The sequence below is a fragment of the Apium graveolens genome, chromosome 4, assembly GCF_009905375.1.
Source record: "Apium graveolens cultivar Ventura chromosome 4, ASM990537v1, whole genome shotgun sequence".
In the NCBI taxonomy this organism is placed as follows: Eukaryota; Viridiplantae; Streptophyta; class Magnoliopsida; order Apiales; family Apiaceae; genus Apium; species Apium graveolens.
The window spans coordinates 302,720,360-302,837,427 of NC_133650.1; the positions used below are offsets into that span (position 1 = coordinate 302,720,360).

General features: G+C 34.6%; 10 protein-coding genes, 1 long non-coding RNA gene and 1 pseudogene across 14 annotated transcripts; 5 read left to right on the forward strand and 7 right to left on the reverse strand.

The window, feature by feature from the left end:
• The first annotated feature begins 4,929 nt into the window (after positions 1-4,929).
• LOC141717273 (protein DETOXIFICATION 21-like) lies at positions 4,930-9,560 on the forward strand. Its single transcript, XM_074519364.1, has 9 exons — positions 4,930-5,069; positions 6,353-6,632; positions 7,255-7,796; positions 7,945-8,031; positions 8,114-8,170; positions 8,253-8,491; positions 8,652-8,770; positions 9,028-9,114; positions 9,202-9,560. Exons 2-9 carry the CDS (start codon positions 6,369-6,371, stop codon positions 9,277-9,279), a joined length of 1,473 nt encoding a protein of 490 aa, XP_074375465.1. The 5' UTR covers positions 4,930-5,069; positions 6,353-6,368; the 3' UTR covers positions 9,280-9,560.
• A 723-nt stretch (positions 9,561-10,283) lies between these two features.
• On the forward strand, positions 10,284-19,143 carry LOC141721450 (protein DETOXIFICATION 21-like; annotated as a pseudogene).
• A 5-nt stretch (positions 19,144-19,148) lies between these two features.
• On the reverse strand, positions 19,149-24,040 carry LOC141721451 (1-acyl-sn-glycerol-3-phosphate acyltransferase PLS1-like). Of its 2 annotated transcripts, XM_074524379.1 has the most exons (11): positions 23,905-24,040; positions 23,182-23,304; positions 23,030-23,069; positions 22,872-22,945; positions 22,547-22,606; positions 22,076-22,153; positions 21,790-21,948; positions 20,652-20,777; positions 20,296-20,388; positions 19,883-19,969; positions 19,149-19,367 (listed from the first exon to the last, which is right to left on the reverse strand). In XM_074524379.1, exons 1-11 carry the CDS (start codon positions 23,983-23,985, stop codon positions 19,149-19,151), a joined length of 1,140 nt encoding a protein of 379 aa, XP_074380480.1. In that variant the 5' UTR covers positions 23,986-24,040. The 2 variants fall into 2 exon arrangements, with proteins under 2 accessions (XP_074380480.1, XP_074380481.1); XM_074524380.1 differs by lacking the exon at positions 20,652-20,777.
• Positions 24,041-27,828: 3,788 nt separating this feature from the next.
• LOC141717274 (uncharacterized) lies at positions 27,829-29,083 on the reverse strand. Its single transcript, XM_074519365.1, has 2 exons — positions 28,443-29,083; positions 27,829-28,237 (listed from the first exon to the last, which is right to left on the reverse strand). Exons 1-2 carry the CDS (start codon positions 29,030-29,032, stop codon positions 28,222-28,224), a joined length of 606 nt encoding a protein of 201 aa, XP_074375466.1. The 5' UTR covers positions 29,033-29,083; the 3' UTR covers positions 27,829-28,221.
• Positions 29,084-31,733: 2,650 nt separating this feature from the next.
• On the forward strand, positions 31,734-33,256 carry LOC141719978 (uncharacterized). Its single transcript, XM_074522340.1, has 2 exons — positions 31,734-32,421; positions 33,090-33,256. The coding sequence occupies exons 1-2, from the start codon at positions 31,734-31,736 to the stop codon at positions 33,254-33,256; spliced, it is 855 nt and encodes a 284-aa protein (XP_074378441.1).
• Positions 33,257-50,563: 17,307 nt separating this feature from the next.
• LOC141721452 (leucine-rich repeat extensin-like protein 1) lies at positions 50,564-53,412 on the forward strand. Its single transcript, XM_074524382.1, has one exon. The coding sequence runs from the start codon at positions 50,860-50,862 to the stop codon at positions 53,095-53,097; it is 2,238 nt and encodes a 745-aa protein (XP_074380483.1). The 5' UTR covers positions 50,564-50,859; the 3' UTR covers positions 53,098-53,412.
• Positions 53,413-53,638: 226 nt separating this feature from the next.
• LOC141721453 (putative protein phosphatase 2C 44) lies at positions 53,639-57,986 on the reverse strand. Its single transcript, XM_074524383.1, has 5 exons — positions 57,726-57,986; positions 56,823-57,074; positions 55,254-55,530; positions 54,937-55,091; positions 53,639-53,997 (listed from the first exon to the last, which is right to left on the reverse strand). The coding sequence occupies exons 1-5, from the start codon at positions 57,759-57,761 to the stop codon at positions 53,860-53,862; spliced, it is 858 nt and encodes a 285-aa protein (XP_074380484.1). The 5' UTR covers positions 57,762-57,986; the 3' UTR covers positions 53,639-53,859.
• A 1,457-nt stretch (positions 57,987-59,443) lies between these two features.
• LOC141721454 (sphingoid long-chain bases kinase 1-like) lies at positions 59,444-70,247 on the reverse strand. The gene is made up of 9 exons (XM_074524384.1): positions 70,000-70,247; positions 67,066-67,586; positions 66,615-66,983; positions 65,682-65,775; positions 65,537-65,574; positions 64,497-64,643; positions 62,694-62,793; positions 60,563-61,488; positions 59,444-60,001 (listed from the first exon to the last, which is right to left on the reverse strand). Exons 2-9 carry the CDS (start codon positions 67,483-67,485, stop codon positions 59,849-59,851), a joined length of 2,247 nt encoding a protein of 748 aa, XP_074380485.1. The 5' UTR covers positions 67,486-67,586; positions 70,000-70,247; the 3' UTR covers positions 59,444-59,848.
• Positions 70,248-71,749: 1,502 nt separating this feature from the next.
• On the reverse strand, positions 71,750-80,764 carry LOC141721455 (GPI ethanolamine phosphate transferase 3). 2 transcript variants are annotated; one of them, XM_074524385.1, is made up of 20 exons: positions 80,349-80,764; positions 80,222-80,256; positions 79,261-79,382; positions 79,096-79,185; positions 78,853-78,972; positions 78,682-78,765; positions 78,325-78,402; positions 77,835-77,960; positions 77,673-77,756; positions 76,613-76,648; positions 76,471-76,526; positions 75,630-75,774; positions 74,723-75,167; positions 74,540-74,631; positions 73,823-74,366; positions 72,976-73,111; positions 72,707-72,748; positions 72,428-72,593; positions 72,252-72,335; positions 71,750-72,145 (listed from the first exon to the last, which is right to left on the reverse strand). In XM_074524385.1, exons 1-20 carry the CDS (start codon positions 80,615-80,617, stop codon positions 72,047-72,049), a joined length of 2,853 nt encoding a protein of 950 aa, XP_074380486.1. In that variant the 5' UTR covers positions 80,618-80,764; the 3' UTR covers positions 71,750-72,046. The 2 variants fall into 2 exon arrangements, with proteins under 2 accessions (XP_074380486.1, XP_074380487.1); XM_074524386.1 differs by lacking the exons at positions 80,222-80,256; positions 80,349-80,764 and having other exon boundaries at positions 79,096-79,172.
• A 440-nt stretch (positions 80,765-81,204) lies between these two features.
• LOC141717275 (uncharacterized) lies at positions 81,205-84,529 on the forward strand. Of its 2 annotated transcripts, none has more exons than XR_012573566.1 (5): positions 81,205-81,325; positions 81,751-81,858; positions 81,932-82,388; positions 82,485-82,752; positions 83,701-84,529. It is a non-coding gene; the product is annotated as an uncharacterized LOC141717275 (long non-coding RNA). The 2 variants fall into 2 exon arrangements; XR_012573567.1 differs by having other exon boundaries at positions 81,952-82,388.
• A 2,455-nt stretch (positions 84,530-86,984) lies between these two features.
• Positions 86,985-91,072, reverse strand: LOC141719979 (uncharacterized). The gene is made up of 11 exons (XM_074522341.1): positions 90,812-91,072; positions 89,956-90,027; positions 89,443-89,672; positions 88,508-88,632; positions 88,339-88,420; positions 88,099-88,234; positions 87,907-88,015; positions 87,650-87,732; positions 87,348-87,542; positions 87,106-87,180; positions 86,985-86,993 (listed from the first exon to the last, which is right to left on the reverse strand). Exons 1-11 carry the CDS (start codon positions 91,070-91,072, stop codon positions 86,985-86,987), a joined length of 1,377 nt encoding a protein of 458 aa, XP_074378442.1.
• A 13,576-nt stretch (positions 91,073-104,648) lies between these two features.
• On the reverse strand, positions 104,649-105,482 carry LOC141719980 (uncharacterized). Its single transcript, XM_074522342.1, has one exon. The coding sequence runs from the start codon at positions 105,480-105,482 to the stop codon at positions 104,649-104,651; it is 834 nt and encodes a 277-aa protein (XP_074378443.1).
• Between the last annotated feature and the right edge of the window lie 11,586 nt (positions 105,483-117,068).

The window sequence follows — 117,068 nt, forward strand, 5'->3', positions numbered from 1 at the left end:
TCTACGTATAGGCAATGGAGCAAGGGTTGCGGCCATATCTGTAGGATCATTTAGTTTACATATGCGTACGGGCAAGACTATTATTTTGAATAATTGTTATTACGTTCCCTCTATTGTGAGGAATATTGTTTCTATTCCTATGTTGGATGTGGATGGTTTTTCATTTATTATTAAGAATAATGAATGTTCTATCCTTAGAGATAATGTTCTTTTTGGACGTGGCATTTTAAATAATGGTATGTATGTATGTGACGTAGAGCATAATTTACTTCAGATTGAACAAACTAATAAAAGAAAACGAGATGATGAAAATCTGACCTATTTATTGGACTGTAGGCTAGGTCATATTAGTGAAAATAGACTGCGGATATTGTATAAGGAAGGGTTACTTGACCCCTTTGATTTTGAATCATATCCTACATGCGAGTCTTGTCTATTGGGTAAAATGACCAAATCTCCATTTAGTGGACATGGAGAGAGGGCTGCAGATTTGCTAGGATTGGTACACACAGATGTATGTGGACCAATGTCTATGCAAGCCATGGGTGGATTTTCGTACTTCATTACTTTCATAGATGATAGATCTAGATTCGGATATGTGTATTTGATGAAACACAAGTTTGAAGCCTTTGAAAAGTTCAAAGAATATAAACATGAAGTGGAGAAACAAACCAAACACAGTATTATAACTCTTCGATCAGATCGAGGTGGTGAATACTTGAATGGAGAGTTTCTAGATTATCACAAAGAAAATGGTATAGTCTCCCAGTGGACTCCTCCATATACTCCATAGTTAAATGGGGTATCTGAAAGGAGAAATCGAACTTTGTTAGACATGGTTCGGTCCATGATGAGCTATGCGAATCTTCCAGTATTCCTATGGGGTTATGCATTAGAAACCTCAGCATATTTACTGAATAAGGTGCCTTCCAAATCTGTTCCTCAAACACCATATGAGATATGGAAAGAAAGAAAATCGAGTCTTAAACACGTTAAGATTTGGGGATGTCCAGCTTATGTCAAGAAAGTTGACCCAGATAAGCTGGAATCTCGATCCGTAAAATGTAATTTTGTGGGATATCCTAAAGAGACTTTGGGGTATTACTTTTACACCGATCATCAGGTGTTTGTCTCCAGACATGCTACCTTCTTGGAAAAGGAGTTTATCCTTGAAGGAAACAGTGGGAACAAAATTGAACTTGATGAAGTTCAAGAAGCACAAACTACTACGGATCAAGTGGAAACACATGTTCAGACTGAACAACCTTCTGTGGAACAGCCCATTCGTAGGACATGGAGAGTGTATCGCCAACCTGAGAGGTATTATGGCCGTGTCATTAAGAATGACAATGAGTTGTCAATCATTGATGATGACGACCCTGTGACCTATAATGAGGCTATGAGTAGTGTTGACTCAGAGAAATGGCATAGTGCCATGAAATCCGAAATGGAATCTATGTATACCAACCAAGTATGGACTCTAGTTGAGGCGCCTGAAGGTGTTAAGCCTATTGGGTGCAAGTGGGTATACAAAAGAAAGATTGGAGCAGATGGCCAGGTGGAGACCTATAAGGCTAAACTCGTGGCAAAAGGATTCAAACAAAGGCAAGGATTTAACTTTGATGAAACTTTTTCGCCTGTAGCCCTGTTAAAATCAATTCGGATTTTGCTTGCGATTGCTGCTTACTACGACTATGAGATCAGGCAAATGGACGTGAAAACGGCCTTCCTCAATGGGGAACTTGAGAAGGAAGTGTATATGACACAGCCAGAGGGTTTTCTTTCCAAAGGAATTGAACACCTAGTGTGTAAGCTGCTGTGAACCTATATATGGTTTAAGGCAAGCTTCTCGTAGATGGAACATGCGTTTTGATGAGACAATTAAAGAGTTTGGTTTAATCAAAAACATAGATGAACCATGTGTCTACAAGAAGGTTAGTGGGAGCGCGGTAACATTTCTTGTATTGTATGTGGATGACATACTTCTTATAGGAAATGATATACCGATGCTACAATCAGTCAAAGTATGGCTATCAAAGAACTTCACCATGAAGGACTTGTGAGAAGCATCCTACATTCTCGATATGAAGATCTATAGAGATAGATCTAGAAGAATGATAGGTCTTACCCAGGGTACATACATCCAGAATGTGCTTAAAAGGTTTAGCATGGAAATCTCCAAAAGAGGTCTCATACCGATGAGCCATGGAGTGTCCCTTTCCGAAAAAATATCTCCTAAGACACCTGAGGAAAGAGAGCGTATGAGTAAGATTCCTTATGCTTCAACAATAGGATTTATTATGTACGCGATGTTGTGTACAAGGCCTGATGTTGCTTATTCAATTAGTGTGACGAGCAGATATCAGTCCAATCCAGGTGAAGACCACTGGAAAGCAGTGAAAAACATCCTTAAGTACTTGCGAAGGACTCAGGACATTTTTCTTGTTTTTGGTGGTGAATCTAAGTTGAAAATAGAGGAGATGTCAACGTCGAGAGAGTTGACACACATAACAACGTAGCAGACCCACTCACAAAGCCACTTTTTCAGAGTCACTTTGATCGTCATAAAGACAAGATGGGTATTAGATACCAGAGTGATTGGCTTTAGTACAAGTGGGAGATTGAAAGAGATATGTCCTAAGTTCAATCATGTATGAGGATTTAGGAATAACTTTTATGTAATCTGTTTTGATTTCATTGATATTAATAAAAGGCTTGTTTTGTTTTTATTGTGAGCTCTATCTATTTAAATGTTTAAATAAGATATACCACAGTTTAGAGTAAAGCTTTTTATGGATTGTGATGAGATTATAATAATGAGACCTAAAAGATGATAACTCTAAACTTAAATAGTTCTGGTCGTAGGATTACTAACTGGTAATTAATAATCCGCAAAGATTTGTACATACTATGCTTGCTTCATTATGAAGGATGTATGTTCTCATAGACATTTGTGTGGTGACACTATAGCTAGTATGTATGTGCTTATTATAGAATAAGTTCACTGAACATGACTCACACAGCTGAACAACTGATGGAGTTCACTCACGTGTCAGCAGTTGTTCACATATTGATAGTTGTACAAGTATCCTTAGACTTGAGATCATCATAGTCTTCTTGTGTACACTGAACTATGCTTTGGTTTAGTTCTTAGTCTTAAGGGACAATTGTAAGGGCTCTACTGGGTATAGGAATTTGTACACGAAGATAGTGTATGATCAATAAAGGATCTACCCCTTCCAGTGTAGGAAGAGAATGTTCAATGCTGATCCACTTATGTTAGTTCAGGAATCTCTGGCCAGAGTAAATGAAATTAGAAAGGAGTTTCTAATTTACATTAAATAGAACTAAGCATAGTGAATGGGAAAGCAAGTGATTAAATAAGATAGGCTTGACACAAGTTCCATACCTTGTATTTAATCGTGACATTGCAGGGTAGAAGGAATTAATTGTACGGTAACTATTCACTGAATAGGTTCTTGGTATTCTAAGCAGTGAATTCGTATTATCCGGATAGTCGCGATATGCTGAGAAGTATCCCTCACGATGTAGAATAAATATGATTAATTAATTAATCATATTTAATGAATTAGAGAATTTATATAAATAATGATAAAATAGTTTTATTATTATTTATTTCTACTATTGGCTTAATATTGAATCTAGAGGGTCACACCATAAAAGAGAATGATTTAATGGTGGAGGAATTAATTAATAATGGCTGGTAATTATTTATTTATGAAATAAATAATTAATTGGAAAATTTAATAATTGATTAAATGAGATTTAATTGATTATAAATTAATTAAGAAAAGTTCTTAATATTATTAATTAAGAATTTATTTTTTGGAAATTAAATCAAGTGAGAGAATTATTTCTAAAGAGTTTAGAAAAAGGATTAATAATTAAAAGGTGTTTTAATTATTAATGAGAATAATAAAGGGTTAATAATAATAATAATATTTTATGGGAAAATTTTCAGCTGAAAATTTTGCCTATAAATATACTATTATAAAACCTATTTTTACCTCAACCAAAAAGATTTACAAAACCCTAATTCTCTCAATCTCCTCCCTCGTTTTCTTGGTGGATACCGGTGGAGTGCTTCACACTTGAGTAGCAGCTGCTAAGGATCTCCGTTCATCGTTTTTGGATCGCCATTAAAGAACTCCATCTTTTCATTAACGTAAAACTTCTTATGGTAAACATACTGAACTACGAATTAAATATTATTTTTCGCATGGATCCTGCGGAGGGTTTCGATTTTTTTAAGATTTAAATTTACGTTTTCGCTGCGTTTATGTGCTAAAAACCCTTCACTTATTCTATTGGGTTTCTTGGAGGTCGATCTCCAAGGAATTATATTCTTATTTGGATTCCATTTATCAGTTGTTTTTACCCATATTAATTAAAATTAATTAATATTCAGTATTTTGGGCCCTTTATAATGGACTTTATAGATGGCCCAAACCGGGCATAATTAATTTGATAACTATTCGAACTTATTAATACAATCCTAAATAAAAATTAATTACATTGTTCAATTATTATTCAAACACTATAATGCGATATAATCTTCTAATACAATCCTGAATAGAATATAATCGATTAATTACATTGTTCAATTATTATTCAAACACTATAAGGTTTATTTTTGTGCATGCATTCGTAGTCCATCATTATTCATGAACTATCCACTGATATTTTGTGAATACTTCATCAAATACTTACTTTTAGCACGTGGCACTCACGTGAAAAATCGATGTCAGTGTGACATGACAGGTATCTCACAATATGTACGTGTATTGAACTTTATTTTATTTTACATTATTAATTTTACGGCGTTATCGCGGACATAGGCAGGGCCCAAGCCCAACAACAAAAAACACCTGGTACAACAACACATGTAACGTTTACTTGAAAAACGTGTCAGAACTACATTTTTAAGTATTTAATTTTTGTTAAAGAATTTTCCTTCACTGTCGCAACTGACAACAGTGAGCTTCTACTACAGCTCCGTTATTTTCTGTAACGGTGGTACAGATTTTGTAGTAAATCCGAAATTTAAGGTACGCATTTAATTTATCATCTTTAATTATCATACATTCATTAATTATTATGGTTTGTTTGCTTATTTTAACTGTGTCTGCACAATTTACACACATTGTATAATTAATTAACTCTTCTTTTGTTTGGTTTAATAATCCCCCTTTCCTTTAGTTAGGGTTTTTTTAATCAATTTTGTTCTTGAATTTGGGGGTTTTAGAGACTCGTTGAAAAAAAAATTAAATATTCCTAATGGTTCAAACATTTTGGCATGATTCGACAATTTCATTAAATATTTACACGTTTAATTTTGTTGTGATTTTTGATATATTAGAAAGTTTAAGACATCTATTTTACTAAACATTAAAGCTGCCCGCAAGGGTTGGCAAAGAGAGGAAAACTAGGTTCGAATTTCACTGGATGAGAATTTATGATTATGTCTCCTCAGCCAAAAGTGCGTACCGAAGGTAGTGGCTGCGGGTTACCTACGATTAAAAAAAACAAATTCTGGTTACCCAATTTACAGCCGTTAGATATTCTCTATTTAATTGATTATTATTGTTAGATATATTTTTAAAAATTAATATTAGAAGAGGGATGTAATGTTCGAATCCTACCGGTAACCAATTAAAATTATAATTTAAAATCATTATAATATACAAGGTTTGAATTCTACGAACAACAATTAAAATTGTAATTTACATTATATAATGATAAACGGGGCATCCCAAAGTATAGTGCACAAGCATGCAAATACTAGTATTCAGTTTTGTTTTATCTTGATAGGACTTGACTGCTAAGTTTCTATGCATTCTCTGTTTTTTAATCTGTGTTTTTACACAGACTCGTCTTCTTGGATTTCGAGAATCTTTCGGAGAAAATGTATATTGAAGTCTTACATGTACTTAACACCTCGAAGTTTTAGGAGAGTAGGTTCTTAACACTTGCTAAACAGATTAAGGTTTTTAAACTTGTTGGGCATGTTCAAGTTTGTATTATACATTGGCTTAAGTTTCAAAAAAAAGTTGGTAGTATATCCATTTCATTTCAGCTTAATTAAAATGATGCTTTCCGATTGTTAAATTACTTTATTCAGTAGCAATATTGATATACAGTAGTTGAGTGGCAGTTTCTTTTGATGTTATACATTTTCAAGCTAGAACTTATTAAAGGCTACATAAATGGCAATTTCAGCATGTCATGATCTTAGATAATGAATGAAAATTGAAACCGTGATATACTGAATTTGATGCATGATATGTAGTTTTATCCGTATTCTTAATTCTATGTTTATGAACAATTTTAGATTCACTATAGCAGTCATGGAAGATACTTTGAATCAAAATTTATTGAGAGAAGACTTAAGAGCTGGAGAGGTTCCTGATGGTAAATGGCCACTGAAAGAAAGAATATGGATGGAGTCCAAGAAAATGTGGATTGTTGCTGGTCCTGCAATATTCACCAGATTTTCAACACTTGGAGTTGGTATTATTAGCCTAGCATTCATTGGTCACATTGGATCCACAGAGCTTGCTGCTTATGCTCTGGTATCCACTGTTTTGCTGAGATTTGCAATCGGCATACTGGTATAATTTGTCACATCTCTTGTTTCTTTACTATGGTTTTTTACTTGGACACCGTTGAATGTATCTGGTTTCATGATTGTTATTTCAACCATTTGATGATCGAAAGGTTAACTTGCTGAGTATTGGTTATGATGGAATTGTGAATCTGGTATTAGAGCTGTCGGTCACCTCTTTCAGTATCTTAAATGGTTCATATCTTTCTAGTAAAGGACGTACAACTAGTATATTTTTAAAATTCCAAATTGGTAAAGCATATCACCAAAGTCTTACTGAAGGTATATCGTAATAACACTCAGGACCTCTTTTGTTGATCAAAGAAATACTGTATGGTATAATCTGACTTTCTGGTAAGTTAACGACCTTCATCCAAGAAAATAATGGCAGGAAACTGATTCTTCAGTGCGTGGACAAGCTAATCTATTTTGGCATAGTCTTGAATCTTTTTGTGGAACAGACTCGTTTTTTCTTCTAAATGGAATAGTCTTGAATCTTAGAGGAATACCGGATAGGCAGGTTTTTAATAATATTATCTGCTACAATGTAATGTTTTTGCAGACTGTCAAGTGGATTATTGACTGATAAAGATAGAAGATGTAATCATGTTTCTGTTTTAAACATGCAGTTGGGCATGGCCAGTGGATTGGAAACACTTTGTGGGCAGTCAGCTGGTGCAAAACAATATGACATGCTTGGTGTATATCTTCAAAGATCATGGCTTATCTTGACTATATGCTCAATATTTCTATTGCCGATATTTATATTCACCACCCCAATTCTGAGAGCTCTAGGCCAGGATGAATCCATTGCGGAAGTGGCAGGAACCGTTTCTCTCTGGTTAATCCCTGTTATATTTTCCTTCATTGCATCTTATAGCTGCCAAATGTTCCTCCAAGCACAAAGCAAGAATCTGATCATTGCATACTTAGCAGCATTTTCACTAGCAATTCATGTTTTCCTCTCATGGCTCTTGACGGTGAAATACAATTTTGGACTTAGCGGGGCAATGGTTTCTACAATTTTGGCATATTGGGTCCCGAATATCGGTCAACTTGTTTATATTCTTGGTGGATGGTGCCCAGAGACGTGGAAAGGTTTCTCAATGTTGGCCTTCAAAGATCTCTTGCCTATTGTCAAGCTCTCTTTGTCATCTGCCGTTATGCTTTGGTAGTCTAATTTACCCCTTTGCAACTTATTTCGCTTCTCTTGGCCTTAGTTATTGATCAAACGTATTAAGAATCATAGCCATAGTTAATTGGGTTTTTTAATCTTACTATAAACTCTGGGTACTGAACTGAGAACTGTTATTTTGCAGCCTCGAACTCTGGTACACCACGATACTAATTCTTTTAACAGGAAACTTGAAAAATTCCGAGGTTGCTATTGATGCTCTTTCTATCTGGTAAAATTTAAACACTATCAATCTGTCCCAGTTTATATTGGTAGGATCCTATATCTTCTAAACATTTAATTTTTTTTGGCAGCCTTAATATCAATGGTTGGGAACTGATGATATCTGTAGGCTTCTTGGCCGCGGCTAGGTAGTACTAACTTCTTTTATGTCATCCTTTGCATCTTTTTTTTATTCACCAGTATGTTCTTGTTTCTGCATGAAACATCCAGTGTACGAGTCTCGAATGAGCTTGGAAGAGGCAGTTCCAGAGCTGCAGTATTCTCCATTGTGCAGATTGTGCTAACATCATTAGCTATTGGATTTGTGCTATTTATATTTTTCTTGTTCTTTCGAGGACGGCTAGCTTACATATTTACGAAGAGTACTGAGGTTGCCGCAGCTGTTGCTGATTTGTCACCTCTACTGGCGTTCTCCATACTGCTAAATAGCATTCAGCCAGTTCTTTCCGGTAAATCTGCATTAAGTGTTGTGTTCGTTTCAACTTTCAAGTACTTAAAATCATGAAATTTTTACAAAAGCTATCAGGGAAGTAGGGAAAATTCTGATTCATAAAAAGGAAAAAAACTGCTTTCAAAATATTATTCTCGCGCTGCTATTTTTCTATATAGGTGTTGCTGTTGGGGCTGGCTGGCAAAGCACGGTGGCATATGTGAACATTACATGCTATTACTTGATCGGAATTCCAGTTGGAATAGTGCTTGGTTATGTTTTCCAGTTTCAGGTTAAGGTGAGTGCCTTCCTTTCTTATCTGAGTTTCTTTGATTTGTGAGAATAGAAAACTAGCCCTTGTTCAGAAAGTGTCCATTAAATGTGTTTTTGAATACAGCTACAAGAAATGTGGGTAAATAACATTAACATAGAGGAACCTCTCTCATGTAACTTGGATGCAACCATAATTGAGTCTTATGTCTTCGGAATTTATTGATCATAGTCAACACAGGCACTCTGTAAACGTAACTGTTTATATAAAAACTTGTTTTGTAGGGTGTTTGGGTGGGAATGTTGATCGGTACACTCGCTCAAACTATTGTACTAATGATAATTACTTACAAGACTGACTGGGAGAAACAGGTTATGTGATTGCCCTTTATTATCCTATTATGATGTTTTCAGATGTTAATTGTTAAGTCTGCGCTAACAACTTTGATGTATCCGCAGGTATGGCTTGCTAAACAAAGGTTAAGCAAGTGGTCTGTAGAATCTGACCAGCGAGCTGAAAATGAGCAAAATGCATGAAACTCAAGATAATCACTTACTAGCTGCATCTGCAAGCCTTTCCTGGCAGAACAAAAGCTGTTTTGGATATAGCAGTATAAATGACCCGGCAAGATTGCAGTTTTAATTTTATTGTAACAGTTGGGACACAAGTAAATCTGATACTAAGATATAAGTAAACTATAGCTTCTAAATCTTCCGGGGGCTAGGGATTTGGCCCTTTATTTTTTGTATCAAGTACTCATGTGATCAAATGTTAGTTTTAATATTAAGATCAACTCTTGTTACATGAACAATTTATATTTCAATTGTCTATGAAACTAAAGCAGTTTTATATTGTTAAAATATAATATAAGAACAATCGACCCTTTTTATAATGCCTTATAAATTTTAGATGAGTTGGTTAATGAACGTCGTATTAGAGCTCTAGAGCTCTGGTCGGCGGGTCTCAAGTTCAACTGTTAGATGAAGGCCATTAGCGAGTCGAACTTGAGACATCTAAGCTCTGCGGAGATCCGATATACTGGCTTGTCCATCGACGATATTTAGAAAAAATGACAAAAATAGCCTATTTTTGAAAAAATTTAACAAAAATAGTCATTCTGAAAAAAGTGGCCAATTTTGGCCGATTGAATACTCCACTGTCAGTTGGGTATCCCAATTTGTATAAGATACTCCACTGGTAGTTGGGTATTTCATATATGGGATACTCCACTGCCAGTTGGGTATCTTATATAAAATGGATACTCCACTGACAGTTGGGTATCCCATCGGCCAAAGTTGACCAACTTTTCAAAAATTGGTTATTTTGTCAATTTTGTGTAAAAATAGGCTAAATTTGTCTTTCACCCCGATATTTATTCTGACTTTTTATTCTATTTATCTTAATTTTTTGTTTAATTTTATTTATTTTTGCTTAAAAACTGAAGAAAAAAGCACATATATTGTTTCAAATAGATTTTTGTGATAAGAAGAAATGTAAAGTAACGTTGACGTCCCTGCAACTAATTATGTCCCCAAGTCACAACAAACAGCAAGCATCAATGCTTACATAATGAAACGCATGAAAATGCAGGATCCTCATTGTACACGTATTATTTTAGTGTAAATTTTTGACTTGAAGAGTTGTAGTTTTGGAATGCATATTTACAAAAGCAGACATGGAGGGTGGTGTTAATGAATGTCTCCTTGCAGAAGAGGAAGGGAAACTCAAAGACAGAGTATGGACGGAGTACAAGAAGATATGGATTGTGGCTGCTCCTGCAATATTTTCGAGATTTTCGACGTTAGGAGTTGGTATTATAAGCCAAGCATTCATTGGACATATTGGAGCGACAGAGCTTGCTGCCTATGCTCTGGTGTCAACTGTTTTGCTTAAATTTGCAAATGGCATACAGGTAAAAATTTCTTTATCTTTTGATTCTTTCTGTTGAATAACCAGCTCATCTAAAACCTTAAGGTGTTAGAGGAAGGCCTGCTGCCTGAGCTCTGATAGCATGTTGAGTAACCAGCTCATCTAAAACCTTAACGTGTTAGGTGAAGGCCCAACCAGATCTATATTCTAACATTTTCCTACTGTGTTTTCTTTAAATACCGTCAATTGTTGAATATGTTTCTGCTACCTAAATGTACTTACTGAGCCATCTGAATGATGACATTGTCAAATTGATTCGAGCTATCCTTATATCATCAAGAATATGATTCTTCGGTACCTGGACATGTCAATCTATTAAGCTCAGTAACTGAACTTTTATCTGACACTGAGTTGTAAGACACTTAAAGGAATATATCATTTCTGGGTTCATGATTAATATTAACTGATGCAATGTAAATTTTTTGCAGACTGTCAAGAATTTTTCAATTTACTTAAAAGTCGTAATGGTATGTTTTTTTTTGATATTTCGTTTTAAAAATGCAGTTGGGCATGTCTAGCGCATTGCATACACCAAGTGGCCAATCATATGGTGCGGAACAATATGACATGCTCGGAGTATATCTTCAAAAATCATGGCTTATTTTGTTCATATGCTCAGTTGTTCTATCACCGGTATCAATCTTCACCACCCCGATTTTAATAGCCCTCGGGCAGGAGGAATCCATAGCTGAAGTGGCAGGAACCATTTCAGTCTGGTTGATTCCCGCGTTATTTTCCAATATGGTATCTTACACCTGCCAAATGTTTCTCCAAGCACAGAGCAAGAATGTGATTATTGCATACTTGACAGCATTTTCACTGGCAATCCATGTGTTTCTCTCATGGCTCTTAACAGTGGTATACAAATTTGGACTTAGCGGAGCCTTGGTTTCCACAGTTTTAGCATATTGGATCCCGAATATAGGTCAACTCATTTATCTTCTTGGTGGATGGTGCCCGGAGACATGGAAAGGTTTTTCTATGTTGGCCTTCAAGGATTTCTGGCCTATTATCAAGCTCTCTCTGTCATCTGGCATTATGATCTGGTAAATCTAATCCACCACCTCGACTAGTCTTCGCTTTAGTTATTGATTAAGAGATTATAAGCAAGATCATAGTTTTTTCTACCACTTCAAACTATCAGTGTTGAATTTAAAATTGTGATTTCATTCGCAGCCTTGAACTGTGGTACAAGACGACTCTAGTTCTGTTAGCAGGAAGCATGAAACATGCTGACATTTCGATTGATGCTCTTTCTATCTGGTAATCTTAAAGCTCAATATCGTTCCATCCCAGTTTATAGGGTACAATACTATATAGTCCATAGCTTCTAAGCAATTGAAATTTTATCCGTTTTGGTAGCCTTAACATCGATGGTTGGGGAATGATGATATCTCTTAGTTTCATGGCTGCGTCCAGGTAACTTTGTTATGTGGTAGAATCATCCTTCTGCTCTTTCACTACCCTCATCGCCTTATTGTCTTTTCCACCGCTTGTTATGTTTTAGTCACCAATATGTGATTTTTTCTGGACAAAAATCTAGTGTAAGAGTGTCAAATGAGCTTGGAAGAGGAAGCTCCAGAAACGCAAAGTTCTCCATCGGCTTGCTTACATTTTTACAGAGAGTACTGAGGTTGCTGCTGCTGTTGCTGATTTGTCACCTCTATTGGCGTGTTCCATACTACTAAATAGCATTCAACCAGTTCTTTCTGGTAAATCTGTATTACAATGTTGAGCTAGTTTTAAGTACTTGAATTATGAATCATTTTTACAAAAATATCGGAAGGTAGTGAAGCATTGTTTTAAAACGGGTTAATTATCTAATTGGTCACTGAAGTCGAATTAACGTATTAAGTTGGTTAAAGAACTGAAAACAATATCAAGATAGTCACTAAAGTCAGCAGCGAGTATACTCCGTTAATTATCCTCACTATTTAACGAAATCAATCGATCTCAGTTCCTCACTTTCAAAGCCAGAATCATAATTTCTAACATCTCTTAACTTGTCGCTAGCCAAATACTCCTTAAATGTTAACACATTTTCAGATCGATATATATATGTAGGAAAATTAATAGAGTGTACGTGTCGTTGACTTTAATGACTATCTTGATACCATTTTCCGTTCAGTGACCAACTTATACATTTGGCCGACTTCAGTGATCAACTTGATATATTTGGCCGACTTCAGTGACCAACTATATAATTAACCCGTTTTAAAACCGGCAAATGCTGCTTTAAAAAAGATTAGTATTTATTTTTCATTTTCTTAAAGAAATGAGGCTTTATTGATTAACAGAGGGAGTTGTTTTTAAAGGTGTTGCTGTTGGTGCTGGCTGGCAAAGCACGGTGGCATATGTGAACATAACATGCTGTTACTTGATCGGAATTCCAATTGGAGTTGTTCTTGGGTATGCTCTCCAGTTGCAGGTTAAAGTGAGTCTTTCCTCTCCCATCTGAGTTAATTTATGATCTGTTAGAGCAGAAAATTAATTAAGCAGCAAGAGAGAAGCTCCGAGCCTTGTTTGAAATGTTTTCCACGAATGGTGTTCTCGAATACAGCTATGAAAATTGTTCATTACTAATGTCGCTGAATAACATTGATCTTCAATTATTTTTGAGTTAATTGCATTTTGTAACCCCTACCTTTCATTCAATAACAAAACTATATATTTAGTTTCAAAAATACAGTTTGCAACCCTAACTTTCGACATCAAATACAATATGCATCCCTTTAACCATTTTATTAAAAATATTTATATTTTGAAGAGTAAAATTGAAATTCAGCAAAATATTTAAATAATAATTTTATTTTTTTTAAATTATCTAAAAGTTAGAATTTCAAATTATAAAAATAATATTAATATCAATATCAATTATTTTATATTTTACTCAGTATAATTTTTAAAATTTCAAAATATAAATATATTTAGAAACTTTATGATTATATATCAAAACATATATTTTGCTTGATAAATATATTTTAAGTATTTAGCATTATGATTAATTTAGAGCATTACTAATAAAATATAGCTATTTCCTGATTTTTTACTTACGTTTTCCTCATACTTGGCACGCATTAAGACTACTATAAAATATATTCTATAATTTATTTTTAGAATTTTCTTTCTTAATATAAAAATTTAAATATTATATTTTTATTTAAAAGAAAAAATAATTAAAACTATTTAGGGAACCATACTTTACGGAAATTTTAAAATGCATATCGATTTTCCGTCACCAATGTAAAGAACGGGCGGGGTATAATCTTTTTTCATGTAAGATATGCATTAAAATAGATATTTTTATTGATTTAAAATTTTAGTTATTAATATTAACATCTTAATTTCAATTTTATAACCGGAAGGGATGCATGTTGAAGTTAATATTGAAAATTAAGTGTTGCAAACTGTATTTTACAAAGTATGAAAGGTGGGAATCGTAAAGTGCAATTAACTCATTATTTTTTCTTTTTGATAATTGAACACCGCACACGTAAGTTACTTGTAGTCAAAATAAAGTTAAATTATGCGGGTACGAACCTCGAATACAGGTGTAGATCCAAGTGTCATATTCTTAGTTTTTAAAAAATCAGGATTCATGGATACGGATCCAAAATTGGACACGAGTGCAGCAATTCGACATATAACCTTTCACATAAGTGAAACTATACCTACTTTTTATACATTACATTTATAAATTCGTGTCTTGTACCACATAAGGTAAACATTTTCATAATTGTTTGTCATATTTATAACATAAAGCAAAATCATAACATGAAAATAGTAATTTTTAGACATTTCTCCCTAAAATTAAAATTAAGAGGATTAACTTTTTGGGAGGTCTTGTAGATTGTTTTGAATTAAATTTCTTAAGGTTAAAGTGTGCAGTTTCTATCTGAAGGATCCGACTCAGATCCCATACCCACCATGTCATGTCCGATGGACACATAAATGAGGGCAAAATTAAAGGGCCTGTAGTGATGACAACGGGTCGGTATAGTTCGGGTTTGACAAAAATCAATACCGTACCGATTTTTTTTATGAAAACCAAACTCGAACCGAGCCGAATGAAATTTAAAAATTAAAAACCAAATCCGAATCTCCAGTTTTCGGTTTAGTTCAAGTTTAAACCGAAGCCCGAAAATAATATTCAAAATAAATACGTAAATATTAAAAAATAACAGTTTGAAATGTTAATATATTTAAAAAGATGAAAAAAAAATTATTTAAAAAAATAACACTAAAAAGATATTAAGATAAATACTCAATTGTTTATGAGTCATATATATATAGAGTCTTAATCCAATACAAACTAAATTAAAATACAAACTACAAACTACACCTCCCACACAACTACACATAATTCCCTTCATTTTTAATTGAATTTTCCCGTTAGTGAACTCTTTTTAAAATCTAACTTCACTATATTTTTCTACATCATCTAACAATCAGTATACCATATTTGATATGTTTCGATAATAAATCACTAATTATGTTTACGAGAATCATTAAAAGTACTGGTTCTGGAATTAATACTGATTTCAGTTTACTGATTCGGGTAAGTTTAAATACTGATTTATCGTCAAAATATAGCAAATATGCTATGTAAATCGATGAGTGAGAGATGAATAAAAATACGGTGAAATTATTTTTTTTAAAAAGTTAACCAACTAACGGGAAAAGTAAATTAAAAACGAAGGGGAAAGTGATTAAACATATGGGTCTCATTGGTTTGTAGTTTGTATTATAATATTGATTTGTATTTGAGCACTTGCCTATATATATATATATATATATATATATATATATATATATATATATATATCATTTTAGGGAGATAATCAAATAGAGGTCAATATTACAATAGAAACTAGAAACTAGAAACTAAAAACTAACCTAAGCCACAAATTTAATCTAATCTAATGGTTCACTTAGAGGCACCGCACACAATTAAAGTAGACTCTCTCATACACAATATTAGGGGGAGCAAACCTCGGATCGGTTCGGTTTTTGGATAAAACCGGAACCGGAAGTCTTCGGTTTTTAAATTAAAAACCGCAACCGCAACCGATTCATCATATCGGTTTCGGTTTTAAAAACTCCGGATCGCTTTATATCGGTTCAGTTTCGGTTGCAAAACCGGTTAAAAAAATGTATTACATTATAAAACAAATAATTAAATATATAGGTAATTCTAAAAAATTTCCAAAAATTATGTGAATGCGATACCATTATTCTCTAATAGCAAAAACACAATTATCCACACTTATTACAAACAGAAACTGTATGCTTGCTAAACAAATGCAAGCATCCTGTCAATATATATGGTACATGACAGATGAGTCTGCTATGATGAGTCTAGTCTGCTATGATGAGTCTGCTATGTATTCGGAAGTACATGCAACAATAAACCTTAAGGTTCTTATACCTTAAGGCAATTTCCAGCAAGCAAAATGCATCCCACTGATACTGCAAAACGATTGTCGTTTGTATTCATACAACCAAATAAAACATACATCGGGCCCTAAAAGTAATCAGTAATGAAGTGAACACATTAACACATATTAAACATAAAGAATGTTAATAATTTGATGTTTTATATGTATACATATACTTGTTAATTCCAAATATATATACATATATATATATAATCGGTTCGGTTCGATTTTTCTCGGATCGGTTTGGACCTAAAACCGGAACCGGAAAATTATCATCGGATCGGTTTTTAAACTTTTCGGTTTCGGATCGGTTCGGATTTTTGCGGATTGGTTTTTTGCGGATTTTACCGGTTTCGGATCGGTTTCGGTTTTTGTTCGTTTTTTTGCTCAGCCCTACACAATATCATATATAATCTTCTTTATTTTTAATTTGATTTTCCTGCCCATTGACGAACCTTTTTTCAAATCTAACTTCAGTGCATTTTTTTGTATCTTCCGACGATCAGTTTCCATATTATATGTGATATATTCCAACAAGTTCCATTTTTTCGGTGACCTTCATATAATTTTATTTGATAGAATCGGTGATTTTAGTGATTCTTATCATACAGACTATTGATTTTTATAGTTAAACTTTGTGATTTATTTAATATAAACTAGTGATGAATTTCGATCCAGTAACAAATGTAAATAAGTTTGTGACTAATTTTGAAATCATTGAAATATAGCACATATACTATATGTAAACTAATCATTATGAGATATGAGAAAAATGTGGTGAAGTTAGATTTTAAAAAAAGTTTGTCCATTAACATGAAAAATCAAATTAAAAACGCTAAGACATGTATTTATGCTGGTGGGTGTAAGATGAGATGCACGAGTCAATTGAAAAAGATGATACTCCCTCCGTTGGGGGACGGGGGATCGACACATATTTTAAGTGGCTTCTAATTTTGAATATTTTTAAAATAAAAATATAATGTTTAAATTTTTTATACAAAATAAGAAAATTTAAAAATAAATTATATAATTATACTTTATACTAGTATTAAAATATGTGTCAAAAATAAGTAAAAAGTACGTAAAGAATTCATTAAATTGAGGGAATAATTGTCCGGGATGATGATGATGTAATGTACGTATATAAATTGTGTATGTATCTGGGTCATCTAACATGGTGGGCCTTGACTAGAGGTGGCCAGTTGTGCGGGTCGTGCGGTCCGGGCCGGGTTTGAGTCGGGTTAGTGCTCGGAAGATCAAACTCGTAACCGGCTCGGAGATGGGACGGGCTGTGCCGGGCCGGGTTTGAACCGTGAAAATTGAATTCGTAATCGGCATTTCAGGTTGTGCGTGCGTGCCGGGTTGTGTTGTGTTTGTGCGGGCTTGTGGGCTTTCCTTTCTTTTTTATATAAGTTTAATTCGTTAACATGCATGCAGTCAATATATACTCAAAAATAATTGATCTTGCCTTCCAAAAATTTTCTATTAAACAAATAAATCAATCTTATTTTCAATTACTCAACTTTTTATATTGTATATATAAACTTGCATGCACATGCCTATGGAAAACTTCCTAGATACAATATTAAATTAATAAAAAGGAAAGAAAGAGATGACAGAGCAATTCATAATCTCAATCTAATTTTAACTTGTGTGCGGGCTTGTGCGGGCCGGCTCGTGTGGTTCGTGACTCGTGCGGGCCGGTCCGGTTCCGGGTTTCCATTTCTATATTCGTAACCGGCACATCAATTTTAACGAGCTGTGCGGGTTTGAACCGGCCCGAACCGGGCCGAATAAAATCGAATTTTCAAGCGAATCGGTCCCGAGCGGGCGGTTCAAACCCGCACAAGTGGCCACCTCTAGCCTTGACTACTTTAAGTAATTAGGCCTAATTTCTAGTTTTTATTTTAAGTTGGATTTTATTGAAATAAGTTGGATTTTTTTGGAATAAGCCCCTTTCATTTTAAATATATTTTAATACAAGTTAGTAGATTTTCTTTATTAAACATATCCATCTAAATTATTTTATATTTGATTGCTCAATTAATTTATAATGTAAATATATAATGACATTTTATTAAAAATAATATATATAAGGTTTGGTCGGGTTTCGTTTTGGTTCGGTTCGGCTCGGATCGGGTTTCGAGTATTCGGTTAGGGTTTTGGTTCAGTCGGCCTAAAAACCAAACCCATACCAAATTCAATTGATTTTGAAAATGAAAACCAAACCCGTAACTGAACCGTAAAACCTGGGTTCGATAAAAACCGTTCAGGTCGATTCGATTGAATATTCATCGGTTCGAAAAACTTTGTCATCCATCCCTAAGGGTCTGGGTAACTTAACACGTAAGGACTCTCTTGGAGAAGTCAAAACCTCAACTACCACAGTTCAACCCAACCACGTTCGATTTACTCATTGTATATGAGATCCTACGCGACTAGATCATAAATGTAAGACGTGTGCACACACGCCTTCTAATTAAAGAGCTGAATTATTAACTTTGCGCTCAAATATGCCTTTAGAACTTGTGGTGATTGTCAACTCAGGCACTCTGTATACCTTACGGTTTCTGTAACAATCTGTTTTGCAGGGTGTTTGGGTTGGAATGTTGTTCGGAACCCTCGCTCAAACTACTGTATTAGTGATAATTACCTACATGACTGACTGGGAGAAACAGGTATATTCTGTTGCTTCTAGTTTTAGGTGTTGAGTAAGCACTAACCAACTCTGATATATTGCTAGGTATCGTTTGCTAAACAACACCTAAACAAGTGGTCTGTATACTCCAACCTAGAAGCTGGCGAAGATGAGCAAAATTTGTGAAACTCGAGAAATTTAGCTCATTCGTGCAAGGCTGCCCAGCTGTAACGAGAGACGTTTTTGGTTGAAATGTAGTTGTATGATCTAACTAGCTTCTCTTTAATACAAATTGGCATATCTTCACAATCACTGCTTAAATTTCAGTACACACGGATCACGTTACCCATTCGTTAACCTCTCTAGAAATAATACTAGTGCATATTACCAGATAGTGGTCTCATATTTTTGGCTTCAGTGAAGACCTGACAGGTTTAGAGAGACTAGCTGTGTTCGAATGCTCTGACTGAGTAAACCGTATTAGAAACTGCATGAGAACAGTCAAAATAGCCAGACCTGCTGCTGAAAATCTTAGACCCTTCCAGGAAGATAGTAGTGATGACCATTGAAAGAATTCTAAGGTTCCCAGAATGAGTAGACTAGCCCAGGCGGTGACAACCTGTTTACACATACTAGTGTCAGTTCCACAGACAATAATCTTACTGAAGAAACTGGTGCAAAGTGAGGCAGAAGTGAAGACTGTATGAGATATATCTGCATTTGCTCCAGGAGACCACGTGATATGTTAATGTTATTTCCAGAGCAGGATTTTTGTATTTCGGAGCAATTTGTACTGGAATTGTTTATCCTCTGTGCCAATCAGGGGAGGAAAACACAACTTAAATTGCTTTGTAAATAAACGTTCTGCTCCGGTAAATAACATTTTCCCTCAGATAGTTTAAGAAGTAGTTTAGATTTCAACTTGGCCAAACCATATAAGAACTCGAACTTCTTTTCAAGTAAACTCAAATTACAGACTAATCAAACTGACTTGGCCCAACCAAAGATTTTTTTTAGTAGCATAAGGTATTGTATATTTTGCAATATACGTTGTACATAAGAATCAGAAAGAGAGATTTGAGGGAAGAGGGTACAACACATAATGTGGCTACTGTTCAACCATACGTATCTTACCACAAGAGACTTCATTGGTCGGCCAATTTCATGCAATTCACCATCACTAAAACTGTCATCATCTTTATGCTTGTCGAGCAGCTTGTCCTAGTTATCCAAATGATCCAGAGCAGAAAATCAGCATAAGCTAGAAACAAATTTTTGGTTAAATTATACATATCAGTTAGGAAAGGGACAGCGTGTTACTATTAACAAGTGCGAGTGTACAATAACACACCCTATGAGTTAGCATTTGTGTGCTAAGATAGGCCAAGTAGCACCTAACACTTACTAACTGTGTAGAATACTTAAGTTCTACATAATGTTATCATCAAGCAAACCATGTAGCCATAGTTAGGAAACATGTTGCAATCAAAAGGTGCAGGATAAGCATCCTCTTAAGCAGGTCAATGCAAGAGAAAGAAAAGCATCACCTTAACCAAGAAGTCATCTTTACACCACTGTGCAACAGCTTCATTCGTTTTCGGCAAATCTTTCATTAGATGGCGCTTGATGTGAACATGCACCTGCAACAAAGAAAAGTTTAGAACTGATAGAAATGGAAAATGAACTTCAGTATTCATAGACTTCAGTCATTATTTATATCTTCAGCCACCGAGCTGTATTCATCAGAATTTTGCAGGACATCGTTCAATTATCAACCATTATTGTAAAACATCATACTTAGTGGAGTATACTGAGTTTTATTGCCAAATTAAGCATAATATATAACCCTAGAATATTAACAAACTGCTTTCATTATTTCAACTGTTTAAGGATCGCAACTTACAACAGAAGGTTGCCCCTTTAAAAGTCTAAGCATTGTAGGCGGGGGCGAGTCTTTGGGGAACGCAAATGTTAGATCATAGATGGCTGGTACAAATTCACGCATCTGATTTACTGCTGCAACAAAACCCTGAAAATAATGTGCGCGTTTGGGAAATCTTAAAATAAGTAACTTACCACTTAAAATGAATACGTGAATTATAAGTGATAAGTAGAAGAATACTTACAAGTTAAATACGTATTTGGATAATTTTACTTATATAGTAAAATTAGATTTTAGTGCACATTCCAGTAAATGAAAGGAACTTAAAGTAATCTCATCTTAACAGTATGATTAATAAGTTAACAAGTGTCTATGATGTGGTGACAGACTTGTGAAAATCATCGAAATGTTTTATCTTCTGTTTCTGCAGCAGCAATGTAAGCAGCATTGTCCTATATCTTGAACACTATTTGACTCAATATGGTCATGTCTAATAGATCTTTAAACATTTCTCTAATCCAACTCAAATCATACTAATAATTCTACATACTAATTATAAAGCCATCCTAAATCCAAAAAGTTTTAGAACAACAACAAACATCACATAATATCTTAGTTACTAACAAAAAAGGGAAGCAGATATCCATTCATCCTTCACTACATGATGTTACAGAACTACTCTCCTTTTATACGTGCTTACTCTTGGGACATTAACACATGACCCTGCTAAATGGTCGAAAACTTCCATTTAAATGAAACTTTCTTTCCATAAACAAATTAGAAAAGATGATTACACAATATTAAGCTGAATTGCAAGGCACTAATATACACAACTGAGTTAACTAGTATGTAACGGAAAACAAACATCATGGTACTTCCATTTGTTGGAAGTAAAATCAGTATATCTACAAACAAAGCAAGAAAGTAAAAAAATAAGCCACTATACAACATGCAGAATATATATGTGCTTAGAATTCGAAGGATAGTTGTTAAAAATGAGAAACAAAGTATACTACCAAGAAATTTAAATCAAATTAAAAACAAAAACACAGTATCTCAGATTAACAAGACATACGATTAAGCACTGCAAGCTTTAAAAATGATTTGAAGAGATTTGAAAAGTGGAACATGAGGAAGAAGAAGAATCCTAATTCCTAACCTTCGTTCTTGGAATCAGAACATTCCTAGGAGTAGGCAATCCCATTGAAGATGCATATTCCTGAGCGGCTAAAAGTTTCGCCTGTGTAAAGCGAGTACCCTCAACGAAAAGCCACAGCCAAAAAGCACAAGGGAAATCCTTTAGGCGCTGAAACCCAGCCTACCAAAAAGCAGAACAGCACTTACAACTCTGATAAATATCAATTAAAGAAAATGAGAAAAACTTGCATCTAATATTCTAATAGCATGCATTTAAGTTATCGTGATCTATAACAATTTATTCATACCTTGAGAGTTTTTTCATCCTTTTCCCAACTCCTTTCTAAGAAGATAGCCCCAGAAAACCATATTGACCAACCCACAACCTGTACAAGTTGGCACATAACAATCAAAACTCAACAATTCTAAAAATAAACAGGTGTTCACGGGCAATATACAAAACACCTAGCATGCAAAAATTAAAAACTTAGAAAGAAGTCAATTAAGTAGTAGTTTCAAAAGCTTAATCTTTGCAAGCTAGCGAGTCAACAATCATGCTTTTCTCTCACTACCTCACTTTCAGAAGCCTACAAAATCCTACTTACTCGACCACCCTGAGCATCCAGAAAATATCAAAATAGCTAAATAAACTTCACTGATTAATATGGGTGCAATAAAGATCTACATTTAACATCCCCAGGCAGCATAAATTTCAAATAATATAAAAACCATGTTTTCTAAAATGCTGTCCACGCCATAGCTGAATTGATGTCACTTACGGGAAGGTATCTTGCTGCTTTCTTTGTCACAGCAAACGAACTACCAAGGCAACCAGCTCGCTGTTAAAAAGAAGAAATGGTTCCAACAGAGCATATAAAATGTTAGACTTGAAAATGTAAATAAAAATCACTCTTAAGATTAGACAGTGCTGGCCTGCTGCTGTTCTATATTTTCAATTCTGAAATGGAACATATATCACATTGTTCTACTATTGCTGCTCACTCAACTATAATCTAGCACAGAGAAAATATAACCTATCTTGACATTTCTCTAGAGTCTAGAGATTCACATGCATATGGATAATGAAAGTTTAGATGTAGGAACCTGAGCCAAAATCCAGCCGACCAACCAGTCAATATCACTTCTGTGGTTGCATATGACTAGTGCATGTTCTTTCCCTGAAATATTTTTTACATCTTAAATAGCTCTTAGTACCACCAAAAAGATGCAAACACCTTGCACAAACCAATATTAGATCTTACCCATCAACTGGAATGTTTCCGCATCTGCATACACCTCAATCTGCAAATATAATCATTTTATTAACCACAAAGGAACTGGAATGAGATCTGTACCTTGGTATTCAAGAGAATTAGCTTGGAAAATGATAGATTGCACAAGTAATATTATGTACCTTAACGCCAGCCCACCAGTCAGCAAGCCAAACAAATTCCAGCCACAACAGTTCTACAACCACTTTGTTGATCCTTACATATGCTTTCTTGGAAAATGGCCACACAGTTATGAAGAAAAATGCCTAAATAACATACAATATCATTGTTATTTTCTCTGTCAAATACATGTACTTACTCCATTCCTATTCGTATAATTAAATATACAATTTTTTTTATCATAACTGGTCTTTGCTCTAATTCTATAATCAACACTTAATTATCTGCTCCAATTCAGCCATACCCCTAACAGTTCAAGCATATATATGAACAGTTCAATATACTATGCTCTTATTAAGTTCCTCTAAAAGACTAGTATCGAGAGTCTCAAGTTAGCCTCTCGAGTAAAGAGGAGTGTCAAATATAATACGTTAAACCGCTAAAGAGGAAAACAAAGTTGATTATAATTTTTGAAAATGTTGAAAGCTATAAATCATACTTGTGATTTTGGTATAGACCAAATTGTACTTTTGTCAAGAAAAGAAAAAAAACAGTTCACATTAAAAAACAAGGATTGCAGAACTAAATTGTTTTAGCCTTTTAGGGTACATCACTGATCACTCAAAGTTCATCAACATGCAGTTAAATCCCCTTGAAAACCCACTATAATCCTTACACTATTGCTAACTGATAAATAAATTACTATTGCAAATCACAAATTATAACATAAAATAAGCAAGCAATGCCTGAATGAGATTAACAAGTAATCCTGAGCAAAAGAAGATAGTCCCCAATGGCACCACATAAGCTGCTGTTGGAATAGCCATGGCTTATTAAGAATAAATTTCAGAGTTCAGAGAGATTGAGAGAGAGAGAGATTTGCAGCAAATAAAGAATGATGCATTGATATGTGTGCAGCAATTAAGGTGGCTGCCTGATACAATCCAAAATACCAACAGCTGTCCACTTCACCATTTATATTGACTTTTGAGCGCCCGTTAAGTACACTGTACAGGTGTGCATGCTTATTACTATAACTTTCAATTATTTCATACCTGAAATTTGATGGACTTCAAATTGGTACTATATTCGAAGCTGGGTTATATCCTGGCTATGGAGGAAAAATCTTTTCATGACAGAGTTCATGATATTTGGTAAACAGATGATTTATGGGTCGAAGAGTGGAAAACACCCCAATAGGATCATATATTTAACACTCGAAAGTTCATCACCGGCGTCCATCTTTAGTGCATTAATTACCTTTAGTGTCTGATGATATTTGTTGAGTAACCTGCGCCCATCTTTTGGGGGCATTAATTATCTTTAGTGTCCAAAATAAATTGTGAGAATGTTGGGGTGGCTTGGAATTGAACCTTAGTTCTCCTGCCAGCCTAGCTCTGATACCATGTTGAGCAATGAAGGCCCCAATAGGATCATATATTTAACAATATTATTTTCCATTTTCACCTTACAATTATAAAAAGTTTGGCCCACAATACCTAATATCACATATCTATAAAAATGTTCTGGACCGAGGAGCTATCATTTATCTGTCTGAAAAATTGATGTATGGGAATCAAAGTCGGTTCATCAAATAATACAGTACTTCCTATGTCACAGTATATGAATTTCAAATTTATCGCACATTTGTTAAGGATGCTGAGTACCGCACCTACTTTCTTAGTATTTTGCATACAAACCCCGATATTAACCTGTTATTGCACATTAGTAAGAATGAAGAGCGTAACTTTTAGCAATTGGTACGGGGAACAAGTTAAAAAGGTGTGACAGATGTGAGTTTCTTAAGAAACCTGTTGATTCCCTGATTCCCTTCCGAAACCATAACTAGACAATAATTTCACAAAGTCCACGAGAATACGTCTAATTGGAAATGGAGGAATGCAGCTCGCTACATTCCCAATTACAGGTCATATGAAGAACAGACTGACATCACATGCGCAACATACAAGGACATGGTACACTATGAGCACGGGGGATACAAATTTTCAGGCCATGTTAGCCTCTTCATCCTCTGAACTTTTTATCCTTTTTACCCTCTTTGCAATCAGATAACTAGGCTCTGTGTCTCGGACTGTTTAGTCGTTTGGTTTACCAGAAGTTGAAGCAGTAACTGATTTCGAGCAAGGTTAGCAAACTTTGAAGCAGTAAAACAATTGGAAGCACCTAAAGTGCATAGCTTGGCTGATATAGTGACAACCACTCGAGGACGATATAATGCTTAATATACTCTAAGACAAGTACAATGCTAACCAAGCTAACAGAAGTAAATAAAAAGGACTGTAAAAGAGGCCTGTATCAGCCTTTTGATTCTGGAGCATACCGGCAAAACAACTTTTGTTAGGAATCTTTTATTCATGTAAATTATAGCGTAATTCGCATATGAAATAAATTTTTACATAACATTATGACTGGATTAAACATTAAATTACCTCTAATAATTCGATATGGTCCTTAAAAAATACTCCCTTCCCCCTGTGAAACACTTAAAAGACGACCTCCGCCCCCCATCCAAGGACCACAGGGAGTTTCTTCTACAAATTTCAATTTTGCTTCAAAAATCTCTGTATCATCAACATTGTCAACATCCATGAGACTAGACAAAGAAGCTTTGAAACGGACATCAAAATGGCGAGAAGGACCAGACTTCTTATAGTAAGCACGAAGAGGAGCTACGAGTACATAGTCAGTACCCTTTGTCATGTTGAAGTGCTTAATGGCACGGGAAGACATCTCACCAAGCTGATGATTGGTTAACATTGCACTCACCGAGTAGTCGAGGAAAACACCGTCAGATTTATAAATACATTTATGAGGATGAAAACCAACGTTCCAGCCAGTAACACGGGGATTTTTGAAAACTTTTTTAACGACCTCAAGTCGAATTTGACATTTGATGCTTGCTTGAAAAGTCTCAACAATAGAGGTTTTGGCAACAGTTGCATCACAATCATAATCATAACGATGACGAACACCGCCAAGTTTAGACTGATAACGAAGTATAAAAGTATTTGTGGCAATCGCTGCACTTGGCTTGCATGAACCATCCTCATTGTTCTTCTTCTTTACCTCTACCACATGACTTGGCTTGCATGGAACATCCAGCTCCTCCTTCTTCTTCTGCTCTTTTTCGTGCCCGAAAGACGCTTCCCAATTGAATATACCCTTTTTTTCTTCTTTTTCAATATTGCTTCCATTGAGGCAAGAAAATAGAGAAGGAGTCTCGTCATCTGGTACAAGTTTCAGTTGATCTGGTTCTTCTTCTCCAAGTTTGCGTTGCTGCCACGGTACCCACTTGCCATGTTTGGGAAAAGGTTGCCAGTTATGTGCCATGCTAGCGTAACTGTGTGTCTCGATTTTGATCGGAGGAGGAAGATCAGTTGAGGTGTACGTAAATAAATCTCATCGGTGTTTCATTTGAGCCCAACTCACGTTATGCAGGAGAGAGGATATCAGTTGTGTTTTACTTGTTCAGTTTATATTCAGTACTTGTTCCCTGTTTTATAAGTTATCAAGCATATATTAAAAAAAAAGCATGAGTTCTTCTGATTTTTTTCAAGTAATTGACGAGTCTTATGGTTCAAATCCTGATACTGGTTTCCAGGAGTTGATCAGCCCCCTGGTTGGTTACATTTGGGTTTATAAATTTCAATCAGAATTTAAACCAAACAAAAAATAAGCAGGTTGAGGAGTACAGATTACATGCAAAGGGATGTGAAGACATCCTTGTACAAATAAATTATAATTTATAACACTGATCTGATTCTTACAATGTCATGAAAATAGATTGTTCCAGAAAATTGAAAATACATCAAAAGCTCGAGATTAAAACAAACATACTCATTCTTCATTAATCTTTACTAGTTTACGATCGTAAATTATCCTCATATATAGAACCATGATGTTAAGAAAGAAATAGCAACAGATGAGGCAGACGGTATTGGCGAGAGCTTGGGACAACACAACATATATTCCGCTGACAAAAGTCAACATCATTGCAACAAGAGGAAGATTATTGAGCACACTTGATTGATTATTGAGTAATGACACTTTCCTTAGATCTTTATACGTCGACGCCATGAAGTAGTAAAATAAAGAAGTTGTTGACAGCATCAAAGCTAAAGCATCTGATAACACAAATGCTTTAAAGGCAGTCTTTTTGGAAAGAAGAGCTAATCCTTGATCTGGTTCCCCACTTTGATGGTATCCTCCGGGCATTGTAAATCCTACCGTAAAAGTTACCGTAGTTATAAGTGCAGTGACTACTATCTGGGTGTTGGCCATTTGTCTATAATGTTGAAGATCCTCTTTCACCTTCTCCTTCTTCTGTTGAATCTCTTCTTCAATTAACCATTTCTTAGTGTTATTAGTAGAAGATAGTTGGGGGATAAACTATCCCCCAATTTCTATGCTATAGATCAATAACAATTTCTGACAGAAAAATCATATAAAATCACATGAATAATGCACTTTTAGTATCATATTTCATCATTATCAATCTTTTATAATATTTACAGTATATCATTTTCATTCCATCACTATATAATCAGTTAAATCTAAAAGGTAGTAATGTTTCTTTCTATATTAAAATATAAATTTCAGACTTGATATAATGCAATAGTTAATTATGTAATGAATTACTCAAGATCTGGAACACATATTTTCATTTCTACATTACATAATGCATACCTCTGTCACGCCTTATACTAGCAGCCTGCAGTGCAATTTGACCTTTATTGCTAATTGTATCTGCAGCATCATAAGATTTACAGAGTAGTTTGACAATGTCGCTGTACCCATTTTCGGCCGCTATGTAAATTAAAGACTTAAGATCATTAGTTTTACTGGAACGTCCATGTTTATATGCCGGATCTTCCTTGAGTATTAACTCAACCGCGTCTCGGTTATTTACATGTACGGCCAATTGTAAGACATTGTAACCATTCTCGTCAGTGCTATTAAATACAGCTTCAAAGCTATTATATTCAGCATCCTCGGAACAAGCTGAACGACGAGCTGCATTGATGAGTTCAGAAAGAACGTCTCTATCTTCGTACTTTGCTGAAAGTCAATTACACAGGTATTACATTTTTGGATTATTTATCTTATTTGTCCAAAAGAATTTCTATATAATTTAACCTCTTACCGAAACGAACAATATAAAAGGCATCTAACATTTTTAGTGGGTTTATAGTTGTTAAAATTTATAAATTTATGCCATTAAAATTTTAGTGGATAAGATGTATTATAATCAGTGCACACATACCTTTGCTGAAGTTCTAAAATAACAGGATGCAAAGCAGTTGTACCATGCGGACCATCTAAAGATGGAGCTGTGCAAGCTTTACAGATGACCTTTACTATGTCGTAGTACCCCAGTTTGGCAGCAAGGTACACCGGAGTTTCATCATTATGGTTCTTATTATGTCTATCACCTCGATCAGCTTCCACTAACAGCTTCGCAACATCCATGTGACCATTGGAAACTGCGAGGTGTAAAGCAGTGTTCGTGTTGTTATTAGGTTGCCTTACAAAAGCTTCAAACGAACTAAGTGCATTATGTCGATCATTAACTAAAAGCTTGGCTTCTTTAATCAGGATCTCAACAACTTCAGTGTGTCCATGATCTGCTGCAAGGTGAAGTGCAGTTTGCTGAAATGCATCAACCATGACCAGAAGATTTTTCTGTGCAAACTTTGTCAGAATTAATCGCACGCGTTCTGCATTTCCACACATGGATTCAATGTGAAGGATGGTCATGTCGTCTTTGCTCAGTCTATCAGCTCTCTTCCTCAGTACGGCCATGGCTTCAGTATCTTCAGCAAAAGCATTGGCATACAGAGTATCTAGATCCATAGCTGTATATTATTGAATGGATATTGAAAAGAGATGGAACTCCAGATAGCAAACAAGTGATGAGGTTAATGATACATATTGTACAAAGGTTGACTATATATATATCCCACGGCTTTGGACATCAGATCCGCTTACTACGGCGTAAAATAGATTAAATTAACATGCATCAGTTAAATTCAACTCTCGTTTGTCTAAACAATCAAGTAACAATTATAAAATGACTTCAAAATTAGTCATTTCACAAGTCATACTTGTAAATAATTTTGTCGTATATGATTACAATATTTGCCGCACCTAACAATCTTTATAGTTAATAAATAATTATACAACAAACAATGTATTAGTACTCAAATAATGCATTAGTCACGTACGTCTTGATTAAATTAGTGTTCATTTGCTCACCATATGTTCAGCAATGACGTTGGCCGTTGGGATGGCTAAGTGATTAAGAATTCATTTTTATTAGGGCGCAGGGGTGATATTAGTTTAGACAATTTGAAATTGAAGTGATCGCAAAGTCGGGACTTGGGTTCAGTTCACTAATTTATGCAGGGAAAGAGAAGCTTTAATTGAAAATTTAGAACTGGAATATTTGGATGGGTATAATTATATTACGCGTGTAATAATAATACTAATAGGGTATAAGTAACATGGTTAGGGCCCAACTCAAATTTAGGTTGAGGCAGGCTCAGCTGGTGGACCAAGGCCCCCCTCACCCAAAGCAATCAAGTGAAGAGATCCAAGCTCAGGGTCACCCCAGCACGAGGATCATCTCCCAGTCAGGATCCAACCCAAGACCAGAATCATCTCACAGCCAGGATTCAACCCGGGGCCAGGATCACCTCCCAGCTAGAAGCCAACCCAGATAGGGCAGACCCAAGGGGGGGTCCCAACAAGCACATGCACACCCCACAACCCACCAAGGAGGGGCACGTGGGCACGTGACCGTGACGGCGACAGATATCAACAACTAACATCTCAGACAAGCATGGTGCGTGTCAGCGTACCGTTGGGGCATTCTAAAGGCGGTACTTACCTAGACACGTGTACGCAATCAATACAAGTATACCAATGTTCCAGTGGTCGAGGAGCACATGACTAACCTAACAAGCAATGAGTTGGTTGAAGCAATGAGTTGGCTGAAGCAATCAGTCTCTACATAGAGGAGCAAGCCCGAGCTCAGATAGAATATGAACAAGAAGATGACCACGAAGAGTCCGGGGACTCTCAGCAATCTAGGAGATCTGTCTTCGAACGAATCGGGGCCAAGGGAAAGAAAAATCAGAAAGAGCAAAGTAAGAAAGAGACAGAAGCAACCAGGAAGAAGAGGTTGGAAGAAATGAGAAAACAGATAAGGAGAGAAGAAGAAGCAAAGCTTGAGCTGAAGATTCAAAAAAGAATGCAGTTAGAAGAGAAGAGGCTCCTAGCTAAGGCCAAAGGCAAGAGGACCTAGAGGGACCCCACCCCCGAGGTCATTACTGACGATGATGGGGAGGTGTAGAAGGACCTGAAAGATATGATCTACGAACTTCAAAGAAAAATGGAGAAGGACTCTGGAATGGAGATTGGGGAAACTCTAACACCTTTTAGCCATTCTTTAGAGGTCATCCCCCGACAGAGAAACCTCAAGCATTACAACTTTGATTCTTTTGACGGATTGGGGGATCCAGAAGAGCACTTGAATTATTTCGAACAAATTGCACAAATATACTACTACAACGACTTAACAAAATCCAAGTTCTTCACCTCGACTCTCAGGGGGGCTAGAGGTGGTTTAGCAGGATCCCATATCGAAGCATCCACAGCTGGAAAGACTTTCGCGGAGCCTTCCTCAGGAGGTTCAGAGCAAACAAGACACATGAGCTTCACATGTGCCATCTCGAAACTATACGCTAGTATGACAACGAAACTCTCTCTGCCTACATGAGGCGCTTCCAGGAGGCAATAAACAAGATCTCAAACTTAGACGAGCGGGAGGAACTAAGCATATTCCGGAGAAACCTGGATCTAGAACACAATGAAAGGTATATTGTAGAGCTCATCAACAAAGAGCCACAAAGCCTAGGTGCTGCCTATTCTATGGCAGCCAGATTCATCAAGGAAACTGATGTGCTCCAGGCTATGAGGATGACCCGGAACGGGGGATCCAGGAGCAAGAACTCTGATGACCGACCGAAAAGGGATTACCATCAGGATAAAAAGTTTAAGCAAAGCCAACAAGCCCAACAGACCAATGTGGTCCTGAACACTCCAATATTCCAGAGACCGGGTCCTAAGACGGAATCTAAAAGCAACCCCGGGCCAAATAGGCAAGCCAGGGAGCCTAAGCAGGAGCCAGATTGGACCCCGCTGAACAAGACCAAGGAGGAGATACTAAAAGAGATCAAAGGCAAGCCATTTTATTATCCATCAAAGCCCATACAGACTCCCCTGGAAAGCCGGCCTTACAATAGACAATATGATTATCATGAAACGCATGGGCACAAAACTGAGAATTGTTTGTCTCTCAAATACTTCATTGAAGACCAAGTCAAGAAGGGTAACCTAAATCAATACATCTCCCGGGATACCAATCAGAAAGAAGAAAGACCAATGAGAGGAAAGAATGTAATGAATGTAGTCCTGGGAGGCTCTCATTCACCCCCCCCCCCGGAGCCCGGACTCAGGAGATGAGGTATTCTCTATCTAATCCTTCCCGGAGATGGTAATTTCATTCAGCAGCAAGGATTATGAAGGGTTCAATCCCAACCACAATGAAGCTTTGGTAGTAACACTTGATATCTTTGACAATGAGGTGAGGAGGATGCTGATAGACAATGGCTCTTCGATAAACATTCTCTTCAAGCATACTGTCGATCGAATGAAGCTAGGAAGTGTCCGCTCGAACGAGTGCCGGGAGGACCCCCTCTATGGGTTCGGGAATAACTTGGTCCTGATCCAGGGAACCTTATACCTGCTGGTGATATTCGGATCAGCTCCAAACCAAGTCACCCATGTGATAAAATTCTATGTGATTAACACTCTCTCATCCTACAATGGAATAATTGGTCACTCAGCTCTAACCAGGATACAAGCAATCACCTCGATATCACACCTGAAAATTAAATTCCCAACTCCAACGGGGATAGGAGAAGTTAAGGGAGACTATGAGGTCACTGAAAGATGCTATAGTCAGGCCCTCATCATGACCGAAACTCACCAAGACAACAAGAGGAAGGCCACAGTCCTTCAAAAGCAGCAAAACATTAAGAAACACCGCCCCCACTCAAGGGATGTTGAAAGAAGAGAAGTACAAGTCATAGAATCCAAAATGGATCCAAAAGCAGCCAAGCCAGGCTCAGAAGAGCCAGAAAGTAACCAAGTCATAGTAGAGATTAAAGTGAACCCAGGTACCACCCAGAGTAATCCCACTATGCAAGCAACCAACCCTGAAATAAACGAAGTAAGGGAAATCAACCAAGAAAAGATGGCAGCCAAGGGTCAAATCTAAATGAAAAAGAATATTGAAGCCCGGATCCAGAAATTGGTATCAAACCAGGATCAAGCCAAGATCGAAGCCGCAGTAGAAACAAAAATTTTTTTGATTGATTAGAGCAATCCTTCTAAGAAGGTAAAGATAGGATTCGGACTTGGAACTACCTTCGGAGAAGAACTAGTATCATTGCTTCGAATGTACGCTGATATATTTTCCTGGAGCCCGAGAGACATGTCTGGGTTGGAAGAATCCATAGCAATGCATAGCTTGGATGTGGCCCAGCTGTAATGAACCTAAATGGTTCAGCTCGGGTCGGTAACCGTATGCCTAAGATTCTATCTGACTCCACTTTTAATTCTTGACGATATCGAACTGGAACAACCTGTTCTTCCTGAAGACCCTGATTCAAGGCCAAAGGATTTCCCGCCGCTACCATATAGTATTCATCTTTACCTGGTGATAAATAAAGCATCTGTGCTGATCCTCAGAATTCTCATAAAACGGGCTTTCTAGAGATCCCCAACGACCAATCTTCGCATGAATTGCTAAGAATGCTATCAATTCATTGAATTGACTTTCCAGAGAGGAAACCAGTTAAGCAAAAGAGAAGAAACTTTTCCCCAGAAAGGCAGAGAGCAATAGACGAAGAAGTTGAGAAACTACTCAAAGCTGGGATCATATGCGAAGTCAAGTGCCCAGAATGGTTGGCCAGCGTGGTTATGGTAAGGAAAGCAAATGGGAAATGGTGAATGTGTGTCGACTACACCGACTTGAATAGTGTATGCCCGAAGGACCCCTACCCCCTGCCAAATATTGATCAACTGATAGACGCCACATCCGGGCACGTCATGCTAAGTTTCATGGACGCCTTTTCGGGTTCACAAGCATCCCAGGTCACATAGAAGATCTAAAAGAATGCTTTGACAATTTAAGAAAATACTCATTAAAGCTGAATCCGGAAATATACACATTTGGAGTGGGGGCAGGAAAATTTCTAGGATTCATGATCAGCAACCGGGGAATTGAAGCCAACCCAGAGAAAATAAAAGCAATCCAGGAGATGAAGCCTCCTAAGACCCAGAAGAATGTTCAGAAACTAGCAGGGTCCTTGGCAGCACTTAGAATATTCATCTCAAAGCTAGCTGAGAGATGCCTACCTTTCTTTGACCTATTGAAAGGAGAAACCAACAAAAGGGAAGTCAATTGGAACCCAGAATGCCAAAGCGCATTTGAAGAAATCAAAAAGTATCTCTCCCAGCTACCAATCTTAACCAAAGCCCAACCCGGAAAGGCCATATTCCTCTACCTATCAGCAGGAGCCCAGGCAGTTGGAGCAGCACTGATCAGGAAAGAGAATGGCAAACATCAACCAGTTTACTATATAAGCCAAGTACTAAAAGATGCGGAGACCCGATACCCAAGGCTAGAAAAGTTTATTTTTGCATTAGTCACGGCATCCAGAAAGCTCATATATTATTTCCAAGGATGGGAGATCCGGGTCGTGGCTAATCAACCCTTAAGGAAGATAATACACAAGCCAGATGTCTCAGGAAGGCTGGTAAACTGGGCAGTCGAGCTGAGTCAGTTCAATTTGAGTTTCATTCCAAGAACAACTATTAAAGCCCAAACACTCGCTGATTTCATCATAGAATGTAACTTTCCAGAAGATGAGCCCAGGCCCATAAACATTGACCCAGAGAGCAGCAAGGATCATAACCCGGGAGCCTGGGCCCTCAAAGTTAATGGATCTTCAACGAACGAAAGGTCAGGAGCAGGGCTCATTTTAAAGAGCCCAGATGGCTTTACAATTCAAACTGCATCTCCTTTGGCTTTTCAGCAACAAACAACCAGGAAGAGTATGAAACACTGATAGCAAGATTGAGGCTAGCCAAGACCCTCCGGATCCAGGACCTTAAAATCTACAGCGACTCTCGGATTGTAGTAAAGCAAACAAACGATAAGTACATAGCCAAGGATCCAGTTTTAGCCAAGTACCAGGCTCTGGTCCAAAGCTACCTTGCCTCAATACCACGAAGTCAAGTCCTACAAATCTGTCAAGAAGAGAATTCGGAGGCAGATACCCTGTCCAAGCTGGTTCAGAATTTATCAGACCTAGATTGCTCTGTCTACTTCGAAGAATTACAAAAGCCCAGTATAGAATCTGAAGAGGTGATGGAGATAGACAACAACCCAAATTGGATGACTCATTTCATCAACTACCTGAAAAAGGGAGAACTACCAGAAGACAAAGGGAAGGCTCAAAGATTAAAAGATAAGGCAGCAAAGTTCTTCTTTGAAGAAGGAATACTCTATCGCTGGACCTTCTCCTCACCTATCCTGAAATGTGTTGGCCCAACGGAGGCAGAATATTATTTAATGAAAGTACATGAAGGGATATGCGGAGATCACCTGTCTGCGAAGGCCCTGGCTCACAAGATAATAAGGCAGGGTTACTACTGGCCAACGATCCACCGAGATGCAAGTGACTTTGTGAAACAATATAAACAGTGCCAGATCTTCAGCAACGTATCATGGGTAAGCCCAGTCCTACCCTCGTCAGTCATATATCCAATCCCCTTCGCTATTTGTGGAATAGATATCATGGGACCCTTCCCCCGGGCCAGAGGAAACCTGAGATACCTATTAGTCTCAATCGACTATATGACTAAGTGGGTGGAAGCAAAGGCAATGAGGACAATAAACCAGCAGGATTGTATAAAGTTCATGGATATGAGATTCAGAATCCCAAGAGTCTTAGTATCGGATAATGGGTCATAGTTTGTTGGGTCAGAATTTGAATCCTATCTCCAAGAGAGGGGCATCAAACATAGGAAATCGTCAGTAGCCTACCCTCAAGGAAATGGTCAAGTGGAAGTAACAAACCGGATCCTTCTTCGAGGCATCCAGAAGAGGCTGCTAGAAAGCAAAAACAAGTGGCCAGAAGAATTTCCCAATGTGCTATGGACCTACAGGACAAGTCCACGGACAAGCACAGGCGAAACGCCTTTCAAGCTAGCTTACGGAACTGAAGCAATGCTGCCCATCGATGTAGGATCCCCCTCTCAATGAGCAATCAACTTTGATGAAGTAGCCAATGAGGAGGGGCTCAGAACAAATATTGAGTTAATTGATGAGGTCCGAGACCAGGCTGTCACAAGGATGGAAAAGTATAAGGAGAAAACTAAGGAACACTTTAACAAGAAGTCCAGGGTCAAGAACTTTCAAGTTAGAGACCTGGTACTTTGAGACACGGAAGCTTCAGATCCAACCAATACTGGAAAGCTGATTCCCAAGTGGGAGGGGCCTTACAAAATCAAAGAAGTATTAAGGCCAGGAACTTACAACCTGATGAGCATGGATGAATCCGAGATCCTGAACACCTGGCATGAACTCAGGCTCAGAAAATTCTATCAGTAGAGAAAGTAACAAAAAGCAACCAAAAACTTGTAACCCAGGGAAAGCAACCAATCCATGAATCAACATTTTATATAAAGAAAATTTCAAATCAATGAAAAGAATTTTCCTTTTCCAGCCAATTTTTATTTTAACAATTATTGTAAACAAAGCATACTTCAATCCGGCTGAGCAATCACACCCGGATTAAAAGCAAATATTACAAGCAAATATCAATCCGGATATGGTGTCATACCGGATGGTCGCCTCTTCAAAGTCATACACATCACTTGCCCTGAACTCGGCAGTGATCGCCTTTTTGCTTATGTTCTCCTTAGCAGCCAGATCAGCTTTCAGTTTCTCCACCTCCTGGGCAAAACCATCAGCCCGGGCCTTTTCCTCCTTCAGCTGTCCCTTCAATCCGGACTCCACAGTCCTGAAGCCCTCCCGGGCCTCATCCTGCTCGTCCTTCGGGTTATCAGCCCTCATCTTCTCAGCCCTAGTCTTGTTGTTGGCCTCCCGGACCTCGGTAAAAGCTATATTAGAGCAAATGGCTATGGCACTCCCCACCCGAAGGAAGAAAAAGAAAAACAATTCAGTAAAGGAATATAATCTGGCTAGAAAACAAAAGACTCTTCAAAATTTACCTATCCCCATTGCCCGGTAACCCTCTTAAAGATAGCAGCCATACCGGAACCCTCTACCTCATCCCAATCCTCCTCAGCAGAGATATCCGACATGAACCCGGCTAGCTTCACCAGGGTCTTAGTCCCAACCTTCACTGGATTCCCATCTGGGCCCTTTCCTTCCGAATCACAAGCGACCCGGCCGGAGACGATAGTTTTTCCCCGAGGGGGCTTAACCGGGACACTCTTCCTTTTCTTCCTAGGGGGATCATCATCATCCGGGATATCCTGAATACCAGGCTCAGAGTCACCAGGCTCGTGTCCCGGATCAAGGACATTCTGGGGAGCAGACGATTCGACCCCACCCACAATATCAGCAGACCTGGATCCTGGTCCCGGGGCCCCTTTGGTTGTCTTGAAAGCCAAGCCCAGGCTGTTAAAAGCAGCATCAGAAGCAGAGGAAGACATGATTCCAATAAAAGCAGGGTTGAAATGCGGCAAACCTAAAAGGAGAAATGGAAAACTCGAGTCAAAAACCCAAATACTGACACCAAGGCCCGGAACAACATATACAGCACATAATCTGGATCAAGCAGATAGCAAAGTCTATGAAGAAAATTCTACAAGAAAAAATAGACATGATCCGGAACAACATATACACACATAATCCGGATCAAGCAGACATCAAATTCTATGAAGAGACAGGGTCTGGATGAACATATGTAGTGAATGATCCGGATCAGGCAGACAGAAAAAGAAAAAGTTCAACAAGTAAAACAAAGAGCATGATCCGGATCACTATGGACACCCAACAATCTGGATCAACAATATCAGATATTCAAATAAAGCAACCAAAATAAATATAATGCATGAAAGATCCGAAATAGTGTTAAACATAACAACCCGGACTAGTAGAAGACTTACAACCGAGTTTAAAAAGCAACTTGTGATTCATGAAGGTATCCCGGGTCGGCTGGAATCCGAGAGAATCACAAAATGCCCTCATCTGAGTCAAAGCCTGCCCTTCCAGAACGGCAGTCTCAAACTTGGTCTGGATACCCTCCATTGTAAAATAAGGCAAATAGGCCAGGTCAAACCCCTTCACCATGATAATCTCCCCATTCCAGTACTTCAAAGAGGTCTGGTGTATAATGGTCTTGGCTCTACCCGGGCCATATCCACACTACGAGGCCCGGAACCTAATCTCATAAAAAGATTTCTAGCTAGACTTTGACAGATAGAAAATCTGGTGAAAAAGTTTCAGGGTAGGCAAAAATCCGGATTTATTACAACAAGCTATGAACCAGGTCATAGACTTAATCTCATTCGGGGTGATCTGCATGGGGGAGATCTTGTAAACATGTTTGCAGAGGTGCTTGATGAAAATATGGCAACGGGGACTCCACCTGGATTTAAGGTGCTCCAATCAAACCGGGACAAATCCATCCTCCGGGCGGTGATAGATCCTCTCGTGCGGTTCCAGCCACCTCCACTCGATATCAGGAGTCAACTGGAATGCGGCCCTGACAGCTTCGTCCATCTCAGCCGGGTCGGCCTCGGCATAAGGATCCTTTAACTGGTAATGATCCCGACTGATAGGGAACTCGGAAAAGGCCCTCTCAAGCGCCTCTTGGTTATGTACCCCGGGGGAGACCATCTCTCTGCCTCTCGTACCTAACTCTTCCATAAAAAAAATACTATTTTCAATATCTGGGGACTTAGTGATGAAATGGTATTTTACATTAGTCCAGTAGCCCTCATAAGTAAAGGGGACGGAGTTTTCCGGGAGCCTCTTGTACCGAAATTTGCTAATTATCTCGGCGGAAGCAAAGGCCTTTTTACCCATCTCGATCCGGGTCTGTGTTTTCTTAGACGAATCAGGATCACTCTCCTCACTGGAACAACTCGGGTAGCAGTTGAAAGCTCTTCTAGGAAGCCGCTTGACCCGGACTATATACCTATTAAAATCAAGGTGAGTTAGTCTGGGCTCCTACAGTTTTTAAATCTTTTTGCTAAGCGGTCTGGATCAAGCACGTTATGTTAGTTCTATCATAACCTACCAATCCGGAACGCTAATGCAAGTCCAACCCGGAAAAACATCAACGATCCTGATCATCTATAATAAGAAAACAAAAACAAGCCCTCACGCAATTCCAGATTCAACTCCAACCCCGGTAACAAAAAGCGACCAAGAGCCCAAATCTGGGCCTGTAAGCCAAACCTGGATCTAAAAAACATAAATTTAAACTTAAACAACCTTATACATGCAATTTATAATGATGTGAACGGACCTAGATCCGGGTTGTACACCCCCTACCCGGATCATAACCAAAACCCTTCAACACAAACAGCTTTACCAAAAATCAAACAGCAAAAAATGTACTTTTCGCATATACTTACATGCATTTTCACCAAGAACATCAAGAACACCTTACCCAAACCCAGAAAATCAACCCCAAAACCAAGAATTACGAACAAAAACCGAACTAAAAACACCCAAAAACCCACAGATCTAAACATATATAGCCACAAACCAATCATATCCGCCACAAAATCAAACTAAAAAGGCTGATTTATACTACCAATTCGCGGATGAAGAAGCCAAATGAAGCATGCATAACTCGAAGTACAGGAAAAAGAAAGGGTATAAGAGAATCTTACAAGTCAATCGGAGATGATTGAAGCAAACGGCAAGACACAGCGGCGCAGTGACAAGACAAATCAACCAAGAACACGGGCCTTCGAAGAAAAGCAAGAGAGATTAGGAAGAAAACAGGAGGTTGTTCAGTTTTTTGGGAGAATAAAAAATAAGAGAATGAAGACCCCATCCTTTTATAGAGGGACGGAGAGGGAACCGCCCTGCCACATGGTAGACCGGGACTGGTGAAGAAAGCAGTTACAAAAAAAAAAGAAAATAAAAAATAATATATATACATGTATGTATGTATACATAAAAGCCCCTTTAAACCACGTAATGATTATGGGGCGAGTTTCAAGGACTATTAACTGCCCCATAATTCAAAATCGTGGGGGGAAACTGAAAAGACGTTACAAATTCCCTATTTATTCAGAATCCACAGCCTCCTACCCGGATCAATGACCTCTACCCAGATCCTTGGCAATCCGGATACGTATCCTCAAGAAGCAAAAAAAAATTCCCTAGGCAACCACTTTCTTTTACCTGAATCCGGATTGATCTCTTCAACACCAGACCCGAATTGGGGGGCAAGAAAGAAGCAGAATTTTTTCAAAGGCAGCCACTTTCTTTTACCTTAATCCGAATTGGTCTCTTCAACACCAGACTCGGATTGGGGGCAACAAAGCAGCTGAAATTTTTCTAAGGCAACCAATTTCTCGTACTTCAATCCGGATTGGTCTCTTCAACACCAGACCCGGATTGGGGGGGCAAAAAAGAAGCTTAAATTTCTCAAAAGACAATCAATCTCTCCTACTTTAATCTGGATTGGTCTCTTCAATACCAGACCTGGATTGTGGGCAACAAAGCAGCTGAAATTTTTCTAAGGCAACCAATTTCCCCTACTTCAATCCGGAGTGGTCTCTTCAACACCAGGCCCAGATTGGGGGCAAAAAAGAAGCTTAAATTTCTCAAAAGACAACCAATCTCTCCTACTTCAATCCGAATTGGTCTCTTCAACACCAGACCCGGATTGGGGGGCAACAAAGCAGCTGAAATTTTTCTAAGGCAACCAATTTCTCCTACTTCAATCCGGAATGGTCTCTTCAACACTAGACCCGGATTGGGGGGCAAAAAAGAAGCTTAAATTTCTCAAAAGACAACCAATCTCTCCTACTTCAATCCGGATTGGTCTCTTCAACACAAGACCCGGATTGGGGGCAAGAAAGAAGCTGAAATTTTTCCAAGGCAACCAATTTCCTCTACCTTAATCCGGATTGGTCTCTTCAATACTAGACCCGAATTGGGGGGCAACAAGGCAACTGAAATTTTTCTAAGGCAACCATTTTCCCCTACTTCAATCCGGATTGGTCTCTTCAATACCAGACCCGGATTGGAGGCAAAAAAGAAGCTTAAATTTCTCAAAAGATAACCAATCTCTCCTACTTCAATCCGGATTGGCCTCTTCAACACCAAACCCGGGTTGGGGGTAAGAAAGAAGTTGAAATTTTCTAAGACAACAACAGATACATAACACTTCTCTATTCCCTCATCCAGAAAATCTGCATAAGGGAGTGGGGGAAATGATAGGGTATAAGTAACCTGGCTAGGGCACAACCCAGATCTAGGGTGAGGCAGTCTCAGCTGGTGGACCAAGACCCCCCTCACCCATAGCAATCAAGTGAAGAGACCCAGGCTCAGGGCCACCCCAGGACCAGGATCATCTCCTAGCCAGGATCCAACCCAAGACCAGGATCATCTCCCAGCCAGGATCCAACTCAGGGCCAGGATCACCTCCCAGCTAGAAGCCAACCCAGATAGGGCAGACCCAATGGGGGGGGTCCCAACAAGCACATGCAAACCCCACCACCCGCCAAGGAGGGGCACGTGGGCACGTGACGGCGATAACTATCAACAATTAACATCTCAGACAAGCATGGTGCGTGTCAGCGTACCGTTGGGGCATCCTAGAGGTGGTCCTTTCCTAGACACGTGTACGCAATCTACCCAAGCCAGGCGTCCTCCGCCTCCAACAAAGAACGGCCCTGATCTAGAGGTACCAACCCCTAAACCCTACCTCTGGGCTATAAATACCCCAAAGGGAGAGGGTTTAGGGGTTAGACACATTTTTACACACACACAAGCATATACACACACAGCCACCCCTTGTCCTATCTATCTTCATCTTCCCCAAACAAGCTCTTACTCTCACACTAGAGGCGTCGCGAGCTCAAATCCCCCTCCGGTTTTGTTTTGCAGATACCCCACAGCAGCTACACCTCATCCCTCGCAAGAAGGTCCAGGCACGGCGTCGGAAGGAGCCGCCCCGCTCACCGGAGTTATCAAGTACAGTTATATAATATAATTAACAAGAAAATGCAATAAATCAAGTAACGAAATAAAACACCAAGGCAAAATAACAAGACATAATCAGGTACTGAATGACAAAGAGAAGATGGAATCACTTAGCTCTAACAAAAGTTTCAAAAATTTTTGAAAGAACCAATAACAGTCGAGTCGTCTAACCTTCGAGAAGTATAGACTGTTCCTGAAGAGATTATTATCCCATTTATACTGTGTTGGGTTGCAGCAATATCACTTTTAGGATAAAATAGCACAGAGTACTTCGTCCACATATACGTAGCACTCAATAACAACCTGTACCTCAGATCGCCCAGAAAACCTATGCACAAATACTGTATGTATGTAGGAGAGATAACAGAGAGAGAAGTAGCAGTTAGGGGTTTCACAAATCTGTGAGATATTTGTGTATTTTCCAAATGTAATATTCTGTATATAAACAAAACTAAAACGCAACTGAAAATATTACATTAATTAAAATAAATATTTTGACTTAAATTGTATTTAATAGAATATATCAGAATCGTAATAGTAAGAATCGGAAGCTTCAGGTATATCAGCATTTAATCAGGTCATACTGCAAATGTTGATATCCATATCAGTATTTATTCAGAATATCAGAGTTTGTTAAACTCTGATTCAACAAATACTGATATCAGTAATTATTTAACCATATCAGAGTTTGTTAAACCCTGATAAGCAAATACTGATATCATATTCATATTAAAATAATATAACTAATCTGAAAATAGTTTAATTAAACTATCAGTAAAATTTCTCGCTCAGGTTGACTCGTGTACGCCGTGACATTGGTCCAAATCGCCCTTCGACCTGACCTGACCCGACCCCAACGCTGGACGATGAACGCAAGCTTCGATCATGTTTATATCAGCCAAATAACGCCGATGAAGGATGCGTTTAAATCCAAATGTTGATATAAGATGCGTTTTCATATTTGAGTTTTTTAGAAGAAAGTCGCAAAACTGAGGCAAAGCAATATATTCTTGCGTTTTGGTTTTAACGCAAATTTGGATGCGTTAACTGTGTGTCAATGGAGGGTCGGGACACACTGACCTAAATTTGTGTTAATTTGGCCCAAAACCCTTAGGCTCTATTTGGATTTGGGGTTGGGGAGGGATGGGCTGGGTTGGGAAGAGTTCAAATTTAACAACCCTTGTTTGGGAAAAAAATTAAAATAATATGATTGGATTTGGGGTGTTGTGGAAAGAAAGTTTAGGCGCCTGAAGCTGCCATCTTTCCATTGTCGGCTATTTCTCTTTTTTTTGCTAGGATTTTATTACTCTCTTTTCAAATATACTCATATTTACAAATTGATAAGGACCTTTTGTTCATTTTAAATTACTTTGGTACATAGAAATAACACTTGAATCCAACCCGACCTAACCCCACCTGACCTAACCAAGCCCAACCCAACCCAACCCAACCCTTACCTCCCCAACCCCAATCCAAATAGAGCCTTATAATCGACGGTGCTCTTGAACAGAATAATAAAATGGAGAGTAATAAGAGTAGCGAACAAGGAGAGATTTTTAGTCATATTTAATGATTGAACGTTATTAAATTAAAATTTTAAAAATTCAATATTTTAAAAAGAGGACATCAACCTGCATTTTAAAATCAGTGTAATTTTTCCTTCAAAGCTAATTTATATTTTTTTATTAATAAGCGAAACAATGTATAATTTGGTACTAAAATTTTCAAAATATCAAAGTACCAAATTCCGGTTCTTACCTAACGTAAGTTGATTTATATTCACTATAAACTTTGTTTGGAACAAAAATCGACTTCTATTTTATATAAAACTTATTTCATATTATTTAGTGTTCACATAGTCATCTATTTACTTTTATAAATAAAAAAAATTTAAGTGAATTTATATATTTTATTAAAATTTTATTAAGTTACGTTAAATTAAGTAAAATAACATATATTTACTTTTAATTTGAAAAACTACAAAGTACTAAATAAACTACTTGCACGAGTTGACTTCTATTATTTGTAAACTTTATTTTTTATTAGTTGGTGTCCATGATAGCGTCAATTTACTTTTAAATTGGATAATATTATTTTAAAAATAACTAAGTAATATTAAATGACTTCAGTGACATTTATTAACTTTTAAACTGAAAATTATTGATTTAACAATTGTATTTGTTACTCTCCTTCACGGCGTTATTTACTTAATTACTTTTAAGTTAAAAAATATGTTTTGACAATATTCAATTTATGGATTGTATTTATATTATATTAAGTAATATTAAATTAAGTAAAATAACATTTATTTATTTATAATTTAGAAAATAATTTTTATCAATAATTAAGTTATATTAAATAAATTATATTTAAAGCTATTTATAAATTAATTATCAAATAAATTAATATTAAATTATCTAAAATAAGAAATATTTGGTTTATAAGATAAATATAAAATTCGTTTCAAAAAAATAAAATTAGTATGTTAGATTTCTATATCAAGTAAAACAATGCCGAATTAGAATTATACTAGGAAATTTTATAATTGATTCGATTTTTTTTAATTACATAATTATTCTTTGCTAGTACAAATTCAATATTTGATATTAATATATTAATTTTGATCCATGTTTCGCATGGATTATCAATTCTCAATAAATACTAATTCGATATTTTTAATCTTTGGCCTCTGATTCGCACTGATTATTAACTATTTCTAATAATAAGCGAAACAATATTTTTTTAAAATACATAATTATGAAATCTTGGTACTTATTAGAAAAATAATACTAATTCTATTTAAAATTTTATGTAAGTGTATTTAAAATTTTATGTAATTAAATCATAACTAACACAAATTAATTTTAATTTCTTTTACACTTTATTTTCACTTTAATTTTTATTTATTAGTGTATATTCAAACGTCAGTTTACTTTTAACTAATTGATATGTATTTTGCACGAATTGTCACGGGTTTACCGACTAGTACCTCTGTTATAGAAATCGGTCGATTTTTCAAAAATCGCCGATAAATCGCTCAAAAATCGGTCAAAAATATTGATCCGATTTGACCGATTTCCGATAAATCGCCGATAAATCAACCGATTTTTTAAAAATCGTCCGATAAATCGTAAATCGGTACCTCAACCGAATAGTTCCGATTTCCGAAATCTGTAACACTGACTAGTACAAATTGTTTTAAGAAAATTTTAAAAAAAAAATTAAAAAGATGTCGCGGGCCTCGGCCTCATCTTCATGACCTCAATTCCTCAAAGCCTGTTGTTGAATTAGCCACATCTTTCTTAACATTCACATTCAATCAGTATAGCCCAAGAAACAAAATGATCCATTAGAAAAACTACATTCCATATCCAAACATTGAACCTGTAATATATATTCCGGCCCATCATTGCACTCTCTACAGTCTCGACTTTTAACCATTTTTCAAAATTCTATACAAAAAAAAATAAGTTTATATATTTTTACTTTCTGTTCAAAAATATTTACTATCTTGTAAAATTACTAGGGATCCTTGTGACGGGAAATTGGTGTAAATAAGGGGTTGGTCGGATTACTTTGTCACTCTATCCGCGTAATTTGTAAGTTTTAGACTTCTTTATATCCGGAGACAAATGATTTGGCAACCAACACTCTATGTGACGAGTGTCGAAATTACTACACTGATACATATCTGTCTTGTTATCGTTTCTGAGAGAGTGTCCAGCATGCACTTTAAGATAAATAAAAATAATAGTTCAATAACCTTTTTCAGAAAAATTATTTTTCTGAATAAAAGTTTAAACATTTTATTTTTATTCAGAATTTTTTTTTTAAAAAAGTGATAAAGTTATACTTTTTATTCACCTTAACATGTGTGCCGCACACTTATTTAGAAACGATAACAATTGGAGTGTCTGAGGGAGTACATTCTTGCGATTAACAACCTTGGATATCAAAATTAGGGCTGTCAAAAAAATTGGAAAAATCCGATATTCGTCCGAAAAATCCGCATTCGTATCCGAAATAAAGCGGATATTATCCGTATCCGAAATAAAATGGATATTATCCGTATTCGAATCCGACGATTGCGGATACAGATACGGATATAGGCATATTCGTATCCGATAATATCCGTATCCGAATAAATATATTTTATATATAAATATTTAAATAATTTAAAAATATATTTTATTAAATTTATAGTATATTTATGTGTATATATATATACATATATATATATATACGGATATATTATGTTTATAAAATTTTATAGACATGGAGAAAAAAAATAATTTGAGTTCAACAATTTAAAGATAACGATTATATTGAAAAGATAAATAAAAAATTAATTTTTTAAAAAATTAAAATATGATAAAATCACTTTATCTCTTATTTTAACTTTTAAAAATGAATTTTTAATTTTTACTATATTTTTTCTAATTTTTTTTCATTTTTAATAAAAAATAAAAAATCTGATTAAAAATCGGATTCGGATCCGGATATTATCCGTATCCGGATAGTATCCGTCGGATCCGGATTCGGATATAATTCATTAAATATTTTCAGATTCAGATACGAATACGGATATAGATTTTCGGATTCGGATCCGGATACGTCCGAATTATCAGTTTGACAGCCCTAATCAAAATTAGCTAAAGAACAACCTTAGCTGGCTTATGACAAAAAATCAAATGCCCCCAAAGTGGCAAAGTCTCCTATAAGCTGTAATGTAGGGTTATAAAACTTTAGAGCTGTGGGGAAGTTGAGTTATGAGGACCACATTGACGTGAATTCATAATAATTAAAATAAGGTATACACAGCTATAAGTTTAAGATATCATTCCAATATTCTGTGCTTGTTGTATAGTCATGGCGGTGTGTGTAGAAAATCGTGTAGAAGACAATAAATATGCATGGACATGCTAATCATGCTTTCTTATTGGAGTCAAGCCTGTAACTTAACATAGTCTTCAGTACACCAAGCAAGAAGCAAAGTTAAAAGTCACCATTCTTTTACTTTTCTGGGCTTTTGTGTGGACTGGCCACACATGTATACATAGCCAAGTTAGTATTTTTAATTATAAAAATAAATATCTTATATATATATTCCTTTTTGTTGACAAATTAACATGGTGTAAGTATTATTTTTTACGGATTACTTACGTCCACCTCGACTAATCTTCGTATGCTATCGTTACTTTCTTGGATAAGTACTATTCTATAAAGGGCTAGCACAGCATCTGACGCTTATGTATCTTAATTTGGTGAGAATTGAAACCAAGATCTGGGAAATAAGATAAGGTAAGGCTACTCTCATGGTGAAATTTGAAAAAATAAAGTCTTGGAGCCTGACACAAAAGTCAGGGTGCAAAGGTGGGGAATCCAGCCTATCTGTAAACAACGAGTTGATCTTTGATTGAATTGAGCTGTAAAACTGCATTCGGAAAACTAGCTTGTCCAGCAGCCGAGCATAGTTTGTGCATGGTGGTGGTTTTTTTTCAAAGTTATTCCCAATATTTGTTGGAAAATTAAATAAATGGGTTTTTTTTTAAATATCAAAATTGTGGAAAATATTTTTAAAAATACTTTGCAATTCTATAAACAACATGAAATGAAATGCAAGTTATTTACAATTTTTACAGTATTTTTGAAAAAAAAAATAAAAGACAGGTATTTTTGATAAGTTTTCTTAAATAAATTGTACTTGTTATAAACAGAATCTATCATTAGTTTCTAATATGTACTGTCTCCGTCCGTTTCAATTCTTTACATGTGAGAGATATGGTTTGACACGTATTTTAAAATTCCTATATAATATAGTTCCATTATTGTTTTTAAATTGTTCTAAATAAAAATTTAATATTTAAATTTTTATTGAGAAAAAAGAAAATTTAAAATATAAATTATGAAACTATATTTTATATACGAAGATATATGCCGAACAGTGAAAAGAAATGTTAAAAAATATGTGGGACCGAGGCAGAAGCGAATAGAAATAGAAGAGGTCGCCGACGGTGAAAAAGGTCACGAGTACGCCGCACACAATAACCGCGTTTCCAGTTCACGTCCCCTCTTATTCATGACTATAAAATATTGTTGTCTTTTTCTTTTTCTTTTTTTATTTCCCTTTTTCATGCCTAGTTCTCAGTGTTAGCTTAGCTACCGGTTAAATGGCTTCGATGAGCGATAGTTCAGGGCTGATTACTTAACAAATACAAACACTGTGACAGAATGCGATTTTATACCCTGAGACCTGTTTTTTAAGATTCAACCTCAAAAATGTAAAGCTAATTGATCTTTTCAACTCATAGCGGGGGTTTGGTTCAACAAATCTGGTATAAGATCTGGGATTGGAATGGATAAAACCCCATATTATGTGTTTAGTTAAAAAAATTTGTTTTAAAACTCCTGAACCCATGAGGTACCGGGTTTAGAAATCCATATGAAGATATGGGTATGAACTAAATCAAACTCTTGGGTATTATTTTCATTATTTTCTCTGGTCTTTCTTTTTAACTAAAGTATAATTCTTTTTTTAGCTCTAGTTTTAATATTGATAGATAAAAAATGTGCATGTATATTTTATTTTCTTAAATACTACGTAAAAATATTTATAAACTCATATTTTAATAAGAAAAATTATCAAAAATTCTAGCTTTTTTTATTTATTTCTTTTTGTGATTTAACTATCTTCTAATTTTTTTTGCAAAAATATATAATCAACCAAAATCAAGCATACATCCAATTAGTTGAATCAAGTTTTTTTGCTGCATTTGAGGTTATATGGAGTGGCATAAATTCGTCAAAAGTTGCATCTAATTGAATCAAGTTGCATTAAACAGTATTTTCGTAAAAAAAATTGGAAAATAACATTTTTTTTAAAAAATAAAAAAGTATTTTTGCAATTTTTTTTAAAAAATTATAGTATATTTGTAAAAATATCTTTAGCCTTAGATATTTTTCAAAAAAAATATATTATTAGCCTTACTAATTATGATTAAGTCAAGTGATCGTGTATAATTTTAGATTTTAATATTAAAATAATGAATTAACAAAAAATAATAATTAAATGTCTTTTGATTCTTGATTCCAATTAGTTTATCAACGAGATATATTCTCATCCTATTTTGAACCAAACAGGTAATATCAAGTATCAAGTTCTAAACCCATACCAGCTTAACCTGATTCCTGATTCCTGATTCTAACCCGATACCACCAAACGACCCCTAGAATATGTAGGTGCGAGCCTGCAACGTATATCATGCAATACAATATAGTTCTCCTTCGGTCCCAAAAAACATCTCATGTTTTGATTTTTTATATTATTTATGATAAGCGATTAATTATTAATTTACGTATAATTTATAAGATTAAATATAATCATGAGTGATTTTGTTAGATTCGTATTTTCGAGTACTTTAATATAATGAAATTTTTACACTTAATACTAATACGAAATTAAATATATATGAAAAGTGTACATTCTTGGAAACGGTTTTAGACACAGACGAAATTGTTTGTTTAAGTGGGACCCATTCGCTCTGACAGTGCAGCAAAACAACAAAAACATCTCCCCCACCCCCCAGAAACTTAAATTTAGCTTCAATTTTTGACTTGGAAGTTGCAAGTACCATTTCTTAGATCTACTCTTTTCTTACTCCTCTACACTTGTGTTTGCGATTTGTGACCTTAAAAACTGGTTTTATAGGCCCTCTTATCCTAAAATAGATGTCCAGTCAATTGTTGCGCTTCATGGAAAACTGTAATATAATAATTCATTCTTATTAGTAACAGAGAGTGTTAGAATACAGTGTAAGATCCAGGCTATTCTATGTTTCAAAGTAATAAAACTTGGAAATTGATTAAACTCGGTTGCATCTCCAAAACCAGCAATCTGCCGAGTACACATTTTCAGCATGTACTCGCTTATATTTGAATCGAATCGCTTCCTATTTTTGAGTGCTTGATTCACCCGTCTGACTCGACCGATTTTTAGAATACACTGGAAACACATTAGAAATTATCTCACCAATCTAACCTGCTGCTGTCCCTTCTTTAATTTGGGCTTGCTAATTTATGAATGTTGTCTGGCCTGATCCAAGCCTATGTTAATCTTTCAAATTTCCATAATATTTCGACTTCAAACCAAAAAAGGGTGGCACGAATAAGGAAAATAGAGACCTTAAATACTTGATGTCACGTCTCTCCTACCTAAAGTTGACAAGTTCAATACAGTTGGGCTTCAATAATATCACTAAACACCCCCTAAATCAGCTCACCAAATTTCAATCTTGTCTTCTCTCTCTCTCTCTCTCTCTCTCTCTCTCTCCCTCCCTCCCTCCCTCTCATATCTCTCTCATCTCTCTCTCTCTCTCATATCTCTCTCATCTCTCTCTCTAATCTCTCTCTCTCCCAAACTGCAACGTGCTTGGTTGTTAAACATGTACTTATATGCTCATGTAACTGATATTAAACATTGAAACACAAGCAAATTTTAGTATTTTTCTAACTCCACTAGCATATATTATATTACAAACCCTTGCATATTTATACAAAACACATCTTAGTACAAGTATCTCATGTTCAAATTGCAGTGACGGTGCCTCACCCTTTAGTCTAAACTAATCAACTAATGTGACAGAGTCATTTGTCCCAACATATTCAATGTAGGATCATATAATAATACTAATAATAATAATAATAATACAGCGCTCCGCACGTATACGCGCACATATATAGAGCCCTAAATGAATCCTCCATAATCTAATTCAAGTTCCAATTCGGCTCGATTTTATTTGATAGAATGACGAGTTCAGGTTTGATTCAAAATAAAGAACCAAACTCTGACTCGATTATTATTTTAAGGTGTCAAATATCGAGTTGATTGATAATAATTTAAGTTCAAATTTTGCGTCAATTTAATGAAAAAGAATTAATTAAACAAAATAACGAGTTGAGTTTCGCAATCGGCTTAATTGGTTAAAATTAAAAAAAAAAATAGTACAAAACTCGACTTGACGCGTTTCGTTGACCGCCCTATGCGGACACATATGACATATACGCTGCATGCATTACATATGAAACATCGAAGTAAAGAGAGACAAGGGTGTGTGGCCAGTTGTGTAGATTACCCATTCTTCATTGATTCAAAAGCCAGCAGTACAAAGCAAAGCTGAGACACTGTAGTCACCCACCCACATTATTATTAGTGCAGCTCCTCCTGTCCCTGCTGCTATATACTATACTTTACTCCTGCCAAAAACCAAATATTTCAATTATTTACTACTAAGATAAACACTGCTCACATTTTGAATGCTGTGATCTTTTTTCTTCTTCCCTAGAAATGCATTCACCTCCTTGGCTCAGATCTTTGTTTTTTGCCCTCATTGTCCTTTCTTTAGTCCTTCAGATCTGCTATGTAAAGGCTCAAGATAATGATGATTATGATGATGATGATTCTGGTGATGAGAATCTTGTAAGTAAGCTGCAGTTTGAAAATCCAAGAATCAGGCAAGCCTACATTGCTCTGCAAGCATGGAAAAAGTCTATTTTTTCTGACCCTTTTAACTTCACAGCCAACTGGAATGGTCCCAATGTTTGTTCTTACAGCGGTGTGTTTTGCACCGCTTCCTTATCAGATCCTTCTGTTAGGGTGGTAGCCGGCATTGATCTGAATCACGCAGATATTGCCGGCTACTTGCCTACTGAGCTCGGTCTTCTGACCGAGCTCGCGGTTTTCCACATTAACTCTAACCGTTTTTGTGGTATTGTTCCAAAGTCTTTCAAGAAGTTGAAGCTTCTGTTTGAGCTTGATATCAGTAACAATCGTTTCGTTGGGGGATTTCCTAAGGTCGTGTTGTCTTTGCCTTCGCTCAAGTTTTTGGACATTCGGTTTAATGAATTCGAGGGGTCAGTCCCCTCGAAGCTTTTTGATAAGCCCCTAGATGCCATTTTCTTGAATGACAACAGATTCCAGTTTGGAATACCTGAAAATCTTGGTAATTCTCCGGTCTCTGTGCTGGTTTTTGCTAATAATAACTTGGGAGGTTGTATTCCAGGCAGCATTGGCAAGATGGGGAAAACTCTGAATGAGATTATTTTGTTGAATGACAATCTGACTGGTTGTTTGCCTAATGAGATTGGAATGTTGAAGAAGTTGACAGTGTTTGATGTTAGCTTTAACCATCTTCAAGGCTCACTGCCATCAACAATCGGAAACATGAAGAGCGTCGAGCAATTAGACGTGGCGCATAATAGTTTCACTGGAGTGATTCCGGCAGCTATATGTCAGCTACCTAACCTTCAAAATTTCACTTATTCTTACAATTATTTCACTGGAGAAGCACCTGTTTGTGCTGCACCAGGAGCAAATGAGGTGGTTGATGGGAGCCAAAATTGCATTTCTGGAAAGACGAATCAACGCTCTTCTATGGAATGCTCTTCGGATGCAGCACAGCCAATTGATTGTAGCAAATCAAAATGTAGCAACAGAGGCAGCAGCGGTGGAGGAGGTGGAGGTGGTGGAACTAGTCCAGGAAGTGGTGGATCACCACCAGCTACATCTCCATCTTCACCTCCAAGTGGTGGAACTAGTCCCGGATCAAGAAAGCCCGGAAAAAAATCTCCGCCTCCACCTAAATCAAGCAAACCGCCACAACAAAGAAAGCCCGGGGGAAGTCCTCCACCTTCACCTACTACAAACCAACCACCAAAGCCATTCAACCCTACACCCCCACCACCTCCTTCATCAAAGTCTTCGGGTTCTAGCAGATCGCATCCACCGCCGCCCTCTCCGATGTCTCCACCTCTTCCTTCTCCCTCAGGCAAGCCTTATCATACACCACCGCCTCCAGAAGTAACCACTCCTGGTCCTCTTCCACCACCAACTCACCACACACCCTCTCCAAGCCATCACTCCACACCACCACCGCCTTCTCATAAAGAGTCACCTGGATCAACTTACGCACCCCCACCACCACAAACACCTACTTATTACTACCAATCACCCCCTCCTCCACCACCAACACCACCTACGTACAATTACCAATCACCACCTCCACCACCACCATCACCGCATACTTATCATTACCACTCACCCCCACCGCCCCCGTCTCATAGCGTCTCACCAGGAACCAATCACGCACCACCCCCAGCGCCTACTCACCATCATCAATCATCCCCGCCACCACCGCCTACTCATCATCATCAATCACCACCACCACCAGTAGAAACCACACCGCCTCCTTACCACTACACATCACCGCCACCCCCTCCACCTCATAAGCATTCTCCATCCCCTCCGCCACACACACCTCATCACTCAACCCCTCCTCCCCCACCATCAGCTGGCTGTAACGATTCCCCGCCTCCACCACCACCTACTCACCATCCAAAATCATCCTCACCACCACCACCACCTTCAAGTAGCCATCACAATTCACCATCACCGTCACCACCACAATCATCACCCCCTCACCATTCAAATTCACCTCCACCACCAAAGTTCGGAAACACACCACTACCACCAATAACAGGAGTCTCCTACGCATCTCCACCTCCTCCAGTAATTCCTTACTACTAATCTAAAGTTTGCGTTTTTACAACATATCTTCTTGAATATGCAAAGGGATGATGCAAAAACAGCATTAGTCCACAATTCTTTTGCTTCTATCTCTACAATCAATCAAAATCCAAGCACAAGAACCACAGGGTTGCAGTTGCTTCCCCTAAGTAGTAAGATGGATCACATTTTGTATTAATTTTTATTTATTTTTCTAGTGCTCTAGCTTGTCAAGCAATAATAGTATACTACTTCACTTAACATTGTAATTTTCCCTCCTCCATGAGTACATTTTTATTCTGTATTCTTGTATCTTTATATTAAATCTTGATATGTAATACCAAGTGTTTCTGTGGAAGTACATAAGCAGAACATTCTAATCTTCAGTTTATATTATCGTGATATTCAGCGTAGGATTAATGATTGTTTCATATTTCGGGATTTTGATGTCAGAATCACAAAGCGTAAAAGGATCATAATATTTGCACAAATAAGATATCTAGACGTTTATTCAGAATATGCGCAAAAGGCATAGCATTTCCAAACTAACAAACAAACAAACTTCATAACATATAGATATCTTTTTATCACAGCAAACCAGAACATATGTACAAAAATTAAAAACTACCAATACGCCGATTCAAAGGAAAGTAAGAAACAGAGAAAAAATCCACAAGTCTAACGAAAAACAATAGACATGACAAAGTAATTACTAAATATATGCTTATTCAAACCACAGATAGATCAAGCATGACAAGGAAGGAAATCGTCTTAGCTAGAGAATCATCCAAAACGGATCACTATGCAGGATATATCATCTTTACTCTTTCTTGCCAATGCTTCTGAGGTTAAACGTTTTGCTGCTGCTTGAGGATCTTTAACGGACTTCACCATATCAACTGTTTCTTGGTTGCTCATCACCTGCACGCATGGGAATTTCATCAAACAGATTTCTCCACCTATATAGTTTTACCCAACACAAAATCTACTCATCTTAGCGTATGCAAGCCTCTGAATTTAGAGGAGAGTGATAAGGTTTGTAGAGTTGAGTATTGTCCTACTTACATTTCCGGCAAGCTATATATTGTACAACACCTATTAACTCGTAAAATAAAAAACGCTATTTTTGAGTTGCATGAGCAGAAAAGGAACGCAGTTAATTCTGGAAAAGAAGTAATGAGTGGGAATTAGAGATGAGTGGGAATTAAAGAACTGATAGTTATAAAGGAGGATGCGTTAAATTAGAGTAGATTCTTGAAATTTATTTCATTATCTTTTGTCATAATGGTAAAATATGAACAACTGGTTTAATAAATGATCAACTTTCCTACACAATCATATCATTAATTTCCCAATTTATTCTCTTAACCATCCCATTCACTGAATTCAAATTCCACACGCTACTTCTATTCAAGAAAGAAGAGATACACTTACACTTATATAGAAATCATTAGTTAAGGACAAATAAAATAACCTCTATTATCCACCTTCGTTTCCTATATAAACTTTCATGTTCCTGTAGGAATAAGTCCGTGTTGACAGCAAATAACTGAATACCTCCAGAAGAATACTATGTTTGAGGGAGATCTTGCAAATCACTTTCCTAGATTAGATCCTATGTGAAGTTCTAAACATATATAAATAAGGTTCACTAACGGGTCAACTATCTATTATTAGTGAATCCCTAAACAATGACAAAAGGTTTTTGTTTCCATTCATTCCACTACCACAGCACCATATTCACTGTTTCCTTTTTTCATTAATCAGTGATAATAAAAAATTGTTCATGTAACAAGGTAATGTTTTGCTCAAACGGTCATATATAAATATATGAAAGAAAAGGACTCTGTAGCAACTTACTTTCCATAAGCCATCACTTGCCAAAATAACAAATTCAATTGTTGAGTCAATAGGTATGTGCCGTATGTCAGGTTCTGAACTTAGATGTGCTTTAAGACTTTGGTCTCCGAATGCGCGTGCAACAGCAAGTTGTCCATTAACTCGAGGTACATCTCCTGAAACAAACATAATAATCTCACAAGGATCAGTTACTTTAAAATAATATAATATGCTTAACAATTAATGCATTAGACGCAATTGGAATAGTGGATTGACAGTATTTATTAGGATCTTCAAATAAAGAAAACAAGTGACATTACTATAGCAAATGTTCCTACCAGGAAGATTAGTCACAAAACCACCCTGCTTTTCAATCCTTTTTCTTTCCGTATGTGGTTCATGGTCCACTGTAAGTTGATTAGCTGAGCCTCTCTCACATAAGACAGCCCTGGAATCGCCAACATTTGCCACCCATAGATCTTTGCCATCAATGACGATTGCTGTAACCGCTGTTGAGCCGCCAGGCCCTAATTGCAAAGAGTTCTCGAGAATAAATCTATCAGTAGAACGATAGGCATTTTTTATCGCCATTTCAGGGTTATTCCAGAAATTTGGCTGTACAAGAAAATCAAAACAATTATCTTAATACAGTATTTAACAAGGAGAATATGAGGCAAAAATGTGAAAATTCTGAGATCAGATGAACTGAAAATAAATTGTAAAAATCTCTAAACTATAGTCTGACATTTTATCCCTGCATAGGAAGGGATAGCTGTTCATGAGATAGATCACAGAAACATCCAGTTCATTAGTTCTAGGTATGTCGTACTTGAAATCTCTCGGCAAGCAACAGAGTATAGAGTTTTAAACTTTGTTCCAAAAAAAAACCTACTTCTTAATAGCATAAAATACGTTGCCTTCGTAAGTTGCTATACAAAATCACATGCAGCAGTTAATTAGTTTCGGAGGCAACCTCGTTAGCAAAATAAAATGCAAATAAATTTCTTTATTATAATTTGTGTCCATCTGAATTACCTAACGTAATCACATGCAGAAAATTCTTTATTGTCAAGTAACCCACACCAACAAAACTAAACTTCTTTGCAACTTATCTCCGAATTCTGTAGTGAACAATTCATTTTATCTTATCAAATTGCAACAAATCTTTCATTAAACCACACTAACATCTTCAAAACATGAGTTTGGGACTAATTTATTGAAATTCTAACCAGTACTTTCGCATCACTGTTGTCTTTACTTCATGCCTTCTCGAACTCCAACTCTTGTTTTTAAATGGTGCCGCAGACTAAATCATCACAATATACAAAGGATATAGCTACAGCACTCATTACGTTGCTTTAAATATCATTACTCAGTGTGCACTTCCTGGTGCATTACAGACTAAACAAACGTCTCAGTCCCATACCATTATGGAGTTTCAAATTATTTTTTTTGCTGGCATTCTGTCTGCAGTCCAAGTTTTTTCCCTTATCCACTGCCTGATAATTTGGCATATCGATAGATGAAGTGTATCTGCTCAAAAACTCTCCCTCACTTATTTCTTCATTGTTACTTCCTATCTAAACCTTTGACAACATACCATATACTCCAAAAAAAACTAACTGGTTCTTTTTTAAACTTGAAGGTATAAGAATCGATTCTGATAACTATTAGGGTGAAAATAAGTCAGACAAGTCAGGGTGGTGGTAAGCACTAAAAAATTCAAATAGTGCTATAATTAAAGAAGAACGAGGACATAAATTTATTGACAGAGTGTGGGACTGTAGTTAAATCTTTTTCATATTTACCAGTAACAAATTCAATACATTCTTTCAAAGTTGCACACAATTAATGAGCAATTACTTCTGGGCAAAATTCATGATTAAAGAAATTTTATTAAACATTACCTCTTTGAGTATGTTATCGAAAAGATTATCCTTTAAATAGGTAGGAACTCGATCCCCAAGGTGACCATCAAATATAGCAAATAAGCCTAGCATGTGATTCTTCTTATATCTGTATTCAGCAACATGATAGTCTTCCATGTCATGACCTGCTTGCCCTTCAACTAAATGGAACCCATGAGCCACTTTGTTACCCGACGACTTGCTTTTCCCTTTTCCAGTATCCGGTGTGGAAGAATCAAGACAAGCAGCTCTCTGCAATATAGTCAAACAAGAAATTATAATATAGAATCATCATCATGGCTGCAATTTTTTCCTAATTCTCTTCAAATGCCGGAACCTGTTCATTCCATCATCGGGGAGATATAAAGATTTTAAATTTAATCATTTTGTTCCTAATTGCTTTCTAAAGCCTTTAAACTAACCAAGCCAAGCATACATCAACAAGTACACGGAAAAACAACACCAAGCTTTCATTTAGATGCAAGACATATGGAGGACTAATTGGCATTGTATAGTGCACACTAAACAACAAAGAACCATAAATAATTCAAATTTAAACATAATAACATTCTACAGCAAACAAATTTATCAATTTAAAAAAAAGTTTAAACTATAGTCTATATTTTTACCAAGCCAAGTCAAATGGTGTTTTCACATAGTCAAAAAGTATATGTTTGTCCTCTCAATACCAAATCAAGATTATTAACCTGATCACAGATATTAACAACAAAACACCAAATTATAACCTACAAGATAACAATTATCGTAGTAAAAACATACAAAGAATCAGTCTTTACATGAACAAACAAAACACACACGCGCTGACACACACATAAATTAAACACAACTGCTTCTGTAATAACCTATGTAATAACAAAACAAGAAGTACATAGAACATCAAACCTTGATCTTTGTAAGAAATCCAGAATTTTTCTCCATATCTATCTAAATCTTCTTCTACTCTACACCATAAACATAAAAAGAAAAAAAGACTATAACCCTTGTAGTTGTTTGACTCTTTTGTACTATAAAAACTAAAAATTTCTCACCAGAAAAACAAAAAATGAATAAAAATGATGACCCTCTTTCTCTTTCACTTCATAAAACCAAAAATCTTTGAATATAGACTCAATAAAAAAACTCTGAAAAATCTTGTATGTGACATGTATGGATGTAAGTATGGTTTATTATATAGAGAGTATGAATTCAACAAGTCTTCTTACATGAAGAGATGGGCCCGTTTACTTTCTGGCGGTTTAAGGATGACTTTTCTTCTTGTTTTAGTTATTTCTTTATTTATTTTTTATATTTTTTTAAACTCTTGAATTTAAGTAATTATTATATATTAGGACTAATTATTTATATATTGTGTTCGTGTAATATATTAAGTAATATTATATTAGGACCAATTATTTGTTTTTATTTTTACCAACCAAATATTAGTTCTATACGAACTGTTTAGTTTAGTAATAATATTATGCAGATCATTTGCTTCCATGTTTGACAAATTTAGTGATTCTTTTGGCGAACAATGTTATATATTCTGAAAAAGATTTTAAAAAAATTTACAATATCATTTTATTTATTTATAGAATTTATATTAGTGAACAAGTCATTTTAGAGTAGTCAATAACACGTTGACAATTAAGTATTTGGAAACTACATCGGATATACACTCATACACATTCCTCTTTTTTCATAAATATTGACCTATACATTCATTTTTAGTGATTGAGATACCAAATAAATCTAATATCTTCGTATTGGTAAACACTTTTTATCCTTTTATTTAGATTATCTGTCATCTTTCAATTTTTTACCAAGTCCATCGTTCTTAGCTTTACTTCTGAATTTTCTTATTTGTTTTACTATTTAAAAAAAAGATTTTGAATGTTTCACAAGAATAATAAAAATAATAATGGTAAAAAAGTCGCTATTTTTTTATCGTTGAAAACGCGCAGCCGCTATTTTTCGGGTGCGTACCGGATAAATCCCACGGGACTCATGAGACATAATTATAAATTATTTAGTGGAATTCGTCAAGAGGATAGGTATCCCTATTTAATCTATTAACAAATAAAATTAGAAAAAACAAATAAAATATAAATAACAAATAAAACTGGAAATATAAATAAAATATCCAATGTACGCTATTGACTCCTTCACCTTGCATAGTGCATTAATTAATTGATTTAAAATTGACACTAAATTGCTCATCTAATCCGAAACAGAGTCTTGATCAATTTCATTAATAGAAAATTATATCTTAAATTGTCGCTGTCTTTGAATGACTCAACTTAATAATTTATGCAGGTGGAATTTAATACTTACAGTTTTACAAATAAAGTAATGAGTGTGCCCTACTATACTAAAATTTATGATAAAAGCTTTTGTTTTTTTCTAAATTGATATAATTTTAAAAATATCTTCGAAGAAGAAAATTGATTTGAACTCTACTGGTTTCCCAGCATAAACATAGCAAATTACACATCTGGAATACTCCTCCATAATCATAAAATTCTAATTTCAAAACTAATTACCAATTGTTAATAATAAAAAATGCTGTCGAGAGTGAAGTTGCAATAATCCTTTTTATTTCGAGATTACAGCCTTGCTAAGAATTATTAAACAAAGTGCAGGAATTTTATATACTTTTCACAAAATTACATAAAAGATAAAACTATAAAATGACATACTGACCGACTGTATACATGCCTTGAGAAGAAGTTGTTTCAAAATGGAAGACGCGTATTTATCCTTTTAATAACTCTGATAGACAGTATTCGTACTCAACAAGGAGCTTGCACACAGTAGCTATATGTGGCAAGGAAACACAATGGAATTACCTTACAGGACAAGTAAAAGACAGATATATAACACGCAAAGCCTCGTAAATGGACCAAACATCAACGGAATTTACAGAAGACGACAACTTGAATATCTTCACCAGCATGTCTTGGTCCCCTAATGCCGGAAACTGAAGAAATATGCATTAACGGAGCCTGATATACGGGGTTGAATCCGTTTCATTTACTGCAAGCTCCAGGGGAGCGACCTATAAGCCTGCACTGCTCCGGAAGTAAAGACGACACGACTTGTCCAGTCACTGGAAAAAGTTCACCGTCAATTCCACACCCATTCTGTGTGGTCTTCCCTGGCTTAATCTTCACCGACTTTACCTGGATTGCAAAGGTGTAAAATTGAATTATACAACTATTATTACAAGCATTTATTGATTTTTGGTATAATGTCTAAAATGTGTATGGGAAATATGCACATTTTAGAGCAGAGATACAATAGTTTTAGATTTTTAGTTGCCGAATTCAAATTCTGCCAAATAAATAATCATATCAAGGAAAAAAAAGAGAGAGATATATACTTGAGGCATGCCACAGCCAATCAAACAGACAACACACTCATATCTTAACACCATGACTAAACAAAGGCTGAAAATCAGTGCAGCAAAATAAACTACTAATCGAAGAAAATATTTTCAAATCTCCAACTAAATAGAACTCAGACTCAAACTGAGTTGTCAAATGATATATTTATATAAGAACCCTTTTCTTCCAAGTAGATGATAATTAACGTGGACACTCGTGTATATCACTTACTCGCATTAATCTTCATTACGGTAAAGACACTCGTGTTGTGCACATATAATAGTACAAGATTCTTATAGCCCCAATATGGGCTAGAAATCTCTGAAGAAAAGCACGATATATAGATTGCTGTCATACCTTCACATATTCAACGTAAGGTAGAGAAAGATGTCGTCCAAATTGCAGAAGCACGAAAAATCTTAGAAGCTTAAAACGTCCATTTCCATGAACCAACAATAAATCCAAGGTGTTATCGTCATGCTCAGCTTTAGGAGCCACGACCTGAGAACTCAAACCCTGAACAGTTTTACATGAATGGTTGCAAACTAGGACGCCAAGAAATTGACCTTTTTTAGTAACCCACTTATCTACAAATCTAGGCACTTCAAATTCATCATTAACTGCTGGGCCAGGCAATTCTATAGGATTTTCCATATCCCAGTGAGACTCGACGTCCCACTTCGGTTCAGCATCCCAAACTGGCCCTGGATCAGACATTGTTGATGAAATATCCTCTCTGTCATTTGCTGCCGCAGTTCCCCAAGATGACCTAGTGGCATCATGCGTGGCAGTTGACCCATTCCATCCTTTATCTGTCCTCGACCTGGACCTAGTTCTTGGCCAGTTTGGGGTTGATGAAAGTGGTAGCTGAGGATGGATAACTTCAGGTTCCGCTGTTACATTGCTCCTCCCAGATGACAAGCGTTTTGACTTTTGATCTATTCCACGCACATAATCTGATGGCTCAGTGCTACTGCAGGTGGTATCCAAGTCAGCACCAGAAATTCGACTTGGGGTCATTATTGAGTCAATACTTGATAAGCTAGAGGCCCTGGGAATGCCATCTTTGCTAGATCTTCTCATTATATCTGTGTAAAGGTCTGACATATCAACTATTTCCCGATTAGCTGATGCTTCCGCATTTCGATCAATTCTCTCTTTTGATGCCGGGAGATATTCCACTTCAAAGCCATACTTCGGTAAGCATAAAAATTTAAGGACGCCAGCCACAAAATACCGTAAAGGGCCAAAGCGTTTTTGATATTTCTCCGAAAGTTCCAAAACTGCAACATAGAAGAAGTCATATGCACATTAATAAAGGATTCAATAGAGATCGGGGGTAATTAACATACAATTATAAAAAGCAAATTAACATAACTATGGCAACAATTATGCTTAAGCAATTAGCATTAGTTTTGCAGAAAATTTAAAACAAAATACGAATATCACCTCAAACCAACGAATCGATAAATTTAAATTATTATTTGAAACACCTCAAGTTCTTAACTTCTGGTATACTCAAAATTTAAGAAAACATTAATGCTATGCATAAATGGATGGATGACAACCATTCCAAATCATGCATGGGTACATGGATCAGATATGTAAATGAAGAGAAGATCAAGATCCAAATTTAGATAAATCCTTCTACAAATTCAATAGTAAACAGTAAAGTAAAGTATCATGTTCTGTGAGGTAATTAAATGGACAACGTTACATTTTTTTAAGGTTTTTATTCTAAACTGTTCTTACATATTGATCTTCATGATACTTTCGGGACTTGCACATTGGTGGTAGATAACATAGATAAAAACTAGATTAAATAGCACAGAAACTGGCGGAGAAGATCAGCTACATATTATATCCCAGTATAACAACAATCTTAACCATGGAATGTCAAATTATGGTGCGCCAGCATGACACACATTGTTCCATTTTGGACAATGGATTAAGACTTGTACTAATCTAAATATCAGATTTAACAAGGGCTGTCAGAGGAGATCTATCCTTTTTCCAGTGTAGATATCTCCTCTTTATGAAGAGCATATAATTTAACTTATTTTTCACCCTTACTGGCAATATTTATTAGCATTCATAATAAGTCATTGTTTACTTTCTATCCTGTACAGGTGGGCCTAAGCATTGATACATAAAGTTATTTGCAAAAAAATTAATGAACTCTATCACCCTAAAAGGGGTAAAACTTAACGATATGCTATTTTAGCTACATTACAAAATCATTTTGAAATTGATCACTTATCTTGGTCTGCACAAATTTACTTGTAATATCTCTTTATATTGCACAAATGTTTAACAGCCTAAGAATTTTGATAGTTAATTTGGACCCATACAACAAACCAACAGATGCGCACAATAAATAAAAACCAAAGATTGTCAAAGCTCAAGTATGTAACTCATATTATTCGAACATATACTACAGGAATAAATAATCTTGCAACATCATGATCTCTAACATAAAGTATCTTACCATCACTGACAAATCCAAAGTATGAGACAGTCATCCCAAAATGGATGGCTCCGGTATGAATCCATTGAACAGCAAAAACATCTGTTGCAGTTAGACCACCCTAAAACCAACAAAAAAGCAACGAAACTTTTACTAAAGCGAAGTTTGTGCAAGCACTTAGTTATTGTATAATTTGGTAGCAGTTTAGACATTCATTAAAATACACACCGATGTTCAAAGGATAAATTTTTCTACAATAAATGACATTTTACACTAGGATAAATTTAGAGAAATTTCAGAGCAACTTTGAACTTCTGGTGTAGACACACGTGAGTCGTAAGAACCAAGAAGTATCCCCAAAGGGATAAGGGAAGGTGGCTGCACTTCATATCCATCTGTTACTATTCTCTTATGCACCACTTGATGTGGAGCAAGAAAAATGAAAAGAAATTGCAGGATTTATATAAGTTTATTAGGTGTAAAGATGACTGTAATTATTAATGTAATTTAGTTGGATCACATAAGTAGATTATTAGGCATATAAAGAATAATATTAAGCCTGTTAATCTGACAAAACACTTCCGAGAGTGTAAACACGGGACACGGCATAGAATTCATACATCCCTGGTTGGAGTTCGGAAACTTCAATGCAGTATTTTAGTAGGTTTTAGCTATATATATCTTTTGAACGGAGCGGTGATTCGGATTCCCGACACCAATTAAAAGAGAAATATCTTGATTTTGAAGAGGAAAGAAGAACAGAGAGCGGGAAGAAAAATGGGTGAAAGTCTGAGTGCCTAGGGTTTACAAACCCAAAGTTAAAAGATGTTTATTCTTTTTTAACGCAGTGATGTGTTTGTGTACGGCGAAAAATTATTGGTATAAGTACAGCTGTTTCCCGCACCTTGGACTTAATACAGTTGGAGACATATATAACAATATATATAATATTCAACTGGGAACTTGAATGTAGTCTTTTATACAATAAAAGTGTGCACGGATATTTTACTAATAAAAATAATAAATTTCATAATTTGTTTCTATTCAATTATAATAGTTAATAACATCTTACTATGATTTAAAATTTATTTAAAGGCATAATTAAAACATATAGATATACACTAATATAATATGCCGTGACCCTGTGTCTAAAATTTGAACAGTGTCCCCCCATAGCCTCAATTTTTATCTGCTAATTTCGTTTTGCACAACTATTGTATCCCAGTAATACTCTGAGAAAATTTGGACAACGTCCCCATGTCCTCAACTTTCATCCGCTAATATCTTATTAGAAAAAATAAAATTTAGAGTATTAAATATTGCACAACTATTGTATCCATGTAATACTCCGAGCAATATATATCACTCTATTGACTAGGACACAAAAGCATCAAAGAAAGTACCTCAAAAGGAGGATAAGATTAAAGAGGGCCAGATTCTCAACTCCACGAGAAGAAAACAAGGGTCAAGGCCACAAATCTTTCGTGGTAAAAAACATTTAAAACATATAACTGATTACGATGTAGATTACTAAAGCACGTGGTACTTTGAAAAATATTATGAATTACAATTGCGTGATTGTGACTGAACAAGCCTATTAATATTGAAAGTAGCTCGTATACCAGAGGGCATAAATAAAATAATTATGAGGAACTTGTTAATATAATATAGCAATTAAAAATAAAGTACTTGGATCATTTATAAATTTCTTTTTACAAGATAATCAATTATAATTAGAAACCAAAGTCTCCTAGGTTAGAAATTTTAAGATAAGCAATGAGATCCAACTACAACCACCACATTAGCAAACTAGTTGATTTATACCTTTACTATAGCAATTGCAGCAGAAACTGGATCCCTAACTCCGAGAACAGTCCAAACCAAAGAATTATCAGAACCAGCGGGGATTATTCCAATTGGAATTGAAATTGCTTCTCTTTGGTCATCTCTGCTAAGAAGGCCATTCAAAACCTGCAAATTTGACTTCCCTCGTTATCTTCAGCAGTAGGATCAACTTACGAGAAGAAATAACTTATGCTAAATAGCAAAAACTGATTGTTTTTTTGACTATAAAAAAATATATCCGAACTGAGCTGCAAATTATGCAACTAACAGCATTGGCATGTGACAAACTACATGTAGATGCTTTGATAAATGTAATTGAAGAATAACCAGCCAACAACAGAAAGAAGATATCAGATTAACTATGAATAAAACATGACAAAAATAATACAGATCTCACAAACATTAACCAATGGTCCTATAACAAATAGAACTGCAAAGAACTGGAAATGTTAGATTTATGTAGCCAACATTACTATCATAACATGGAATGCTTCCAATTATCAGCCTTGTTCAGAGCCTTTCTTGATAATACAGAAGTGAGATTCAGTATAAAGACGGGGAGTTTGTGTGTGTGTGACTTAGTGGTTACTATGTAGTCTCGCCCTAGCTAAGCATCTTTACCATGTCTTCATTCGTACTCTACAAGCAATGAACACTGCATCTACTGCATGTCTGAATCAACAACAAACACTGATCATGCTTTCTACTTATAATCAAAATAACCTCTAGAAGGGTTACAGGGATGTCGCATCCCACTCTTCAAATCCTCTAGATTCAAAATATCAAATCCTTCTTGTTTTGCAAATTTATTATCGCTTTTTTAGGTGAACAGACATATTTTGGCCAAAAATCTGCTTTTAATTCCTACATTGAAAACTTAAAATGTGCACCGTAACAGTAAAATAAACCAACAAGTGACAGTACTGTTAACAAGAGGATTCTAAAATATTTTGTAATATGTGAAAGAATAACCTCAAGTATAAGATTTGCAGCAAGATCACGATGTGTGAATGACTAACCTCGTTAACAATTCCATCGCCTCCAACACATATAATTCCTGGTGCAAAAGTACAATTCACAATAAATAGAGAATATTATGTGATAAAGATTATGACACATAATTTGACACTACATAATTAAGGACAAACGTAAAAGGTTAAATACCGTCCGGACATGTATTGAAGTCTACACTGGATGCAAGATTTCTAGCATGTCCAGCAGCAGTTGTTTTGACTACCTCCAGCTTAAATCCTGCTAGCTGTAATAGAGTCCCGTATCATAATAAAAATCAAAAAAACAAAGTAAAGACAGAACTATGGACTGATTTCTACCATAGACTGTTGTCCACAAGCTACAACATAGTTTTTGAAAGTGCGCTTATGCGCGGAGCGAGCTGAAGCACACTGCACAGGTGCAGTGCTGCTTTGCTTAAGCATGCTACATAGCACATAAGTGCGCTACATTATAGTTGGCAGATTTTGAATTAAGAAGTGGTCTGGCCAGTCAATTAAAAGCATATCTAGAAGTCTAAAGGGCTAGAAATATATAACTTGGTAGCCCAGTCAAACCCAGGAGCATGAGAAAGAAGATAAAGATACCAGAACAGAAATATAATTATCACTAATTTGATTTAGCTGATTAATAAAATATAATTAAATATAAACTAACATTATATATATTTATTTATATATTTTTGCTTTATGTTTAAACTGCTAAAAGACTAAAAAGTTTTTTGGCTGATAGTTCATTCTTTTATTTTATCATGCCACACATGAGGCCATCGTCACTCGTCAGCAATAAGTAAGTCTAATTAGTTTTTTGTGAAATTCTACAAAAGTTATTTGTTAACATGTAAAAAGAATCTTTAGTTTAAACTGAAAAACAAACCAACAAGTTGTTGCGTATTTTAGCTAATAACTCGAACATACATATTTCAGTCACAACATGGGGCCATTTGAATGGGGGGGATACGATGTTTAAGAAGAAAAATGATGGCCCCTCTTAAGTTAAGTACACAACGAACTAATCACAGTCTAAAAAGCAGCAGCACCATAATCTCTATTAGTAAAACCTAAAAAGAGAATATTAGGCACATACCTTAAATATTGGTTCTACCAATCCATGGAAGACTTTACTTGAACGACCATGTCCAGATCGGGGATTTAAAATCACAAGCATTGTAGGTGGATGTTTACACTTGATATATGGTTCAAGAGGAAAGTCGCTAAATAGAAAATCAGACCCCAGCTTCTTTGAAGAAACCAAAGGATGACGTGAACAGTTAACAAAACATTGCTGATCTGCAAAGCCAGTAACCCATTGAACTGCTTCATCTATCGTGGAAGCCAAGAAGCGAAAATCCTTCCGATTCCTCCCAGATTTCTTAAAGCAAGAAAGGCCACGAGAGGCCTTTTTAAAGGGGTACGCATGTACCGTAAACTGTCTCATGCCAAATGTGTAAGATACCTGCCAAAATAATTAACAAAATACTGAGGTCACTTTTACAAGTAAGAAAGGAAGAAAGCATCGCTAACTGAATAGAACTTACCGAAACCACGTCCCCAAGCGATAACAGTTGTGAACCCCAAACCAGTGCCTTGCTTGTAAGCTTTGCGTCAACACTCTCTTGGTTTGTTATATCAGTTGATGTATTAGCATCACTACTCTTGTTTGTCTTTCTCTTGTCTAGAACCAACTTCCCAGAGAAAACATCATATCCCAGCAGGTCAGATTTCTCATCTCCAATATCGATCCTATGCTCCTCCCCCTTTGATTTCTTAGGATCATCAATGCCGACACTGATTTCACTGCGCTTTGAATTCTTCACTTTGCTACGCTTTTCAGGAAAGACAGTTGGGGATGAATACTGCCCTGTTGCTACTTGAGAACAAAAGCTTAATCGACGAGCTGAATGCTGAGATGTCAGTCTCAAGGAATTATTCTTGGAAAGACTGCCAGTCGTCTGCATACTGATCTTAAAGCACAGACGCTAGATGACAATGGATCCGTTGCATGAGTCTTCGAGCAGATGATCAGCCAAAATTCGCAAGACCCAGCATAACATATAATCTGCTTGATTCATAAATACAGAATAGCATTAGTCTAGAAAACTAATACTCAGAGTATAGTTAATCAACATCTGTATATCATACGTATTCAATAAATAGACCAGAATTATGAGAGGCTGATTCTGATAAGGGTAAATATATCTTCTAATAATTTACAATTAACTAATAACAGTATTTAGATAAGTAACAGTAAATCTAAGAGAAAAGAAGCTTTGGAGGGTTCCCTCATTATTCAGGAAGGCCCCTCTTCTCTCACATTATTTCAACAATACCTCCTCGGCAAGTATTGATATAAGTTCTTTTTATTTTTTTCGTTATCCTATATAGACCTTGTGTAAGCCTGACGAAATTTTTTATTGTTGTCTTCTATTGTGGTTTTAAGTCTATCAGTATTCTTTTCCCTATACATTTATACATCGGCATTTAGCAAGTGTTATGTAGCACATAATCATGCTGACCATCTGTAAGAGGATATCTACCTTTTCTTTACGAGGAACTGATTATTACTATATACTTTGTTATATATTCAACTCAGAAATTTAAATCCTATTTTGTATTATTTATCATCGTATATAGTTAAGTTATTGTGATATCTACATGGAAGATCTACATTTACTTCTAGATATCGCATATTACTGTTTTCGGTATTGAAAACTAGACGTAAATGCTTTTCGTATATTATATTCCACCTACATTTAATTTAAAACAAAGTAGTAAGTTTCAAACAGGTAAATACGCCCCCCCACCTCCCGCCCCCGCTCCTCTCACGTAGCAGTCTAGCCTACAATTTCAGCTTCACATTCATCCTCGTCAAACACAAAAACTATTGACATCATTATATCGATCATCAGCCACAACATCAGTAGCACTTAATGATCTCTATGTTAAACAAACCAAACTATACAAACACTTACAACCTCAGTAGCACTTAATGATCTCTATGTTAAACAAACCCAACAATCCGGACACTCAACAACCTCAGTAGCACTTATTTATCTCTATGTTAAACAAAGCGAATGATATGAACATTTAACAACCTCAGTAGCACTATCTCTGTGTTAAACAATACGAACACTCAACACAACAGAACTCGCACCTTTACTAAAAAACTCCGTTACAAAACTAATCCACATTTTTCAATCCTAGTTAGTAATTTTTTTTAATGTCTTATATTTGCGATAATCTCATTTCATCACCTAACAATTTTCATTTCAAATCGTAATCGAAAAAACAGTAACACCGCAATTCCAATTCAACTAGGAACACGTCTTCGAAACTTCAACAACGCTTCTAATCAACTCCACAAACAAATTATAGAGATCTAAAGTCTAAAAACACATACAGAAATTAACATAATTACACTAAATAAACAGGAAATTAAGAACTCGGTCATCGAAAATAAGCGATTAATCACCTCGAATTACTTATCTACACACATAGTTGAACACGAGCCGCAATTTTTGACCAAATTAAGCGTGGAAAATTGAAATTGAGAAAAATTAAAATTGAAGATTGATAGATAGAGTGTGAGGAGCGGGTGACCCGATTATAGGATCCGTTGCCTAAGGCTTCAAGCAGATGATCCGGCATGAGCGGGTGACGAAATTTTTTATTGTTGTCTTCTATTCTGGTTTTATGTTTATCAGTATTCTTTTTCCTATACATTTATACTTCGGCATATAGCACGTGTTATGTAGCACATAATCCTATTTTTTATTTTTTATCATCGTAAATAGGTTAAGTTATTGTGATATCCCCCAGGAAGAGCTACATTTACTTCTAGATATCGCATATTACTGTTTTCGGTATTGAAACTAGACGTAACTGCTTTTCATATTTTATATTCGCCCTACATTTAATTTACAAAAAAAGTAGGAAGTTTCAAACAGGTAAATACGACCCCCTTCCCCGCCCCCATCCCTCCCACCCCCACTCCTTCTCTCACGTAGCAGTCTAGCATACACTTACAGCTTCACATTTAATCCTCATCAAACGCAAAAACAGTGACATCACTATATAAATCATCAACCACAACCTCAGTAGCACTTAATGATCTCTATATCAAACAAACCGAACATGAAAACTCAACACAACAAAACAGATAAACTCGCACCTTTACGTAAAAACTCCCTCAAAAACCTAAACAAGCCACATTTCTCAATCCTCAATCATCACCTATCAATTTTCGTTTCTATTAACAATTCTCATTTCTAATCGAAATCGATAAAAACAGCAACAACACAAATTCAATTCAACTAGCACCGCGTCTTCGAAACTTCACCAACACTTCTAACAACTCCACAAACAAAATATAGAGATCTAAATTCTAAACACACACACATACAAAAATTAACATAATTAAACTAAATAAACAGAAATTAAAAACTCGATCTTCGAAAATAAGCGACTAATACCTCGAATTACTTAAACAAACACACAGTTGAACACGCGCCGCAATTTTTGACCAAAAATAGCGTGAAAAATTGAATTGAGAAAAATTAAAATCGAAAATCGAGAGGATAGAGTGTGAGGACCGGGTGACCCGATTAGAACCCGAAAGAGGATCCGAATCCGATTAGAAATTCGCCATTGATGAAGAGTTAGTGAGAGAGAGTTTTAGAGTGAGAAAGTGAGTTGAAGATGAAATAAATGAAAATAGAAACTTTAATTTATAATTTTTGTAATAAAGAAATAAAAATGGAATGAAAATAGGATATGCTTGTAGTAATTTAGAGAGATTGAGGGTATAAATGGAAGATGAAATGTTGTGTGTATATCCACTGGCGGCAGCTTATCTGGCACAATATCAGGAGGATATGTATGAATATTTTATTGTTTTTTGGGGAATATTGATTTTTTTATTGTTCGGGATGTTTGACATTGGATTAATTATTCGATTCGGTGTACATGTTTTTGCAATTTGTAAAAATAATCGAGAAGTTATCAAAAATATTATTTTTTAATATATTTTATAATTTTATTATTTTTTGAAAATATTTATAAAAATATTATATAATTAAAATTAATTAGAAATTGTTCTAGTTGCATAGAATTTTTTGATTGCATTCAAGATTATTTTTGATTGCACGTAATTGCATAAATGAGTTAAATTTATATCAAGTTATATTGAGTTGCAGAAAAAATTATATTTTTAACAAAGAAAAAATAATTGAAAATCATATTTTTGATTGAAATGACTTCTCTATATTTCACAAATAACATTAATTAAAACATTTCACTGCATTTATGATATCATTTTGTAATTTTTTCCTTATATAATTTTGTGCATGTAACAGTAATATTGTTCTAAATTAAATAAACAAAGTTTAGGATTTTTTCCAACAAAATTTGATGTATTGGTTGAACTCTTTTTTCTGGTGATCATTTTCAACAGTTTATTATAGCGTGCATGTGTAATTATTAAAATTAATCATTTAACATTTCCTAATCGAAGTATAGACAATACTAAAGTACGGCGTTAGATTATAAATTTAAACATAGGGAATGTGTGGAAGAAGTTGCCATTTCTTGTCGTATTGAAAGTTGTTGGGGTAGGTAATTTTAGAGAATATTAGTTGTCACTTTATTAAAGCATGAAAACAAGACAAGTATCCTAACTTTTATCTTTGATTATTTTCTAAGAAAACACAAATTTAGGGTGCAGTTTCATATTTATGTCCAAAAGTAAGTAAAGCTATTTGTGAGAAAATAACAAAATAATTTACTGAGTTGTCAATTGTCATAGCAGTGAACCAGTGTGAAGCTCTATCTGTATGACATTAAAGGTAAAATTATCTACAAATCTCTTATTGACCAAATTAAAACTAATCATTCTTATCTTGAAATTATGATGAGTATTTCTGTTATTTAGGATTAGCCATCCATTCCCGGAACAAATCATTTGTTCTAATGTTATCATTAGCTACAGTTGTCAAGGCAAAAGAAAAGAAGGAATGCTTCAAGACTCCGCAAAAGAATTTCAAAGCTAGATAAACCAATAAAACTGTTGAATTTGCAGATAACAGCGAATCCATTTATTCTTTTGGGATAACTATTCATCATCCTTCGTACAAACAAACAAATACTCTCACTATATGTCAAAAGATCGAATCAGAACAATGTGTTTCAGAAATCGAAACTAATATTCTATTTGGTCGGAGAGAATGAAATGGAATAACTGAAATTATGAGAACAAGGGCAGTACGGAGGTTTAAAACCAACAAAATACAATATAAATGTTCTCCAAACATATGTTTGATAAGCATCGCGTATGAGCACCATACTATTTTGGAAAATTAATAGACTTTGAAGTATACAGTTACAATAATTATATCAACTATAATTTATAAAGATTAACCTATTTTACAGTTTAATATTGTACAACTCAACAACCAAGAGTGCCCCCATTTTAAGCATGTGCCTAAATCTGCGGTATATCTTGCTACTCTATGTGCGACTACGTCATTCAAAAATATAGAGGGAAGCCACACATATAAAAAAGTCTGTTAAAATGAGCCCGACCACATCAAAGACAAATTTAGGAGCAAATAAGCCCCATACCTGCAGCAAAATCAGGCAAAACAAGTATCAATATTATTTAATCTAGAGGAAAACAAGCAGCAGGTTCATAATTATAAATAATAATTGCAAGAGAATTCAGTTATACCATCAAATGTCGCCTTTGAATTGTAACACATATAATTGTAAACGTTACTGTAATTGACGTAACAAGGCCATACATTAAAAAAACCTGAAATGTGAAATATTATTTAGTTAATTATCTGGAATTAAAAATTCACAAGTGAGACGATCAATGAAAAGAATAAATTACTTATTACTCACTTGAGATAATTGCATAAAAAACAATCGTTTTGGTTGCTTGCTTCGAGTACAGTGATAGCTGTAGGTAACAAGAAGGGGAAGCCCAAATATCGGAAGAATAAGAGAAAAGCCAAATGTCTCTATTGTTAAAAGGATCGCTTGTCGTATAAGGTTAAATTCATCGAATCTGAAGAAGGCGGAGATAAAACATCCATTAACAACAAGCTCAACAAAGAGCTATACAAGAAAGATATATCAAATAAAAAAGGGGAAAGGATGTAAGGTTATAGATATAATCACCCAATAAAGGCAGCAGCATAACGCAGACCGTCAAAAGCACACCTACAAAAAAGGTAACAATTTATGCATGAAACATAAGTGCACAGAAGCAGAAGGGTAAACATTTTTTCTTTTAGAGCTAAATGTAGATTTGTAATAAAAACTGAATGTTCAACTGGAATCAAGGCAGAAAATGTGACAGCTCTATAGATCAGTAATTAAGCTAGTGATAGGTTTACGGACATGCTAATAACTAAACAAGAGAAACCTGCTAAGGGAAGACACCTTACCAGTGACCAGTGCCAAAAAAGAGACATGCTGCTAATAGGCTCCACTGTGTTACAGGAGAAGAATACAAAGATATAATTCCAGACTTGCCGTTGTTGGCTTTCTGTTCCAGGCCCTGCAACCTCACAATGAGCCAACCTAGACAAAGAGAACATATACATATTATATAACTGAGTCTTCAATATAAGATGTATACATCGATTAGATTCAGCAAATATTAATTTCAATTTGACCCTTGGTATTGGAATTCAATCAAACAACGTTGCAAGTTGACCTCAATTCCTTTGCCATGTCTCCCACCCATTGGGACTGGTGAGCCCCTATATACATTATTCACAAACTTACACAATTACAAGGCATTCACATGGCAGTTTTGGTACAGTAACCGCATATAGGTCAAGTGTTTCCTGAAAAAGTTAGACCTCTTATTGACTACTACTTATAAACGGAATGGATAGAGCTTACTAGCGATCGTCAAGATACTGCGAGGTTTAAGAGGAGCTGTATTATAGTTTTTGTTAAGGATGAGGATCTTGTCTGTTTGTATTACATTTACATAGCATCAAAAGGATAGTACCGCCCCAGAAATGGGAAGTTTCGTGTTCTTTGGATGGTAAAGTCAGGATCCAAACTCTATGTGAGGAAAACTAAAAGTGATACTGGTGAAAGATAGAGCCGATAGCCAATAAAATGGTACAGGGTCCTGTATTTAAAATCTGAGTTCTTAGATATTACTTATTAGACATTTTGCTTAATTACTTACCTTCGAATTTCCTCTCTCTATGAGTCTCAGGTTTCTTATATTATTAAGTTACTTACACAGATGAAAAGATGAAATAAAAATCGTACCTCCAGCTATTGAGGCTAAAGCAACAAAGGCACCTTGCTTTCCGGACAGGATGATGACTGTTGAGCTCCAAGCTGATAACATAGCCACTGTATCTAACACTATGCCATCTTTCCAATCTGAAAGATTCTCTTCTCTTATAAGTTGACCAAGTGCAAGAGACACCAATTGCACAAAACCAATAGCATAGATCATCCGAGGAATAATATCTGCTTTAATGCTTATATCTGAAACATTTATTAGGTCACTTTTTAATATCCAGTGCACCCCTATAAGCATATAACTGAATATGGTTCCCTTGACAACATATTTCGTAATGCTTTGACAATATCTGTGAGCCGTGCTCTTGTGCAGCAGGTAAGTTAATATGGTCAAGGCCAGAGTGGGCATGATTTCAGCAATATACTTCCATACGGAAGAGTCTTTATCGATATGAAGTATCCGTGAAAGATGTACCGTAAGCAATGTAGAATTAGTAGCCTGCTTTGACAGCCCAAGTTCAATAGTGAATCTGAGAATGCAAATTAGCATTATAAAAGATATAGCCTGCAGAGACATCAAAAACAATTTAGGCACCTATATATTAACCAAATACATTATGAAAATAGGCACCAACAGAATCAGCCGTTTCAGTACTATTCTTAATAACATTTTAACGGCAAAAGTTGGTATGGGAAAAAAGTTAAGAAAAATCAGTCAATAAGACATTAGATACCTACTTCTGTTAGCTTTTCCTTATTCAAAATTGAATAGCGTAAGCATAGTATTGCTGTTGTAGCCAAAAGAAAAGCTGCCACTTTACCTTCTTCCACTGACAAAATTAAATAGAGCGCGCAGACGAAGAAATTAGTTAAAAGATGAGCCTACAGGAACATGTCAAGTGATATATGATCAGAACTTACAGATGTAACTGTTTGAAAGAACACTGCATGCACGGATTGCCACAAAAAGAGAAGCAAATATCGCATTCGAAGACATTTTATAACCTCCTTCGAAAACATGTGAAGCTTGTTGCAGATTTTCTAGCCTCTTGATGACAAGGAAATGGATGACTATTGAGGTCAACATGAAACCAAAGCCAATAGCCATTATCTCTAAATTGAATTCAGTCCATTTTGTGCGGGCTAGTTCAGCAACAGTTGCCAAGAATTTATCATAAAGATCAATTTGCCTCTTAAGATCAGTTACTGATGAATGACAGCTTTCAACTTCATATTGAACTGAATCATTTAATTTATCAAAATTGCTCTTCTCTGCTTGATTATACATTTCTGCGACTTGCAACAAGTCCTCCTTCGAAAATCCAATAACTGATGAAGCTGAATAGACATCAATGTATTTTTTCACCTACATAAGAAAGTATGAGAAGAACTGATCCAGCTATCCCATTTGCTATTCCAGCTACCCCCCCCCCCCCCCCTCTATATTAAATCTCACACACGGCACACACCAGCACCACCACTATCTCACACACGCACATGGCACTTACCAACACCACCACTAACGATACCATCCTAATAGGATCGGTGACAAACCATTTGGTTATGTTTAGACTCTTATGACACCATGTATAGTAAACAGCGCAAGTTTAACACCAGAAATTTTTGAAAACATCAAACATTCAGCTAGTACAAGCAAGCATCCCTGACTGACAAATGACAATTACAACTGTCTCATAGCAAGTTCAAGAAAATGGCCTTTCCGGCAGGTATTTGAGGTTTAAATGAACTAACCCATTATTGTCAGAAAAGTAAGAAGAAATCGTAATTAAAAAATCTCAACTTAGGTCTCGTATAAAATGCCAATTACCTGCCAGGAATTGATGCACAATGCATCAACATAGTTGCGCAGCCATGCTTCCTTATCTGTTTGTTGGCAGTTACCCTCATTGTGACATTCTCGATTCCATGTACCAGGACCCAAGGCATACAGTACTGGATTGATGCGCCCAATACTGAAACGAAGCGCCATCGTGTGTAATTCAAGAGTTGCCCCGATTTTTTAATTAATACAGCGTATAAGCAGACTAGGGAATAGATACAAAATCCTTGAGTTTGTAATCTAGTTTTAGTTTGACTGTATCTGAGATGATTTCAGACATTAAATTGCGAGTCATACGGTATAACTATTACAGTTTGTAAGGAAATTATCAGAACAGTAAATCTACATCTATTTAGTAATATGATTTAGAGGGCTACTGGTACTGGGCATACATGCCTTTTAAACAAGTGGAATTTTACTGGGCATTCATGCCACTCTTTTTTTTAACAAGTATACATGCCTTTTAAACAAGTGGAATGCACGATAAAACACCACATGATAAGTCATTTATGCAATGCCAGCAAATTTATTTGGCTGTAGAAATTTGAGGTTGCAATGAACAAGTCCATCAAAATAATTTATAACAGCATACCGCAATAGACTTGGAAAATTCAACAAATGAGAGATCAAAGTAAAAATTCAAACTACCAAATAGCAGTGAAGCAAATGCTTATGTTATCAAAATTTCATCAGTTATATAAATCATCATCTAACCCTTTCTTCTAAAGATTGTAATAGAAGAGAAAATACACGAAATAAGGTGTAGGTAACGTTCAAATTCAATAAGGAGAACATGAAACTTATCACTAACAAACATCTTAATATGTACCTTCCATATGGAAAAGGAACACCTAGCAATGCTGATAATGTAGCTGCAAAATCAAGCTGCAAATCAACTTAAGTAAAATTTCACAAAACATAGATGATCATTCTCACTGCAACACATGATCCACAAAGGAATCAGTCCTAACCTGTTCAATGAAGTCAACACAAACCTTTCTTCCAGCCTGGCAAACACAAGACGTATTATTTTTAAGAATACTGGATTAAATATTGCGGACTCGATACAAACACGCTTGCGACGAAGTCACCATCATTCCACAGGTAGTCAAGAGCAATGTTACTTCAATTAATTTTACAGATAATAACGATTGAACTCAGCAGTAAAATATAATTTGAGTAGCATGCAACTCCCTGGAGAATGCTTCTGTAGCAAACCCAAACTTTGCTCCCAAAAAATTTAAATTTTTCTCTCTTAAAAAAAAGTATACCAAGATGAGGTGGGGATAATTCAATTTTGTGACAACAAACAATGGATTCTTCATCACTAATTACATACTGCTAACTCTTACCCTCAAAGTATTATTCTTATCTTAACTTCATATTACACCAACGTAATACTTGTTTATGTGTAACTTTAGGAAAGATGATAGAGTTGACTGGCATGTGACAAAAGTACAATTAGCCAAAAAATTGAACTACTTATAAATTTTAATTTGTCCCACTTATATATCAAGAAGGTTTTTCAAAAGAGAGAACACAAGGAAAAAGTGGGGAAGAGAAGTCTAATTAAACACAGGAAGTACAAAACGAAAACAACTAAAAAAATTTCAAAAAAACCTTAAAAAGTACATCCCTTCAGAGTCCAGTTCCGGTCCCTAACAATCTAGATCAAGGGATGCTCTTTGAGGATTAATTTAAACAAGAAACAAGGACATATCATCCATTTTTTAGTATTTACAGGTGACAACACCTTACAAATAGTTATGACCTACACTTGTAAGCTTGTATAAGCCAGAGGAATCATAATTTTCTCTTCAGACACTCGGTCGAGTAAAGATGAATATACACGGAGGTAATACTAAAAGATGGTCTAATTTAATACAAACACAATTGAGCTTTAATTTCTTTAGGAATTAGGACGATAAAAGTCTTCAAGAACAACCAAAGAAGTCCGCTTTCTTAGCCAACATATAACTGACAGGCCAAAAAAATACATATAGATACCTAGGAAAGAGGTGAAGGTAATACCGTATCTAGTTTGCAATATGAAGTATCAAGTTCAGTTGAAACAGGTGGAGGCTGCATACTCATAGCAAATATTGATGTTTCAACCTGCAAGATACGTTTCAAGTTAGTCCAACAGAAAACCTGACACCAGATTTAGTTTCTTGAGGAGAACAAGTACTACACCTCCTCGGGACTCCCTCCTCCATGATCTCCATTTAATGTTTGCCCATGATCACCCATCACCAAAAGTAATGTATTTTCATGTAAATCACCTGGACCAGACTGGCTAACCAGAACGTCCACGACTTTCTGAAGTAAGGCAGTGGGAAATTTAATGAGTTGAAACCAATTGAAAGAGTACAGCTCAGATCAATTATCCAAGGCAAAAATTAAAGCAATATGTTTTAGGTCAACAAAATCCTGTAAGGTAAAACTCCCTGCCAAGGTTTATCCATGTAACATTAAGGCCCTATATATCTAGTATGTAGTTCTCATGTTACTGAAGTCGTGGCAACTTAAATTTAATTACCAGAAAGTATGTCATATAAAAGTGGTAAAATGAGCAATATTTACATATAAATATATTATTCTTCTTTATTGATCTTTTTACTCTCCTTTTACATTGTATCAAGGACTTAAGTCTTCATGATCCGTAAACATTTAAGGAACTTACCTCTAAAATATTATTGTACTGCTCCAGCTTTTCAATCATTGGAGTGGAATCAACGCCAAATATATGTCCAGCATGATCCTAATTGTAAATATCATAACACATAATATATAAAAAAACATTGACATGTTTGCTTCTAATAAAGTAGTAGTTAGATCATAGTAGTTGGTAGGAAGCCATACCAACTTGAACAATTGGAAGACAAAAGAGCTCATAACATGTTAATCAACAGAGGATTGGAAAATAATACATGGATAAAAATTATGTAAGTTGTAAAACCCCAATTTCTCGAGGTACACATTGCTATTAAAGAAAATTTGAATATTTTTTCTCACTTCACGGAAGAACAAGACAACATACCACACCGAGATAATGGGCTATTAGAACTTCCCATTCTTTTTCATACAAAGTTGGAAACAAGTGGTCAGTGCACCCATTGTCTACCTGAAAGAAAATTGTTCCGAAATTTAAACAGGGCAAAAAGCTATGAACATTAAATGAATAAAACAAATCGTAAATAGCAGTGGATACCGTATCGAGATCTTTAACATTGAAAGAGGGGAAGGGATAAGATTTATTAAAATGATGAGGAAAACACTGCAGCCACGTATCATCTCCCATCATTACAACTCGTTTTCCATTCTGAACCAACTGGTGATGGAATCAATATTAGACATATAAATATACTGACTGGTAAATAAACAATAAGATTTAACTGCTCTACAGACTATGATTATAGCCATGACTGCAGAAAAATAAATTTAATAATAAAACCTGATGTATCAAGTTGTCTTCAACAATTGCTGGAGCACCAAAGCTATTCCCCACATCAATAAAAGTTGGAAGCCCACCTGTTGTCAAACCCTGAATGTAACAGTTAAGACCCTTGAACCCTTCTATATTCATGCAAAAAATGAAGAATTACACAACAGCTTGAACCTTCATACGCTGCAAGCTGGTTGTTGGTGGATCTGCAATAGCTTTAAAAATCTTTGCAGAAGATCCTGATTGAGATGTAAGATTATGTAGGACTTGCAACTTATCCATCCATGGTTTTTTCTCTGTCAGTATTGTGTACACACATTGCAAAAATGATGTAAATTTAGTTAGCTTAAAATTGGGGAGTAGAATTCCAGAAATTTCACACACATTGTATTATTATCTACTGCACAAACAAAAGACCTTTTTGGAAAACAGCATTTAACACACAATCAAAAAAAAGATTAAAATTGAGGAATACAAAAAAACGCTTCTAAACCGAGGAAGCATCATTTAACAGACTTGAAAACAACATCATTGATTTACTTTGGAAATCAAGAAATAAGAAAGATGCATATATGTTCCACTATAAAGTATAAACCAACTGCATATTACCGGGTCATGACACTAAAAATCCCCGTCATAGTATAACCAATATAAAATTAACTAATTTGTAGTATGTAAGTTAAAGTGTCCGTATTTGAACCAACACCCCTATTGATAATTACTATTTGGCAAATACAACAATTGTTCTCACCCCATATATTTCACTCAAAGGTTGGCTATCAACTTACAAAACAGTTGGATTGTTAAGAATATAATTCAAATCACATTAAAATTTTTATTATAACTTATGCTTTTTATATATCGCTTTAAACCAATTTATAATGAATCTTCAAATCTTATAATGTATTGTCTTAAATTGAATTCAATTATTTCGGAACTCCAACTAACTACTAAAAATATATAGCACTGCATTCAAAGGTACTTAATCAAACTAAGGTACTAATTAACATCCAAAATCACCACAACTTAATACAACTACAATTATATAATTATCGATTGCAGTTCACTATCCCTCTTCACACACACAAACAAAGAGACAAATATAGACATAAAATGCAATAAAAAGCTTAATTACCTTCGAAAAAGGTACTCGGAGCAACAAAATCAAACCTGCAAAAAATTCAACAAACTATATCACCTAAACAAAATCGCAATTCACTTCAACACAAAACTACAACAAAATTAGGAGACAGAGACAATGCCTGAGAGCATCGAGAACAATAATAACAACGCGATCAACCGCAGGCTTAGTCCAGCATTTCCCCAATCCAATCTCGTTTCTATCGAAACACGGCGACTCGAAAACATCAGAACACTGACTAAACTGCGAAAGCTCAGTACGAGTAAGTAAAAAACCGCTAGTGAACAACAATATAGCAACACAATGAAGTAACAAAATCAACAAAAATATCGAAACCGCCCATTTTCTTCCTCCCCAATTCTCACTCCTCCACTGCTCAAACAAATCCATTGATTCGATTTATGAACTATAACTGAATCATAGAGACATTTAAAATTGAGCTCTAGATGTTTATAGAATATAGATACAAGTATATAAATGCTGTAATGTAAGTATATATACTATTCAACCTAAAACCTAGGGGTTTTGAATTTTTGCCGGATCTTATACGAGCGCAGAAGAATATATTTCATTTTTTTGTAGATGAAACTTTTAATGTTAATTTTTTTTTTTACGAAAATTATAGTGTCATTTTTTAATATATATTTTTACTTTAATACATTTGTTGTTTTTGAACTTATATATTACTGGTTTATAAATGCATGGATTTTCTTTAACTAGCAATTGTGTCCGTACTTCGCACACGGAAATTTTTTATCATCATGAAAATTAATTAGAATAGAGAAATTTAAAATAATCCATAAAGTTTAAAAATTGGCATATTCTGGTAAAAGATTATTTTTGTTATACATAATATTGTTCATTACTTCTCGAAAAAAATAAAATATTTTCTTGCAACAAAGATGCATTATTAAACTAAAGAAATAAAAAATATGCACAACATTTGTCACATATTCGGAATAACACGCCTCAAAAAGACTCATTTCTTTGTCCGCTATAAAACCCAAATTGGAAGTATGCATACTACAAACGACTGAACAAAAACCTTGCCCAAACTGGACTTGAGCATTCTGAAGCGCCGTTTTGAGCATAATGGAGGTTAGATTTGCATCTTTTCTTTCTTTTATTGCATCTTTTATTGTTACTCTTTATCAATTCCATTGTAAATACAAAAATGAATACTTCTGCTTACCCCGATCATTAAATCATATTGATGAATTAAGATTTTGTCAGTTGTTCATGCCAATTGTGTGCAAATCTGTAGTATGTTCTTTGTTTAAGTAATTGCATGCAACAGATCTTGAATGAATACTTTTGCTTACCTCAATCATTGAATCCTATTGATGAATTAAGATTTTGTCAGTTGTTTATGCCAATTGTGTGAAAATCAGTAGTATGCATGCAACGGATCTTGAACTTGCGACCCATATTATATATAATATTGTTTTTAGAACTTGCTTACATATTGATAATAAGCTAGTATATGATTGAGATAACATTTGTAAATATTGATCTTGTTAAAGGCAAAAAAAATGTTGAAGAAGAAATGGGCAAACATTGAAAAGGGGCGAGGGAGGATGATAGGCAGTTTTATATCTGCTAACAATGAAAAAAACACATTTGGCACATTTGTAAGTCTTCTATATCTTCGAAATATTTTAAATAACTTACAAATTTGTTTGGGTTTTGAACGATATGACATAGGTTATTTTTTATTGAAACAGAGTATTTCACACTCTTTTCTTTCTGAACATTCCAAACGGATGCCGACAGAGTTAAAGTTTAGTGTGGTAAATATATTTGGCCAGGATTATTTGATGCTGGTATGAGGAGATTGGAGGGGTTTGATATTTTTATGAAGTATTACGGAGTAACGATAAATGGTCTTGTGCAATTCGATTACTATGGCGACGACATGTTCAAGGTTAAAATATTCAAATCCACCGCAATTGAGGGTGACAGGCCAAAACAAATCCCCAAAGATTGTTTAAAGAACGAATAATATGAAGACTGAAATGCTGGAGAATTTGTATTGGGGGAGTCGACTTTAGAAACTGACAAAAGTTGTGGTCTCTGGGGATTCAATGCTTATGGAAATTATACGGAATATTATTCAATGAAAGTTTATAGATTTGACATTGATCCAAGAATTTATAATCTGGTAAGTGCCATGTTTCCTTTCAAAATTTACTATTGAAATGCTTCGCAATTTAGTTATCTTTATACTGACATAATTACAATGTTCAACTAATTTCAGCCGTTGAGTAATGATTTAAAAGGCCTTTACCAGAAATGGAGGAAACTGTCGTATGTTTCCTTACTGTCTTCTGGAAAACAGTGGAATGTGGAAGTAATATAGGAAGGGGAGCGGTGCTTATTTGGTAAAGGATGGCTAAAATTTATCAGAGAGGCAGAGATTGAAGCTGGAGATACTTTAGTGATGCTTGATTATTCTTCGAAATGACCTAATACTGTATACACAACCATATTCAAGGAAAAGGATGAATTGGATGTAAGCGTTGAAGGTAAGAATTCAATTTATATCCTATAACTCCTGTTATACATGAAATTAGGTACTTAATACTATACATCTTCTAAGAAATTTAAAAATATTTTAATTTCAAATGATTACTCTGTCCTACAACAACAAATAAACATTGACTTGTTTGTACAAAAATGATCTCTATAATAGACACTTTCCTTATATACTCTTCAAGTACAATATTTTCATTCTTTTTCTTTTAATTCTTTGGTGATGAATAATTTAAATATACACACTTTAGGAAGAGATAGAACATTACACTTTTTAAGTCTACACGGACTTTATTGAGATTATTCAGTTTTGTGCTTCACTTGGCTTCCATTTATAAGATTGTTTTTCCAGTGCATGTAATCCTCAAATGCTGGCAGATTTTAGGAACATTAGCCACTTACTGATTAGTTTCATGTTTTTTTCATAAGAATTCACAGTGATACAAATGAAAGTGTTGCTTCTGTTCAGTCTTATAATCTCAGTAGTCCTTACTCTTCCGTCGTTTATAGAGAAAAATATAGAATATAAATGGATCTTATATTTAACTAATTTTTTTATTATAAAATATTTCTACAGTGTGATGAATTTTGAAATGTATAAAAATAAGACCAACATTCATATAAAAATTAAATGAAAAAGAAATAATATATTTTAAACTAAATTTATATATGTTAAAAAATATCTGATTGCGAACCACGGGCAATATTTGCTAGTTGAATTAGACTCTGTTAACTTACTCATTACTCAGTTAATAATCTTAAATCTAACAAAAAACGTATCTATACTAAAATTTATTAAAAATGGAAACAAAAGTCATATAATCTTCGTAACTGTAGATGCTACCACAAAATCTATAATTGTAGTTTTTTTTTTGCTAAGTGAATCTATAATTGTAGTTGTTTATAAGAGGTTGATAATTTTAACATTCCTGTATTTGCAGCTGATAAATATGAGAGATCATTCTTCAAGATTGTAACTATTCTGCTACTTAATGAAGGATGTATGGTACGTCAGTTCATATATGTCATGTAAAAAAAATGTTAATTTGATATAGAATATATTGGACATTAAATATTAAAAAAATACATGTAAAAAATGATTTCATTGATGTCTTGTTTTTGGACAACAGGTTGTTCCAAAATTGATTAAGGATGCTTATGGAGATAAGCTAAAGCTGAAGAATGAAATAGATGTCTTTGGTAAACTGTGGTATATTTTCTACAATTATCAAGGAGGTTATTTCAGTAATCTCGGAAGATTGCTAAAATGCTTTGGAGTGATTGTTAATGAAATAATTATTTTTACATTTGATGAGGATAGAGTGATGAATGCTATAATATATCAAACTGATGGAAAAGAGATTGATTATATTAGTCGTGAATCTGGTGAGGCACCTAAAAAATCAGTTAACTGGATTTGGAGTGTGACTTGGAAAGAAAATGGTATAAGTGAAACATTTAAATAATTACAAAATACAGACTACAAATTATGTGGTTAAGTCATGGACATATATTTAACTTATATAAATAAATTAATTTTGCATAGGCAAAAAATATGGAGAAGGAAGATATATCATAATTGACGCTGCAGGGTGCGGAAACTTATATTGATCTAACATCTGATGATGAAGGTAATTTAGCATTTAGTTTAATATTCTCTCGAGTAAACCAATATTATTGTCTTTACAGTAGAGATCGCTTATATCGTACGACTGGTGAGTAGATAAATAAATTAGACTGCTAGATTTGGTGTCTGACTTGGACATAAAGTGTTATAAGTGAACCAAAAAAAAACTTCTAATTATATCCTTATATATAATTAGAGTAAAGCAGATAATATGGTACGGTAGGGCACGCTTTGATGGTCGTCACAGTCCTACTAACACTTAAATAACTAAACCTATAAATATCTGATAAATACCTACTCTAGGCAAAACAAAACAACACCTAACTAGCATATTAATATTTGAAATAGTTAAAAGAAAATTTCTATTATTTGTTAACTTCTTTTCATTAAAATTAAACTTTTAAAAATTGAAAAAATAATATTGTTTCTAAAAAATAAATGTGTTATATAATATAAATAACTTGATATTATCATTTATAATTAATAGATATTATAGCAATATAAATAACCTGATACTATTTTTATGTGGTTGTGCATATTGGACTTATAATACAAGTAAAAATAAATCACAAAATTAAATTTCAATTTAATAAAAATGTAATTAGAAAGTTTTATAAAAATTAGACAAACAATTCTACAAATTAAAATAAATAACACAATTTATGTTAAATACAAGTGAAATATTGTATTAGATAAAAAATAATAATATCAAATCAAAAGTAATGTGTTAAATTCAATAACACCATATAAAAATAATATTAATACAGGGAATATAAATTGTTATATAATCAATTACACCGCTTATGTTTACGCATATTGAAATTATAATACAAATAACAATATAACAAAAAATTAAATTTTAATTAAATAAAAATGTTACTAGAATTTTTTATAAAATTAGACAAACAATTCTACAAATTAAAATAAATAACACAATTTATGTTAAATACAAGTGAAATAATGTATTAAATAAAAAATAATATTAATAGAGTCCAAAGTAATGTATTAAATTCAATAACACCATTTAAAAATAATATTAATACAATTGAAAATAATTTATCAAATAATCAATTACATCATTGATGTTTATATTAAAAATATGCATATGAGTAATTAAAAATCAAAATTATTAAATATAATCAAAAAGAAATTGAAAACCATTCACAAAAATTTATAAGAATTCTAAAAGAACAATTAAATAAACTACTAAAAACACATAAAAATTAATAAGAAAATATTGTGCATTGCACGGGTATAAAACTAGTACAGAGTATATAATATCTTGTTAAAATATGGATAATGATATACTTGCATTAATGAAACTTATTTTGCAGAATCAACACGCTCAGATAAAGCAAAAATATCAGAATCGGCAATGCAGAGTGAGATATAAACAACTGATGCTGAAGGAGTGAAGGTAATATTAAGTTCATTTTAATTAAAGTACAAACACATTGGATCCTTACTATAATAATAGTAACAAAAATCAAAAACAGAAAATGGAGGTGAGCTTGGGCAGGCAAACATAGCTTTGAATGATCAGTTTATGAAAGTTGATGATCAAGAAATGGAGGTGATTCAATTCCAAATTAAGTTAAAGCCATGCAATCTTGACGGAACCCCACATGAAGTGGTACATGTTTTAACCTTCTCTATTTTTATCACCGTAATATTACATTAATCATGCATTATGTACTTCTCACCTGGGTACAATATATTCCTAAAGAAGTTGCTTCTCGCGGCCGTAACTGGATATCCGGTGAACAGGTTAATCTTGTGACTGAAAATGGTTCTTGGATAGTTACAATTCTAGTTTCAAAAGGCAGGGGTAGATTCTCAGCCGGTTGGAATGCTTTCGTCAGAGACAACAAACTTAAGGGATCTAAGCCTAAACTGTTTACGATGATCGAGAACAATGAAGAAATATCTTTCTCTGTTGAATGATAGATTACAAAACTATTTGCTTATTCATCAATGTTATAACTTTAACATATTTGAAAATGACAATCCTTGTAAAAACCTATGTCCTCTACTTGTAATTCTCATTGGCACAGTTGGACCAATTCTTTTTATTAACATTAGTAGTTAATTATTATTATCAAATTCTGATTTATTTTCGATATGTGGTGAACCAAACTTCATATCAAAATATAATGGGAGATTGTCATCACTTTAAACTATAATATGAGACTGTAAAACAATTGTCTAAGTTGTTGGACATTTAACTATCTATTCATAAGAACAATGGATACCTTAGTGCTATCAAAATTTAGGATTATATTGATAAGCTATAATATTTGGAAAACTTATACTTTTTTCTTCTAAAAACTGAAAAAAAATATTGATTAACACTTAAATTCACTTAAAAATAAATATATAAAGAAAAACAATCTCTACAACTCAAAGGAAATAAAATTGAACCATAGTCTTAAAGTAACTGGAAATCAGAATATTTAAACAAACATTAAGTTTGACAACTTGGAACCTAAGGAAACTTCAAAATACATTCCTACTACAAATAAATTCTACTAAAGAAGAACTAAAAAACAAAAATCATGAAGAATGCATCCCCTGCATATAACCATCCACATTCATCATCTACTTCTCCTTCAAAAAACATAATATACCACCATTAAAAAGATGATAAAGTTCATTAAAAATCCATATAACTTAAAATTGCAAATGTGAAAAAAAAACACATTATAAAAAGAGATCTAACCACTTTTATTTTCTTAGAACTTGACTTGGCTGAGCCTGGACTGTAACCATTGTCAGATATCTCCACCACATGAGTCTGACAAATGCAAAAACATGGATTAGACTTGAAAACAATCTCAAAAACATAAAATCATTATAAATCTGATAAACAAATTGCAAAGATGCTTAATATAAGGTGTCATAGATGCATTGCAGTTAAATAATTAAAAAAATCTAGTAAATAATTAAGGTACATTAACTTACATCCCCACATTTTAAGATATCAGTTTTATTCAAAGTACTTGCAGATGTAGATGAACTTGCAGAATCAGAGTCATATGCATCGGTTGCATAGAAAACTGTACTGTTTAGAAGAATATTATCATCGTTAAGCTCAATTTTAACAGTAATCTCCTTCCCTACAAAACCTTTTATGTGAGGTGGATATGTTGCTGGATCCTGCACAAAATTGAATTAATTTGAACATGTAGTTTAAAACAAACTTGAACATTCTTACTCAATTTAAAAAATCAGGAAAAAAATAGAATATGAAACAGATAAACAACCGCAAATCCCTCTGCAGTCAGCTTTGTTGCTGTTTTCCCTGCTAGACGCTTAGCAGCACGATCAAGTAAAACCAAATTAAAAGCTTATGTGGAATCTTCTGCCAGCAAAACAATTCTGAACATGGATTGTTTTATATATATAATTAGTCACATTATTAACCATGTTCAATTCCTTTTTAATATGTGTAATAACTGAATGTAATACTTTTTCTGCGGCACCGGATAGTTCTTGTTGTACTTGCAGCATTTATAATTACCCTCCAACTTCGTAACTTCTCCAAAGCAAACATTTTTGCTGCAACTAAGATACCACCAACCATTGTTTTCCTCGACATTCTTAACTTTTACTTTACAGAGGAAATTCATCTAAAAAATCAAAAGGAATATAAATTAATTTAATATATATTAATACGTTTTATTGTATACATAAGAACAATGTTAAAATTTACCTTAAGATATATAATGACAGTCTTCTCACTAAACTCCTTGAGAGTTATGGTCTTAATCAATGGTGTGTGTGAGACTTCAGATAGAGAAGTTGATGACATTGGGATATCTGAAGGAACATATCCTTCTTCCCGAAGCCTGAAATATTAAATTAAGCCAGAATATACTTCAACATCATAATCATAATAACAATAAACAAACATGGTATTTTAAAATATTTTAATGATTTCTTGAAAAAATACCTTTGCCTCATCTCATGAACGACATCAAAATCCAGATTAAGATAAATTTTTGAAGCAGGAACAGTGCTGATTTGAACAGATGCTATAAAAATAAATGTGAGAAAAAAAATTGTGGTTAACTATATTCCCCTAAAAAATAAATTAACTTGTCATCTGAAGTAGTACTTACTGTGAAAAATCTTGAGTTTTGTTGTTGTCAAAATAACAATTATTGGCTCATCTTTTGAAATCTCATTATAATGTGCTTCCATTACAACTGCAAGGTTCGCCCAAACAGTGGCCTTGGCTGAATGTCTGTACATTTATAAAATGGTTAAAAGTTTTAATTGAAAATATATATTTAAATAAGTTAGAACAATAATGTATAATAATTTAGGAGTGCCAAAATAAAATATAGTGAACTACAAAATAAAGTATCTCACCTTTGTCTAAAAAATAAACCTGAGGATGATTACCGTTAACAAATATCTTAGTTGAAGGAAGGCTGCTAATTTGAAAAGAACTCGCACTTACATAAAAATGAAATATTAAGTTGATGGTAATCATGATATTCTTTAATCTTTCTATATGCAAACGATTATTTTATATCAGTCAATTAAACTAATTATCGAACAATGATACCTTTAACAAAAATGACCTTTGTAGACGCTAATATAACAATTTTTGGAAGCATTCCTTCATACAACGCCTCCAAATTCTCCGGGAAAGGTCCCCATAATGAAACGCGATGTGTAATACCACTTAAACCAAATTATAAAATGGTACATATATTAGATTGAATATCTCTACATTGAACTACTACCCAAGTAATATGGTGCAACTTTGGATAAATTGTAAAAATAATCTACATTATTTCAATAAAATAAGAAATTAAAAAAATTTTAGAACACATAATTACCTCCCATCTGTTAAGCTGAAAGGAATAATATCCCTGGGACCATAATTAGTCATGATATTATAAGGCTGCTTTTAAATTCTCGACAACTCCAACACAATCTGTAAGAACATTTATCCACATAATGTTAATTTAATTAATATATATACGACAACTCCATATAAACATTACCTATGGAGTATTGAGACAATTAATTGTCATAAAAATACATTGGATTATCCTTGAGTTGGTAAAGAGGTATTAATTCATATTCTTGGTCAGGGATTGTGCCATCATCGTGAGGGTCTGGAACAACAACAACAGTAGCTGGAATGAAGGTCATAACATTTATGGAACGCACAGACCTTAAAACACCAGTTGCTGCAGAAACCTGGAAATTTGATATGACATAGCATCCACCAGTATTTATAACCCCATCAACTGATTCCAAATTACAGAACTGACAATTGCATGAATTAGATTATCCTGACATAAACAGAATGATTATTAATGTAAATGCACAATACAATAAGATGGACATGTACAAAGTAAACACGCAATAAAATAAGAGTGACATGTAAACACACAACACAGCAGAATGGAATTGTACTTACAATTTTAATATCGTAAAATGATATGACATGTAATTCGAAAAAATATACATCACAGTCCAATAGAATAAGGTTGTGTCATCTTAAAACACCTTCGTTAGTAGTCGACAACCACATTTGCGTAACACGGACTTTTACTGTCCAATCATTCCTATTATCATTTAACTCCGCTAAATGGGTATACATAGCCATGACTCCAAAAAGCTGAATAAAATAAAACTAAATTAGTAATCAAATCCAAAGTGATCTCTTGATATATAATCCATATAAAAGGAGCACATCAATGGGTATTGACATTTTATTTATAATTATACTTATACCTGTATGTTCAAACACTTACAAAAAACAAAACTTAGACGATAAAAAATTATATGTGATGATATATATTTATAGGCCAAATGAGGCTATATTAACAGTTCTAATGCAAATAGAAGGAATAAAACTTCAAATCATGCAGACTGAGTACTCTTTGATACTATTTTGTGAATATAAATGTGCATTTCACCACAATTTCTAAACAGAATGATAACTACATATATAACCAAAATACCATGGTTTAAGGGGATGTGAGAATTGACTGAAAAAATATACTTGTTCCTCATGATTTGTGGTATAAAATCAGAGAGAAATAACAGGATACTTTAGTTTTATATACATTTGACATTGTTAATATATATACATATATATCTCCTCAATAGATATGTGGCAGATTACCAAATAACAATCAATAAAATTCAAGGCAAACAAAATGAATCAAACAATAAAAGCCGCACCACATCTGTAAAAAGAATATAGGGACAAAATTTTTAAAATTAAAAATTAAAAAATTAAGGTATTATGTTCACAACACAGGAAACTAATTTCATTTAAACACTGACATTAAACAATACTCATATGAAAAATTATAGTAGTACAAACATAGATGAAATGCACAGTTACAACTAAAAAATGACTATGTGTTATCTCCGAGTGGCATATTGTAGAAAACCTCCTCAAATACAACGTTGGCAGTTACATTTGTTGAACCTCCATGATCACTATCTACCATTATGTGCAGACTTGAAGGCGATGTAACTCTTGATACAACAATGTATAGCTGGCCATGGGTGAACACGGATTGTGGCAAATACAATTCAACTTTATTCAATGACTGGCCCTGACTTTTGTTTATAGTCATTGCAAAACAGAGCTGTACTAGAAATTGAACTCTTTTAAATTCAAACGGCCATTTAGTGTCTGTCGGATCCATTTCTATTCGGGGAATAATGTGAGTACTACAAACCTGAGAGCCAGCAAGAATATCATATATAATACAATTTGGCAAGCATTTTCTCACAATCATCCTCGTTCAATCGCAAAGTCCAATAAGTTGATTCAGGTTCCTCATCAGCATTATAACACTGCCTACCTTATGTAACAACCCGAATCCGGGGTCAATATTTGGTGTCACGAAAACAATCTTTACATAAAATAAAAGATTATCCAATTAACCCCTTGAATCCGGATCGTTTACAGGTTATGGTATGAAATAAGAATCTAACCTTTTACAACTCACAATAACTAAAATACAAGTGTAAATACCTTTGAACTAATGCTCTTGTCACATTCTTCTAACATCTTCAACCTCTCGCAGCGGAAATTTCTCTAACTTCTGTTGTCTATCAAAGCTATTCACTTTTATCCTTATCTGTTTCTGGCAGAAATAAGAATTTACAAAGCAAGAGTGAGCCAAAAATGCCCAGCAAGTATATAATTTGAGTTTCAGGCATTAATATTAAAGGAAAAAATTCCGGACAAAATCTTAAAACAATTTTAAACAATTCTGTTTATTTGAGTGAGTTGAGCAAATAAACGTTGGTTCTCACCAGCCTTTAACTAAAATCCAAAAATGACAAGCGATTCCCCGATTCATCTCCTGAATCAGGGTTTTGTCCGGTTTTGGAATCATAAAATCTTTTAAGAGAGAATGTCGTTAATAGCGATCAACAATAAATTAGACTGGACACTAGTTCGCGTCTATATCCTGCTGATCAGTCAGGATACAGTGCAGATCTACACTTACCTATATAGATCCAGTCGGGTAAACCTAGGCACTACGGCCCATCTCAAGGCACCGGTCATATTTCGATCCTTGGGATTAAGTAAAACTTAATCCCCAAAGTATCACTCTCCAGCCCGTAGAGTATTTTGATATCAAATCATTTTGAATTCAAAACATCTCAATTCAGGGTTCGTAAATAACCCGAAAGAATGGGTATTTGCTCAAGAGAGCAATCGAATTATAGGATCAAGAATAAAAGAACATGCATAATCAGAGTAATTGCAGCGAAATATAAAACAGTTAACTATTCTGAACTTAGAATAGGAACGAATAAATACTTGCAGTATTCTAAAAGAAAAATCAAGAGTACTTGCGGTATTTAAAAGAAAGTTCGGGAATATTTGCCTCAATAAGCTTTAACCACTATTATCGGCTGACTTTGATTCGACTTGATCGTTCGACTTTATCGTCAAACTACTATTCCATTCTGGATACGATCCCGACTCTCAGGTTCTTCGATTGGAACTTCATTGATCTCAACGTCTAATCACTAGATCATTCCTAGTCCAACTTCAAATCTCGGGTCTTCCAACTAGGACCTAAAGAGTTAAAATACCCTAATTCAAATAATCGCTTCCTTTAACATCACATCACTATCCTATTCTACCCATACGATTTCATAATCTAACATATATTTATATGTATTATTAAAATACACATAACAATTAGGGTTTACATCTTCAAAAATCAGTTCGGTATTTATTTTCGAAAAATACGTATACTCGTCGTTTGAAAAACAGGTAATCGAATATTTATAAATTATTTATTCTCGATCGCACTTAAGTTCATATAATATAATTATATATGGTTATTTGACGTCTCCAATAATTGTGGGTTACACTCCCGTATTTTCGGAATCAGTTTCCCGAAAATCGGGCAGCGTCTCCTTTGTTTATCGGCCTGCCCGTCGAAATCAAATCGACGTCAAAACACAACAACAATCGCAATACAATCCAGTCCACAATCCAATTTATCAATCCCAGCCACCAATACGAATTTAATTTATAAATTATTATTCGTTTTCGTTTCGTAATTAATATCACAAACTAATTTATTTAATTTATAAACGTAGGACTCAGATAAAAATTATCATAGCCCACCGTAGACTCGCCGAGGCTCATCGTCGACGGCGGTAAAATTCGTCAGTACCGATAAATTTCGGGTTTCCATACGAACCTCACCGATTAATACGAATTTTCCCATATCGAGAACAGGTAATTAATATCGTGAATATTAAGCATTCATATATTTATTTTTATTCATCATCAATTTTTTTCTGCAAAATAAGAGAAATCCAGTCAAAGAAATTTTAATAAAACAACAGGAACGTCAACACACACGCCACGCGCACTAGGACCCACAACCAGTCGCGACGCCGGAAAATTCGGCGACAACCGGAAGCAGGCGGCGACGGGCTCGGCGCAACACACAACCCACAAATCACAGCTTAACACACACGCACTTATGTATACGTATGTATATATATACCGAACAAGCAGACAGAAGGCGGTGGCAATTCGCCGGACTAAAGAAACGGCGGCGACAGAAAAGCAAAAGGGCGGCAGACATGATCGAAAACAGAGGAACCCAGGCGCGGGAGAGCAGAGATCGAGGGAGAGTTTGGAAAAAGAAAAACGAGAGTGAGATTGAGAGATTGGGAGAGATTTCAGAGAGGGATTGAGGAGACGAGAGAGAGAGGATCGAGTCGAGAGGGAGTTGGTAGGAGTTACACAGGAAAGGGAATATTAATTAGAGGATTTTATCGCGTCTTGCTACGTTATTTCTATTTCTAACACCGTAAATTTAATGGAATTTAACGAGTATTTAGTAGGTAAAATAATTCAAAATTTACGAAAATAATTCTAAAAATCCCAAAATAATTAGGAGTTAATAAAATAAAATTTTCAGGATTTTCGAATCATTCTTGGAATCCACATCAAATCCGTATTTTAGCGAATTAACAGATACACGCGCAAGTGAGTAAAAGCCATAAAATTACCGGAACAATTTTAAATTTTTTGAAATAATCAGAAAGTAATAAAATAAAATTTTCATGATTTTTGGAATATTTTAGAATTAAATACTAATTTTACAATTAAATGAAATCAGAAAATCATTTAAAGATAAATAATTGATAAAATATTAATTGATGAATTTTATAAACTATTAAAAATAAACATTGAAATTATAAAAGCATAAAAATATTTTTTTAAATAATTTTAACATTTACGAGAATAAATATTCAATAAAAATCACTTTACAATGAATTAAATTCATACAGCTCGATAATTAATTATAAAATTAATCTTCGCGTCCAACAAATCACAAACAATCAATAATACAACAACACATAGCCGACAGACCCATCACATATTTTATATATTCAATAATTCGATAATTACATTTATAGACTAGATCCGAAAATAGGTTACTTAGCCGCTAAGTAACTAAAAAGACGATACGATTTTAATAACAAATTTAGATAATTATCAAAACAGAGCTTACTATAAAATAATTTATACGAAATTAAGGTAATAATGTCTCGTCTTTTGAGAATATGGGCTTTTATCGATATATAAATTGATTTGCGTATCGAAAATTTCACACTAGGACTCGTACAGGTCAAACCGTACTCCGGATTGAAAAAATCAAAACACAGAAAGTGTTTAGAATTATCATATTAGGTTATGAAGGAGTTTTCGGAAGAGTTTCGGGTTGTAAAAACGCAAAAATGATTGAAGTGGGACGATTTCCGATTCTAAAAAGTAATTTTATAATCACGTGAAATAATCATTATTAATTCTATAAATCCTTATAAAATCATATGATAGTCCAAAAATTACCAGAAAAATACCAAAATTATCTGCATTTAATTCTGGATACATAAAAAATTAAAATATCATAATTTCATCAGAAATAAACATCCAAATATTAATATCAATCATCGAATAATTCACCAAAATTAACATAAAATCACATAATAATTATTTATTGATAAAAAAAATAATTACATAATATTTCTCATACGTTACATCCTTCCCCCTTAAAAGGATTTTGTCCTCAGAATCATGCTAAGGAAAATATCATGTTGTTTTCCAAGTATCTTTCTTATAATTTCTCAGTTCTCATCACCTCAATCACAACTCAACCGCCTTTTACCGTCATCAACTCTATCAGTTGCTCATGCAACCCCTAACTCAATCTCTACTTCATACATTTGAAACTAAATTAATCTTCGTAGTCATACACACATGAATGTCTTATAGATTCGTTATACCTGTGACAACAAGGCCAGCTCATTCACAATCGTTCTATCTATCTTATTATCTCAAAGGACTAACTTGATTCACACTAATCTTCTTTTCTTTCTAATTCTAATAGTTCGTGTTCATGAACTTTCTATTTTCACTGACTGTTCTACTTTACTTTTTATGTCTCCTTCTGTTCGGTTAGCCTGACCTATGATCGTTTCAATCGCATGCAAGAATCTCTAATCGGTCTCTTACACTTTCTATCCGTCTGCGCTCGGTATGCTGAAATCATGGCGTCTTGTACTTAGAAACGTACTGAATCTATTTGAAAAACTAAAAAGTAAAGGAAAATCTCGACAATTGCATTTAACTTACCACTTTGTGGTATACTTCAATTTCTTTTCAATCACCATCAAGTATATTCATTGAGCGAGAATCTGCTACTATCTACAAGGAAATATTAATTTGGAACGGAATGAATCATAACTTTATTCAAAACCCGGTCTCTTGTTACTAATACTCATTTTGTTGTCATATCAAATTAGATATCGATATGAACTTTGATGCTCACAACGTCCCAAACCGAAGTCAACATCAATCATCTGTATTAATACCACCTTTGATATTCAACAACAAAGTAAGTATCAGCATAACCCAGAAGACGGATGAAAACCTATTCATCAATTCCCAACCTCTTCACTTCTTTTTAACCATTTCCCAACAATCTTAATGGTATTCACTCTTTTCTTTCTATTTGAAACATCTGTTCCTAAATGGACCTTTCCTGTTTCGTAGTTAACCACACACTGGAGCTCATAATCAATTATAACCAGAGTTCATATCTTTGAAACTGAGATTGCAGTTGCTATATATATTATTATTATTTTTTTCAACTCTTCGCATGCATATCTTCAGGCGTTCATCTTGGTCTTCCTAAGTCTTTGAATTAGCGAGGATGTTATCAATGAATACAATTACATTATCCAAATACTCCTGGTACACTATGCTCGTTTAACCTTCGGAAATGACGGGTACATTATATCACTGGAACCCATGCTACCCATACCTTACTTTAAACACAGCCTTTAGGGTGACCTCAAGTTTACAATTTCTGATGGTCGATGCGTAATTTCATACCTCCATTATTCTTTTTCTCATGATCCCTTTTTGTGCACAGCGTAAAACACTCATCATTTCATTATTCTTTCATTCCACATTTCTGAAGTTTTCCTTCACTTATTATTTCATCCCTATTGAGTTAGACGATACATGACTTTTGACACCAGCTTGACTCTGTGCAGTAACCGACGAAAAATTCTTATCTCATTCTCTGAGGTAACCTTGGTAAATCATTCGTTCGAACCTCTGGGACTTCACTTTTAATTTTAAAAAAAATCGACATGAGATTCATTGCAATGTTCTTCTCTAGCAGTCCGCCATTAATACCTTTGTTTCATCATTCCTGCTTACACGCATTCCTTGAATGAAATTCCCATCTTCAATTCTCGGCATTTCACTTCATTCTCCAATCAATTCTGGCACAACTGATGTTCATACCTTGCATATATCCTGGATTATTTTATAAAATTTCTTTATCATCCTTTTGATTCCACTTCTTGTCTTGATTAGTTTTTCATTCTCATTATTCATTATCTATTTTAAACATAACGAGTTTCTTTTTTTAGTAATATTAATCTGTTTATTATTGGTTAGATCACTTCTGGAGTTCATACTGGAATGAAGGTTTTTTTATTTATAATATTTAAATCTTTATTAACAGAATCATCGAAATTCATCGGTAGCTATTCTTTTAGCCTTGCTTAAATCATCACGGATCGCGTATTTGACTCTACCTCGTTGGTCAACATCTCTTTTCCTTGAATTCACATGCGGACTTCATCAGTCTCCGTATTACCTTAAATGCTTGAATTTGCGAGCTTCCCGCTATTTTACAGCAACTTCCATTTAATCGTCATTCGAAATGAGTATACCTTTAAGTCCTTACTGGAACGTTATTATGAATTATAACGTCTCCTCGTTTTGTCTTACACCTTCAGTTCTTAGAAATATTCTTCTCATTTGCCTGTACCAATAACTTTATGTTCTTCTTATTTATTGAAAAGGGTGTACTCTTTTGGATAAAACCTCGCACATGTTTGCAGTAACATCACGCTACTTTTACTCAATTTCCAATTTCTGTTAATGTCATTATTTCCCCCAATTTGCTAATTACTTTGATTCCAGATCTGAAAATCATGTTAGAGCTTGACTCAATCTAATTGGAATTGATCTTCATTTATCTGATCATTAGTTGGTAAAGTGGATCAATTAACTCTTTTAATTGACCAATTAAACCAAGTGAAGACTAGCTAAATGAAATCAAAGACCAATTACATAAAGTCGGTTTATTCATAACATTCTTTCTCAAGAACCGAGATCGCAATCATTTGGAGTACTGATGAAAACGACCATATACTTCTTTATTCTTGAATGTAGGGTAATTCCTGAAAATTTGGGTAGCACTTCCCCTACACCATTGACCACCCTTCGGACTCAAGCTGACACCATCAATCAACCAAATCATTCACCATCATATTCACCCACTTCCATCAACCCAAAATCATCAATTTTCCACAACTCACATTTTTATCATTTTGACCAGCATCTCTTTATTTGGAATTGGGTCCTACACCAACAATGATTAATATAATCATACATTTCTCAGTTATTTCAGAATATTACAAAATATTATTCGTGAACTTAAAATTTATCTTGTTGTTTCTCAAAATTTTATTTCGCAAGTATTTTAGCTTATTTCTTGTCATTACTAAGTGTGTACAGTTTAATTTTAAAAATTATGCCGCATCCTTCAACGAACCACACTAATCCTCCTTCTTTGACGATACACACTCAATTTCACTAATGAGTCTATTTATCTTTTAATAACCATGCAGGGTCTTGATTATCACCCTCATCTGGTGGAAACTCAATTGTGGGATCATTATTTCTTAAAAGATTTCGCAGTCGAATAGCCATTCCTTCATCTCCACTTATGTTCTCGTATCGAATTTTTGTCATGGGTTCGGTTATGGGTATTAAAATCACCCTAACTTATTTACTCAAGTTAGGAAACTTCACAATTCCTTGAAGAAGACGTCCGAAATTCGGTCGCAATTAAAATTTCTCATATCTTGAATCTTCACGATAAATATCTTCCCGCGATGAAGGGATGCTTCATGTCTTAATCGTTTGTCTGAGGCATCGTTCAGAATTCCCTTGATTTTTGATCATCGTCCCGATACTCGTTTGCTCTATCTGACGCACACAACTTTGCTTCCTTATTTTGTAACTAATTTATTCGTTACGATTCACTAACGATTTATTTCTTGTCGAAATCTTCTGATTTGAGGTGCATCGCGTTAACGTAATCTACCCTACTGAGGAGATCCTCATAACACGAACAACTGTCAGATTTGATATCTTTGCCATGACCACGTTGTTGGTGTGTCCATTCTTCCTTGCTCGCAAATGTCCATCATTTATCGGCTTGCAATCATATTCTCCTTCGACACGTAATTTTACAAGTCGCACGGGACTATTCTATTTCTTTTGTAATCGCCAGAGAACAAACTCAATGCAAGAGGAAAGTTCGTGAATCGAATTTTGATTGAAAAATTGAATAAGGAATAACGATGCAACAACTGTTTGGGAGGAGTTGTAAGTTAATAAATTGAAGGAAGAAGAATGAGTGAAGATTTAAATGTGAATGAGACATTCATATTCATACTAAAGATGGCCAGTCTTTCCTACTATATGGCATACAACACCTGATTAGGTGGCGTCCCACCCGACTCTTCGTCATTTCGACAAAGCGTCATATCACAACACTGTTTGTCTCAATCAGGAATTAATAATTTGAGAAAAGAAACGATTTCAGAAGGAATACAAAAAAAAATTCTTTCATTTTCATCTCCTATGATTTATCAACAGAAGAGCTCACACGTACTCAAAACTCAAGAAGAACATATGCTATCGTGTTAAAGGAAAGAATGTTAGTGCTGATCACCTTCCATGCCTCACTTACGTATGCCTTCAGGAACCATTCAGATGAGAGATTCACAGTTTAGGTCACATTATAATTTCGAAATATCGTCTGGAAATGCCTCCATATTCAAAGCTTTAATTATTCAATTATATCACGTCCTTACAAAATTTATAATCATTGCTTCCAGTTTCCTTTATGCCGCGTAGATTAACCATCGATCACGCAACGTCTCAATTTTGTTAATAAGAATATGATTCTTCTCCAGTCCTCTGGAAGATTCTTTCATTTCCTTCAATCATCCACTGTCCGCTCGTATCACAAATCTCGTTAAATTTTAATAATTTTATAATTGGGTAGATAATATTTTAATATGTTGTTTCAATTATTGATTTTATTAAACAACGCTTACTTTCATTTTTCACAGAAAACTTTAAACATTCTCCCTGCTGGTGGGTCTACACGGCCCTTTGAATTAACAACATTATGTCTAATTCCATTCTTCTTTTCAGGTCATTTTCTGTTTATAATAACAAGAACATAAATAGTAATTCGACAACCAATTTGTAAAATTCATTTCATGCCAAAAATCTTCTGAAAGTTGATTAAGAAAATCTCTTCCGAAATCCCATTTTAAAATTTTGGAAATCAAATATTTGGTCATCATTACTATATAAATTACTTGCTTTTTTTCCTGATTTACCAATGAAATGTCTAATTAAAAGAATGCCCATATAAGGGTCTTTCTACTTCGGTACGCCTTTTATGCTTTTCCTTGGACTCTGTTCGCATTTCTTAGTCGATGAAACTTCATTCACCGTTGTATATCATTTTATTCGCAATTTTACCGTCATGCTGACATCTGGTACTATCTTTGACATTCTTGTCGTCGTCATTGACGTTATGCTTACAATCACACATGTGATTCGATGTTCCGTCTGTAGATAAGGTCGCATCTTCTTGCTAGTCTTACCTACACCTAGTAAGGTAGACATCATTCCTCGCGTAGCACCCGATAAGTAATAAGAATCGTCTCGCAACGGTAATGCCTCCAAAACGCGCAACGTTAGTTCTTCATCAGCTCCCATCAACTGGTTGCCTTCGACGTGGAGCTCGTCCTACTACCTAATTCTAAGTTAAATCGTACCCAAAACTAACGAAGTTCTCACAAGACTCAATCGCATATTCTTCAAAACCACATGAAAAGTAGGGTAACATACCAAGTCTCTGTCGATCCCTCGATTCCTCATTATTATAGGATTTGAGAATTCACTATACCTACAGTGTTGCGATATTCGCCTTACACTTCCCTCAATAATCATGTCTTACCCATTCTGTACCAGATCTGCTAACCCTAATTCGCACTCAACTCAACCTAACTTGAGTATGCCTAGGGTCTTTCCTATCTTGTACGGCCTACCACTCCTATCTTACTCTCACCTATTCTTATTTCAGTGAACAATAACCTGTAGCTCCGATGCCAACTTGTAACAACCCAAATCCGGGGTCAAGATTTGTTGTCACGAAAACAATCTTTACATAAAACAAAATATTATTCAATTAACCCCCTGAATCCGGATCGTTTACAAGTTATGGTATGAAACCAGAATCTAACCCTTTACAACTCACAATAACTAAAATACAAGTGTAAATACCTTTGAACTAATGCTCTTGTCACATTCTTCTAACACCTTCAACCTCTCGCATCGGAAATTTCTCTAACTTCTGCTGTCTATCAAAGCTATTCACTTTTATCCTTATCAGTTATCTGTTTCTGGCAGAAATAAAAATTTACAAAGCAAGAGTGAGCCAAAAATGCCCATCAAGTATATAATTTGGGTTACAGGCATTAATATTAAAGGAAAAACTTCCGGAAAAAATCTTAAAATAATTTTAAACAATTCTATTTATTTGAGTGAGTTGAGCAAATAAATGTTGGTTGTCACCAGCCTTTAACTAAAATCCAAAAATGACAAGCGATTCCCCGATTCATCTCCTGAATCAGGGTTTTGTCCGGTTTTGGAATCATAAAACCTTTTAAGAGAAAATATCGTTAATAGCGATCAACAATAAATTAGACTAGACACTAGTTCGCATCTATATCCTGCTGATCAGTCAGGATACAGTGCAGATCTACACGTACACGTATAGATCCAGTCGGGTAAACCCAGGCACTATGGCCCATCTCAAGGCACCGGTCATGTTTCGATCTTTAGGATTAAGTAAAACTTAATCCCCAAAGTATCACTATCCAGCCCGTAGAGTATTTTGATCTTAAATCATTTTGAATTCAAAACATCCCAATTCAGGGTTCGCAAATAACCCGAAAGAATGGGTACTTGCTCAAGAGAGCAATCGAATTATAGGATCAAGAATAAAAGAACATGCATAATTAGAGTAATTGAAGCGAAATATAAAACAGTTAACTATTCTGAACTTAGAATAGGAACGAATAAATACTTGCAGTATTCTAAAAGAAAAATCAAGAGTACTTGCAGTATTTAAAAGAAAGTTCGGGAATACTTGCCTCAATAAGCTTTAACCACTATTATCGGCTGACTTTGATTCGACTTGATCTTTCAGCTTTATCGTCAAACTACTATTCCATTCTGGATATGATCCCGACTCTCAGGTTCTTCGATTGGAACTTATTGATCTCAACGTCTAATCACTAGATCATTCCTAGTCCAACGTCAAATCTCGGGTCTTCCGACTAGGACCTACGGAGTTAAAATACCCTAATTCAAATAATCGCTTCGTTTAACATCACATCACTATCCTATTCTACCCATACGATTTCATAATCTAACATATATTTATATGTATTATTAAAATACACATAACAATTAGGGTTTACATCTTCAAAAATCGGTTCGGTATTTATTTTCGGAAAATACGTATACTCGTCATTTGAAAAACAGGTAATCGAATATTTATAAATTATTTTGTCTCGATCGCACTTAAGTTCATATAATATAATTTTATATGGTTATTTAACGTCTCCGATAATTGCGGGTTACACTCCCGTATTTTCGGAATCAGTTTCCCGAAAATCGGGCAGCGTCTCCTTTGTTTATCGGCCTACCCGTCGAAATCAAATCGACATCAAAACACAACAACAATCGCAATACAATCCAATCCACAATCCAATTTATCAATCCCAGCCACCAATACGAATTTAATTTATAAATTATTATTCATTTTCGTTTCGTAATTAATATCACAAACTAATTTATTTAATTTATAAACGTAGGACTCAGATAAAAATCATCATAGCCCACCGTCGACTCGCCGAGGCTCATCGTCGACGACGGTAAAATTCGTCGATACCGATAAATTTTGGGTTTCCATACGAACCTCACCGATTAATACGAATTTTCCCATATCGAGAACAGGTAATTAATATCGTGAATATTAATCATTCGTATATTTATTTTTATTCATCATCATTTTTTTTCTGCAAAATAAGAGAAATCTAGTCAAAGAAATTTTAATAAAACAACAGGAACATCAACACACGCACCACGCACACCAGGACCCACAACCTGCCGCGACGCCAGAAAATTCGGCGGCAACCGGAAGCAGGCGGCGACGGGCTCGGCGCAGCACACAACCCACAAATCACAGCTTAACACACACGCACTTATGTATACGTATGTATATATATACCGAACAAGCAAACAGAAGGCGGTGGAAATTCGCCGGACCAAAGAAACTGCGGCGACAGAAAAGCAAAAGGGCGGCAGACATGATCGAAAACAGAGGAACCCAGGCGCGGGAGAGCAGAGATCGTGGGAGAGTTTGGAAAAAGAAAAATGAGAGTGAGATTGAGAGATTGGGAGAGATTTCAGAGAGAGATTGAGGAGATGAGAGAGAGAGGATTGAGTCGAGAGAGAGTCGGCAGGAGTTACACATGAAAGGGAATATTAATTAGGGAATTTTATCGCGTCTTGCTACGTTATTTCTTTTCTTGACACCGTAAATTTAAAGGAATTTAACGAGTATTTAGTAGGTAAAATAATTCAAAATTTACGAAAATAATTGTAAAAATCCCGAAATAATTAGGTGTTAATAAAATAAAATTTTCAGGATTTTCGAATCATTCTTGGAATTCACATCAGATCCGTATTTTAGCGAATTAACAGATACACGCACAAGTGAGTAAAATCCATAAAATTACCGGAACAATTTTAAATTTTTTGAAATAATCAGAAAGTAATAAAATAAAATTTCATGATTTTTGGAACATTTTGGAATTAAATACTGATTTTACAATTAAATGAAATCAGAAAATCATTTAAAGATAAATAATTGATAAAATATTAATTTATGAATTTTATAAACTATTAAAAATAAACATTGAAATTATAAAAGCATAAAAATAATTTTTAAAACAATTTTAACATTTACGAGAATAAATATTCAATAAAAATCACTTTACAATGAATTAAATTCATACAGCTCGATAATAAATTATAAAATTAATCTTCGCGTCCAACAAATCACAAACAATCAATAATACAGCAACACATTGTCGACAGACCCATCAAATATTTTATATATTCAATAATTCGATAATTACATTTATAGACTGGATCCGAAAATAGGTTACTTAGCCGCTAAGTAACTAAAAAGACGATACGATTTAATACCAAATTTGGACAATTATCAAAACAGAGCTTCCTATAAAATACTTTATACGAAATTAAGGTAATAATGTCTCGCCTTTTGAGAATATGGGCTTTTATCGATATATAAAATGATCTGCTTATTGAAAATTTCACACTGGGACTCGTACAGGTCAAACCATACCCCAGATTGAAAAAGTCAAAACACGGAAAGTGTTCAGAATTCTCAGATTAGTTTAGGAAGGAGTTTTTGGAAGAGTTTCGGGTTGTAAAAACGCTAAAACGATTGAAGTGGGACGATTTCTGATTCTAAAAAGTAATTTTATAATCACGTGAAATAATCATTATTAATTCTATAAATCCTTATAAAATCATATGATAGTCCAAAAATTACCAGAAAAATACCAAAATTATCTACATTTAATTCTGGATACTTAAAAATTAAAATATCCTAATTTCATCAAGAAATAAATATCCAAATATTAATATCAATCATCGAATAATTCACCAAAATTCATATAAAATCACATAATAATTATTTATTGATAAAAAAATAATTACATAATATTTCTCAGACGTTACACCTTAACTTTTAAATCATGTTTTGGGAGACACGGCATGTTGATGGAGTTTAAGTATTTAACAGGAAAAGCTTAATTGAAGTCATTGTCATGGCCATTATTGTCGTTCAGGGAATCCTGGATATAGTATGTGTGTGTGTCACCGGGAATAAGATCAAGAATGTAAGAATTTAAATCGCTAATAATGGCATTTGTTGGAGTGAGAATAGATCGTTCCTTCAATTATTCAGGATTCTTTAGGTTCTGAACAATATCCGGATATATGACATCAACCACATCCTTAATTAGTTTCTCCACTGATTTAATAAGAAATTTCTCAGGAATGACAACATCTGAATCAGTATTTGCATCATTGGGTTGTACACTCGGTAATGTACCATTTACGATAGAGAGAACCCACTTGCTAAATTCTTCAATTTCTTTTCTTTCCTCAGCAGATCTTCCAGATGTGAGGCGCATGTTTTTCTCAAGTTGATAAACTTTACAATAATCCCAAAGTTTTGAACTATTCAAAGATGCACCAACAACTTGAGCTCTACTTGCCTTCGGAATGACTGGTAAAATTTGGCGGAAATCACCGCCAAACACAACAGTAATTCCACCAAACGGAACACCTACTTTAGACGGATCAACAGAAGACATATCTCTCATATTGCGATCAACACTTTCAAATGAGTATCGATGCTGCATTGGCGCTTCATCCCATATAATCAAACTTGTCTGCTTCAGTAATTCACCAAGGTCTATCCCGTGTTTTATTCCATCAACTGAATATTGATCTAACTTCAATGGAATATGAAACATGGAGTGAGACGTTCTTCCACCAGGAAGCAACATAGCAGCTATACCGGAAGATTCTACATGTAGTACAATCTTACCTTCACTACGAAGCTTGCAACACAATGTATTCGAGAGAAAGGTTTTCCCACATCCTCCTGAACCGTAAACAAAATAAACCCCACCTTTTGAGTTGTCAATGTTGTCCATGACAGAGTTGTATACATGAAGTTGTTCTTTGTTTAGATTATGGTGCAACTTATCATGCTGCTCACACATCTGTAATCTGTCGTAGTCAAGTTCTTCAGTAATAAGTCAATTCTCTAATATATGCAAAAAACTATTATCAGGAAATGGCATAGTGGAGAAATCCCTTAGACTTTTACCAACATCGTTAAAAAGCTTCTCAATTGCTGCAAAAAATAAGTATAAAATCATCTTTTAATTGTCCTCATAGTTTATAAGATTTATGAGAATAAATACTTACCTTGTGTTGGATAAATTAAAAGTCAAGAATCTGCAAATATGTGTATTTATGGATAGTTTAAAAAAATATGAAACATAAAACATAATTATGTATACAATATATGCCAAATGACAGACGCATATAAAGTACTGTACATGTAGGAGAGCTAAGATGTTGGATTTTGTTGAATGTGTGGTATCTTAAGCTTATAAAATTATACTTGATTATTATCTATTAATGACATATATTATGGACTAATTGGAACCTATAATGAGAAATGATGTTGTTGTCAATTTAACTGACCTGCTAATATGAAGTTCTTAATATCAGAGTCTGTTAGCTGCAGATTTGTATTGCCTGTTAAGCGTCGTATGTTGTATAAGACATCATCTAACATGGACTTCCAATGTTGTTCCCATAGCTTCAATGGATCAGCCATCTGATTATTCGACAAAATGAAGACAAATAAATGTATAAGCTGTTGTGGCATAGCATGAACAGCATTCTCAGATATGGCGATATGCCATTGTTTATCATCCTTTAGAAGATCAAGAGCATCGCATGCCTCCTTAAAAGTATTGTAAACAAATCCATTCACAGTTCTTAAATCCTTGTAAGAAGTGGCACCTCGGTTATGCATGAGTATCATTCTGAGGAAAAATGTTTCTCCAGAAGATGCATGCACGTTTGTTAATCGGCCAAACACAGTTCCACGCTCACGAACCTTCCATCTAGCTTGGTCGCCTTTCCATGTGAAATGTTGAGGAAACTGATGATATGTAAATTGCCTAGCCTCTGTAAATGTTTTACTTATTCAAACCATGCTTTAAGCTTGTTATGTCTCATTTTGGCTTTTTGTGCCACATTTTGAAGATTTTCATTATGCTTGAAAGATACATTCGTCTCTCCTTTCAGGTGCACTGGTAAACGCTCCGCCGTTGGAAAATCGATGATGAATGTCAAAACCTAAAAGACGCCAATCAGCTTCTAACGACCATCAAGAAAGTTTTTAATCTCATCTACAAACTTAGGCTTCGAAGTAGAAGTACTGGCACCACTAACTTGCTGCTTTCTTCGCAAAATCATGGTAGCTGTGTCATAGCCTTTTAAACAGTATTTAAATAGATACTTCAAAGATCTTGAGTTGTTGCATACCTCCAGATTAATATGACACTAAAAGCGAATTAATAAGTCCTTGTTATGAGGTACAACAAATTAATTGTCCAGTTTGATCCACTTTTTAACAACACATCTACCTGTTCTCCGTCTACGGTAAACCGGAAACCCACAATCATCAAAAAAAGTGTTGGCATTATACCTGAATGTAATTAGATAAAATGATATTAAGATAAAGATGCTAAATATGGAAATTATATTATAATTATGCAAAAATCTTTTACATTCCAGATATGATTGACTACAGTCTTACCTTTTGGGGAAGTGACGACCACAATTTCCTTTTACCATATATGGGGAGTAAGTAAAGTCTTTCCCACATGGGTCGTGAATCATGTGTTTTTGAACAACATGAAAACCAATAGGATCGTATTTCTCATCTGGGATCTCAGCAGATATCAACTTATCAATATCATCCACATTTTTAGGCCTATCCCTGAAATCCAACCAAATTAACATGAGGAAGCCCACGATTCTGGAATTCGATTACGTGCATAACTACCATAAAATATAATATATGCAATAATATTAGGCAACAACAAATGACATTAAATTATTTATGATAGCACAACAAAATATGAAGAAAAAATATTAAACTTTAAAGCAACGAAAAATGAATGCTACCTCCTATGTATTTACCAAAATAATTTTTATTCTTAATTAAATTTAAAAGCTGATCAAGTTTAAGCTTGAAGACTCTTGCTATGACATCAGGTTTGTCTGCAACATCTACTCCAGGAAATATTGCATCATTCTTTTAATCTCAGGCCATTGTGTGTTGCAAGTCATTGTCAGAAATAGTGATGGATGTCCAATGCTCCGACATATAGCCAATGAATCTTTAAAGTACTGGTTCATGTACCTCTGAGATCCGGTATGCGTAGCGGGAAGAATCACATTTTTGCCTTTGTTGCATGTATTGGTATCACCTTTCGCAACCGAATCTCTAATGGACTTATATAGATCCGATCGAATAACATTTTGGTGTCCTCCTATCCAGTCCAATCGGTATTGTTCAACTGCAGCAAAAACATCTACAACAAATTGTTGCCACAATCTGCCACCCAAATAAAGATTCATACCTGATAAAATAATACCCCAATAGATAAACAATTAATTCTTGTATTGAAAAAATTAAATAAACACGTATAAAAATGATTTACCTTCATCCGGTCGTACCATCAACTTATAAGCATAATACTCCCTCATGGTAACTGTAGATCTGTGCGTCACTTCATCGGAATGTTGATCCAAATCAACATGTATATCATCCTTTTGCTTCTTGTCATGCAGAGGGATATTAAGGTGAAATCCATAGCCACCATAGGGAAATAACAACGGATGCTGTAGTTGCATATAGTGCTTACATGTTTCAAAAACTCTTTTCAAACATTTTTCTTTTATTTGAACTACTATATCACGGAATGGGCATGTATCATCACTATCACCAACAATCAAAGCAACAACCTCATTTGATGGACCAACTTAATTAGGTCTTCTAGAGGCGGATTTGGATGAAACCAACAAAAGGCTGAAATCGTCAGTTTCGGAAAGGTTCAAGCGATCACGTGCATAACGGAAACCTTCAACAAGTTTATTGTTTTCATCCATCATTTTAAGAAGGCCGTCCACAATATCAGGATCAACTACATGAGCCTGGAACAGCATTCAAACGCATCTGGATTTCGTTCTCGGTGTCATACACATATAGTTGACTAAATTTTGGATTCTCTCCATCTAAAGGTTTTAGACTTCCAATTAAATGGTAATTCTGGCTGTTTAGTTTAAAACAATATGGACCACCACCGTTGTTGATTCTCCGATCTATTTTACCACCTATATAGGTAAACTGGAACAGGGAATTATAGATACTTATATTCTGCCTGAAGTGATTAGTTAATGGTCCTCTAGAGAGTAGTGAAGCAAGAAATGGTGGAGGAGCTTTCTCGAGGGGAAACAGACCTGTCCATCCTTGCAACATAATGAAAAAGTTGGTGGGCTTTTTTTCTCAGATTTGTTATTTCTTTCTTCATTCCACATTAATGCTTTACATTTCGGACATCTCTTCGATGGTGCTCCAAAATCCATATACCAATTCCATAAATCTAATTAACATATTGTGGAGTAAAATACATCAAAAAACTGATTTTTTATATAAAACTGGAGAAAATAACAATTAATCAATTGTAAGAGACATGTTAATACTTCACGATCTTCAACATCATCATCAGACAAATATTCACCTCGATAAGCATCATTAATGTCTTCTTCATCATCTGTAATGGATTTGAAGCATCAAACAATAGTTTAACAAACAATAATTTTGTACAACTAAAACACCAGTATTTAATCGCAGATATAATAACAAAATACCAGATACAAACCGCTCATAGTCTGGTATATGTTCTAAAGGTTCCTCGTCTGCATTGTTAAATGCATCCATCAAATTCTTAACACCAGACGTAGAAGGCTCTACAGATGCAATAGTGATGTCAGTATTTAATCTATATAATTTGAATTCAGTTCAATTTTGATTCAGAAAATTTACCTGAATCCGCAGAAAACCAAACTACATATTCAGTAAACAGAGGACACCAAGAAAAGGAGTTAGTTATATAAAACAAACTTAGGATGGAATCTAAAGGAATTACATATATAAATTAATAGACCTGGTCTATTGACTCCAATTTCCTCAGGCTCAGGAAAAGAAACCTCAACAGTCCTACAAAATTCATTTTTCTGTGCATTTATAGAGCTCTCTAATATGCATGGATCCATCTGAGTTATTTTTCTAAAATCACTGAGCATTGACTGAGAGACTGCATTCATGCACGGGTGACAATTAAGTACGGTATGATATAATTGAATATACAACATGTGTCAAAACAACGTATGCTTCTTTGTTGAAGTCCAGTGTCTACACATCTTGTCGGAGATATCCTGGATATAGGCTACTCAAACAACATATGCTTCTTTCTCACGTGTTGATTACTCTTAATAATGCGGGACATTGTACTCTGATGTGCAACACCTAAAAAAATTATATACTTTATCAATACATAACCAGTTAAACTCTTAAAATTTACCTTTATTATTTTGTCAACATTTTCATATTAAAAAACAAATTCAAAATCACGTAGTGTCTAACCATATAATTTGTCAACATTAGGTCCTCGCTTTCGACGTTTTTCATTTTGAGTAGTGTTGTCTTGAACTGAAATATGTTACAGAATTTTTTTAAAAATTGTCTGTCTAAAAAAATATAAATAAAAAGTTGACATTATACCTGTAAGCTTCAACCCAAGCGGGATTTGAGGAAGCATCTTACTAACATTTGGCCCACGTGCTTTTCTCTTCAAATCTAAAAATTTATAAATACATTCATATAATGTCGTACCTTCAGCAAAAATATGATAATAAAAAAAAATGAAGAACTGCTGGACTATAGCATATACCTGAAAACGTGTTCATTAGTTTTGTATGATGTTGTTGCATTCCTGATGATGTATTAGCGACAATTGGGCTTGAAAAAACAACTGAATATAGGATAAAGGTAATTCCACCAAAAGAAATTATTAAAGGTAGAAAATCATGACAATCTGAGAAGGATAAATATAATTACTTATACATTATACCTGTTAAAGAAGGCGATCCTACATCTGGACTACCTAACTGGTCAAACAGTATATCTGGCTCCTAATTCTCCTTATTTGGCTCTACATGTCTCTCCATTTGGACTGCACCTTCGGGAATCTGATAATCTGGATTATCTTTGGATATTAAAGATATCGATGACGGATATGTAGAGCTTGTACACTGCATATTTGGTAGATTGGTTTCCTGGAGAGGCTATAAAGGGCTCCTTTATGGAACTGTAACACATAATAGTTGATACAGTCAGGTAAGAATGTGCTATGCTCCCTCACCAAAATTATTTTGTTAAATCAGGTTTTGTGGTTGCAGAGAATATTATTGGCAACACGTATATTCTCACTGTATACCTTAGCAACATGTATAAAAAGATATGTCTTATAGTTTCATTTCCATTTTCCTTTGAAGGCCTTCTGATTGATGGTCATGAGTATTACAAAGAAACATAAAGGGGATACATTTTTCTTCCTGCATAGTAGAGTACATGATAGTATATCATGTAACAGTATATAAATAAACATACTAACATGTCAAATTCGAAGATGACGACATGGTGGTACATGAAATTTCCATCAACTTCTGCAAGAAAAATGAAACACAGACAGATGGAATGATATAAGAACCTAGTGAGGGAGCCAAGTTTCAAATCAAGAATAGTTGACAACAAAACAATAATTTTATGTTGATATAAGAAACTAATATGCTGAGATGTACATATATACAGAAACCTACCATCATTCGCATCCCCGGAATTTGCTTTTATATTAGAAAGGCTGGGAGGACCATTCTCTGAGTTTCGACTACAGATGCTACGTTTTAATCCTAAACAAAACATCAAACATATGATATTCATTCTCCACATTCTAAAATTAAAAAAATAGTTACACATTCAGTCTCTCACAAACCTGTAAGTGAAGATCCCGAAATTGATTTCTCTGAACCTGGATCCATATATATAAGGTAAGACTGTTCAGAACACCATCTTCATCCTGATATAGAAAATAGAAAATAGATTGTGGATGCTAATACTAATAGGAGAAGATTATGATGAAACAATGACTGCTACAAAATAGGACCTGTACGTGAGTACATTTTGATTTTTTAAAATTCAAAAAGTTGGTTATTTATGAGTTATAAACTGTAAACATGGGTGAAATACTAAAAGATATTTGGGTCAAAATATTACCCATGGGTAAATTACTAAATGAGCATTAGGAGGAATTAAGAATATATTGATATTACATGAATTTTTAAATTTATTTTGAACTGAAATTAAATAGAACTGCATGTATTATTTAGGAAAAGTAGTAAATTTATTAATAAAAATAGGATGGATAGTGAATTTTAGCAGAGAAACTTAATTGGTTAATTATTAGAAATTATAATATTTTATTAAATTGAATTGCCGGTGATTTTTTGAATAATAAGGTGTTGTAGTTGAAAAAAATGTAGTGTGTTTTAGTTGAAAAGGATAATTGATTTATATATATATATATATATATATTAATTAAATTAAAATAGGAATGTTAGTACTATAATATTTTATTAAATAGAATTGATCGTGATACATTTACAAAAAGGTAACGTGTTTTAGTTGAAAGGATAATCAACTTATATACTAATTAGGATTAATATATGTTTAAAATAAATAGGTCATAAAAATAATTAAGTAATGTTAATTAAGTAAAAATAATATTAATAATTAAGTAAGGGTAATCAGGTAAATAAAGCATGTACCGAACAACGACTACTAACAAAACTTTTAATATTTGATATTTAATATAAAAGTAATTGACACTTTATAACAATTTTTTTTGGATATTTTTTGATTTGGATCTATATTATGTTTTCTTGCAAGTTACACCTTTAACTTTGAATATGTAAAATTTCCCGTCTCCAAGAACAACTTGTCGGGCCTTCGATTTCTCAGTCCATACCTACTAACAAATAAATGAATCGATTGCAGAGGACAAGCAAATGTTATTTATAATATCAAATTTTATGAAAAAATTCTCGAAAATCAAACCATCCATTCGAAGTAAGAACTCTATAACTAAGTTTAATTTTTTTTTTTACCTCTTATCGTGAGAGTTGGAGGCTAGAATCTGATAGGCTTGATGAGAGGTTTGATTTGGTTATTCGAATATGAGATTTTAGCTCAATACATTCAAAATCGATTTTTGATATTTGGAATTTGAAATTATAAAGTGCATTCTGTTATAATCTAAACTTAAATAATTTTTTCCCGATTTTACCACATGCCAAGCTAAGAACTTTAGAAGAATTTTGTTACATGGGTTGAAAAATGAAGAAAAATCTATCTATCTATCTATTATATATATAACAGGGCAGCTAGGGGGTTTATTGAGACAATTTAATAATTTGAAATTACTTAAGTACCTCTCATGAATATGTATTAATAAATATCAAATTTAATAACATATATTAATTACATCTAGCTCGTTAATTACTAATAATTATATATTTATTAGTACTCCATTATTGTATATTAAGGACTTATACTTATAATTACATATGTATTTTTATAAGTATAGACTAAAATTCTAATATTATTATAATTTTATATATTTTTTGTTATCACATTTAATATATCGTATGTAATATTTTACTTATTCCAATTACAGTACAAGAAACTCTATTTCGAACGAAAAAACAAACATCGTATTCTTATTTATATACGTAAAATACTTGGATTATAATTTAGATCATAAGTTCACATACATACATATATACATACATGCATGCATGCATATATATATATACATATAAACAAACATACATACATACAGATAAACAAACAAACAAAAATACATATATATACACATACATACAAGATATAAGAAATTAAGGTAATTAACACAAATGAACTCATTTTTTTTGTAATCGATTAACATGATATTGTCAAATAATGAATTTTTATCTTATATGGTAACAATTAGGAAATTTAAAAATTTTAAACACTTTCAAGCACATCTCTTATGAAAATACTAAATTAAAAAGAAATGCATCTCACATCATACCATATTTTTCAATTCTATAACATGTATACATTTCATTAACATGTGAGTTTTAAAAATGGTTGTGTCTCATATCGGCTACAAAATACAAAGGCCGAAAAAACTCATCATTACATCAAAGAATGTAAACAAATGAAAATAACTTCCCGTAACAGGAATTATATTTTATTTTATAAGCACATTTACAAATTTTATAATAATAATGTTAGATCATGCCCGTGCCTCACACGGACTATAGATGTGATGCCCTCAATCTCGGGGTTAGGAAATGAGAACCCACACACTATTAAACTAATATAACAACTACAGATATAATAAACCCCGATTAAATAATAACATAATCTAAACATGATTAAGTTTGAGACAAGATTACAACTACCAACCAGAATAAATATATTACAACCCAAAATATAAATAAATTCAAATTCATTCAATTCTGACATGGAATCGACATATAACTCATTGTATCTGAACCAACTTGAAAAGCCCTTCAAACTAACACGCTTGCTCACACACACGACAACTACCTGCTCTTAGGGATGGTAAAATAATCCGATCCGACGGATATCCGATCCGAAACCCGAAATTTTGAATATACCGAACCCGATTTTTTGGATTTGGATTTGGATATGAATTTAATTTTTAAACCCGAAATTTTTTGGATTTGGATATTAGGTATACCGATCTGAAACCCGATCCGAAATCCGAAACGCTATTCGAACCCGATCCGAACCCGAAATCCGAAAAAAACCCGAATTAATAAATATATACATATATATATTAATTATATATATATAATATTAGAATTTTATATATTATACATTATAATATTATATAATATATATATTCTATAATTTACCTTATACATATTATTATATAATTTTTAGAACATATATTTTTATATTTATGTTAAAAATTAACTAATTATAAAGTTTAATGAAATATAATTATTCATTCATTTAAATGGGTGATAAGGTTTATAAGGTTAACAAAATATGTTTTAATAATAAATCTAAAAAACCGGGTATCAATTGAGTTGATTTTTAAATATTAGCTATACATATAATAACACAATTAATGATATGGTGGAGTGGTTGAAGATGACATATTAAAACTTTTTTTCTACAAGTCGCGTATTCGATCTCAAGCACTTGCGATATCAATAATTATACAAATTTTCAGATTTCGGGTTCGGGTATGAATATCCAATTCAAAAAATTTCGGGTTTCGGGTATACCCGAATCCGATCCGAAATCCGATGGATCGGGTTCGGGTATTCATTTTCGGGTATTTTTCGGGTCCGGGTATGGATAAAATTTTCGGGTTTGGATATGGATTTTGCAATACCCGACCCGATCCGACCCGATTACCATCCCTACTGCTCTGGCATCTGGAAACCTACAACCCGGTAGGGACCGCCAGGAACGCTCTTGCGAGTGGTGCGCCTAAGTCTGGTCATCTTCTTGCTTAACTGTGACGATTAGATCAAAGCAAATAAATGAGCAAAGAAACTCAGCAAGTAGCTATATAAACAGTTCTACATCACAATATCAATATCAATATCTGAGGCATTCTACATTCATTCTCTAGGTGGCCGTTATATGTGATTGGCTAAGTAAAGGTTATGAAAAGGTTTCGGGCTTTCAGGATTTAAGGCTCAAGATTGGGATAAATCTGACATTCATCACAAATCATTAGCAGAATTCTAAAAGAGTTTCTCAATTGAAATAAGCTATTAATCGAGCTTCGAGATTCAACAACTAATTAAATTTTCAGGGTTTACAGATTTCACAACTTTGTCGAAAATACAAATCATTTCATTTCCTCTCCTTAAAAGAAGCAAATTGCGTACGGGATTATAACATTTTCTCTTTTACAAAACATAAAGGAACCCTTGATTGGAATATCATCTTTTAAAAATAATACGGGTGATCTTCCCGTACCGACCTCCATCTGGTCGTTATGGTACATATGACATTATTTCAGCCTTATGTTGGACTAGCCCCGCTAGCCTCTTATGTGACTGGACTAGTCCCACTAGTCTCTTACGTCTCTATCCAATCCATCAGGAATTCGTTTGGAAAACCTTTGTGTTGGAAGTGGGAAAAGTTTGACCAAGTTCATTTTATCATTACCAAGAATATGAAATCATTCGGACTCACTCAAGTTGAAAATCTTTCTTAAGTTCAATTCAAGATTTCAAGGAAAAGTGAACGAATTGAAAGTAAATGGGGATCATAATAGTTCCAAAAGATCAATACAATCAAGGTATACGGGTATTCGAAGAATCCAGGTTAATCAAAACATTACGTAAGGCGATTCATAAAGGTTCTATTAAGTTTACAAGATAAAAAGGTAACAAGGTGATAGAGAAAAATAATAAATGATAGGATTAATAGGGTTATTATAAGGGATCGGTAGGGTTTGATAACAAGTTATTACAAGGATCGATATCAGGGTTTCTCAAAAAACAATAATAGGTTAATTAGAGTTGCTATAAAGGATCACTGCTTTATCATGGCATTGATAATATCCTCTCTATAATCAAATTAATAAGAGTAGGCAGAGTTACTTGCCTCAAATAACTTTCCTGCTTTATGGTATACGAGTTACTGCCACCTACGACTTCTTTTCCTTTACTATCATGAATGCCTCCGCTATCCAAATCTATAATACAATATAAAACCTTAATTAGATACTTGATCGATTCCCGATCTTTCTCAGAACGTCTAATCTTCTACCCCAATCGTAATAAACCTTTATCTTAATAACCATAAGTATACTCATATAACACATAATACAATATACTTTTATACTCGAAGCATCACAACTAATTTAATGCTTTACACCTAGCAAGTAATCGCACATTCGTATAACTTGATACCAAAAAAACTTATCATTTTTTCTTTTATCAAAATTTCGAACCAAAACAATAGGACCAACCAAGAAATTCAACATGCAACCACTTAACGTTATCATGCATACTTTCTAGATTAAATCCAAACGAATCATCAACATAAAATCGAGTTAAGTACGCCATATAATTAAAATCGTGAATCATAACAAATTAACCAAATAATTCGAACCATTTCCTTTTTAAACTAAAGCACCATTCGACTTTTTCAACCAAAACCACATACAACTACCCATATTGACATGCAAGGTCAAATATCAAGAATCGAACTTAGTCTAAACTGGAAAATTTTGATTAAACATTAATTTGAGCACTTTTCTTTTAAAATTGAAACTTTATAATGAGTTTTCAAACCACAATTCAACATGCATTCATACCATTTAACATGTGTTGTGCAAGACATACATGTACTACAACAATACTAAGTCAAATTGACAGCTCTAAATAAGTTGTATGATAATCTATGCTTGCACTTTGTATTATATTACTTGAGTCTGTAAAATTGTTAATAGATTAGACTGGAGTATTTTTCTGAGAACAATCTCAAGCCTAAGAATAAACTCTGGAAGAAGATCATGAAGATCATGCCTTAGAGACATTGTGAAGAAGTTTGGAATGGA

What these genes read in the sequence shown, in the direction of transcription:
- LOC141721451 (XM_074524379.1), bottom strand. Translation starts at nt 23,985, where the DNA reads ATGGCTATTCCAACAGCAGCTTATGTGGTGCCATTGGGGACTATCTTC. An exon ending in TACTTGTTAATCTCATTCAG is followed by an intron (nt 23,305 to 23,904) that starts GCATTGCTTGCT and finishes TATGTTATTTAG; the next exon opens with GCATTTTTCTTCATAACTGT. An exon ending in TTCTGATTCCAAGAACGAAG is followed by an intron (nt 20,778 to 21,789) that starts GTTAGGAATTAG and finishes CATTATTTTCAG; the next exon opens with GGTTTTGTTGCAGCAGTAAA.
- LOC141719978 (XM_074522340.1), top strand. Translation starts at nt 31,734, where the DNA reads ATGGTAATTTCATTCAGCAGCAAGGATTATGAAGGGTTCAATCCCAAC. An exon ending in AGAGATTAAAGTGAACCCAG is followed by an intron (nt 32,422 to 33,089) that starts GTACCACCCAGA and finishes TTGACTTTCCAG; the next exon opens with AGAGGAAACCAGTTAAGCAA.
- LOC141717274 (XM_074519365.1), bottom strand. Translation starts at nt 29,032, where the DNA reads ATGGATCTAGATACTCTGTATGCCAATGCTTTTGCTGAAGATACTGAA.
- LOC141719979 (XM_074522341.1), bottom strand. Translation starts at nt 91,072, where the DNA reads ATGGATCCGACAGACACTAAATGGCCGTTTGAATTTAAAAGAGTTCAA. An exon ending in CCAACGTTGTATTTGAGGAG is followed by an intron (nt 90,028 to 90,811) that starts GTTTTCTACAAT and finishes TATTTTATTCAG; the next exon opens with CTTTTTGGAGTCATGGCTAT. An exon ending in AGAAGTTACGAAGTTGGAGG is followed by an intron (nt 87,733 to 87,906) that starts GTAATTATAAAT and finishes ATTCCACATAAG; the next exon opens with CTTTTAATTTGGTTTTACTT.
- LOC141721453 (XM_074524383.1), bottom strand. Translation starts at nt 57,761, where the DNA reads ATGGAGAAAAATTCTGGATTTCTTACAAAGATCAAG. An exon ending in GATTTCTTACAAAGATCAAG is followed by an intron (nt 57,075 to 57,725) that starts GTTTGATGTTCT and finishes ACTATATTGCAG; the next exon opens with AGAGCTGCTTGTCTTGATTC. An exon ending in CAAGTGATGGCTTATGGAAA is followed by an intron (nt 53,998 to 54,936) that starts GTAAGTTGCTAC and finishes CCATGCGTGCAG; the next exon opens with GTGATGAGCAACCAAGAAAC.
- LOC141717273 (XM_074519364.1), top strand. Translation starts at nt 6,369, where the DNA reads ATGGAAGATACTTTGAATCAAAATTTATTGAGAGAAGACTTAAGAGCT. An exon ending in TCATCTGCCGTTATGCTTTG is followed by an intron (nt 7,797 to 7,944) that starts GTAGTCTAATTT and finishes GTTATTTTGCAG; the next exon opens with CCTCGAACTCTGGTACACCA. An exon ending in TTTTCCAGTTTCAGGTTAAG is followed by an intron (nt 8,771 to 9,027) that starts GTGAGTGCCTTC and finishes CTTGTTTTGTAG; the next exon opens with GGTGTTTGGGTGGGAATGTT.
- LOC141721452 (XM_074524382.1), top strand. Translation starts at nt 50,860, where the DNA reads ATGCATTCACCTCCTTGGCTCAGATCTTTGTTTTTTGCCCTCATTGTC.
- LOC141721454 (XM_074524384.1), bottom strand. Translation starts at nt 67,485, where the DNA reads ATGCAGACGACTGGCAGTCTTTCCAAGAATAATTCCTTGAGACTGACA. An exon ending in GCGATGGAATTGTTAACGAG is followed by an intron (nt 64,644 to 65,536) that starts GTTAGTCATTCA and finishes TCAAATTTGCAG; the next exon opens with GTTTTGAATGGCCTTCTTAG. An exon ending in CTGCAATTGCTATAGTAAAG is followed by an intron (nt 62,794 to 64,496) that starts GTATAAATCAAC and finishes TGTTGGTTTTAG; the next exon opens with GGTGGTCTAACTGCAACAGA.
- LOC141719980 (XM_074522342.1), bottom strand. Translation starts at nt 105,482, where the DNA reads ATGTGTGAGCAGCATGATAAGTTGCACCATAATCTAAACAAAGAACAA.
- LOC141721455 (XM_074524385.1), bottom strand. Translation starts at nt 80,617, where the DNA reads ATGGATTTGTTTGAGCAGTGGAGGAGTGAGAATTGGGGAGGAAGAAAA. An exon ending in ATAAGGAAAAGCTAACAGAA is followed by an intron (nt 74,367 to 74,539) that starts GTAGGTATCTAA and finishes ATGTCTCTGCAG; the next exon opens with GCTATATCTTTTATAATGCT. An exon ending in TTCAAAGGCGACATTTGATG is followed by an intron (nt 72,146 to 72,251) that starts GTATAACTGAAT and finishes ATTTTGCTGCAG; the next exon opens with GTATGGGGCTTATTTGCTCC.